Source organism: Chanodichthys erythropterus, chromosome 16 (genome assembly GCF_024489055.1).
Source record: "Chanodichthys erythropterus isolate Z2021 chromosome 16, ASM2448905v1, whole genome shotgun sequence".
NCBI classification, from domain to species: Eukaryota; Metazoa; Chordata; class Actinopteri; order Cypriniformes; family Xenocyprididae; genus Chanodichthys; species Chanodichthys erythropterus.
Genome location: NC_090236.1, coordinates 18506978 through 18651156, shown reverse-complemented (window position 1 = coordinate 18651156; position 144179 = coordinate 18506978). Strand labels below are relative to the sequence as shown.

The 144179-nt window shown below is 37.9% G+C and overlaps 5 protein-coding genes across 6 annotated transcripts in view; 3 read left to right on the top strand and 2 right to left on the bottom strand.

The window, feature by feature from the left end:
• Window positions 1–12364: 12364 nt before the first annotated feature.
• kcnmb2a (potassium large conductance calcium-activated channel, subfamily M, beta member 2a) lies at window positions 12365–14221 on the top strand. The gene is made up of 4 exons (XM_067363936.1): window positions 12365–12411; window positions 12561–12731; window positions 12875–13070; window positions 13937–14221. Exons 1-4 carry the CDS (start codon window positions 12365–12367, stop codon window positions 14219–14221), a joined length of 699 nt encoding a protein of 232 aa, XP_067220037.1.
• A 2715-nt stretch (window positions 14222–16936) lies between these two features.
• On the bottom strand, window positions 16937–35254 carry kcnmb3 (potassium calcium-activated channel subfamily M regulatory beta subunit 3). The gene is made up of 4 exons (XM_067363701.1): window positions 35172–35254; window positions 32553–32765; window positions 27899–28078; window positions 16937–17336 (listed from the first exon to the last, which is right to left on the bottom strand). The coding sequence occupies exons 1-4, from the start codon at window positions 35252–35254 to the stop codon at window positions 16937–16939; spliced, it is 876 nt and encodes a 291-aa protein (XP_067219802.1).
• Window positions 35255–42937: 7683 nt separating this feature from the next.
• Window positions 42938–56548, top strand: mfsd8l2 (major facilitator superfamily domain containing 8-like 2). Its single transcript, XM_067363890.1, has 11 exons — window positions 42938–43013; window positions 43256–43441; window positions 43548–43610; window positions 47413–47532; window positions 47618–47697; window positions 49786–50083; window positions 50378–50451; window positions 53103–53316; window positions 53949–54071; window positions 54236–54366; window positions 56468–56548. The coding sequence occupies exons 1-11, from the start codon at window positions 42938–42940 to the stop codon at window positions 56546–56548; spliced, it is 1446 nt and encodes a 481-aa protein (XP_067219991.1).
• A 15945-nt stretch (window positions 56549–72493) lies between these two features.
• Window positions 72494–121738, bottom strand: ephb3a (eph receptor B3a). 2 transcript variants are annotated; one of them, XR_010891893.1, is made up of 17 exons: window positions 121499–121738; window positions 117738–117802; window positions 115893–116177; window positions 114616–115003; window positions 110266–110421; window positions 108840–109175; window positions 106077–106201; window positions 105533–105689; window positions 104939–105047; window positions 101503–101555; window positions 100996–101118; window positions 98669–98916; window positions 93477–93692; window positions 91348–91497; window positions 90776–90969; window positions 84254–85320; window positions 72494–72591 (listed from the first exon to the last, which is right to left on the bottom strand). XR_010891893.1 is itself a non-coding variant. In XM_067362379.1 (16 exons), the coding sequence occupies exons 1-16, from the start codon at window positions 121623–121625 to the stop codon at window positions 85212–85214; spliced, it is 2841 nt and encodes a 946-aa protein (XP_067218480.1). In that variant the 5' UTR covers window positions 121626–121738; the 3' UTR covers window positions 84039–85211. The 2 variants fall into 2 exon arrangements, 1 of the variants encoding a protein (XP_067218480.1); XM_067362379.1 differs by lacking the exon at window positions 72494–72591 and having other exon boundaries at window positions 84039–85320.
• Window positions 121739–132949: 11211 nt separating this feature from the next.
• Window positions 132950–144179, top strand: part of pcolce2a (procollagen C-endopeptidase enhancer 2a) — a 12492-nt gene continuing 1262 nt past the window's right edge. Inside the window, exons 1-8 of the mRNA XM_067363499.1 lie at window positions 132950–133020; window positions 133302–133410; window positions 137190–137445; window positions 137710–137834; window positions 137959–138095; window positions 140972–141138; window positions 141450–141533; window positions 142322–142489. Coding sequence (XP_067219600.1) covers window positions 132950–133020; window positions 133302–133410; window positions 137190–137445; window positions 137710–137834; window positions 137959–138095; window positions 140972–141138; window positions 141450–141533; window positions 142322–142489 — 1117 coding nt within the window. The remainder of the gene's footprint in view (window positions 133021–133301; window positions 133411–137189; window positions 137446–137709; window positions 137835–137958; window positions 138096–140971; window positions 141139–141449; window positions 141534–142321; window positions 142490–144179) is intronic.

The following is a 144179-nucleotide window of genomic DNA, read 5'->3' as shown; positions in this document are numbered from 1 at the left end:
TGGATACAAACAGACCAATAAAAATGTTTCCTGTATCCTTGGCAACAGCACTGGTGCTGGCTGTAAATGAGGCAATCGAATTAATGCTGGAACATAAAGCAGGGAAAAAGAGAGGAAAAACTGGAACACTCAGAGCCAGGCACGATTATCCATTTTACACCAAATTTAGCATGGAGTGAAACATTAAACATTTGGATGAGATTTTCAGTAACTGGTCTATCAAAACACATATTGTCCATTTAATTAGAATCTGAAGCAATGCAATTTGTTTGTCTTGCACAGTTGTCACTAATTACTAAGACCTCTTTTGGCCAGCAAAAAGTGATCAGGTGGAGTTCTTTTGGGGAAAATATTCTTTAAAAAGTATTTAATCTAGAACAAAATTATTTACATTTATGCATTTAGCAGACACTTTTACCCAAAGCGACTTACAAGAGAGAAACAAAAGCAATTCCTTAAGGAGGCAAAATATTCTTATTATACAATGCCAAGTTTATTTGACAACTAGATTTGGAAGCTAGAGAGAAGTGGAAGATTTACAGAGAAGAAAAGTGTGTGTGTGTGTGTGTGTGTGTGTCTGTGCATAAGTACATTGGATTAAGAGAGCGGGATAGTTAACTGCTTGCGGAAGAGGTGTGTCTTCAGCTTGAATGATGTGATGGTCTGAGCAGTTTGGATAGAGGTTGGTATCTCATTACAGAGGAACAGAGAGGGTGAAATTTTTGGAGAGTGACTTTGTGCCTCATTGTGAAGAAACGACAAGGCATTGCTCATTGAGTGACCTTAGCTGATGGGAGGGAGTGTACATTTGTAGGAGTATTGAGGTTGGAAGGTGATTGCTCCACTAGCAGTCCTGAAAGCCAGCCTTAAAACATTAAATTTGATTCTGGCTTCAACTGGGAGCCAGTGGAGTGAGATAAAGAGGGGTGTGACATTCTCTTTAGCTGGTTGAAGCCCAGATGTGCACTCTGGATTATTTGCAGAGACTTATTTGTTCTGGCTGGAAGGCCTGCCAGTAGAGCATTGCAGTAGTCCAGTCTTGAAATGACAGGAGCTTGGGCAATAATTTGCTCTGAATATTCTCTTCTTTCTAGTCTGAAATTCTAGTCTTTTTTTCCTAATGTTGTAAAGCACGACCAGGCCGTTCTTTAAATATGGATGGAAAAGCTCAGTTGGTCATCAAACACAATATTCCTTGTTGTCCTGGTTGCCATTAGTATTGTAGACCCCAGTTAAACAGTGATGTTGTGGTCAGCTGACAAGTTTGCAGGATTTACAAGAAGCTCCATCTTTTGTAGATAATGGTCCGTCATCCAGGCACAGATGACTGAAAGGTTGGCAGAGGTTCAAGCCGAGACAGTGGGACCATCAGGTTGCAGTGACAGATAGAGCTGCTTTTATTCTGCATAGCAGTGGTAGGAGAAGCCATGTGTCTTTATGATCATTCTCAGTGGAGAAAAGCAAAGGAGCAAGCACTGAACCTTGAGGCACTCCAGTGATTAGCTGATGTGACTCAAACACACCTCCTCTCCATGAAACCTTGAAAGATCTGCTTGTGAGGTAAGACTAAAGCCACCGAAGTACAGTACCTGTGATGCTCAAGACAGAAAGGGTGGTCAGGAGGATGTGGTGGTTTACAATGTCAAAGGCAGCAGACAGGTCTGATAGAATAAGGACAGATGATTTGGAGTTTACTCTTGCCAGCCTTAGAGTTTCAACAATTGTCAGGAGCGTTGTCTCTGGTGTGTCTACTTTTGAAGCCAGACAGGTTGTCATTGTTCTGTGACCAAAGAGCTGATCGAACACAAGTCTTTCAAGAGTTTTTGACAGAAAAGGAAGAAGAGAGACTGGTCTGAAGATAGACTTACCCGAGCCTGCTTAAATGCCATGGGAAATTTGCCGGTAGTGAGGGATGTGTTGATGATGTGAGCGGGTAGCAGTGTTGGTGAGATCTCCTGTTGAAAGTGGGAGGGGATCGGCTCTGAGGGACAAGTTGTAGGACGGCTGGCACAGAGAAATTTGAAGGCCGCATTCTCCGTGAGGGGAGAGAAGGAAGAGAAGAGGTGAATGTGTGTGGATGGAGGTTGGTTGTAAGTAAGTGGTGCAGAATCAGAGAACTGGTTGCCACCTTATCAGTGAAATAGCTGGCAAAAAGTCATCAGCAGTCAGAGAAGAGATGGGAGGAGGAGGAGGGGGACAGTAGTGGAAAGAATGTTGTAAATGGTTTTCAGGTGTTTGAAGTGTTGCTGATTTTGTTTTGGTAGTAAAAATCCTTGGCAAAATAAACTGTAGAGGATAAAGAAAATAGGAGAGGATGATACTTACTCAGGTTAGCTATAATGAAAAATTCAGATAAGAAGCACGATCATTTTCAAGTGTTCAAATCCAAGCACGTCTGTGTCATGCCCATATGCCATTATGCTGCATCGCATAAACCTCAGATTTAATGCACCACCAAGCTGTGAAACTGCCCAATCCATCTAAATGTGACTTCAGTTTTGATCATGGAAAGGTCATCGGTCTTAGCAGCGAAGTCTAAGTCTGGCATTACAATAGCTGCTAGATGGATGGTTTCCAAGATTACAGTGTTGTGAAACTTGGCGTATGCACCATTAACCTGAAATATTATTTCTGAGTAATGCATGGTATGAGGAGAAGACACACTTAAATAGCAGTACATTCATAACTCACAGTGCTCCAGAAATACACTGTAGATACAGATTGCATACCCAGCATGTCTCTCTATATAAAAACAATAATCTGTAATTGCTGCAGCTGGGAGGCCTTTAGTGCTAGGCTAACAACAACAAATTATACTGGAGTTTTATTTCCTCCACAAGGTCAAGTTAGACTCAAAACAGCACTTCAGCATATTAGAACCATTTTTGTCTGTTCTTTGAATAATGAATTGAAGATGACAGCGATGACTTTAGGTATAGTGAGTGAGAAAAAAGCTCTAACCAAATATAGAACAACCACACAGAAGTAACACACACTTATTAGTGTTCAAGTGTTGAAATCACAGGTACGAACTCCAACAGAGACACCCAGTGGTACAAACTGGCATCATGCCTATTTAACCACTCAATCTTTCTCTAACTCATAAATTGAAACTACCATTTCCAAGAATTGGCTATATATTCTATATTTATTATAATATAATCCAAGATTTAAAACAAAAAAATAATAATAATAATACTTTTATTCCACATATAGATGCATTAAATTGATCAAAGTTATTTATATTTCAAATAAATGCATTTTAAAAGAAAAATATATTTCTATTAATCAAAAATACCAGAAAAAAAAGTACCATTACCAGTATTTTAAGTACCAGTATTTTAATATTTCCTCAAAATATTAAAATAAGCACTACAACTGTTTTCAACAGATTATTAATTATTATTTAATCAGCATATTAGAATGACTTCTGAAGGATCATGTGACACTGAAGACTGGGGTAATGATACTGAATTTGCATCACAGGAATAAATTACATTGTAAAATATATTGGAAAAAAAATATTTTCAATTGTAATCATATTTCACAATGTTGCCATTTTATTGCATTTTTGATCAAATAAGTGCAGCCTTGGTGAGCACATGATACTTCTTTCAAAAACAAAACATTTAAAGAACTCTTTCTGTAAAGTGGGGAAAAAAATTATTTGATCCCCTGCTGATTTTGCAAGTTTGACCACTTACAAAGAAATGAAGGGTCTATAATTTTATGGTAGGTTTATTTTAACAAATAGAGAAGGAATATCAAGCAAAACATCAAAAAAAAAAAAAAAAAAAAAAAAAAACTGTACAAAGGTTATAAATTGGTTTGCATTTCAGTGAGCCAAATAAGTATTTGATCCCCAAGCAAAACTTGGTGGAGAAACTCTTGTTGGCAAGCACAGAGGTAAGATGTTTCATGTAGTTTGTCACCAGGTTTGCTCAAATCTCAGGAGGGATTTTGGTCCACTCCTCTTTACAGATCCTTTCTAAATCCTAAAGGTTTCTTGGCTGTCACTTGGCAACTCAAAATTTCAGCTCACTCCACAGATTTTCTATAGGATTAAGGTCTGGGAACTGGCAAGGCCACTCTGTGACCTTAATGTGCTTCTTTTTGAGCCACTCCTTTGTTGCCTTGGTGGTATATTTTGGGTCATTGTCATCATGCTGGAAGATCCATCCATGACCCATCTTCAGTGTTCTGGCAGAGGAAAGGAGGTTCTCATCCAGAATTTTACAGTACATGGCCCTGTCCATTCGCTCCTCCTGTACCCTTAGCAGAGAAACAGCCCCAAAGCATAATGTTTCCACCTCCATGCTTGACTGTAGGGAAGATGTTTTTGGGGTCATAATGAGCATTTATCTCCCTCCAAACACAGCGAGTTGAACTGATGCCAAAGAGCTCAATTTTGGTCTCATATGACCACAGTAAATTCTCAAGCCTTCTCTGAATCATTTAGATGTTCAGATGGGCCTGTCCATGTGCCTTCTTGAGCAGGGGAACCTTGCGGGCACTGTAGGATTTCAATCCATTGCGACGTAGTGTGTTACAAAATGGTTTGCTTGGTGACTGTGGTCCTAACTGCCTTCAAATCATTAACAAGCACCCCCTCTGAAGTTCTGGGCTGATCCCTTACCTTTCTCATGACCATCCATTCCTCATAAGGCGAGATCTTGCATGGAGCGCCAGACAGAGGCCGATTGATGGTTATTTTGTAATTCTTCCATTTCCCAATAAATGCATCAACAGTTGTCTCCTTATCAACAAGCTTCTTGCTTGGTCTTGTAGCACATTCCAGCCTTGTGCAGGTCTACAACCTTGTCCCTGACATCCTTTAACAGCTCTTTGGTCTTTCCCATGGTGGTGGAGAGGTTGGAATGGAAGACACAGATTCTCTGGACTGGCTTCTTTTATACTCATAACAAGATGACATTAGGAGTACTTTCTTGAAGTGACAGGGCTAATCTGCGTTCCACTTGGGCACATAACCAATCTGTGGGAGCCAGAATCAAATACTTATTTGACTCACTGAAATGCAAATCAGTTTATAACATTTATATAATGTGTTTTTTTTTTAATATATATTCTGTCTCTATCTGTTAAAATAAACCTACTATAAAAATTATAGACCCTTCATTTATTTGTAAGTGGTCAAACTTAAAAAATCAGCAGGGGATCATTATTTTCTCAACTGTACATTATGTACTGTGGTATCTAATTGATTTAGTAACTATATTGTCAAATGTCCTGAAGTCACTGAAAATCTTTCCCTTTGCCATTAATTCTCTTGACGTGCCATATTTGTGGCTACAGTATATGATTAATTGACCTGTCCATGTTTTGAAACATATGTTGTGATGATGAGACAGGACCTTTCAAGCATTCTGAACACTTGTCCATGGTGCTATAATAATCCAACACAAGGCAGAAAATACTACCTGGAACATTCTTGCAAAAGGGCATTCAGATTTCTCAGAAGGCTGAATATGAACAGAGTAAGCTGAAACAAACACAATTGCCAGCAACAGGTGTAAATTTCCATCGTTAAGGATCTGCTCAACACACAAGGGTGCGTGACTGGTCTGATTATCAAATAAAAGATTTCTAAGTTTGATGTAATCTAGAAAATAATGTGGATGTAGTTCTTTCCCCCAAAAAGAACTAGTCAGCCTCAGCCAAGTATACGGAGATGAAGTTGAGTCAAAGATAGCATCATTTTGAGAAATGGGCTCTTTGCAGAAAAAAAAAGGAAAATGAAAAGATTTGACTCCATTCCATTTGTGACAAAGTGTGAAAAGTGTTAAATGGATTTCAGAATTTAAAAGAGACCATCAAAAAGTCCAATTATCGTCTCTATGTGCATTCACATGGACAAACTGCACTGAGATAAAAGAGTGTGTCTTCTTGCACTTACAGCAGTTCTGGCTTCTTCTCATCAGTTTGCCCTTGGGACAAAATGATCTATCTACCATCTTTCAGATATGTAGAGAATTTTAGTCAGCAAAGAATCCCTGCTGTCTCTCAGAGGTTAAAATAAAACCATGTTTGACATGTGTGATCCTTTGCTGAAATGCTTGCTGTCATTGCCACCTAATATTTCTTAGTTTCATCTTAATCTTCGCCATAATGTATGTTTGATGCATAAAAAAGTTGGAGCCATAAACTAGAATGGCGATTGCTTGTTCAGTTGTCACCACTGCAATATGTCTGTGGTTGGTTATTTAATGCATTGTTATATGGTTGTTATAAGGGTGTTTTGAAGTGTTGTTGCCTTGTTTTTAAATGCATTTGCATTTTATCTGCGAGGTGAAATTCTTGACCATGAACGCTGCATGATTTCATATTCATGTCTGTCGCACAAATGGTGCAGGACGAGTTACACAGTGAAGTTTTTATAACAGCGAACATACTAAACATCTAGTTGTGTTCTGAAATGTATCAGAGCGCAATTCAAGGGCAAGTACGCATCTTACCTGATCTTAACCCCTTAAAGGGTTAGTTCACCCAAGAAAAGCGTTCCACACCCATAAGACCTTTGTTCATCTTCGTAACAAAAATTAAGACATTTCTGATGAAATCTGAGAGGTATCTGACAGCAATTTCAAAAAGTTTCAAAGTCCTGAAAGGTACTAAAGACATCATTAAAATAGTCCATGCGACTGCAGTGGTTCAACCTTAATTTTATGAACTGAGGAGAATACGTTTTGAGCGCAAAAAAAAAACAAAAAAAAAAACAACAACAACAAAAACTGTTTTAATAGTCCTTAGTACCTTTCTGAACCTTGAAAGTGGTGGTTAAATTGCTGTCTATTGAGGAGTCAGACACCTCTCGCATTTCATCACAATAAAAAAAACTTAGTTTGAGTTCCAAAGATGATGTTTTTTGGGTTTGGAATGACATGAGGGTGAATAATTAATGACAGAAATTTTATTTTTGAGAGAACTAAGGGAAAATGTAACCATGAGGTGGCAATTTTGAATGAATTCGTATGATGTGAATCGTACAAAAACATACGATTATTCAAAGAAAAACATACTCGTCACTGGGGCATAAGAAGATCGAACAAATTCCTACAAATGAATTGTGTTGGAACTGGCGCAAATGCCTGTTCACACCAAAAATGATAACTATAGCGTTCATACCATTGGACAATAATGTTCCATTTATTATCAGGAAACTAATGAAAAGGCTAGTTCACCCAAAAATGAAAATTCTGTCATTAATTAATCACCCTCATCTCGTTCCACATCTGTAAGACCTTCATTCATCTTCAGAACACAAATTAAGATATTTTTGATAAAATGGGTGTGGAACGACATGAGGTTGAGTAATAAATAAAATTATTTTCATTTTTGGGTGAACTAACCCTTTAACAGCCAGGAAACTAAGGAAGGCATGCAAAACAGGAATGGAACACAGTGAAAATGAAATCAAAACACATATATTAGATAGAAATATTAGATTTTTGTATTTCCCCATTCAATTAGATAGGAAATGTGCTTGCATTAAATAGCTGCCGAGTGTGATGGTCGGAACTGAATTGCAAAGGACTTTGACCATGTCCAAATGGAAATGCAAATGGAACCACTCCTCAGCTTGCACAGAACCATTGGGATTTATGGTGTAAAAATGATATCTTCTGCCCTTAGGTTTAGGGGATCAAATCACTAATCCTAAGTATGAGTAATCGTAGTAGTGATGCTTGCCTAAGTAAACACCATAAATCGCGTATATGCAAGCTCAGTGACAGAGGTTTGACGAAAAGTGGCACATGGTTATTTCTGTTCAGTTCTTCACCTCCATGCTGGAAAGGGGCAAGGTCAGGGTGTCGGGCCGGCTAGGAAGGACTCATTCCGCACATCATTTGGCAGGAAATTGCTGTCCTACACAGTTTCACACATTGGCACACAGCCCAAAAAGCCACAAATCTGCCAGCAGCATTATCGGGTATTTTAAAAACCCTTACGGGTCTCAAGAGGAGCAAGTGAAGGCTGACGGTTATTGACTCAACATGCTTTCTTGAAATTTCATTGCTCTACTTTGGCTCCAGTCTATCAATACAGGTATGTAGAGACCTTGGCCTTGCAAGGGATATAATGGAAAGCTTTGGATTAAATATATTGATTGATTGGTAAGATAGAGCATGCTGGGTTTGAATGCTTCTTTGCCTTCTGATAAGTGCTAGCAGAGCAAATGGAGGGAAAATGTTTCAGGAATACATTTTCACCGATGTACCTTCTTTGATTCAAGAAGTCTTAGATTGAAAAGAAATGGCTCTACAAAGCCATGTCAAGTGAAACATGAAAAAATACAATAGAAAGCAGCTACTGTCCATTGACATGAATGAAAAGCAGATTTTATTTGTGAATTCCAAAGAATAAAGGGCTTTGAGTGCATTGATTTTTAAATCCATTTAAATGGATACAACAATTTAGTCAGTTTCAATCAACCAAAAACCTTTATCGATTAGATGTGATAGAAAAGGCCTATTCATTCTCAAAAGGAACTTGTAAAATTATTAGTACGTCCCTCATTGCTGAGTGCTTTCAATCATCTCATTACTTAAAAATCATGTGACATTGGACAAAAGGAAAGAGATTTAGCATTTTTCCCCTAAGTAGACTACTTCTCCTTGTTTCAGGAATAAAGATTTGGGCTATTTTCCAAACCCATGGGCAGTGAATCAATAATGTATTTACTTTATATTTGGCATCATTCTGCATTTAGCAAAAGCATGTTGAGCGTAAGAAAGAGTTGGCATTGTCAGTACAGCATGTGAGTGTGTACTTGTAATAATAATGTAATTTTCTATGCCCTAATGCTCTTAGTAATGGCAAGGCAATCTTGAAAGAGGGGCTCTATCAACCGTCAACTCCATTTCTGACCCCTTAATGACCCACTCCTCAAGCTTTGTTTGAATATGCATAGGCTAGCTTTTGGGAGCATTATTGAGCATTATCATGATACATGTTTGTGCACTTATGTTGTGATATGTGGTAGTTTTTAAATCAAAGACATCATTTATACAGCATATACATCATCGTCTTAGGAAATGAAGTGTTCTTCTATGGTTCATTAAAAAAAAATGTGTCGGCTGCACATCCATGATGCGAATCTCCCATTCCACCACATCCCATAGGTGCTCTATTGGATTGAGATCTGGTGATTTATTTGAGTATAGTGAACTCATTGTCATGTTCAAGAAACCAGCTTGAGGTGATTTGAGCTTTGTGACATGGTGCGTTATCCTGCTGGAAGTAGCCATCAGAAGATGGGTACACTGTGATCATAAGTGGGTTGAACATGGTCAGCAACAATACTCATGTAGGATGTGATGTTTAAACGATACTCAATTGGTACTTCTATATAGTACGTCTATACTACTACCAAGAAAATATCCCCCACACCATTACACCACCACCAGCAGCCTGAACCGTTGATACAAGGCAGAATGGTTTCATTTTGTTTACACCAAATTCTGATCCTACCATCTGAATGTCGCAGCTAAAATCGAGACTCATTGGACCAGGCAACATTTTTCCAATCTTCTATGAGCCCGTGTGAATTGAAGCCTCAGTTTCCTGTTCTAAGCTAACAGGAGTGTCACTCGGTGTGGCCTTCTGCTGCTGTAATCCATGTGTATGGCGGGCAGGACGAGGCCAAGCCGTGAGAGCGGGTTGGTGCGAGTGTTAATGAGTGTCACCTGCATGCCACACCAGTCTCGTATCTCTCACGGAGGAGTTCTGAAGGATTAAAGGAGGAGCGATGACAGAGAAGGACGAGAGAGGACCAGGCTTGGATTTTATGTTATGTTTTGTTTATGTGTGTACGGCAGTCGTCCGTGACGGGCTGCTGCTTTTATTTTCATTTTGTGTTTGTTTATTTTAAATGATTAAAGTTATTGTTGAACATTGGCCGGTCCCCACCTCCTTTTTCCCTGAACTACTAACCTCCTTACATTGGTGCCAAAACCAGAGAGAAAGGAGGAAGAAGCTGTTAAGAGCTTGGGAATCCACAGTGCCATCAAGCATGGCTAATCAGAGTCTGCCGCCATGGACGTTCGAGGCGTTGGGCTGGAGTGAGTTGGTGGCAAAATGGACTAACTCGCTGCCAGCTGTCTGTGTTGTGGAGGCATGGCTACTGTCCGTGAGGGAGCACCGCCGTTTGCTGAGGCTGGAGCCTGCTGCTGTCCACCATGATGAGGAGGAGCAGGGAACGGGGGACTCCTGCTGGCTGCCCGAACCTGGAGGTCTTTCACTGCATGAAAGACCCACAACCTGCAGATCAATGTGCTGCTATCCTCTCCAATACTGTAGGAAATTAAATTAAATCAAATGTGTATGATTTTACCTGTGACAAGATGATTGACAGGGCAGTTTAAACTGTGACAGGATGCATGTAACTAAGCAACAGAGTGGTCTGTTAAAGGTTCATGAATCCCCAGAACAGAAGGGTTCATGACCCTTTAAAGACGCAATTATGGCGAAGTATGTCCTAAAGCTTGCCTATTCTGCTACACACTCAAAAGGATGTACTTTTTCTTCACAAAAACTGTACATACCTTTAGGGCATAGTATAAGTAGGAAAATCAGGGACACATCACATGTCTACATGCCTAAGTGCTATGAGTTGCTGCCATGTGATTGGCTGATTAGATATTTGCATTAATGAGCAGTTGAACAGGTGTACCAAATGTGTAGGCTATCAAATAAAGTGGCCAGAGTGTAGGGCAGGGATGGGCAACTCCGGTCCTGGAGGGCCACTGCCCAGCAGAGTTTAGCTCCAACCCTAATCAAACACACCTGAACCAGCTAATCAAGGTCTTTAGGATTAGTAGAAAGTTATAGGCAAGTGAGTTTTTATCAGGGATGGAGATAAACTCCAGGACCGGAGTTGCCCATCCCTGGTGTAGGGTATATGCTGTATGAATGATGGCTTTGATTTGAAAACAGTATTAAACTTAGCATACTTTACAGACTTTATCCCTCAGTTTCACAGACAATGCTTAAGATAGTCCCAGACTAAAATGCATGTTTTAACTGAAAGCAACTTGTACTGACATATCTTAAAATATGTCAGTGCCATTGTTTTGTCTCAAGATGCACACCAGTAATGATTTTTTTTTTTTATAGGGTATGTTTATAAAAGCTATAAACACCCTAATTGAAATAAGGCCTAATCCTGGCTTAGCCTAAGCCCTGTCTGTCTGTCTGTCTTTCCTGCAGGGCTATATTCACTGAACAAAATTATAAATGCAACACTTTTGTTTTGTTTTTGCCTCCATTTGTCATGAGCTGAACTCAAAGATCTAAGACTTTTTCTATGTACACAAAAGGCCTATTTCTCTCAAATATTGTTCTCAAATCTGTCTAAATCTGTGTTAGTGAGCACTTCTCCTTTACCGAGATAATCCATCCACCTCACAGGTGTGGCATATCAAGATGCTGATTAGACAGCATGATTATTGCACAGGTATTTTGTTCAGTGTATTATATAATATATAAGTACAGTCTCTGAATAATAATCTATATACTATTTTAGTGTAGATTAATGAATTTCATTATTTTAATGAGGGATGCAATGTTTCTGATAATTTGATAAAATGTTTATGGGCAATGTGTTATTTAAGACAGTACTTTTAATGAATTTCTTAGAATTTCAGTCCATTTTAAATACATGTAGATTCAAATATAAACCTGCATCCTGTCAATTTACTTCCATTCTTGAATTTAAAAGGCTGGATATGATATATAATGGATGCTCAGCCTCTGGGTAGGTTTAAATTTTCCTTAAGTCAGTGCTGAAGGGGATCTAGAAAATATCTATACAAAGCATTTTGTTTTCAAACTAAATTTAGATTTTAATGGACGTAGACTAACTGAAACAAACAAAACACTTAATATTGCAAAGGCTCAGTCTTTCCCTAAGATCCTCAAGCTCTCTTAAGGCCATCAGATTTATGCAGAAACTGCACTTACGGAGTTATGGACCATCTTTTTTTGCTGATTTATGCATCACTGAAGTGCTCTGTCAGTGAATAGTTAACATATTCTTTACATAGTAAAAGCAGTGAATTGTAAAATCAATACTTCTAGTTTCTGTACACATAATATGTCAAACTATATGGTCAGATAGTGTTATAACAGAACTATGGCATAAATGGAAATTTTATAAGCTCAAGTCATTTTCAAGATGGATATTTTTAGATTTGTAATATACAAATAGGCTTGTGTCATAAGAGCAGTGACAGGTTTTCAGTGTGACAGAATGTAAAATGTTTGTGGGAATTATCCAATGATTTCTCTGTTTTGATTTTCCAGAACTCAAAGGTCTTCCAGATCTCACTGACAGGTTTCAGGCAAGATGTTCTTTGTGAAGGAAGTCAAGACAACACAAGTCACTCAGCAAAGGTGTACATTTGCTCTACCTGCATTATGTACAATTAATTTATTGGATGATTGTTATTCACATCATCATGTGTGGTCAAACAGCACCCAGGACTGGAACAATAAGTTTTGTAAATTATAAACTATTTCACAGTTTGGACTTCTTTTCCTAGGGTAATTTATAAGAGATTATGGGGTTATGAGCTAAAGGACAAAAAAAGGACAGAAACAGCGCTGAAGGCTGGGGAGGACAGGGCCATTCTGCTGGGTTTGGGCATGGTGTTCAGCTCAGTCATGATGTACTTTGTGATCTGTATCACCATGGTGCGCGCATATGCAGACAGGTAGTGTTACATCATGACTTCATGAATAACATTTAGCCCTGAAAATCCACAATGTTCAGTCTATATTGGAACCTCCATTTTTTTTGTGTGACTTTTTAGAGTTATCTTTCTTTTAAAAGTTTTCTTTCTGTTGTAAAATGCAGTGTATTGACAGATGAGACCACCTGTATTGTACTTAACTCCACTCTAACAAAGGATATCAGTTGTTCATACAACTGTGGCTCCGACTGCTGGCGAAGCTCTAAGTACCCCTGTCTACAGGTCTACGTCAGCCTGAACGCCACCGGCCGTATTGGGCTGCTCTTTCACAATGAGGAGATGCTGGATGTCAGTTCAGAGGTGAATATTTCAACAGACGTTTCTCCTAAACAAAGTTTAAATTAAGGTCAAATGGCAATTTTTCAAAAGTGAAAGAATTCATTCATTTTGCATGTTAGGTTTGCTGACACTGGATTGGCTGGCATGCCTTTGGAGGGCGGGGTTGTACAGAGAGTGTTTGGCTGCATCTGAAATCGCATACTCTCTTGAGCAGGTAGTTATTTTAATGTGAATAAGTAATTAATTCATGGCCGCTAAAAAAATTATGTTCTATGAATGTGTTGTATGAATGTAATCCGGACACACTACATTCGCCATGCTGTCATTATCATGTGACCTACCAACGTCAGTTGCGTCACTTCACTGCCATTCATAAATCCTCTCCGATGGCCTCAGGGGATGGTAAAGTGTTCACCGAATTCACACTTCAGTATCTCTTTTACTTTTTATGACCGTGAATTCGGACATACTTATTTTCACATAGGCCTACTGTTTTTTGCCTACTATGGGGAAGTATGCGATTTTGGATGCAGCCACTGATATTACAAAATGGTGGAAGTCAGCAAAATAGATGAACTAAATCTTTAAATGAAGATTTGAGCAACCTCTTGGAAATACAATTTTCATGATTTGATAGTAGGAAGTGGGAAATTTGAACAAACAAACAAAACAAAATCAGGAAGTTTGAGGGGGAAACTTTTTATCAATTTAATGTATTTCTGAATAAATATCTCACTGACTAGAAATGTTTGAACTGTAGTGAGATATATATCCAAATATCCAAAATTGCACATTTAAAGTCAATGAAAAATATTATGAATAAATAACAACTTGTGTCTTTGTTTTCACTATATGTTTAAAGTACATTTTATTTCATTTTTCCACAGTGTTTTTATGTGCCAAAATGCCAGAAGGACCACAGCGTCCTCCGTGTTATGGTCCAGAATATTTCAGAACATCTGAAGACGCACCAGCAGGTAACATGTTACCACGACTCCAGCGAGCATCAGGCCAGTATCCTTCTGAACCGTCTGCATGGCAGCAGCGCAGTTTTCCACTCTCTCTTCTGGCCCTCCTGCATGTTATCTGGAGGAACCCTCATCATACTCATGGTCAAGCTCACTCAATACCTTTCCATACTGTGTGAACAAATTGGCAAAGCACCAAAGTGAAAGGGGCACAGTGATTGACAGACTTAATGAAGTGAATGGAGGAGCTTTCATTTCTCCTTAATTTTTTATTATTATTATTATTATATATATTCTTTTTGGCCTTCTGTTGTTATAGAAATTGTGACTAGAAATTGATATGTTAGTCTTCCATGACTAAGCTATATTGTAATGTAGGTGTAGACGTTAGTAAAACACAAGTGGAGGTGACATATTTCCTGTTCGAGAGTGGAGCTCCACTTGTCCATGGTCTGCAGCCAGACCCTTCTCTATGGATCTACTAAACTTGACATGCATGTAGACTGTACGATTATGACACCTATAGAGTGCCCCAGGGATGACGTGTTTTTGTAGGCCAACCCAGAAGTTAGCGGCGCACGGGTTCCCTCAGTTGAAAGCCTATGCATTTTTCCCATAGACTTTTGGAAAATCGCAGAAAATAAGCTCTGTGTTTAACAAAGGGTTATGACACTTACACGTTTTGTCTATCAAAATAATCTTTACAAGTTAACACAACATTTATAGATTTTGAAGCCTAAATAAAGTCGTCAGATATAAAAAGCTAACAGTAGGCTATAAATGGACTACAGCACACCATGGTCGCGGATCAACGTCACCACCACCAAGCTTCCTCAAACTGTATTTAAAAACATGCTCGCTGATTATGATCTGTGCTGTTATGAATACTTTTCCACTTTTTCATGAGAAATGCTGTCCAAATTTCCCGTTTTTAATGATGACGTCTAAAGTCCCCGCCAAAGGAAGTAGTCCCTTTTAGCAACTTGTTAGCAACCGCCGATTTTCAAGACACAGTAAAAGTTCAAAAATCACAAGTGGGTTATAACTGGTGTGTTTTATGTCATAGATCAAAACGTGAAAATATTTAGAGGCTTTGTTAACCACAGACCTTATTCCAGGCGATTTAGCAAAAACCCATTCAAAAAACCCATAGACTTTACGGCATTGGAACCGGAAGTCCTAAAATGCTAACTCGCTTCCGCGTTTTGTTAAATCACACTTTGACAGTTGTAGTTTTTATGTGTGCTGAAAATAAAAAGGAAGCGGCAAAAGAAGGGAAAAGAGCTTGAGGTAAGCGGTTTTAAGTTAATTTCATGTCACATTTTTATTGGCTGGTCAGTAGACGTAGGTCGTAGCAGCAGACACACTGTGCGATGATCACGCTGAATTTCTGACACTGTCAGAAAATGACCGTAGGCTATCTTCGGCCGTCTTTAAACCTCTCTCACTGTACGACACTGGCCCACCGATTAAAAGCCACGATCACAGAAATCGCCACGATTGCTTCACGATGGTAGTCTTTTGTCTGGGAAAGCCAAAAATCATGCAGTGTATCCCGGGCTTTAGTTTCCTTGGTTCTTAATTATCCCACACCTGTTTCTGTTCTGTTGATTACCCTCTCAGTGTATTTAAGTCATGTGCTCTTTCTGTTCAGTGTTTGGTCTCGTTTGCATTTCATGTGGTTGAGTTATTCCATTCTCCTTCATTTTCCTAGTGGTATCTTGATTAAAGATTATTTGTTTGTACACTATTTGTTGTGTGCTCATTACTACAGCCACATACTGTGACAAATGCAACTTTTACAATAATATGAGCAGTTTATTAAAAATTGTTTCATACAAGCTTTCTTAAATTCAACTTGAAACTGCACAATCACAAACCATTTATTTGCAATGTGATGCATTTCTGAGTGAGACAAAATTTTCAACAACAAAAAAATGTAGGGTGGGACTTGATTTGATACATTTTTGACATAAGATTTGATTGGATCTTGAAAAGTGGGCGTTTCATACAAGAAATGAGCCCGAACTGAATGCAAGCTTGCAGCTGACTGTGGAGGAGGAATCTGTGATGGCACCCTTGTGATATCTTGTGGTATCCCAAAGCTGAAGCTTCATTTTCAAATCTTCCATTATATACTAATATTTCTACATCCTAAGAAAAATCTGTAAAAAGGGCCCAATGTAATGTGTTAATATGAAGAAATTTTCTTTGTTGATTTTTAGCTGGTATTTGACCTGTACTTTGAATTACTCATGGTTTTTGGGTTGAAGGAAATGTGCCTTAACTTATGGAAGCTTGTTTCCACCACAGAATTTAAAAAATATAAAAGGTAATTGTAACTTTTTATCTCACAATTCTGACTTTTTTCCTCATAATTGTGAGTTTATGTTTCACTATTTGGACTTTATAATTGGCAAGATTTTAGAAAGACTGAATTACCTTTAACAGTAGCATAAAATATTACCTAAATAGATGTTTGATAATTGGTAGTAGTTTTTTAAGAAAAGTAAATGTGTGGGGCACAAAGCTCACCGAAATTACCCAACTACTTTACTGCATCTACAATTTCTAGTTGTAATAGCCTAAGTGGTTAATAGCCTATTTGGTTATAATGAACAATCACAATATATATATATATATATATATATATATATATATATATATACAGCTATGGAAAAAATTAAGAGACCACTCCAAGTTCAGAAATCAATGTTAAGTGGTCTCTTAATTTTTTCCATAACTGTATATATATATATATATATATATATATATATATATATATATATATATATATAATATATAAAAGGCTTTGGCCATATTTAGGGTATAAGGCACTAATGTTAATTTCATAAGACACTGAATGAAGTCATTTTAAACAACTAACTTGCCCATTATAGTAGAGACACATACTATTTTCTAGGTAACTTGGTCATGCTGCTCCATGTTGCCCCCAGGCCTGCATTTTAAGAAACGGTAGATCCTTCCCTCCGTCAGTTTACTCTGCTTGCCTAGTAACTCCTCTCTACTGATCTCAGTACAGAGGGACGCAAGATGCTGGTTGAGTTTCACCAGACCCACCAGGAAGATCCCACCAAACAACACAAGGCTGGGCCACAGCAGGTAATAGAAGGCCATTTGAATGGTGTATTTCCTCCTCAAGATGGCGTCATCTGGGTATGTAGCACTGAGATAGCATGTCATGTTTTCCCCTTGCACACTTAACACATGTTTGATGTTACTGGCCTCAGTCTCTTGTTCTGTCTTGTTTTGTTGGCATTTCGGAATGTAGAAACACTGAGGGAAAGATTGTGACAAACTGAAATAGATATTTCAGACATTTACACTACATGGTCACTCACTTTTGGATGGAAATGTAAACTATGTAACAACATTTAATTTACAACAAATAAAACATTTTTTTTATCCATAACTTGGAACAATATATGGTAAAACTTTATAATAAATGCATGCTATGAATTATTAGTAAAGCATTTGTAAATAGTTAATTCAGCATTTATAAAGCATCAATAGATATTACTAAGCAGTTTATAAATACAGCTATAAATCCTTTATTCTTATGATATAGGCATAATGTGTTTAATAATTGTATTTCCATACTTTATTAATGATCAATTTAGAATTTATAAATTAAGTATAACATTAAATCAGTTAATTAGGAGTTGGTTCATAGTGGTTCATAAGATCATTTAGAAAGTGAATGATTAATAAACTATTTAAATGTAACTATAACTATATGTCTAAATAATATGGTTAACTGGTTTGTAAATAGTATAATACCTAATTAAGAAATGATAAATCGATCATTAATAAAGAAAACAATTATTATAAACATTATAGATATGCTTATAAATCAGGAATATCGCATTTCTGTATTTATAAACTGCTTATTAGTCAATTAATGCTTTATTAATGATGAATTGACTATTTGCTAATGCTTAACTAATGATTCATATCATGCAGTTGTAGGGAAAACACCCTAGGAAGTAAAATTAGCTCAAATGAAATATTTAGGGAATTATAAAGAGTTGTTTAGATTACGACCGAGCAACTGATTCGTCCAGCGTTCATTTGCTCGAGCCGTAATAAGCTCTTGTAACGGATATAAATATCCAACAATCGTGAAAACACTGATTAGAGCACGGTAACTTGATCACAGTTTAAGACATTAAATCATAAAGCACATAATACAAGACACTTTCCTTTTAAAATCTACAAGAGATTTTATTTATTCTAACACAAACTAATCTAACACAAAGGCACGCACATACACACACACACATTCATACGCGTTGCAGTAAGAAGGAAATGAGAGAGAAAGAGTTTTGAAAGAGAGAGAGAGAGAGAGAGAGAGAGAGAGAGAGAGAGAGAGAGATCTGATTAACAGAATTCCTATCAATGCATTTCAAAGACCAGAACGAACCATGAATCATTCATTTAAATACACCAGTTCAGTTTTCATCTGGAGGTACTTGCTTGCGTTGACTAAGGTGAATTTCCCTCGTCGTGCAGAGAGGGGTTTCCCAAGTCGACGATTGGTCCAGATCAGGTCCGTGTGGAACAATGAAGGAAGTCTCTTTGTCGCTGGAGTTGAAGCGGCAAAAGTCGTTGGTTGAACTTTGCGGCGAAACTTAGGACACAAGACTTTCAGCGGTAAAGGAGAATTAAGTAAAGAAAAGAAAAAGTGAGTGAAGGTTGGATGGCTTGAATGAGCGGCTTGTCTGTTCTTCTTGTCACTCCATTGTTCTTGGTACTTGTCTTGGCTTCTCTTACCAGAACAGGACCAACTCCTTTCTCGTTTACCAACCAACTTCTCCCCCTCACTATCTTGCAATATGATCATTTAAACTTAGTTGTTTGTCACACCTCTGAGGAGTCCTGGCCAATCAGACATTGTCCTGTTTCAAGAGGGCCTTCCTCTGACCCCAATAAAACATAAGTGTTACATCCTGTTTCTGCTTCAGCAGAGAGTGCCATTTTAACATAATTTCTATTAAATGGAATACGATACATTTTAAACAGATTTCATTCAAGCCATGATTTAAGAAAGATGAAAAGAAATAGATCAAGTCCAAATAAGGCATACTTTCAGTCATTCAGTCAAGAGTTAACACATTTAAATGAATTGTGAGTGTTTCTAAAGCCTAACTGTTTACAGGTAGTACTTGTGGACACATAATGCAAAATGTATGTAGTTAAAAGATGTTTGATAAGTCCGTTAAAATTGTTGGAACAATTTTGAAGCAGATTTATTTGTTCAACAGTCTCTTTGGCTCTCCTGTGAAGTAAGGAAACAAAAGGGGTCTGGATTGTCTCTCTGTCTTCTTGGGTGACCCTTTGGTATGTCGCTTCTGCTATCAGGAAGCATGTGTCGTAAAAGTAATCAGCCTGGCTTTATCTGCAGACGGTTCGGAGCCGGAACCTCAATTCTGAATTAGAATTATGTTTTGAAAGAATCATCTAAATGATTCATTTGTCTGGTTCGTCCACAGTTCTTACATATCCCCCCTTGGTTCGGCGATGTGTTGAGATGAAGACATCGGCGAACACTGTAGAAAAATGGACACGAAGCAGACACACACAAAGCAACAACAAAACAACACCTCCATGATTGACCACTATACTGGTGCAGGGCATTAGATTATCTGAGTACTGATGGATTAAGTTCAATTTTGGGAGTGTTATTCTACATTGTGTGATTAAATTGTTAGTTTCCATCTCTTCTAACTTATTCTAGGTTGTCTGGTGACATCATTTGTGGTAAAAATGATGTGACCCATCATGGAGCTCTCTCGGGCTCACATTCGAATTTTCAAATGGCTTTCAGACCTTAGGCGTGGTGCGTCAATCCTAATGTCATGACCTTGACCCTTATGGGGCAGACAGGTATTTTACCTTATAAAGAAGAAGGGAAAGAGAGGAGGAGGAAAACAAAACAAAATAAAACACTTAAGTGTTTCCTGGTATGGCTAACACTACTGCGTGCATCTAAGATGTCATGTACCAGCTTAATGAAAGGTGTTCTACTTGTTGGGCAGATGGTTGCATGTTTCTTATGGTGAATGTAGCTAAGTCGATGTTGAGCTAGGTTCTGACACTAATATCTGTCTGTAGGAAGAGCATGTTGGTGAGTATGTTAATGTAGTGTAGTGTAAAATGTAATGTAGTGCAGTGTAGGTATGGTCAGATCTGGTTCAGTCTGTCTTGCTCCCCCCTTTTCTTGAAGGGCTTAGATGAAGATTGGCTCTTTGCATCTTGGACTTGGGATGAGAGATCATCCCTAATTTGATGGGAGTCAGTCCAGTGAGGCAGGAAGTTCTTTGGCAGAAGGTAGGAGGAAGTTTGACATGGCTGTGTTGAGCTGTGGTGCAAAACTTTGTCTCCTACGTTGCATTCCTTTTGTAATGCCTTCTGGTTGTGACAGACTGTCTGACCTTCTGTGCTTACTGTTGTTACTGTTGCACAAGCATGGTTCTTGAGATGGGAACTCGTTGGGTTTATTGGTGGGTGATGAGTAACCAGAACTGTGTTCTCTGGTACTATTGAGTTTCCAGCGGTGTTTGGCTGCAAGAGACCGCTTCGTTCTGTGCTGTTGTAGAACAGATGGCAGTCATCTCCATTTGGAAGGTGGATCAGGTGATCACTGACCTTCCGTTCCGTCTCTAGTCATAACGAGGGTGACTGATCCTTGTGATCGTCGCTGTTTATGTTGTTTGCAAAGAACGCTGTAATTTGCCTCATCAGTTGTTCCATGTCTTCTGAGGTGGAACTGTCTTGTTCTTGGGCGTTCTTGTTCTCAGTGCTTTGTTTAACTGAGTGATGCAGAGGTGGGTTCCGCCGTCGCTTACCCACAGTGGATGCATTTGAATGTGTTGGTTGGTGGACTTTGGCTGTCCAGTTTGGATCCCAGATGTTTCTTTCTGGTGGGTTTCTTGAGAAGTGTGGCTGGTCCCATGGCATTTTCCAGCTGTCGGTGTGGAAGCTGTCAGTGGCATGGGGATCACGTTCTCCGTGTCCTTTATGACAGGCTGTGGCATTGTCATGCCACTGGCTGTCTTGCAGTGCACGGCTTGAGTCTTGGCTGCCGGAGTTTGAAATTGTGGCTGTTTTCAAACCTTTCTTTGAGTTCATCTTCTGTTTGATGTAGGCCTTGTGTGTCAAGTCACGTAGCTGTTGGATTGACATTGTGCTTGGGCAGGCCATTACGCCAAGATGGTGACTTAGTCCAGGGTGCAGGTTTCTCAGGAAGAGGGTTTTGAAGTTCACATCCTCTTCAAGTTCAGGTTCGTGATGTGCACCTAAGTAGGCTTGTCGGAAACGGTTGTAGTAAGCTTGGGGAGTCTCTTGTCGACCTTGTTTGGTTTCCAAGGCGACTAATAGTCCATGTTCAGACTCTGGGCCTGTAAATTCTTTGATCAGTGACTCACATAATAGCTGGTAGTTGTGCTTAACGTGAACAGGTTGTCGATCTAAGAAGCTTCGTACCTCTGGGCTGGATGTGGACCTGAGGAGATACAACCTGTCTCTGTCAGTCACATTGGGTCTCACCTCTAGGTAGAAGTCAATATCTCGGAGGTAAGTCTGGATGTTGTGGTTCTCCATGGAGTTTGGGTTGAACTGTGTGATGTTCTTAGCCAGCTTGTTAAGGTCTTTAAGGGTCATCTTGTGTGCAAATTTGGGGTCTGCATGGATGAGCTCTCTTTGGTTGACAGGGAAGAAATCTGTAGTGAAGGCCGGTGATGTTGTGGGTTGTGGCCACTCACTTCTTCCGTTGCATGGCAGTTCTTGGATGGGGGACTCTGTTGTGCTCAGCTGTGGTGATGCTGAGGGAGGCCCCTCCCTTCTTGACTCTAGTTTCTGGGTGTGAACATGTTTAAGTTCATTTCTGACCATGTAGAGCTTGCCGTTGGCATCGTCTAATTGTTGGTTTAGATGGTCCATTTCAGTGCTGTACCATTTCAAATGGTCTTCCAGAGCATTGATTTTAAAGTTCTTATCTTTAATGTCAGAATTGGCATTTTCTAGTTGGTTTACCAGGTGACATTGGACAGTCTTTAATTCTTGCTTGTCACGTTCCGCAACTGCAAGGGCTTCTTGGAGCTTGTCAACTTGTTCCTTTGTTTCTTGCTCCACAAGTTTGTCTTGAGCATCCACCTTGTGCTGGTCTGCGCAGCGCTGGATGTGCATCAGCTCTCTCAGGAACTCAGTGGTCTGACGTTTGAAGTCGTCTTGGACTTTCACTTCCAGCTTGTCTATGCGGCTCTGGGCACGTGTCAGCTCCTCCTGTAGGTGGGTGATGTGCTTGTCGCTTAGTTTCAGCTGGGCTGTGAAGGCAATGCTTAGAGAATTGGTTATCTTGCCTAGTTCAGTGTGGTCTTGGTTCTGGCTTGAATCATGCGTCGGGAATCTTCTCAGAATTATGATTATTATTAAAAATAATAACAGTTCAATTGTCTTTGGCATGAGGCAGTTTGTAATGCCGCTGAGCCAGGCGTCCACATCTTGGGCAGTGGGGTTTTCCGTCTGCGACATGTTGGCACGCTGGGGAGAAGAGACTGACACAGATCTGTGTGGGGTGCAAGCCTATATGTGGTGGAACAGCTAAGTGTCGTTCAGTGAATGTACACCAATCGTGAAGTGTGATGGCTACGTGTTGGTCTCAGAGTGTAGACAGGTATGCTAGTGAGGAGAAGGCTTTGTAACTCAACTCAGTAAGAGAGAGAAAAGTTAAAACAAATTTCAATAGATGAAATTTTTCTATAAATATTTTCTATTAATGAAAAACTGTTTTCAACTCGTGATGTGAGGACTTTGTCACTCAACTGAGAAAGGGAAAAGAGAGAAAATGTTAAAACAAATTGTAAGTTTTTTTTTTCAATTTAGAGAAATATTTATTTCAAATAAATATTTTCTATTAATGAAAGCTGTTTCTAAAGCAAAAGAAAAGAAAATATATATATTATTGTTTATGTTCGCAAGGACAATAATACAATAATAATGCTGATACCTCTTTTCTTAGTTTGACAGGATTGACACCACACACCTTCAGTTGAACTGCTTACCAGGGATGCTGTGAAGGCAACGGTTGCTCAACACTTGTCTCTGTTAAATGTTCTTGGAGGAAATGTCAAAATTTAAATTGCGTTTACAAATGCAGGGAGTATGGAGAACACAAAAGGGTTTGATTAAAATCAAAAACCTAATGAATTGTTTCTTTGGAAAGATTGTGTTTTTCTTTCTTTAGAATTGATTGATGGTTCGTCCAAGCTTGATCCCTACAAATCTGAAGAATAAGATGGAAGAAAGGAGGATAGAACAGGAAAGACGTGAGGAAAAGGGAAGGGGGAGGAGACCAGATCCACAAATGGCTCTGAAGCCTTTGTCTAATTACGAGTATAGAATTGGTAGTTGATGAACAACTAAACACATGAGAATAACATTTTTAGTAAAGAGAGGGTTGTCTCTGATTGATTTGAAACTCGTAAGATATCAATGTCTCCTATTGAGGCTCAGGTGTGTCGTTCCTAAGCTAGAATACGAAGAGGAAAGGAAAACGGTAAGAAAGAGAAAACAAATGACAATAATGGGATGAGATAAGAAAAAAGGGAATTAAACAAAGAGGTAAATGAATAAATAAAGTAGAGTGGCTAAGTGTATAACCAAGAAAAGGAAAAGAAAGATATAACGCAATAAAATAATGAACAAATGTGAGTCAAAATTAGGAAAACTTTGGTGGAATAAGTTTGCTTAAACTTTTAAAGTTCAAGGCTTATTCATACCTGAAGTATAGATCTAAAATATAATTTTAGTTATGAAATTAGAAATAATGGAAATTTGGAAATGTAGAAATCATTTAAAATTACTTTCTAGAAAAATAGGGTTTCAATTTAAATTTAATTAGTTTTATTAAATTCAAATTTGACAATTAAAATTGTAAGCCAGTATTTCTTTTCAAGTCAAATGCAGGTAAAACGATTAATAATTGTAAACCAATATTTTTCTTTTCAAGTAAAATATAGGTAAAGTAATAAGTGAGAAAGTAAAGGGGAAAATAAGAAGGAAAGACCAACAAGTGTACATAAAATTTAAGTGTTTTAGGTGGTTAAATCACTTTATAGTTGCTCACACAGACACTGCTTTCTCACAATGATGTTAACTAGCTTAGCTTCGAGGCTAAAGGCTTTAGCATATGAACTTCAATGTAAACAACTGCAGAGGTTAGCTTAGCAACACCGTGCGGTTTGTTTACAATGACGTTTTTCCGGAAGTGTTGGTTAAGACTTCCGTGCCACGACTGTAACTATGGCGACCAAACAAAATGATAGTGGCGAACATGTGAATTACATCAAATACATGTAACTGTACAAATGAAAGACACATGCACGTACAATCAAGCGTTACGTGAAATGTCGGCGCGTTTCAACTCTATAAATAAGAGACACCACTCGTAGCTGTTTTACGACGTGGGGCTTAGACTTAAAGTGATAGCTTTCTGCTGTAATAGATGGAAAAATCGCGACCTCGGCGGGTCTCTATTTGCACGCAAAATATAACAGTTTCAAATCACTTAAATTGCGCTCGGACACACGTGTTACACGAGCTCAAACAAGCAAGCGTATAGCGTTTAGCAAAAAGGGAGAATATAGCAGATTGAGTACAGTGGAACACGCACTATAATCAGTTTAGCTATAAATATAAAACAAGCAAGCGTATAGCGTTACTGTTTTACAAAGGGGAAAATAGCAGATTGAGTACAGTGGAACACGCACTATAACCAGTTTAGCTATAAATATAAAACAAGCAAGCGTATAGCGTTACTGTTTTACAAAGGGGAAAATAGCAGATTGAGTACAGTGGAACACGCACTATAATCAGTTTAGCTATAAATATAAAACAAGCAAGCGTATAGCGTTATTGTTTTACAAAGGGGAAAATAGCAGATTGAGTACAGTGGAACACGCACTATAATCAGTTTAGCTATAAATATAAAACAAGCAAGCGTATAGCGTTACTGTTTTACAAAGGGAGAATATAGCAGATTGAGTACAGTGGAACACGCACTGACACTTTAGCTATAAATATATAGTTTTAGAAACAGATCGAGGAACACGCTCGATCTTGCCGTTCTGTGAGGAGAGTATTCGTCCTGCACAGACTATTTTAACTAAATGCAGTTTAGTTTCAATTCAGCTCTCTGACACACAATAACGTTATTATAGCTATTTGAATGACGCTGGAACACGCAGACATCAGGATAGCTATAAACAAGGCATTCTAGAATTTAAGGAACACGCTTAGTTCTTACCTTATAGTATGTGTTATATAGATCTAAATTTACTGCAGACTGGAGTTTAGAGACAAGACAGCAGACTGGGGTTACAGCTCTCACTCATTCAAGCACTCGTTCAAACGGACCGCGCCGTGCGCGCTGCATACGTCACTCAAACACTGAGGGGTTTAATAATTTGCGTTGATAAAAAGAAAAATGACTTGATATGTGCTCCAAATTTAGATTAAACTGCCCGCATTCTCCACCATTACTGTAGGGAAAACACCCTAGGAAGTAAAATTAGCTCAAATGAAATATTTAGGGAATTATAAAGAGTTGTTTAGATTACGACCGAGCAACTGATTCGTCCAGCGTTCATTTGCTCGAGCCGTAATAAGCTCTTGTAACGGATATAAATATCCAACAATCGTGAAAACACTGATTAGAGCACGGTAACTTGATCACAGTTTAAGACATTAAATCATAAAGCACATAATACAAGACACTTTCCTTTTAAAATCTACAAGAGATTTTATTTATTCTAACACAAACTAATCTAACACAAAGGCACGCACATACACACACACACATTCATACGCGTTGCAGTAAGAAGGAAATGAGAGAGAAAGAGTTTTGAAAGAGAGAGAGAGAGAGAGAGAGAGAGAGAGAGAGAGAGAGATCTGATTAACAGAATTCCTATCAATGCATTTCAAAGACCAGAACGAACCATGAATCATTCATTTAAATACACCAGTTCAGTTTTCATCTGGAGGTACTTGCTTGCGTTGACTAAGGTGAATTTCCCTCGTCGTGCAGAGAGGGGTTTCCCAAGTCGACGATTGGTCCAGATCAGGTCCGTGTGGAACAATGAAGGAAGTCTCTTTGTCGCTGGAGTTGAAGCGGCAAAAGTCGTTGGTTGAACTTTGCGGCGAAACTTAGGACACAAGACTTTCAGCGGTAAAGGAGAATTAAGTAAAGAAAAGAAAAGTGAGTGAAGGTTGGATGGCTTGAATGAGCGGCTTGTCTGTTCTTCTTGTCACTCCATTGTTCTTGGTACTTGTCTTGGCTTCTCTTACCAGAACAGGACCAACTCCTTTCTCGTTTACCAACCAACTTCTCCCCCTCACTATCTTGCAATATGATCATTTAAACTTAGTTGTTTGTCACACCTCTGAGGAGTCCTGGCCAATCAGACATTGTCCTGTTTCAAGAGGGCCTTCCTCTGACCCCAATAAAACATAAGTGTTACATCCTGTTTCTGCTTCAGCAGAGAGTGCCATTTTAACATAATTTCTATTAAATGGAATACGATACATTTTAAACAGATTTCATTCAAGCCATGATTTAAGAAAGATGAAAAGAAATAGATCAAGTCCAAATAAGGCATACTTTCAGTCATTCAGTCAAGAGTTAACACATTTAAATGAATTGTGAGTGTTTCTAAAGCCTAACTGTTTACAGGTAGTACTTGTGGACACATAATGCAAAATGTATGTAGTTAAAAGATGTTTGATAAGTCCGTTAAAATTGTTGGAACAATTTTGAAGCAGATTTATTTGTTCAACAGTCTCTTTGGCTCTCCTGTGAAGTAAGGAAACAAAAGGGGTCTGGATTGTCTCTCTGTCTTCTTGGGTGACCCTTTGGTATGTCGCTTCTGCTATCAGGAAGCATGTGTCGTAAAAGTAATCAGCCTGGCTTTATCTGCAGACGGTTCGGAGCCGGAACCTCAATTCTGAATTAGAATTATGTTTTGAAAGAATCATCTAAATGATTCATTTGTCTGGTTCGTCCACAGTTCTTACACAGTTATTATAAAGTATTACCCAGTATATATTATTTTAAAATAATTGATATATTTATAATCATTTTAAGTTTGAAATTCTTACCACTCCTTTATTTTTCTCCATAATTCCCTGTTCAAAAAAAGTAATAAAAGAATAATTTTAAAAGAATAGAACAATATATTGTAAAATACTGTTCAGTATTTTGTACAGTATTTTAAAGTCTGTAGAGTTAACATAAAAACATAATTTTATGAAATACACTTATGTATTACTTCATCAATCACAATGAAACAGACATTTTTATAAAACAATTTTAAATGTTGTTATCTTATTAATAATAATAGATTGTTAGATAAAAATAGAAAATTATGATTTAGATTGTTCAATATTTCAATCAATCAAAAATTTGATAAAACAAAAGTTACTAAATTGATAAATAATAATAATTATTATTTTTATCATCATCTTCATCATCATCATGTATTTATTGTAACCTTGAATAAAATAAGAAGATATAGGTTTAATGTAGGTTATAATGTAATTTAAAAAAAAAAGTTCAAATGAAAATGCCCAAAAACCCAAACAAACAAACAAAAAAGTTAAGTAATTTTAGCTTTGGGTGAGGAACAGGCTGAAATATAAGTTATTGTGAAATTTCATCTCATTACTGAATGCCAGTTGCTGTGTCATCATTTCAGTATGCTTACAGTCCAGTCTTAGTCCATAAAACCAGAGGAATGAAAATAATATAGAATTTGGAATGACAGGATGATTAAATCCGCCATTTAATCAAATAACACTCACAACTGTACCTTTGGCCTGGATTTCACAAAATCTTCATCGTAGTAAAGTTGAAGTGTTTTTTCAGGGGACGAGATGTTTACCAAAACATGCAGGCATTTAAAGCTGACGATGCCACGGCAGTCCATCACTTCATCCAGCAAATCAATGTGGACTAATGAGCAGTTGGCAAAATTGTTCCAGTCGCTGTTGCAAAGACAAACATGAATTATTAAGTGAATGTTTACAATGTAAAAATATATTAATGTTACATAGGTGCTGTAAAAAAAAAAAAAAAAAAAAAAAGATTGTAAAAACCTGTTAATTGGTTAACATTAAGTTCCCTTATACAGGGGAGAAACTGTAATAGGTCTAACCTTGCATTCAACATTAACACTGTTAAATATACATTTTTATAAACTAACATCTTATAATTTACAATGAAAAGTCGTAAACTGAAATTCCCAGAATTCCCTGTGTGACACTTCACATTTGATGTTTATTTATTTTAATAATTATGTATCTTCTTATTGTTTTGTTCTCAATACATTAGGGTTTTATGTTGCATCATGTTGTTAAATTAATGTTTGCATTATTTTAGTTTCGTATGTTACCATGATAGTGTTTTGTATTTGTGTTTATGACATTGTGCACCTTCTATACATTAGTATTTACCTCAGCTTGTGGTAAAGCTGTTTGTGATGAACTTTGATTCATCATGTCCTTCTCTTTATCATCTGTGTTGTTATGGAGGATGTCAGTATATATTTTAAAGACAAAACTAATTTTCGTAGCAGTGTGGCCCTGCTAATTCAGCAGAAAACAATTTGCTGCTTTAAAATTAAGTGGAACTTCAACACGGCAGCATGGAATTGATGCTATGGGGAACACTTTCAGTCACCAGTGTCTGAATAAGTGTACCAAACATGGCAATTTTATTGGCTAATGACAGTTTATAACATCATGAACGGAGTGCCCGTGAGTATAAGAGGGCACCTGCAAATTACGTCATCAGCTTTTATGTCTTCAGGATCTGTTTTGTTTATCTGTTTTTGGCAGTGTGTTCCTCCATGTGAGTGTTTTCTTACACCCGGTGACTTACACAAGCTCGGTGTGATCTGTCTTTACCCACATGTGTAAAGTGTATGTGGCAACGGGTCAGGCTGGTGGTGCTTTACACACCATGGCAGTGCTATAAGCATACAATTCTGATCTGCTTAAGGACTTGGACCAGGGACAGTGTTTGTATCCTGAGGTGGTCGCGGAACCGCGCTGTACTACAGATCTAGAAGCTTGGATTGAGTTATTTCCCTCAATACTATAGGGGCCTTTAAATAAAACACAGCTCCCCTGCATTCTAAGGGTTGATGCAAGGTGAATGAAATTGGAGTTGTTATGATTCACTGTCTCCTTTACTTACTCCCTTAAGGGGCTCGTACACCGGACACAAAGCTCAGTGCCGCTCAGTGGGAACCTAGGTGATGATAGTTTTTGGACACACTATAATATGCCCTGATTTCCCCCTTTATGACTAATGAAGGGAAATAGGCTTCCCCTAGAAGGAAGAGCAAGGTGAACAGAACTGGGGCAATTCATAACTCATAAGTTTCATTTATCATCCTCTCACATCTATCATTGTGTTTTGAAATAGGGGTATCACTCTCCTTTGGATAAGTACTCTGCTAATTGCTAGCTATAACAGGCTTTGAGTAGAGTGCTTTTATGCTAGAAGGGGCATGAACTGCCCCTGTGGCTCCTTTTGGGGTTAAAGCCAATAGAATTACTGGGCACATTGCATTATGCTTTCATTTCTCACCATAAAAGTAGGGATATAGGCTTCCCCTCCAGGAGCCTGACTTGCTCTTTGTGATGCTGCATAGGTATCCCTTAGAGTGGGGTGAATGCAACCATGTTTCGTTACCTTGTTTCCCAATTATTTTTGGGTCGTGAAGCAGAGATATCACTCCCCTTTGGATGGGTGTTCGATCATGGTGATAGTACTAATGAGTAGAGGAAGTTCTCTTCTGGTCATTCCTCCCCATTATTTGTCACGGTGTATAGGTAGAATGCCTTTTAAGGCAGGGTTAAGCTGTTGTCCCTCAGTTAAACTGGGGTCTTAAAGTAGAACCTAAGCTCCCCTGCAGTTCCCTGGGGCTTTAGAGTTTGGGAGACAGGAGTGGCGGGCACACTGTACTATGCCCTGCTCTCATTCTCCCTCCTTTCCTGAGCAGAAGTAAGGATTAAGCTCCCCCTTGAAATGGCAGCAATAGTGGAGTTTGTAACCTGAAGAGGTAATTTCTAAGGTTTTAGCAATTCTGTTCTTAAGAAAGACTTCCTCTGTTTTGCTTATATCCTTCTCCAATGGTTGGAGCTTGAATTAGGGATATTGCATACAAGGCCTCTTGCCAAAAGAGAGACACAAGGCACTAGTGGTACCGGATCTTAAGTAGAGTACCTTTACTCAAGGCAGGGTATGAGCTGCTCTCACCCAGACACACTGGGGCTTTTAAGCAGGGCCTAGCTCCCCTGCGGCTTCCTTGGGGTCTAGAGTCAAGGTAATGAAAATTATTGGGCACACTGCTTATGTCTTGCTTTCATTTCCCTAGTTCCTGACTATGAATAAGGATTAGGCTCCCTCTTGGAGGGACATGCTCCCTTTCTTGAACTGCTCTCAGGATACCCTTTAGGGTGGAGAAAAATGAATGGAATTGTTATAGGTTTTTCACAAAATTACTCAGTTCCATTTATTCCCTCCACAAGTACAGGAAGCTGGGTATTGTGCAAAGTCTCCGGTTGACCTATGCTTGGTCTCCCTTCTTGGCAGCACTCTAATCAGATGAAGTTTCCAAGTGGGTCCAGGAGAAGGCTTTGCAAATAGGGTTGAACACTCTTCCATATGGCTTTAGGGTAAATAAGTAGAGCTTAAGCTCCCCTGCAGATTACCTAGTGGTTGAGATGGCGAGAGTTTTTACTATATGTCTCTCCCATATCTGTATCTTTTTAGATGGAGTGAGGGATATATTCTCCCCCTTGGAAGTAGTGGTAGATTGAAGGTCATAGTTGAGTTGTTCCCTTTGGTAAGCTACTCCCTGAGGGCTTTGTCAAATCATTGACATAGCATTTTACTAGAGCTTTTGGGTCACTTAGGGTTTTTACCTGCCCTACTAGAGCTCTTGGGTCACTGAGGGTTTTTACCTGCCCTACAAAGGAGGGAGGAAGGATGTAAAGGCTGGGACTTCCATTTCAATAGAGGATAGAAGCTGAGATTCCTTCTCTTGCTAAGTAGAGAATTTGAGCTTAGGAGTGGCTGCACTTAGCAGTCTATGAATTGCAACTTGCACCCTCAGGGTTGACACGTTTCGACTCCAGCTAGGTGATCGGTAGAGTCAATATATTCTATGGCCACTACTCTTTGCATGTCCAGAGCCTAGTAAGGCAGGAACCCATAACTTCAAACAATGGAAAAGACACCATTTACTCAACCTCATGTTGTTTCAAACCTGTATAACTTACTTTCTTCTGGGTAAGAAACATGGAGTCCAAACAATTTAGAGCCCACTTGAGTTTCATTGTATATGGAGTTAAAAAACAGCTGAGATTCCTTCTCTTGCTAAGTAGAGAATTTGAGCTTAGGAGTGGCTGCACTTAGCAGTCTATGAATTGCAACTTGCACCCTCAGGGTTGACACGTTTCGACTCCAGCTAGGTGATCGGTAGAGTCAATATATTCTACGGCCACTACTGTTTGCATATCCAGAGCCTAGTAAGGCAGGAACCCCCTCAGCATGGCGGGGTGGGTATTGGATCCCCATAGCGTCAAGTCCATGACACCGCATCAAAAGTTCCACTTCGAAAGGGAACGTCTGGGTAACGTATGTAACTCTGGTTCCCTAAGAAGGGGAACAAGATGTGGCGTCTTATACTCATGGGCAAGCCGCTCATGACATCATAGACTGCTGCCAGCCAATAAAATTGGCATGTTTGGTAGGGCTACCCTCAACTAAAGTTATTTCTAGTTGACTAGTAGTTGTTTAAGCCATTATTCGACTAATCGCATTGTAACCCAGATGTTTTTTTTTTGGTACTTTATTTATAAAATTTATTTAGTATTTTTTCCAAAATCTTTTACTTTAGAACACAACAGAATCAGTTAAGAACATGCTTGAGGTGAAGTATGATATCTAATGTGTGCAGGGAAAACAAAAACAACAACAACAACAACAACAACAGGGTAAATATGACTGATATTTCCAGTCACACTATAATTGTTAAATTATAAAAATAGTGTGAAAAGGTATTGTGTGTATATAGGATACACAAAATGCTAATTGTGAAAATAGCCCTAGCAAGACAAAAGACATTTTTCCACAAAAATATTTAAAATAAAATTTTTGTTACCGAATGCTATCACACACAATAGGCCTACATTATTTGAGATGTGTTGGAAAGATGCTTTTTATTTATTTATTTATTTTTTTTAAGAAAGACACTGGAGGACTTTCTAGGCAGCTTACTAGGTTTTGACACAAATGATTTTATATTTATTTAAAGTAATCATATTTCATGGTAGTGATTATTAGCAAATGATGTTTTAATCACAAAGTTCATCAAGATGAAAATTACAACATGAATACTTTTCTAATAAGGCATACAAGCAGTCTGCCTAAAGACCTAGTACTAACCTATGGAGACATGGTTTCACCATTACAATTCCAACCAGAAAGTACATGAGGATGGAGAAGGTCATCATGGTGAAGCCCAAGAGGATGGCTCTGTCTTCTCCCACACTGGACTCTGGGATTTGAGCTCTGGCTTTCTCATTGCATTTCTGCTCCCTATCTTTCCTCCAGTTTCCTCCAGTTTCATGTAATTGGCCTTGCTGGTGGAAGACATCCCTAAGAAACAGTTAAAGGAGTAATTCACCCAGAAATTATGTACTCAACTTCATGTCATACCAAACCTATATGCAGTTTTTTTTTCCATGGAATACAAAAGGAGAATTTAAGGAAACTTCAGAATTTCATGAATTTCCTCAACTGTAAGTCTCCCTAAAAATAACAAAGAAAATAACAGCATATGGATTTTGAATGATGTGTTCCATTTCCATTTTTGGGAACTATTCATTTAAATCATTTTATGCAGATTTACTGTAAGGGCCTTAGTAGTGAAATTACAAACTGCTCAAAAGACCATAACTTCAAACAATGGAAAAGACACCATTTACTCAACCTCATGTTGTTTCAAACCTGTGTAACTTACTTTCTTCTGGGTAAGAAACGTGGAGTCCAAACAATTTAGAGCCCACTTGAGTTTCATTGTATATGGAGTTAAAAAACACTGTCATTTTTCAAAAAAAAAAAATGTTTTGTGTTCCACTGAAGAAAGTCACCCTTGTGAAAAAGAAGTGCACATTTAAAAAAAACAAAAAAAAACAACAACTTTAAAATAAAAAGGCTACAGTACTTAAGTCAAGTCAACTTTGTTTATATAGTGCTTTTTACAATGTCGATTGTGTCAAAGCAGTATTACAGATAACAGGCAAATAATTTTGTCTGCAAAGCAGCTCTAGAAGAAAATGGTGTCATTGTCCAGCTTAAATAAGTTCAGTATTGATTAATTCCTTTGTAAAAATCAATAGTTATTAATTTAGTTAAATCATATACATTGGCTCTGGAGAAACCTACTGTAATTTGTAAGAGATGGGAATCTGTGAAGTTACACGTGGAGTGGTTCGTGACTGGAATTTATGTTTCAATGGCAACACTATCAATGCCAAAATTAATCTGCAGCAGTCAAGTGGTACAGGTCAGTGCTCTTCAAGTTGTTTATGTTCGTTATTATTGTAATGTTATGTGCTTTGAGACATGAGGTACTTTAACACTGTCTCTCATGATACTTTTGTTTGCTCCCTGCTGTACGCGTTCATGTGTTTTGGAGGAGGCATGGTTTTGGAGATGCTCTGATGGGAGGGTGGGATCTTATGCTTTCAAAGTTTGCTATTGTTAGCCTCTTCAAAAATTACCATACCTTTAAGTTACTTATGCTGAATGTCATGTTTTACAACACTTAATTGCATGCTATTTAGAATGAAATTGGCATGTATTATAATTTAAATTTATTTTAAATGCAATTAGTTTAACATAGGAGTGCTTTTGACCCACTTAAGTAGGACTTAACTTAAACTAAAATATAATTTAATGTCATTTCTATTGAAACTTTTATGTAATTTATTTGTAATTGTAACATATTCATAATTGCACATTTGTAATATTTTGCTATTTAGTATATTTAAAACACATTAACTTTAAATATTATATTAAAAACACACTACAGTAAAAATTATAATCAGGTTTTTTGCTTTAGTATGTTAGTCAACACATGAAAATAAGTGCACTTAAAGCACAAACGAATAATAAAACAATAATTTAAAATGTACTTTAAAGTAAAACTTATAATTTGACATCTTTACAAGTACCTTTTTTGAAAAGTGTACTTTAGAAACAGTCATGAAAGTTGCGTTTTATTTAATTAATATCTGCAAGTACAGTTTAAAAAAAAAAAAAATATATATATATATATATATACTTAAAGATTTAAAGTACACTACAATTGCACATTCAATAAAATTAAGCACACTTCTTTTTTACAAGAGCATAAGTGTTCAAAACTGCCATGAACTGCTGTAAGGAGTGCACAACAAAGGATATCACTAATTAAGTCTTTAATTAGCCAATAAATCAAACCAACACGCAGGAGATAACAGGAACAATAGTCATTCAAACACAACCACGTTATCATTGACCAATACTGGATAAATAAACTGAACAAACTGAGGGCTTAAATAGATAATTAATGTAACCAGAAACATGTGCATAAATAAAAAAAAACAAAACAAAAAAAAACAAAACAAAACATGGAGACAAACTAAGGGAACACAGGCAAACAGAAACAGAATGAGTGAAAATGAAACCAAAACAGAACAAACACATTACAGCAACAACATTAGAGTGTGTAATTATGACAGAATTTCATTTTGAGTGAACTATCTCTTTAAGCTTTTCGTGTGTTTCTACTTAATTTAATATAATGTTCAATACAAAACAGTAGTGGAGACAAAAAATAGTTGAAGGTTTATTTATACTATGTTATAACAACATTTCTAACTCAAGGACTTGTTGCTTCTATTGTTATATTAGGAAGAACTTAATGCAAAATACTTTTGTATCTCATACTTGTGTCACAACTAGACAATCTGTACTAAAACAGAATACGGACGCAGTGGATCTGATCTCCATACGTACCGCATGTGTCGTCGTCGCGCGCCCTGCAGGGTGATGTTAACAGGTACACTGAAAGACCCCCGAGGGGAATGATTCAGCATCATTTCTATCTTACTAAGTAACCCTTAACTAGGTTACAGCACTAAATTAACACAACACTGACCCCACATCGACAAGGTCAATGTACTATACATCTGGACACAGAACCACTATGCTACATAGCCGGCAGTTATGTAGTGCAATAGAGTGCACTTAAGTGATTGTTTTCTTCTCACCCAGATGAGATCAGCGGAATATCTTTTCTCTGCCTGAACAGGGATGCCACAAAGGGTTTCTATGGGAACACCTACAGCTAAACCATAATTATGTCCAATGGGATTGTAAGCACACCTGACAGTCTGTTTTTTCTATTTTTACATATGACCTGGACAAAACTATGAAGTAAATGAACAAACCTAAAACAACTCCATATAATTTTGACCCTGTCTGCAGAAAACCAAGTATCTATGTTTACTTTACTGAAACACAGATTCTAAAATGGTGTAAGTTCCAAATGATGTCTTACCTCAAAACATGTGTTCTTCTGTGCATGATATAGCTTTATGTAGCTATTAAAACTAGACTCTGATAAAACTGACACCAAATGACAAACTCACAACTTTTAGCTTCATGAGCACAACAGTGTATCAATAATTAATGATTTTTTATCCAAAATAACATTAATTATTAATGAACAACTTACTGTATATAAAAAAGTATTCAGATTGTCAGAACAATATTGCGCACCATCTGCTGAATATTTGTTTCTTAAATAAAATATATTTTTAGATATTTTTTTGAGATGACCTGAGAAACTGACCATTTTTTGTGCTGTCAGGGGTCCAACACAGGGGGATCAACGTATTTACTGCAGAGCTGCTTTATAGCTGAACTGAACTCATTTCATAACTGATAAACTATTGAACTGAGGGGAGGGACACAGATTCAATTGCAAGTATAACACCAAAGTTTATTTTAGGGGACCGTTTACATGACACCATTTTCAACAAAAAATGGAAAATTCAAACTTTGAAATTGGGATTCAATGTGCAATTTTTAAAAAAATGATACTGTTATCTCTGTGTAAACTACAAAAACGCACATTTGTAAAAACGGTGTCGTAATGTACATGCATATTACGTGTTCAGTCTAAATGTGTGTATTGTTGCTTTACAAAGTGACATCATGAATAATGAAGTGCTTTTTGTTGTTTCTGTGTGAAGGGGTATAATTTTGACAACTTTGTTGTATGTACATGAAAAACGCAAAGGAAAAACTTTTGGTACCTTTTATTTAGTACGTTGTTGTGTAAATGTACCCTTAAATTCAATGAGCACAGAAAAATTGTAGGAAGACAAGACTGGGAAAGAGAGTCCAAACTGGAGACCACAGGCTGGATGAGCTGGATTGTGCTACTGAAGACCTATATCAGCATCCACTGGGCAGAGAGAGCGCAACAATGCCAAAATGGGATCCATGAATCACCAGTGGCTCACCGTCTGAGCTGAATAATGACACTATTGTCTTTTTAGAGCTGCTTTACAGCAGAATTGAATTCTGTTTACATCATTCAACACTGTTTTCCTGTTAATCACTGTGAAACTGCTTTGAAACAATCTGTTTTGTATTATATCTAAATAAAGGTGAATTGATTTGAGTCTAGGGATCCTTGGCAGTCCCTGAAGTGGATAAAATGCAAAATGCGTTCCTAATGAAGGGAGGCTGTGGCTGGCTTCCGTACATGCAACATGTCGGAAAAACCAGCGTTGTGCCGAATTTCGACTCCCTGCCAAATTATTACCCCCCTTGTTGAAGTCGCTATTTGATTGCCTAATCCTAACCCCGCCACCACACCTAATCCTAAACCTACCAATACTAGGGCGGTAATAATTTGGCAGGGGTAGGAATTCGGCACAGCACCAGTACGCAAGGAAAACTGGCGGTACGCTAAAGGTACTGACACATAGCGGCCCATTTCAAGCACTGGTCCTTGGCATCAAAAAGTAATCTAGGTGGCTGCCAGGCAACTGCTTTGTGTCTGCTTTAGATTTTCTGACTGATCTTCCAGTGTTGTTAAGTTATGGCTGTTCTGGGTTCTCATGTGGCTGGCACACAATGAAAGTATTTTCAGATAAATTTGTGAAACAGAACATATTAGTGTCTATATAACAGTCTAAACAAAATACCTGCAAGAGTACACCTTATCTAACCTTATACAGTTAAGATGCTGAGCAAATGATGGCATTAAATCTGTATGAGACAAACACGAGTCAGAATACAAATCAAAATGTAATATTGGTTTAAATATTTATTAAATATATAAAACTGGATTTGAAATACAAAAAATACAAAGGTAACAGTTTATAACTTTTCTAAGAAGTCATTAGCAAATATTACATAATGTTTAACAGACACATTAGCATACTTTAAAAAAAAAGAGTACTTATTACAGAAAGATACTTAAGAATTTACACTACCGTTCAAAGGTTTGAAGTCAGTAAGTAATGTTTTTTTTTATTTTTTTTATTAATACTTGTGCGTTAAATGATCCAAAAGTGGCAGTAAAGACATATCTTATTTTACCGAAGACTTTCTATTCATCAAAGAATCCTGAAAAAAAAAAGTATTTTTCACAAAAATATGCAGCACAACTGTTCCCTTTCAGTCGGTCATGTTCGACGTACGCCAGTAGTGACCGATGAATTGGGATATCGCTAGAGATCCCCTATCAGCCTCGAGAGAACTAAAACAAGCCAATGAACATTGGCGTGCGATATTTGCATAATGCGCACCGCCCATATCCGGGGGATATAAATAGGAAGCAGATGAGCCATACTATTGGTGTCCTGCAGCTGACTGAAAACACTACAAGCCTAAGAAGATTCAGCTTACCGTGTTGGAGCGACGACACTGCAGCGAGGTCGCGAGCTGGAGCCGGGAAGAAACATCTGCTGTTGAATCAGCGTTCAACCGTAAATCCATTGTTGGTGTGCGATTTGGGCCAGTACTCCCGTGTGTTACACACACTCGTGACACTTCCTGTGTGTCTCCACACAAAAGAGCTGAATTTCCCCTTCTAAAAAGAGACTTCACAGACGAACCCTGTATCTTTCTAAGATGTCATTTCGTCTGTGCGCTACTGGATGTGGTCGTTCCCTGGTCCCTGCTGATGGGCACAATCGCTGCATCACGTGCTTGGACGTTCAGCACACTGAAGCGGCTTTTGTAGATGGTTCATGTTCTCATTGTGGGAACATGACTATCGCGGTGCTGAGATCGAGACTCTTGTTCCTTGGTTCTCAGGGAGCGGGGGTCCCCTCCCCTATGCCGCGGCCGCGCTGCCGCCCCACGGGCCATAGCCTTTATCGAGTCGGATCCCGAGTTGACAGCTGTGGTTTCCCGGGTGGCCGAGAAGGTCGGGCTCATATGGAATCCTCCTCCGTGTCTCGGTCCTTCTTGGCTCGCCGATTGGTACCTCGGAGTGGGTCGCGCTGGTCCTCAGCGTCCCGCCCCGATGCCTTTCTTTCCGGAAGTGCACGATGAGGTGACTACGTCTTGGCGGACGCCGTATAGCGTTCGCTCTAGAGCCAGTCCCTGGTCCGCCTTCACCACCCTGGATGGCGGAGAGGCTAAAGGCTATACGGGGATCCCCCCAGTCGAGCGGTCTGTAGCGATGCAGTTGTGTCCTACGGCCCCCGGCTGGCACGGTGAACCACGCCTTCTGACCCGGGCCTGTAAATTCTCCTCAAATCTAATGGAGAAAGCTTACAGAGCCTGTGGGCAGGCCGCCTCTGCCCTGCATGCCTTGTCGCCAAGGGCGCCCTCCCGTGTCATCCTCCGCCCCTGCTAAGTTGGCAAAGCAGCAGCCTCCACCAGCCAAACAGCAGGGAGCCGGCAGCGGACGGAGCGCCCAGCCTGCTCAGGCCAAGCCAGGTGGCAAGAGATCGAGGAAGTCACGATCCCGAGATGGGCGTCCTGGAGGAGGAAGTTTCAGCTCTTCGGGAGAAGATTCCACCGTCTCTCCCACTCCCGGAGGAGAGCCGGGAGAAATTTGTTTTGTCTGTCCCGCCGCTGGCTCTCGGAGTCCAGCGGTACCCACTTTCTCACAGAAAGAGCTGTTTCCAAATTCTCCAGGTCACAAGAGGGCGCGGCTGTCTGGACCCGAGGCTCTACCTCGTAGAGGTAGATGCCTCTACCACCGGAGTGGGAGCGGTGTTGTCGCAGCAGCAGGGGACGCCAAGTAGACTCCATCCATGCGCATTCTTCTCCCGCAAGCTCAGCCCGGCGGAAGTCAACTACTCCATCGGTGACAGGGAACTCCTAGCTGTAAAGCTTGCCTTGGAAGAGTGGAGGCATTGGCTGGAGGGTGCCAAACATGCATTCCTGGTGCTAACAGACCACAAAAACCTGGAGTATCTTCGTTCTGCTAAAATATTAAATCCAAGACAAGCCCGTTGGGCCATGTTCTTCTCCCGATTCAACTACACCATCTCCTATCGTCCAGGCTCAAAGAACATCATAGCCGACGCTCTCTCCCGTCTCCGTGCTCCAGAAGTAAAGACAGAAGAACCCGAGCCTATCATCCTGAGCTCACTCATTGTAAGCCCCATCACTTGGTCAGAGGAGACCATTCCCTCCTCCAATGCCTCCACAAACCCTCTGCCGGGCTGTCCACCTGGCTTGCTCTATATCACCCGGACATGACGCACTCCAACCATCCACTCAGCTCACACGTCAATAGGCACTGGTCACCCGGGGGTCAATGAAACACTCTCGTTGCTGAAAGAACGCTTCTGGTGGCCAGGGATGGCATCTGATGTCAGAAGGTACGTGCAGGGCTGTCGGGAGTGCGCCATCTCCAAAAGTCCTCGTCATCTGCCAGCTGGGAAACTCCTTCCTCTACCCGTTCCCAACCGACCATGGTCACACCTAGGAGTGGACTTCATCACTGATCTCCCTGTTTCAGATGGAAATACCTGCATCCTAGTCATCGTAGACCATTTCTCCAAATCTTGTCGTCTCATTCCACTACGAGGATTGCCCACTGCCATGGAAACCGCAGAAATGCTCTTCAACCACATGTTCAGGTATTTCGGGATACCAGAGGACATTGTATCAGACAGAGGACCCCAGTTCATTTCCAGAATGTGGAAGGCATTCCATTCCCTCCTAGGTGTGGCCGTCAGCCTTACTTCGGGATACCATCCGCAGTCGAACGGGCAGACGGAAAGGAAGGTCCAGGAGATCGGCCGCTTCCTCCGTACCTTCTGTCATGACCACCAGGACTCTTGGAACCAGTTCCTGGGTTGGACAGAGTACGCCCAGAACTCTCTCCGGCAGTCGACTACAGGACTCACACCATTCCAGTGCGTACTCGGCTACCAACCCCCAATGTTCCCCTGGACCAGGGAACCCTCTAACGTTCCGGCAGTGGATTACTGGTTCAGAGAGAGCGAGAGGGTATGGGACTCAGCGCACCATCAGCTGCAACGAGCCCTGCGCAGACGCAGAATGACAGCTGACCTTCGACATTCCAACACCCCTGTCTTCCAGCCCGGTCAGAAGGTTTGGCTGTCCACCCGGGACATCAGACTGCATCTGCCCTGCAGAAAGCTGAGTCCCAGTTTCATTGGCCCATTTCCCATCATCAAGCAGGTCAACCCAGTCACTTACCAACTCCAGCTGCCACAAGGGTACCGCATTCACTCCACTTTTCACGTCTCACTCCTCAAACCTTACCACCCTTCTAATGTCACAGACACGTCAGGTTCCAACATCAACCAATCCCAGCGCACACCATCCCCAGAGTACTGATCACCGCCACCTGCACCTCATCACTACACTCAGCAGCAGCACCATAAAGAGCACACACGCACACACACAGCACTCCATGTCCGGTTTCGTTTGCATATACTTCTGTTCATGCTTACCTCAAGGACTCCTCGTTCCATACCTACCTGTCTCCAGCGTGTCTCCTTCCCTCTGTGTGCCTCGTCTTCTGTGTGGGTGTGCTCGAGTCAGCTCCAGTCACCTCCAGTGATCTCCTAGCTCCAGCGTGTATATATCTGAAAGGAAAAGGACAGTAACTATCTCCATCATTATCATCTAATCATCCATTGACTCTACTCTGCTTACCTGTTTCATGCTCTATGCTCTACTGGTGTCAATAAACGCAAGTTACCTGTTTACATCTGTGTCTGCCTCCTGTGTACCGTAACAATATCTTGGTCAGGTCTTTTAGTAACGAGGGGATTCTGTTCATTGATCGGTGAGAAGTGTGAAACCTTAGATGGCGAGCCAACCAATTGGATCTTCTGGAGTCTTAGAAGATCCTTAGAAACATTACGTGTTAGGACTGTTACCAAAAATCTTACAGACATTGGAGGACATTTTTTGATTTTGGACACTTTTGAAAGACTGCTGAACTGGTCGTGCATAATACACATACACTGATAAACGCACACACCAACATTAGTTTAAAAAGGGGGTTTTATTTCATTTTATTTGTACGCTGGCTACATTGTAACTTTGTACAATATAATTTTCCTACTAAAGTTACATTGAAACTGTTACAATGAATCTGTCCATTCATTTGTGTTGCAATGTCTGAACCTCTTATGAACCTAGAGTTGTGTATTTACCTATAGGTGGGTTACAAGTAGTTGAAAGATATCTCCCAGTTCGTTCGAGTTTAATGTGAGACCAAATATTCTCTATAGGGTTCAAATCTGGACTCTGACCAGGCCAAAACCTGACTTGCTCTCAAGACTTGTTCTTGGTTTGTCTTTGTAATTTGGGCAGGAGCATTGTCTCATTAAAAATATTCCTCTTTAGATAAAAACTTTTTATTTGTGGAAAGCAAGCCATTCTGCAATAATCTCCTGTACTCCAAAGCATTAAATAACTTTTCCCAGTGAAGTAGCTCACCATAGCAGCAGGTAAAAATGCTCTCCACACAATGACAGCTCTTCCTCCATGCTTTACTGTGGTAGAAATGGATTTATTATTATATTTCTCAGCATATTTTCAGAGACACCACTCTGGAGCATCACCATGCAGCTCGTGTTTCATTGTGATTCACTCCACACACAACTTCCCATACTCTGCCAAAAACTTCATTATGATGCTTTTCTGAGACTGCAATGGCTTTTTATTATGTAGTGTGTTTGCTTAAATTTGGCTTTTTTTTGCCTAGGATTGTAAATAGTCAACAATGAACTGAACTGAATTTCTGTTATAAAGATGTAAAGAAGTAAATAAACAGCTTTAAGGGAGTAGAATTACAGTCCACTTCACCTGAACACGATAAATAATGGATACAATCACACAGGTAATACTAGATCTCTGGTGCTGTACAGAGTACAGAGACTGTTGGAAGTGCCTGAGCCCTGTTTATCTTCAATGCTGCATCAATGAAGAGCTAAATTATAGGGCATTTATCTTCGCCTTGTGAGGGGGACCTGAATGATCATATTCAAGGAAAAGGGATCCACTGAACATCAAACAACGTGTTTGTGTAAAATCATCAAAAAATTTCCCTTAGCTTTCCAAAACTTGCCTGGCACCACAAGGTTTATACTTTGTCTTTTGCTGAATGATAAATTTGCTATGACCCACAAAAAGCGATATAGCCTACAGTAAGACGAGCGAGGTTACATACCAGAGTCAGTAATGGAGAACACCATCCCTCTCATTACAATAATGGGACCATGAGGAAGAGGAATGATCGAGTGCTGTGAAACACTACGATGGATTACAGACAAAAAAGAAAACTGTCTTTTCTCACTATTGGATTAATATTTCTTTTGAGTGGCATAGAATATGGTAAGTAGTAGAATTCTTTTCTTTTCTTTCTAATTAAAAAAGAAATACATGCAGCAAATCACTTGTTTGAATCAATAGTGCTTAATATCCTCAAGAAAGCATTAAACTGTATTAATGTGTAAATGGTGAATGTATTGATTGTATTTTGCACATCAACTGCTTACTCTCTCTCTCTCTCTCTCTCTCTCTCTCTCTCTCTCTCTCTCTCTCTCTCTCTCTCTCTCTCTCTCTCTCTCTCTCAGCTGTCATTCTACCAACTATATGGCGATATCTGCAGTTATTAGAGGCACCACCTTATTTTCTTGGCTTGGGTCTATCTGCGTTCAGCTTCAGTGGGCTGGTGTCAGGTCCAATGTTTGGTCACTGGTCAGACAAGACCAGAACTACAAAGACCATCATTCTCTTCTCCAATGTGTTTGAAATTGTGGGTCAGTACATGGTTCTAAAATATATCATATACCCCTTGATCTTATGCAGTTATAATCTCCTGATAATGTTGTTTGACTTGCTAATAGCAACACATCTGTCTTATAGGAAACTTCATGTATTTTATGGGATATTCAAAATGGCTTCTGCTGTCCAGTCGTCTTGTTGCAGGTGAGGATATTTTGAAGTTGCACTGTTCTATCAGTCACAATAAGCTCTGCTTGTGAGATTCCTGTGGTGTAAACCATCAACATTAATGAGATTTAAGACATCCAACAGATACTAACAGAGAGACTGTTCTTTTTGATTGATGACTCTCATTAGATTGTAATTTCTGCAATGCAGTATTAAATCATTCTGACCAGACACAAAGACTTGTTTATAACATGTTTATTGATTAAGTTCATTAATCAATTAATTAATTAAAATTATACATCTAAAGTAAGTGAACTAAATACAGTGTAAAGACTATAGAACAGTTATACACTACTCAAAAAAATTAAAGGGACACTTTTTAATCAGAGAATAGCGTCAAGTCAGTTAATCTCCTGGGATATTGATCTGGTCAGTTAAGTAGCAGAGGGGGGTGTTACCTGAATCAGTTTCAGTTGCTTTTTATGAAATTAACAACAGGTGCACTAGATGGGCAACAATGAGACGACCCCCAAAATGGGAATGGTTTTACAGGTGGAGGCCACTGACATTTGTTTCCCTACTCATCTTTTCTGACTGTTTTTCACTAGTTTTGCATTTGGCTAGGGTCAGTGTCACTACTGGTAGCATGAGGCGATACCTGGACCCTACTGAGGTTGCACAGGCAATCCAACTCACATCAATATGTGCCATTGCCAGAAGGTTTGCTGTGTCTCCCAGCACAGTCTCAAGAGCATGGAGGAGATTCCAGGAGACAGGCAGTTACTCTAGGAGAGCTGGACAGGGCCGTAGAAGGTCCTTACCCCATCAGCAGGACCAGTATCAGCTCCTTTGTGCAAGGAGGAACAGGATGAGCACTGCCAGAGCACTACAAAATGACCTCCAGCAGGCCAGTGGTGTGAATGTCTCTGACCAAACAATCAGAAACAGGGTGGCCTGAGGGCCTGACTTCCTTTAGTGGGCCCTGTGCTCACTGCCCGGCACTGTGGAGCTTGATTTGCATTTGCCATTAAACACCAGAAGTGGCAGGTCCTCCACTGGCACCCTGTGCTTTTCAGATGAGAGCAGGTTCACCCTGAGCACATGTGACAGACATGAAAGGTCCTGGAGAAGCCGTGGAGAACGTTATGCTGCCTGTAACATCATTCAGCATGACCGGTTTGGTGGTGGGTCAGTGATGATCTGGGGAGGCATATCCATGGAGAGACGCACAGACCTCTACAGGCTAGACAATAGCACCCTGACTGCCATTAGGTATCAGGATGAAATACTCTGACCCATTGTCGGACCTTACGCTGGTGCAGTGGGTCCTGGGTTCCTCCTGGTGCACGACAATGCCCAGCCTTATGTGGCGAGAGTATGCAGGCAGTTCCTGGAGGATGAAGGAATTGATACCATTGAATAGCCCCCACGCTCTCTGGGGCATTATGTTTCTGTTCATCTGACACTGCCAGGTTGCACTTCAGACTGTCCAGGAGCTCAGTGATGTCCTGGTTCAGATCTAGGAGGAAATACCCAAGGTATTTTTAGGAGCATGTCCCAACATTGTAAGGCATGCATACAAGCATGTGGGAGCCATACAATCTATTGAGTACCATTTTGAGTTGCTGCAATGAAATTTCAGCAAAATGAACTAGCCTGCTGCATCATTTTCTCACTTTGATTTTCGGGGTGTCTTTGAATTCCTCTGTAGGTTGATATTTTTAATTTCCATCAAACGATGTGGCATCCTTTCATTCCTAGCACATTACCCAGTCCATATCAGTATAGATATCCAACATGATATTTTTCCCCATTGAGATCTGATGTGTTTTCAGAGTGTTCCTTTAATTTTTTTGAGCAGTGTATATAATACAATAGTGGATTTAACATAAAAATTGGTAACACTTTTACACTTTAGTGTCCAATTCTCATTATTAACTAGTTGGTTATTAGCATGAATATTAGTAGTATATTGGCTGTTTATAAGTACTTAAAAAGCACACATTAATGTCTTATTGTGCAAGACCTTATTCTACATCCTTTATCCTATACCCAATACTTAAGCTTAACAACTACTTTACTAAGTATTATTAAGCAGTAATTAGGAGTTTATTGAGGCAAAAGTCATAGTTAATAGTTAATTAATATTGAGAATTGGACCCTAAGCTAAAGTGTGACCAGAATGGTTTATGTAGTTTTATATTATTCATTTGAGAGAATTGAAAGAGCCATTTCATGTCTATCCTTGTATCATTTATTAACTTGTCGAGGACTTAGAAATAATAGTTAATTAATAATGAATTAATAATTAATAAGTAATCAAATACTTTTTGGAGAGATATATAATTAATTTGTACAGTAATCTAATTACACTATTGAATATGTAATTAGTAACTAGTAATTAATTACTTTTTTACACTGTAAAAAAAATTTGGGCTAACTCATAAAATTTGAGGTAATCAGTTACATAATTTTTTTTTGAGTTATGATGTTCCCAATGTTAAGTAAGCAGAACTCAAGTTTTGAGTTTGTAATACTCATGCATGTTAATTGAAGTAATGAGTTAGCTAACTCATACATTTTGATTGCAATTAACATAAAATATTTAGTTAATTTTTTATTTTATTTTGAGTTCTTGCAAATCAAAAGAGTTATTTACTCTACTGTAAACCCTAAGAAAATACAAAAAATGCCAACTTGCTAAATTGCTAACATGTTAACAATAGCATGCTATAGCACTTACTGAAAAAAGTGCAGCAACTTAAAACATGTAACTTATACTCTCAAACCAAGCCGCATACGCCACTTGTCACCATGATGGTAACTCTCCAAAAACCCACATTAACAGAAACTCTTATAAATTAGCACAACAAAACATTGATCACTACTAAATCTCCCTTACCATTAATCTTGCACAAAACAAACAAACAAACAAAAAACATTATATAAAACTTAATTTTAGCATTTACCATCCCTTTCGAGTGCCATGGGCAAAGCATGCTGCAAAATAGAAATCCCAGTCCAGTTTCAGTTAAACTTAAGTTAGTCTAAATTAAAAGAAATGAGTTAATTCATACAACAATGAAACAGTTCGGTTTACTTGAAATATGTCAGTACTGTGAACTCAAAAGAAAGTTCTAAATACTCATAGCAGTTAATTTAACTGAACTAACTTGTTCAATTTAAGTTTAGTTATAGCACACAGTAAGTTTAGTTATAGAACAACAGTATTTACAGTATTTTTTTTCCCCCACAATGGAATTCTGGAATACACTGCAGAAAAATAGCCAAAAACTGAAAATGATTCTGAAAAAACACACTCTATCAATAAATAAAAAAATTGCAAAGATAATCAAACTGCTTTAAGGGCAAATGTTTCGGTCACATGTGACCTTTCTCAATGCCAAATTGAAGTTTGTTCGATGAAGCTTGTTCGACTAGAAGCAGCGCCGCACAGACCGATTGGTGTATGACATCAAAATACCTTGAGAGCGATTCAAAAGCATACAGAGCCATCTGCTCAAGTCAAACAAGCCTAATACTTAGTGCAGAAGCCATCTTAAGAAGTCACAATATTATCTAGATCACAAGGTCAACCAAACTATGTATACAGTATATATATATATATATATATATATATATATATATATATATATATATATATATATATATATATATATATATATATATAAATTAACAAAGATATAAACAATTAAAAAAAAAAGAGAGAGAGAGAAATATATATTGAAACAATTGTTTCCTAACAGCCAGTAATAATACACAAGTTATGTCCATAAATGAATCCTACTACTGCAATTACATTGTATCCTTCCATCAGGAATTGGGGCAGGAGCTGGTTCCTCAATTTTTGGGTTCCTCACACGCACTACCTTGCCTGATGAGAGAGCTAGAGTATTTGCCGCTGTCATGGCATGTCGTCAAGCTGGACTTCTGATTGGTGAGTCAGTGTTCCAGCATGCAAGAAGTGGCAATAATATGCATACATACATACATATTTAATTTAGACAGCCTTTTACTTTCAGGTCCTGCATTCAATATCTTTCTAAGGTTGTGTGATTTCAAATTGGGACCATTGATAGTAAATAAGTACACCTCACCTGGGGTAAGTCTGTTTTGGCTCATTTCTCATAAATTTACTTGCATTCTACACACACACACACACACACACACACACACACACACACACACACACACACACACACACACACACACACACACACACACACACACACACACACACACATACACACACACACACACACACACACACACACACACTTGTATATATGGTTTACGGGGACTCTCCATAGACATAATGGTTTTTATACTGTACAAACTGTATATTCTATCCCCCTACACTACCCCTACTCCTAAACCCATCACAGGAAACAAATGATAAAACAAAGTTTAGTATGTTTTTAAGACATTTAGTTTATGAGGACACAGGAAGTGTCCTCGTAAACCATGTTTACATTGTAATACCCATGTTATTATACACATTTGTGTCCTCATAAACCAATCAACACAATCAATCAATGATGAATACAGGCTTGCGAATGTGAATGCGAATGCACATTTCTGATGTCTCCTTAATGAAACTTGATTCCTTTCATTAGATCATTAGAGGATCCAAGACCTGAAATGGTTGCATCAGATCAAGTGAGGGAGACATCCAAAGTGTAAAGCAATGGTCTTCATCAATCCTGGTCCCGCCGCTCTGCACATTTTGAATATCTCTATTATCTAACACACTAATTTCAGTTCATGGAGCTTTTTTTCTAATGAGCTGATGATCTGAATCAGAAGTGTTAAATAAGGGAAACATTCAAAATGTGCAGAATTGTGGGTCCTCAGGACCAGAAATGAAAACCACTGTTGTAAAGGGACACACATCCTGTCAGTGGATCTCACAAAATAAGAGCATGTCTGGCTGATATTTCACTCCAAAAATCAAAGGGGAAAAAAGCATGATTTAAGGATAATTATTTTTTTTTTCTTTGTGACATTATATTCATGGCAACTTTCCTCCTACATTTGTAATACTGCAATGCTAAAAATCTCATCCTCATTTATGCCATGTGCGGTAACACTTCACAATAAGATCCCAGCATTAGCTAATGCATTAACTCACAATAATTACTGTTAGTTCATAATAACTAATGTTAACAAATACAACCTTATTATTGTAATGGTTTTGTCCAGATAAAGATAATGAGGAGTCCAAAAAGATTCTATAAACAAAAGACTCAAATAAATAAACAAACTCAAGTAATCCACATGAAGATAAGCACCAATACAGCGTGTAAAACATGGCAATACCTGACAATGAATAACTTAAATACACAGTGATAATGAACTAAATTAAAGGATTAGTTCAACCAAAAATGAAAATTCTGTCATTTATTACTTACCCTCATGTCGTTCCACACCCATAAGACCTTCATTAATCTTCGGAACACAAATTAAGATATTATAGTTGAAATCCGATGGCTCCAAGAGGCCTGCATAGCCAGTAATGACACTTCCTCTCTCAAGATCCATAAACGTACTAAAAACATATTTAAATCAGTTCATGTGAGTACAGTGGTTTAACATTAATATTATAAAGCGACGAGAATATTTTGGTGCGCCAAAAAAAAATAAAAATAACGACTTATTTAGTGATGGCCGATTTCAAAACACTGCTTCATGAAGCTTCAGAGCATTATGAATCAGTGTATCGAATCATGATTCGGATCACGTGTCAAACAGCCAAACTCGGCCAAACTGCTGAAATAACGTGACTTTGGCGTGACGTGACTCCGAACAGCTGATTCGACACACTGATTCATTTATGCTCCGATGCTTCCTGAAGTTGAAGTTTGCCATTTTGTCACCTTGGATTAATTAGGTTCTATCTGACATTTTTGTCAAAATTGAATTAGTCACATATTCTTATTCTGTGACAACTTATTTACATTAAGTGATGTTTTCTTTTCTGTTGTGTACATTTTGGGACTTTTTATTTAGAAAACAAAAAGGTTCTATCTACAAAGTCTAATGGAATGCAAAAACTTTGAAGCTCAATATCTCAAAACTGCTCAGAATGCAGAGAGAACCTTATAATTCCAAGGTAGTGATTTTTTATGTTATTTTATTTAAGTTTACTTCTTTAATTCAAGCTTCCTGGCCTTGTGCTCTTTTGACTCAGCTCTTCATGTGTGGGATGTGGCTGCTTATGCAGTTTGCAGTGATGATCCTTTATTGGGACATCCCACCACTGGACTCCTTTCCTGAGCACCACATGCCCCTCAGAGAGGTCAGAGGTGAAGAAGATGAGCCCCTCATGAGTTTGGAAGATGAAGACAGGGCCACAGCAGTGGACTCGAATGGCCCGATTAATCCAGAACAGACTGAGACCCAGCTCTCACCCGAAATCCCACCTTCTCCTCCTGATTCTCCACTTCCAGATACCTCTGACCCCTTTGAAAACTTCAGTGCCAGTCAAGGTAAAGCCCAGGGTTTAAAAAGTGCTTTTATTTTATTTTTTTGGCAGAGCAGTTTGAGTTGGTGTGGCATTGATTTGTTCTTCATTGCAGGTGCTAATCTGAGAGTAGTGGTCTGAAAACACCTTATTGATCACATCATTCTGTCTTTGCTCTATGATTGCAGTGTGTGTGTGTGTGTGTGTGTGTGTGTGTGTGTGTGTGTGTGTGTGTGGTACATATCTCCATTATATTCATTTATGTCTTGAAAGCCTGAGATCTCTCACTCTCTCTCTCTCACTCTCTCTCTCTCTGTAGAGTTTCTGAGGGAGGAGGTAGTGGTTCTCCTCACTGCTCAGTTCATCACTCTGTTCAATCAGACAGCACTCGAGGTAAAAGTCATCATGCACCTACTTTTTTTCAGAGTGGCACCAGTGGCAGTCTTGGTACACTTGTTACCAGATGACCAAAGGAGATAAACACTCCTCAGCAACTTAATGCTGGAATACACTACACATCTGAACAGATTAAAAAATAAATAAAAATAAAAACAATGAAATATAATATATAGCCTATTATATGAAATATAATATGACTTTCATCCATCAAATATACAAAAGCAGCCATGTTGAGACATGAAATGTGTGGTGGATGAATAGTTGTCTGCAATAAATATGCTCCTACTTGCGAAAATTTGCAAAGGTTTCTGTATGGGTCATTTTTGACCCATGTGTGTAAAATTGATGAAGAAACTGTTTGTTTATAAAGTAAGAAAAAAAACAAAAACATAATTATTTGTAGAAAAAAAAAAAAAAAATATTTAATGAATACCTGGAATAAATACATGACAAAATACATTTCTTTCAAAGATTCAGCGAAGAAACACTTATTGTCTTGATTGAAATAACATAGGAAATAAATACAGGTAATTTTTGACCCATGTGTGTAAAATTGATGTACATACAAAAACTGTGTTTGTTTATAAAGTAAGAAGGAAAAAAATGAACATAATGATTTTTTACAATCAAAAACAAGATATTTAAGGAATACCTGGAATAAATGAATGATAAAATACATTTCTTTCAAAGATTCAGCAAAGAAACACTCAACCATGATTGAAAGTACATAGGAATGAATACGGGTCATTTTTGACCCATGTTGTGCATTAGAAGGGTAGTGATAAAAAAAAAGATTTTTATTCAAAAAGTAAGAAAGAAAAAATTAAAATGAGGATTTGTGATGATCAAAAACAAGTTAATTGAGGAATACCTGGAATACTGAATGGTGAAATTAATTTCTTGCAAAGATCATTTTTAACCCATGTTGTGCATCAAAGGGTTAAAGCCAACTTATACTGATCTACTATTTAAGCAGCTTCTTTTTCTTTTGAAACCAAAATTTCTAAAATCAATGCAGCATGGATCTTTCAAACTATTAAAACGTGCTAACCTGTCAACAGGTTAAAACATGCTAGCAGCATACTAAAATATGCTAGAAATGTAAATGTTAAAACCTTATAGCACATGATAACTCCAAAATATGATGATCCCTTTCTAGAAACGCATTTCTTAAAGGTGCAGTGTGTAATTTTTAGTGGCATCTAGATCTAGCGGTGAGGTTGCGAACTGCAACCAACAGCACTCACCCCTCCCTTTCGGAGAAGCTACGGTGGCCGTCTGGCCGACACAAGACAAAGATGTTGTCTGAGACAGCAGAGAGTGGCCAGTCAAGCAATGAGGTTTTATCTTACTGTTAACAAAGAACGGTCTCTGCTTCAAATAAACCAGACAACTACTACTACTACTTTGTGCATATTCAATGTAGTGATGATGCAAGCAGCCTCTAAAAACATGAGCATTTCTAGTGACTAAACGCGCTCTGTCGAGCAGTTTGTCCATTTAGGGCTGCTGTAGAAGCATTCCAGTGCATAATGGCGACTTTACATGTAAGGGGACCCGCATGTATGAGAAAGAAATGGCTTGTTCAAAGATAATAAAACATAACGATTCATTATGTAAGGTCTTTATACACCACTGAAAACATAGTTATGTATATTATATTGCATTTCTGTCAATAGATCCTCCCAAATTTTACACATTGCACCTTTAAAATCCAAAGGAAGCTATATTTTGTATAAAGACAAATGTATAATGTGTGAGGCTGTGAGACAAAGCAGTAATCATTGTTTTTTTTTTTTGTTTTTTTTTTGTATCTTTTCCAAACTCAAATAAGTGGCTTTTATGTTTTCACTGTACTAAAGCTGAATCAAATTATTAACATATTAGCCTATGAAAAAAAAAAAAAAAAAAAAAAAAATCAAAGGATTCAGGTGCAATAATGTTAAGCAAAATGTTGATTACCACACACACACACACACACACACACACACAAAACGATTTGACATCACTCATTCTGTTTAAAAAGAACTCACTGTGTAAGTTTCATAATAACTGTAGTTTCATAATAACACACACTATATCATAAAAAGTATTATTATTTTTTTATTTTGGAAGTTGCATTCAAAATGTGCTTTGAATGGGCACAATACTTCTGAAAGCCAGTCACCAGACCCCCCACACTGTCCTAAATTCATCTGAGCCACTAAATAATGTCTGTCCAATTATGATTGATTAAGGCTCACAGAAGTAGGACCAACTGAATCTAATTTAATGCAATCTAATCTAAGCTTTGATTTAATATAATAAGGTATTTGAAATTGACACACATTTACTATCCTGGTTGCCTGACCTAGATACACGACAAACTGATAATAAAGTTCAGGATGTTCCTTTTTATTAACTCATCCTCAGATATATCATTCTTTCGTTTATTCTTTCACATTACATCAAATTTCTCTATTAAAAAAGCATGTGCTTGATACAGTATAATCTTTAATTTACTTTGCATTGCCTGAAGAAAATGTGAGTGGTGTTTATATAAGACATATTATTAGTTGTTCTGAGTTGTTTTAAGCATGTTGCTATGTGGTTGCTAGGGTGTTCTGAGTGATGTCTGTGTACTCCCTTCCTGCTCTAATCTCCAGACCATGGTGACCCCTCTGACGCAGAAGTACTTTGGCTTTGGTGAGCTGGGGAACAGTGTGATGTACAGCCTGTGTGGGGTGGAGGTAATTGCAGGTTTCTTCCTGGTGCGCTGGCTGAGCCGTGTGCTGGAGGACCGGGTGGTGCTGGCGGTGGGGCTGCTCATCTGCAGCGGGGCTTGTGTCTGGTGCCTCATCTTCCTGGCCAATCCACAGGGTGTGTGTATGTGTGTGTGCCTGGCAGACATCCAGAGAAACTGGCATACACCTGGGCATGGACAGACACAATATGCCTGCTCAGTTTGGTGCCAGCTCGATGATATGCATTATTAGATTGGAACTGTTTTCTATCTATCTATCTATCTATCTATCTATCTATCTATCTATCTATCTATCTATCTATCTATCTATCTATCTATCTATCTATCTATCTATCTATCTATCTATCTATCTATCTATCTATCTATCTATCTATCTATCTATCTATCTATCATCTATCTATCTATCTATCTATCTATCTATCTATCTGTCTATCTGTCTGTCTGTCTGTCTGTCTGTTTATTTCTGTCTTTCGCTGTTGGTCTATCTATCTATCTATCTATCTATCTATCTATCTATCTATCTATCTATCTATCTATCTATCTATCTATCTATCTATCTATCTATCTATCTATCTATCTATCTATCTATCTATCTATCTATCTATCTATCTATCTATCTATCATCTATCATCTATCTATCTATCTATCTATCTATCTATCTATCTGTCTGTCGGTCTGTCTGTCGGTCTGTCTATTTCAGTCTTCGATATTATCGTTTTAATTCTCAATGGATATGTCTTTTGATCAGGTGGTTTTGTGTTCGAGTTAATTGAGTTTATCATCGGAGTGTTCCTGCAGTTACTGGGACTTCCTTTCGTTGCCGTGTCTCAGGTGTCCCTCTTTTCTAAGGTTACAGCTGAGAAAACACAAGGTGAGAAACAAAGAGAAGTCCATTGTGAATAAGAGACATATGAAAAAAATAGATGAGTAAACATGTAAAAGTTATGTTTGTATAGGTGTCACATTTTGTCACTGTTTAAATATTCAAAACTATATGCTGATTCTAATGACTGTGTGTCATGTGTTTGTCTGCAGGCTTTAGTCAGGGTGTGCGACGTTCAGTGGGGGGTCTGGCCACAATTCTTGGTCCCCTGTGGGCAGGGGGTCTAATAGGAAATCTATATGTGATGCTGGGTATGATGATGCTTCTACTGACCCTCATCATGGTGCGTACACAGACTCATTATGACTGATTCTGTAACATTATCAGAGATTTCTCTCAGTATGTCATAACACACATCATTTACCAGCTCAATTAAGTTTACATTTATTGCTTTGTGCAAACAGTGTCTATTACGGATCCAGTCAACTGAAAAAATCTCTATTTGGTGGAGATTGTAGGTTCATTTTGGCCTTTTTCTTTCAAAAAGGGTGATTTGGAAATAAGTAAAAATATTAGATTAGAAATATTTCACCAGAGAGAGAATGCCTTCAAGTGTTGAGAAACTGCTGTGTGATCTCAAGTTACATTAATAAATAAAAATATATGTTGGTATGTAACTTAAGAAAAAGAACAGTATTGACAGTTATTTATTCATCTTGTGCTCAAGGCACAAGAAGAAGAAGTTTAATATTTATTTAATGAATTGTTGAAACTGCCATGAATGTCCATTTTGAATTAGAAATTATTTTCTATAATAAAAAAAAAATCATGTTAAATGTAGGGTAGGCAATTCCGGAGAGGCTAGCAATAGCAAGCTAGATTTGAAAGAATGAGATCCCACCCTTCCTTCAGTGCATCTCCAAAGCCACGCCCCCTCCAAAACACATGAACGCACACAGCAGAGTTTGCAAAGAGTCACGAAACGAGAAACTGTGCTAAATTACCTCATTTCTCAAACCACATAACATTACAAAAATAACAAATGGAAACAACTTACAGAGCTCTAACTTGTAACACCTGACTGCTGCAGATTCATTTTGGCGCTGATAGTGTTGACATAGAAACACATAATCGGAGTCTGAGGACATGAACAGCTCCGGGTAGAACGTAACGGGTTGCCATCTCGTAATAACAGTTACGACATTGCATGAACGCAGCATAAGCTTGTTGTTTTGGTTCAGGAGGAAATAAAAGGTGGCTTCTGTTTGTTTGCGGTGCTCAGTGACACTGTTATCTTCAACTCTGCATAGCCTGTGATGTCTGCAGGTCGTATCATTGCGAATGCAATGCAACATCCAAATGCAATGATTGGATAAACATTTTTTGGTCCTGAGACTTCCACAGAAGATATATGTACATTTTTTAATAGTTAGACCACTTCTATTATTGATTGCAATTAGGGTGTTAAGAGAGTTTGCAGAGTTTACTTGCAGATTTTTTTTAAATGATAGTTATGAGGATTAAAGGATTAGTCCACTTTTAAATAAACTTTTCCTGATAATTTACTCACCCCCATGTCATCCAAGATGTTCATGTCTTTCTTTTGTCAGACGAAAAGAAATTAAGGTTTTTGAGGAAAACATTCCAGGATTTTTCTCCATATAGTGGATTTCAATGGCTACCAACAGGTTTAAGGTCCAAATTGCAGTTTCAGTGCAGCTTCTAAGGGCTTTAAACGATACCAGACGAGGAATAAGGGTCTTATCTAGCGAAACGATCAGTCATTTTCGAAAAAAATACAACCGTTTATGCTTTATAAACACAAAATATCGCCTTGAACTTACATCCCATTTCAACATTCTTCAAAATGCTTACGCTAAATGTTCTACGCCTTCCCTATTCTACTTACTGAAAGAAACGAAACTGGCGCCACGTTCGTTCCGTAAGTAGAATAGGGAAGGTGTAGAACATTCAGTACATTTAAGGCGATATTTTGTGTTTATAAAGCATAAACGGTTGTATTTTTTTCGAAAATGACCGATCGTTTCGCTAGTTAAAACTCTTATTCCTCGTCTGGTAGCGTTTAAAGCCCTTTCTTTTCGACTGACGAAAGAAAGACTTGAACATCTTGGATGACATGGGGTTGAGTAAATGATCAGGAACAGTTTATTTAAAAGTGGACTAATCCTCAGTTCTTTAAAAATATGCAAAATAAAATAAAAATAAAATCCATATATTTTCTGTTCATACATTATGAAAATAAAAAAAAAAGATGAATGATGAGAAAAATGTCTATTATAACACATAAAATTTGGTGTCTGATATTCAATATAAAGCCATTGTTTATTTATATGTTAATGAGGGACAAGTTGTGTACCTTTTATTTTGGCTCCCATTTTGTATGACCTTTAACACTGAGACTAACAGTGACTTATCTTGGTCAGATCATGATGGTGTTGTCCTATGAGAAGCTAGTGGAGCCGCCCAGGGTGGAGCATGCACAGGACTCAGAGAATGGAGGATAGAGTCCATCCTTCACTTTTGCAGGATACAGGTGAGACAGTGGACTTACATTGTTCATTGGCAGAGTGTGTAATTTTTTGTGTCAGCAGCATGACTAAATGAAATTGAAAAAATAATTGGTTGAAATAGAACTGATAGTTCCGCACCAAATTCTCGTCATTGGCTGAGCCCAAAGGGTCGAGGTTTGCATGGTCCCATTAGCCCTTGCTGGGTATGTGTTGTAACTACACCATCTCTTGCCACAATTATTTTAAAAATAGACTTATACTTCATTATATTTCTCCTGCCTTTCACGTCATAGCTCAGGATAGCTATTGATGAGCTGTTATTGATGAGGAGCCATTTATGAGCTGCCTAGGATGAGCCATTTATGGTACATTTGGCTAAAGTTCCCACTAAGTTATGAACATTTTATTTTGGAAATAATGTTCAAGACATCCCGATTTTGATTTTTTCGAAAAAAAAAATTATTATTATTATTATTATTATTTTGCTTATATGAACATTAAAGGGACATTCCATGTTATAATTTTGTAAACATTATGGGAACATTACTTTTGTATGAAACAAGTAACATTAGACGAATTAAAACATTTAAGAAAAAAGTTCCATAAACAATGTATAGCATGTTAGCAATGTTAGCATGCTTTTGTACTAACATTTTGAAAACATTATTAAAGACCATATAACTTTGAATGGACATTCTGTTAATATTAGGCTACTAGAAGAATGTTTGTTAATAATGTTGAGAGAACCTTTTCAGAACATTAGCTAAAGTTCTGAGAATGTTCCCTGTCAGCTGGGATATACTGGCCTGAGTGCAAAGATGGCAGATTTTATATCACATATTTCTGTGGGGTCTTATGCAAGCTAATAATCTACTACTGACATTGTATGGTAATGCTACTGCTAATGCTAACAGATAGCTTCCTCTTGATATTAAAGAGCTTCTCGCTTGAGCCATGTTCCAACATTCTGACGACTAAATGTATGCTGAAGTGTACTTAAATTTTCACAGGAGTAAAGTATTTAAACATGGGAAATAAATGGACATTTCATATTTCATGACATTGTACAAATATTGACATTAGATTTTATTTTAAAAGAGAGAAAAATCATTGTGTTCATTTGCTTTTTCACTGTGTACATCTGGATGACATATTGTCAACAGACTGAAATTCCACTCATAACTTTTATTTTATCTGCGCTGAGTTAAACTGACACAGACTCCAGCCATGCTGCTTTAAACTGCAATATAGAAACAGCTCAGAACTGAAAACAGAACAAAACATAGAACTAAAAGTAAAAAAGCGGGCCACTGAATAACATGCTATAATCTGCTAGCGACAGTCAACATTATAACACAAAATTACACTCTCTGCGGTATGACAAAAGCTGTCATTGGTAAATTAATCTGTGTGATTTTCATATTTCAGCACAGAGCAAGAGCCCCTCTCTCTGTGGTCTGTCTGCCAAAGTTTAGCGCTCGTGTGGGGCTGTACAGAGCAGATGCTGAAACAGTGGGAGATAAGAGGCCCTGCCAGGGCTAGCAGACCGCGAACAGCGAGAAGGGCACACACACACACACACACACACACACACACACACACACACACACACACACACACACACACACACACACACACACACACACACACACACACACACACACACACACACACACACACACACATACACTACTTTTGGTATATATATCATAAAAATCCTAGCATACATTTCCTAAACATATACTTAATTCTGACAAATTTTGGTTTTATAATTTAGTCCTTATCAATTCTGATCTCATTTTGCATAGTGTATTGCTGAATGACTCTTTTAATGTACATGTTTTATATGATTTGAGGATCCCCTGATGAGTATGAATATTTGAAATGAATGGACACATGATGGCGCTATTGTGCCTTAAAGAGATTGACACTGAACAGAACTGCAAAACTCTATATGCATGAGAATGTGTGTGTGTGTGTGTGTGTGTGAGAGAGAGAGAGATGGGATGATAATGATAAAGGGAAAGCTACTGAGTTTCTCAAAAACAAATGATTCATGCATTTGTTCTGCACAAGTTCATTGGTCATTTCTTTGGATATTTACTCATCTTAAGAGAAAAATTTTATATTTATGTGTCTTCTGGTGCATACAATGTGCTTTTTGTAAATTGTTTTGAAATATTATTACTGTAAACTCATTCAAATCTGTGTTCATCAAAGAAGTTTTAAATTAATGACTCAAACACCAGCATTATTGTGCCATTCTGTCATTCAATAGTCTTGATTTTGCTGGTGTGTCCTTATATATATCCCCCTTTTTTCTATACATAATATAAATATATATTATCACTGATATTTTATTTATGTTCTGTAAATATTTCATTACCATTTTGGATTGTGGCTATGACACACCATTTTTTTCTTTGTGTTGTAATACAGTGGCAGTAATTTATTAAACAAGTCAATGCTGATGGTTATTGATAACAATTAAATGACAAAAAACTACATTCCAAAAAAGCTGCTATTCATGTTTTTATTTATTTGATATCTCTTGAATTCTGAGTGCAAGTGTGCTTTTCTTTCTAAGTGTAAAAGCATTGTTCACCCCAAAATGAAAATTCTGTCATCATTCACTCACCCTCATGTCATTCCAAACCTGTATGCATTTCTTTCTTCTGGGAAACACACAAAAAATACCTATTTTGAAGAATGTTGGTAACCTTACAGTTTCGGTTCTTGTCCATATAATGTCAATGGGAACAAAAATGGTAAATTTAAAAAAAAAGTAAGTCATACAGGCTTGGAATGACATGAGGGTGAGTGAATTTTTGGGTGGACTATCGTTTTAATAGTGCATTTTTCTGCAGTAACACTTACCAAACCGGGCAAGATGGGAAACAAACTATTCCAATCAATGTATTGCAGAGCATCAGAGAATTAGCATTTAACTGTTAACCCCTCAATCCAGATGATCTCATAAGCAGCTCTATGTGAAAGAAGATTATAATCCCAATCCCACATACGTGTTCACATCTGTAGCAGTGATAAGCAGAAGGACACAGTAATCACTGTAATTCAGAGCAATTGTGACAGTTATAATCTTGACACTATCATAAATCTGTCAGAGATCAGACTTCCGTCTCATTCTGAGTGATGTCCTCTGATAGCTGACCAGCTTTGTTGGAAAAATGTATCTCCTGAGAGCTTTAGTAAATTGTTTTGTAAATTGTTTATGAGAATCTTTTCTTCAAAATCCCGGTCACACCATCTAGAAAACATCATATTTTTATGTTAATGAGACCACATTCCTTGGACATAATGACATAAATGATGGAGGAAAAACAAGAGTTTTTTAAGTAAATTAATGCCAGCTTTTATCCTGCGGGAGGTTCGGCATCAGAATAATGGCTTGCCAGTGGGTTGGCATTTGCGTTCAAGAGGCTTACGTGCCCATCTCTGCACAGCTCCTCTCTCTTCATTTGAAAATGTCATTTGGAACCAGCAGGTTGTGGCCACGGCAACATCAGAGAATAACATTTCTCAAATCCTATTTGACAAATATGTGTCAGACGTCATAAGCGGCTCGGGATTAAACATGTCGGCCAAACGCGTTTAGCGTAAAGTGGAGGGTAACCCAAAAGAGTTCAGGCCAATGCTACAAGAGAACTGGGGCCTGGAGAGAAGAGTTGCTGCCAAAACCTAAAAGACAGGAGAAAAGAAACATTCATCAGATATTGTGTGCATGTTATATAGCACTTAGTGTAAACCTGTTTGTGGAGGAGGAAAATCAGGTTTAAGGTAATTTATAGTAAGTAATTGGTTTATGATTGGTTTATGAATCACATTTGGAGCAATTATCAGAAATGAAATCACATTTATGCAGCGGGCGGCGGAGCAATTAGCTGTGTGTTAGCGTAGCGTTGCGCTGCGTACGGTACATGAATGTAATGGTAAACACTCATAAACCCCCTCCAAACCAAGACTAGCCACCCCTCTCATATCAAAACAACACAAAGTTTGTGAAAATTATTTAGCTCTGACACTGTGGGATGCAGCCTTCATTTTGCATCTCAAAAGCAAACAAATACGAATGCTAATCATGCTAGTTTGAAAAAGTAAGAAAAACAACAGACAAACATTATAGCAGTTTTAGCTTAGACCAATTTGGGCTAGCTTAAATTTGAAATTTTGAAATGTTTAATTTTGGTCATAACTGGTTTTAGATCGGCAGCTTGTTGATGACCACGTTAAAACCAGCGTGAAAGTAACGCCGGTGTGTCACAGTCATGTTCTGTTTGTTTTCATTTTCCCTGTCACTGTTTCCCTGAGATCTCATTCATTATTTGTTACCATGGTTTCTGATCAGTTTCGCACCTGTTGCTTGTTCTGTTGATTATCATCCCTGTGCACACCCTCTCTTTGTTCTTTGTAGTGTAAGCTTCTTTTCTCTAGTTCATTCTGTGTCATGCATCATTCTTCGGATTATACTACACAGCAATTCGTCACAGCCAGTGGCACTTTCCATTGTAAGATTTCTTGAACTCAGATTAAAGTTCCTCGCTTGAAACTCTTGAAAAATTAAATATATTCTTCTTCTTCACGTCCAAAAATGAGGTGCTTAATCTTAAGAAAATGCCCACCTCCATTTTATATAAAAGTTCAAGTATTAGGGTTGCAATTTTTTCTTACAGTAAATTGGGTAACAGTCTTTAATGGTTAAGTCATGTGAAATCATATAATGTTTCATGTAAAAAAAATGTATCATGTAAAAATAACATGATATTATTTACTTATCTTCCTGTGACCATGTAGTATGTAGTAAAGTCATGTAGTAAAACTTTAAATTTGACATTAATACAAAGTGTACTTTTTAAAAGTGTACTTAAGTGTGTTAAAGAATTAGTTCACTTTCAAATAAAATTTTCCTGATAATTTACTCACCCCCATGTCATCCAAGATGTTCATGTCTTTCTTTCTTCAGTCGAAAAGAAATTAAGGTTTTTGATGAAAACATTCCAGGATTATTTTTTTTATAGTGGACTTCAATGGCCTCCAAACGGTTGAAGGTCAAAATTACAGTTTCAGTACAGCTTCAAAGGGCTTTAAAGGATACCGGACGAGGAATAAGGGTCTTATCTAGCGAAACGATCGGTCATTTTCGAAAAAAAATAAATAAAAAAAATACAGCTGTATATGCTTTATAAACACAAATGATCGCCTTGCACGTGCTTCTGCCAAAACCGCACTTTCGTATTCTTCAAAAAGCTTATGCTGTATCATATGTCCTACATTCCCTATTCTACTTACAGAAAAAACAGAACTGGCACTGTGTTTGTTCCGTAAGTAGAATAGGGAAGGCGTAGGACATACAGCGTAAGGTTTTTGAAGAATATGGAAGTGCGGTTTTGGCAGAAGCACGTGCAAGGCAATCATTTGTTTATATAAACCATATACATTTAAATTTTTTTTCGAAAATGAGCAATCGTTTTGCTAGATAAGACTCTTATTCCTTGTCCGGTATCGTTTAAAGCCCTTTGAAGCTGCACTGAAACTGTAATTTTGACCTTCATCTGTTTGGAGTCCATTGAAGTCCACTATAAGGAGAATAATCCTGCAATGTTTTCATCAAAAACCTTAATTTCTTTTCGACTGAAGAAAGATAGACATGAACATCTTGGATGACATGGGGGTGAGTAAATTATCAGGAATTTTTTTTTTTGAAAGTGAAATAATCTTTCATGAAATAAAATCACATACTCTCTTGAGTGGGTACTTATTTTGAATGAGTACAACCACTAAAAAAGAATGTTCTAAATAGTATGAATGTGCGTAGTATGAATATAATCCGGACGCACTACATTCGCTATTTTGTCATTATCATGTGACCTACCAGCGTCAGTTGCGTTAATGATCTTCACCTTCTATATAGTAGGAAAGTATGCAATTTAGGGTGCAACCATAGTCATGAAAGTATACTCTCTTTAAGCACACTTAAGTGGCCTTTTATTTCATTAATATAATATTAGCTGCAAATATTCAATACAATGAAGTATACATCTTTTTCACACCTTATACCTTCAAGGCCTTACAAATTATACTAATATTATAAAGATGATTTTCACTGATCATTTACAATGAACAATTGTCTTTCCTGTACTGCATATTTTTTAAGCAAGCATCCTCGATTTACATGTCCAGCTCTGCTGTGCCCCGCCGATGGATGAGTCAGCTGGACTAAAAACCAAGATTTTGTGTCTAAATTGTCATCAGCATTGTTTTTCTTACTAATTAGCCATGATTGGTTTCCGTGGGAACTCAGATGGACGTTCCTGTGCTTTGCTTTTCACAGTGAGCCTCTTGATTGCATTAGAAGTGCGCATGGAAGTTATTACAAATTGATAAGGACTTCATGGGAGGTCAACAAGAGATCGATTACTAATTGTGTTATGGCGTCATTTTGAAGGGTACAGAACCCGCACATACACACAAACACCTACAGAGGATGGCTTGAAAACAAAACAAAGACTGTTCTTCATGAGATCCTAAACCACATTACTTGTGCTCACATGTGAGAAAAATACCTTTCATTAGCTCACCGATAACAGCAGAGTATAAGCTATGCAGCGTCAGTTGAAAAACGTTACCAAAAAAATCAACCTTGAAGTGATGCAGCCGCCTCCATTTGTCTTCATTCTGTTTGGCAGGTAATCTATTAGTTTTAATAATCCCCGCTGCCATATCGCGAGCCAAGCAGCCATGTTGCCGAGGCTTGTGCCCAGGACTTCATCCACCCTAGATAAGTCATTATGACAATATGAGCCAGTCAACCAGTAAGACGGTTCCCTTCATCGAATGTTAGCATGAAAATAAATCCAGTGGGATGATATTAAAAAGTGACCAATAAACCTTCCTTGTGGTGAAATGTTGCCAAACACATATTTTACAATATTCAAAAGTCATCAGTGATGTTGAAGTTGCAAAGCATTTCTTTTTTTTTTAAATAGAATATGCCTTGATTGACCAAATAAATAAATAAATAATTTTCTTTTCCTCATTTTCTTTAAAAAAAGAAGTGCGAATCAAGGTTACAGTGAGGCAATAAAGTGACTGGAGCCAATGTGTGAGGAATTTAAAGGCAGAAAAGTGAGACTTATAATTTTATAAAAGCACTTGCATTAATTCTTCTGTCAATACTCTGTATTATGTGTGATGTAAAACGCTGTGAAGTCATATTTGTGATGGCAGTTTTAAGATTTTACAGCATATTGTTGTCATGACAGTAAAGTTTCAAAATGAATATAATTTCAAAGAGAATGTTTTTCCACACTAAAATCACCTCAACACACAAATTGTTTACATCTTGTGGCTATACTAATGACTCAGTGAGTATTTTAATGTTTATTGATTGGCCCATTTACTACTATTGTTCAGCAAGTGCCTCAGTATACACTATATATATATATATATATATATATATATATATATATATATATATATATATATATATATATATATATATATATATATATATTAGGTCTAAATTAGAGTTTTATGCATTTGAATTCCATGTAAAATTCATATCCATTTGGATTACACAGATATCACAAACTAATACATAAATGAAACGAAAAGATTTCTATACTAAAAAAGGGCATAGTTTATTAACTATTTGCATCTATTTGATTTTATTTAAATAATTATATTTTCAAAATACATTCATGCATATTGCTTAGAAACATAATAACACTGTTTATTTTTTTTAGTATTTGAAAGTAGGACTATAAGGTTAAAATATTTAGCTATGGAAGCAATATTCGCTATTTAAAATGTATGAGATTGAAAGAAATTTGATGTACTGATGATAAATATACCTGGATATAAACCTGGATATTTTGTAGGCCTATACATTCAGTTCATTAGTACTATTACAGAAATGTATTTATTATGTCTGACATTAAGTTTATTTATGTTAAAATCGTATAATTCAAATCAATAGGAATTTTATATGCAAATCAAATACATCTTAAACCTAGATTTTTTATTGTATTTATTATCTTTTTTTTTTTTTTTTAAGAAAATGATGGACATAATTTTTTTTTTTTTGTGGTAATCAATGCCAAAAGTGCTGTCAATTGATTTTAACTCGTTCTGAATTCAGAATATGCCTTTAAAGCAACCCTGGGCATTTGCAAAAGTCCAACTTTGTATAATTCCTCCTCTGCCTTCATCTTATGCAATTCTTCACATGACAAATCCACTTGTTACTTTTAGTTAATGGCGGCTCTGACACCATCACTAATCACCCTGGCCCCATGCAGATAGCAGCACAGCATAAAATATTTCACCACTGTGTATCAATGTATTATTAAAAAGTCATTTATATTTAATGCCGCAGGTCACAGAGAGGTGTGCAAGCAATAGCTGCACTCTCGCAAATTCACACCTACCACCAGGAGACTCGGTCAAAGCAATCCTGTCGCCTTTAAATGGACATATATAGACCATGTACGTGCTAACCGCAGACACAAAATCAAATGGATTATGCAAGTGGTTGAACGTTCAGTGCCCTGGTCCTGCAGTGGGGGATTATAATGCTGTTGATATGTATATCACCCACCAGGGATTAATGGATTAGTCCTGTCCTGCCCATGACAACACGAATCAACAAGTCTGGCGAAACAAGGTCCTGGGATTGACCGATGAATTTCTGTGTGTTTCAGACTTAAACTTGTAATGTTTAGCTTTATTTTTGTTTTTCTCTTTCTTTCAATATATGTCTACAGGGAACATTGTAGACACCCACTGATGGTTGGTTGGTGAGGTCCAGGTTCCCAACCCAGACTCTGGAGTGTGTAATCCTGTCTAACATGCATGCAAATCCTATCTTTTGCCTCAAACAATAGCCAGTCTGTGTGCTACTCAGCAATAACAAAGATAGCAGTTAGCGACTGGCTACGTCTCAGCCCGAAGGGGGTAAACTTCAAAAAATGTACATAATCTGCTTTTGTCAGCCATCCAGAGGCTGTTTAAAACAAAGGTTCCATTCGTCCACTTCTGAAGTATACGATTGCACCCAAATAAATCAATCGAACGAATGTATCATTGGGTCTTGACGATGTTTCTCAATTGACAACAGTGAACTTCATTCATTTTCTTCAAAGGAAAACTGATTTTTAACTTATAAACCTTTAAAGAAAGACCTGTTGTGAACTCCGAGGTTATGGTATATATGTTTTTGCTAAAGTCATCTAACCACATTATTTCAGCCTTATTTTTAAAATAAACATGTTTAACAGTGTAATTTGTTGCGAAAATCTACATTAGCCATGATGTTGTACAGAATATTTCCAACAATCAGAGAGTCTCGGCGAGCGAATCGCGCCAATAGAGCTTGCAGGAAAAGCCCACTCCCATGAAGCACAGCGAATGACGTAATTGATGTAATTTTCAAAAAACTGAAATATTTATATGCATATTTTGCTATAAATTTCAAAGATACTGTTTGTAAAGATTTATAATCAACAATGACGAGTATGTCATTCACAATGCTTTATTGGACTGTAGTTCTTTCCCTCATGATTTTCGAATACATTTTTGCTTTAAGTAAAAGTTTGTAATGTTGTGATTCACCCCATAGCTGCTTAGTTTGGTTCATGGCTTATAATGCTTTAAAGTGTTAGTTCAGCCAAAAATAAAAATGATGTCATTTATTACTCACCCTCATGTCGTTCCACACCTGTAAGACCTTCGTTATTCTTCACAAATTAAGATATTTTTGATGCAATCTGATGGCTCAGTGAGGCCTCTATTGCCAGCAAAATAATTAACACTTTCAGATGCCCAAAAAGGTACTAAAAACATATTTAAAACAGTTCAGGTGACTACAGTGGTTTAACCTTAATAAAATAAAGCGACAAACTTTTTGTGCGCCAAAAACCCCCCCAAAATAACGACTTTTCAACAATATCTAGTAATGGCCAATTTCAAAACACTGCTTCATGAAGCTTCTGAGCTTTATGAATCTTTTGTTTCGAATCAGTGGTTCGGAGCACCAAAGTCACGTGATTTCAGTAAACAAGGTTTCGTTATGTCATAAGTGTTTCACAATTTTAAATAGTTCACGTGACTTTAGCAGTTTGATATGTGATCTGAACCACTAATCTGAAACAAAAGATTTTGAAAAAGGTTTTGAAATCAACCATCACTAGATTTTGTTGAAAAGTCGTTAAAGTATTCTCGTTGCTTTATAATATTAAGGTTAAACCACTGTAGTCACATGAACTGTTTTAAATATGTTTTAGTAGCTTTCTGGGCATCTGAAAGTGTTAATTATCTTGCCTCACTGAGCCATCGGATTTGATCAAAAATATCTTAATTTTTGTTCCGAAGATGAACGAAGGTCTTACGGGTGTGGAATGATATGAGGGTGAGTAATAAATGACAGAATTTTCATTTTTGGGTGAACTTTTTTTTTTTTTTTTTATCCCTATGGGAAAAATTAATGGAAAAAATATTTCTGGAACCAATGCTGCTGAAAAAGTGGGCGGGTACTAATGCAGTCTATTGCGGTTTTGTGTTTTTTCTGATAGTGACCTGGGCTGATTTCGGAACCACATACTAGAATATCACTCTTACTATTTTACCATACCTTTCTATGGCAGAAATAAAAGTAGTAAGCTATTATGCGAATTCAGCACAGGTTTTGCTTACACCGCTGAGATGGGGCGTGGTGGATTCTGCATGTCTAAGCCACTGCACGTCTGGTTTTGTATTCGACTTATTATACGCACACCTCGCTGATCCTCTTTCCACACAAGCGTGTGCGTGCGTTTGTGAGCGCAGGTCATTTTCTCAGGAATCTCTCGCTCAGTGGGAGACACAATGGCTCAGCTGGGGGGCTTCAGTCCAATTTGCCATTGTGTATCACCATTTCTCCCTTAACACAAACATGGCGGCCCTCCAGCTGTACTCTTGGCACTAAGACTGAACCTGAAGTGCAGGCGGCTTTGTCATCCCAGCCACACTGCGCATCAACAATATAGACATCTATTTACTTCGGATCCACAAAGATTTTAAGCTTCTCCTTCCTTCTCTTTCTTCACTCAAGCATGTCTTTTAAATATGCAAGTGTGGAAATTACATTTCTTTGGGGTCGGCGTCTCTGAGAAACTCACGCACCTTGAAAATCAAATTTGATGAAAACCTTTCATATCCATTAAAAAAAAAAAAAAAAAACGTTTTATTTTGTTCAAAGTGAGCCTGTATTTTTGTGGTAGATGTTCCAGGTATTGTTGAGAAAACTCATTTATGCGTTCCCGGGATTTTGCACGCATTGCCTTAGCTGGGAAAATCTGCGTAGCCTACATTATAAGTGTCCAGACCTCATCATTACAGAATCATTACTTTTTGATATTAATATCTGGAAAATTTCTCAACTTATTCCAAAATGAACTCACAATAATCCAAATCTCATGCATCCAGCGAGGGTTTTTTGGCACAAGAACTGTACAATGTTCTTTTGCTGGGCTACAGATCATCTGATATCACTTACAGTACGTTAAGGATATTTCCCATTGAATTCAGCCCAACTGGAATACAAAGTAAGAGAAATAGGCCAGAGGAAGGTCACTGTTGTCCAGGGCTTTGTCCCTAATTGAATCTGCTGTCCCTGTAATGGTAACTTCATTTCCAAAGCCTTGTGTGATTTTTCCTGTGAAAGGCCAGCTTGTGTGCGCCCTGCCACCACGCATAATACCGTGACAGAGACAGCGGCCGAAAAATAAGCAATGAATTCAGACTTTCTGAATTGGATTAAAGTCCCCATGGTGCTGAATACTAGTCCTCAGCTGATCTTGAATATAATGCGAGGCACGCTGTTTACTTTGGAAACCGGCAAATGCGATGTTTTCCACGCTTGAGTCCAGAGCATGTAGGTGAATTTGTAGTTAATAAGCCTCTCTGTAAACAACCCTTTTATGACAGCAGAATGAACTCAAATCTATATATCAGTGTTTGACTAATACTTATTTGCTTAACCAAACAAAAATTCAAGTGGTATTCATGCCTTTAATAAATAAATAATTTTAGCCAGTATCCTTTGTAAGCAGGAAAGTGAATAGTTACTGACATGGTGCTAGAAAATGATAGATTGAAATTTTTTAATGCTATTGTGTTCTGTCACAAAATGTTTGCGAAACCTTTTAGTTGCGATCAAACTCAACGATTCTCAGGGGAATGCAAACATTTTTCAAGCAAACCCAAAATTTATCGGGGGGACGCAAAATATACTAATTAAATATATTAAAATTAACATCTCAATAATGTCTTCATTTTTGGTTTTGCTTTTTCTTTAATGACTGCACTCTATTTACATGAACTCCATAAGGTTGTATAAAACCTGATGATCATGTTCTCCAGCATAATTTGAGACTGATTCAAAGAGCATCTTCAATGAAACAACATCTGGCAATCTTTACAAACAGTTCACATGATCAATGTCACAAATTTGCTGTATGTTAAATATTTCAGTAACACTTTACAGTATTGTCAGAGCAATATATTTTTTACAACATTTATTAACCTTTGTTACTGTTAGTTAATAAAAATGTTCATTAAGCAGTTCATTAAGCAAATGTAACTGTTCATTGTTAGTTAATCAATAGTAACAAATGAAGCCTTATTGTAATGTTTTACCAATATTTATTTATGTATTGTACATACGATTTTTTTTTTTAATTTTATTTAATACTTGTTTATTTAAAAAAAAAAAAAAAAGTTATATTTTTCAACCTCAGTGTGGTCGCATTTACCATTGTTTGGGAAATTTTCACATGCCAAATCCAGTCATTTCAATAGGAATCTGAGCAAGTGATAATTTTATGTGAGGGAAAAGGATTTCCCCTTGCAGGTTTGAAAGTGACTTTTGTGTGAGCTGTGCTTTATACTATGCTACGCTATGGACAATAGACAATGGACCTTTTTGCCTGCAAAATGTTGCTAAAATGACTGCACCTCAAGTAATCAACAAGCTGTAAGCAATAAAAATTCACAAAAACAACTGTCTTCCATAGGTTTCTTGTTAAATTCTTAAAGGCATGTAGCTTCTGCATTCTGTTATTAAGCAGTTTTAGATACTGCTGACATGTTCAGCCTGTACTTGAGTGACAGTTGTGCTCCTCAGCAGTCCTCCAGCAGATTCATCTGGCCCATACAAATGTTAACTTTACAATGAGATGCACCCATTCATTCACTCCCTCCCCCCATCCAAGTCCACTCTTTTCTCCACCTACCCCCCGTTCCCCTTGTCGAAGCTCTTCCTTTGTTGACACCCACCGCGTATCAATGGTGCCTTTGTGAGCAGGAGAGTTTTCACTTTAGCAAATCTGATTAAAGGGACCTCAGTCTTGTCTACATGCCAGAGCTTTGATGACAGTGTCACTGCAGGAGCAAAAGAAAATTCCAGCTAACCTCCGTGTCACCATTAATCATATAATCAATCCAATTTAGCCTGCTGCAGTGTCACTTTCACAGTCTGTTTTTGCTAACTGTAAGTAAGAGGGCCTCCTTTCTTGGGAAAATACTCTTCAAGGACACGTTGCTATGAATTCAAGGGGCTACAACTCCACAGTTGGTCCACAGTAGGTTGCTCTAAATGGTTTGTAATATAATGCTGTTAAACGATAGTACTGACGTTTTGAAGGGCGTCAAAGTCACCCCCGAGGGCCCACTGACTTCACGCTGTCCCCTGTGATTTGTTTAAAGGAATATTCTGGGTTAAATACAACTCAACCTCTAGCAGCAGAATTCATGGTATGCTGTCAATTACCTTAGAAAATAATTTGACTCCTCCCTTTAAAAAACAAACAAAAAGTCTTGTTTAAAGTAATGCACTTACAATGAATAACTATATCCGGAGGGTTTGAAAGCAGAAATGTGAAGCTTGTATTTTTACATGAATAATTCAGTAAAAGTGTCTAGTATTTGATCTATAACTTGCCTAAATTGTTCTTTTCGAGACATGTGCAGATTTTCGGTAATGCGATATATCACGATAATAAACATGCACAATATTGTTATCATGGTCACTTCAAAATACCGTGAATGATTATTTACTATGAAGCCCAACGTGCAAGAGAAGCACATGGTGAAACGAGTGAAGGAGATACGCTGAATGAAAGTGTGCGTTCACTCTCTGACAGAAGAGGGTGCTGATGGAACAGCAGAAATGCAGCGGTTACCCCGAAAACTCTGTAAACAAAGCAGCTGCACTACTGTTTAAACAGCCATTCAGTTTTTTTTTTTTTTTTTTTGTATTCACAATGTTGTTCATCACAGCACCAAATACTTAAAGTCTTAATAGGATAGTTTCAAACTTAATAATTTTTTTTTAAATAAATGTTTAAGAAAAAGAGTTAAACTTAAACCTGTTATAATGTGACAACACTTTTTTTGCAACTTATTTCACTATCGTGATAATTCCATATACCATGATAAAAGCTTCAGAAATTATCGTCACAGTGAAACTTTGATACCGTCACATGTCTATTTGGGAGTCATTTTCTTGAACATCTGATTATGATTACTAAGAAATGCACCAATATAAACATTCTAATAATTCACATTATGACTAATATTAAAATTCTATACTGTTTTGTCTAAATAAAATAAACGCCATTAAAAATGAATCATTTTAAATGTTCCAAGTGAATTTAGACACAACAACAGGCACAATGTACATAAAATGGACACAAATTTTGAGATTGGCTAAGGATTACAATGATTAATTTTAGTATTCAATTGTTTTTAAGATTAACTTTGAGTGTTAACTTATGGCAAAAGTAACCATATTGTAAAAACGTGATGAGCATGTACAATTTTGATCTTCATGTCTGTAATTTCGAAATAGTCGCTGACTGTGCAATCACCCCATAATATTTCAATATCTGTGCATTAGAGTACACATGATTTATGTTTGCTTTTCAAAATAAGGGATGAATTATTATTATTTTTTTTTTCCGAAACTATCACCTGTGACATCAACCTGAAATATGACTTTAAGTGAGCTCTAGGAGACAGACGCACAAACATTTATATCTTCCAGTGTCATAAATTTTTCCTCTAGTGGCGTCTGAGGCTTACCACAATACCGCTACAATAGCTGCCACTAAATCCAGCATTTCAAGCATCATGTGTCTTCCCCATCTTATACACCCACAGATTTTTTCCCCCCTCTCACTTTTCTATTTTGACATTTCTCTTTGGCTGTGGTCAGAATAGCATACAGCATAGTTCCATTTCTACAGTATGCACGACATATATTGTACATTGTATGCAAATTTTCTGTGTGAATAACCAAATTGCCTTTGTCAAAATGAGCAGTTTGCAAAGGAGCACATCGCACTAGATTCTATATCCCATAATGCAATGCATTTCAGCAGTTATCCCTGCCATTTAATGGTGTACACCATTATACAATCAAAAAGCCTGCTTCTTTATTCACCACCCTTCAAAAGTAGCTCTATAGAGAAAATAAATGGGATTTTTACTGATGTGCTCTGAGATCATGTGACAACAATAGCATATATTTATTAATCCATAACACACACTGTTTCACATACTAGTATTTTTATTTTAAATAGCAGCCAGTATAGAGTATATCCTGTGGTAATATTCAATTCCGATCATATCTCCCTTTCCTTCGCTCTCTCTCCTTTGTTCTCTGCGACACACACAGTTCATGTAATTGGGTGTTATAGCCAGACGCAGCTTGTGGACAATAGGAATTCATTTGCAGTCAGTTTATTTGTCGCAATCACGCACCTGGTCCTCGAAAGCAAGAGTTCATATCTGAATACGTGTACTCAACCTTGTGTGATCAGCCGCCCGAACAGACGCTCTTCGTCTGCCAAAAACTAATCTCGGGGCACATCTGTCCCATCGCTTTGAAGACGGTGTTGGCAGTTTCAGGGTGGTAGAAAGCACAGCTGCTGTTTGGGTGGTCTTCCCTGATGGGATTGAAGTACACTTCCTCCTCACACCTTAAAAGCAAACAAACAAATAAATAAACAGACAGACAGGTACTCTAGATTGGCTTGTTTTAAGACAAATTAAGACAAATAAGGCCAAGTACTAAACTGTATAACTGTCACGAGGTACATTAAACGCTACAATTCACATAATTGGTTGTGATTAGTTCAAGAAAAAGATTAGGTAATATGTACACTGAAATATCTGGAGATTCAAGTTCCCTCGATTCCTGTCATTTTTAAAGGTTAACTGCATCTATAATTGTTTTAAATCTACATGCTGCCGCTTGCTTCCATGTCACAGCGGTAGACACGTTAATTGACTTTAATGTACTTGGAAGCATGTCAGAGCCGTCATCATTGCATCAACTCAAACATTTTAATTCATGACTTCAGGTGCGCTGTTATTTTCAGCCCTCATGAATGCACGTCACATCCCTGAGAGGTCGAACAGCATTAAACGGACTCAAACGGGAACAGACGCTTTCCACACTCAAAACTGATGCACATATCATTTACTACTCACATATGAAAGTTCATTTGTCTTATGAAAACCGTGACTCAGCAGTTGCTGGGGCCGTTCCATGAATCCCATTTTAAATCGGGCGATTAAAATGCAGTATTGTACACAACAGCCTCAAATGGAAGACAAGTTGAAAAGAACAGAGGGTCAATACTCTCCAAAACTGATCTGTCATCCTCTCCTGCTCCTGAAGTCCACCTCCTTCTTCCTGTTGCTATAGCAACCATTCGGCAAGGACAGGGGCATTGTAAAACACGGCCCTCGGAGAACAATCAATCATCGCATTCCTCTCGCATGCTTCTTAATTGCTTTTTGGATCATCCTCAAAAACATTTAACCCTGGGTTAGGGTCTACTCTACTAATTTGTGCCACTGATTCATTTTAACGCCGTCTTTCCTGTATAGCAGAGCCCTCTAAAATATCCAATGTTCCTGATTACATTTTAGTGGAATTTCACAGCAATTTTATAATGACCCTATCTACATTAAGTCTATGAATCTAGAGAGCACCAGGGCATGATGCTGGAAGGGTTTTGAGACTCATCCGAATACAGAGAAGCAATGGTACACTTGCAGAATTCTTTGCTTCAAAATCTGGTGAGCTGCCTATGGAGGCAGCATTTTAAAACCCAGAGTGTCCACCTTTTTCCTGAATGTGGAAGTCTCAGCTGTTTTACATCTTCTGGTCTTTCTAGTCAAATTGCCACATTTTCTTAGATGATTATATAAACACCTATGAAAATGGCCAAAAGAAAAAGAAAAAAAGAAATAAGTATGGCTCCAACAGTCATTACAGTTTTGCAATGCAATGTTTTGGCAGTGCCTCACCTGTCAAAGTTTAATTTGTCGGTAGATGACATGACGAAACCTTGATGAAAACGTTGTCAAAATGATCTGCATTTACACAGATCCGCAAAAACAACTAAAAACACTGTATTATGCTACCAGGCCAGTAGTTGGCAATGCCACTTTGTAAAGAAACACTACGTGCCTATAGACTGAACATGTAATATATATATACGCAGACATCACCATTTTCAAAAACTTGCACTTTGAAACTCGTTTTCAAACGCTTGCATTTCAGGCCCCTAAAACGTTGTTGTCGAGTAAATGAATGGCCAAAATGTATAAAAAGTTTTTTTCTCATCAGTCTTTGGCACAAAATGCTATGCATATGACGCCAGACATGGACGTACTCTTTGGGATTGCTGGTGCTTCAAAACAAGTAATTTCCAGGAATTCCTTCAGTTTATTGCTGTTGTTGTGTCAACCAACAACAGCACAGCTTTTAGTACTTGTAAGCACAGCTTAGTAGTATTCGAAAAGTTTTTGATTAATTAATTTGCTCTTTTTATCCAATATTAACATGAGTTCCTGTAAAGACCAAGACAAATGTTCAATGGAAGTTAGAATCCATCATTGGTGGCGCTCATTGGTTGCTCAGGAAAAAAGTGGATACTTTGATTTTTATGCTTATGCTAGGGTATACGCACTTCCCTATACTAAAAACAGTAAGGCAAACGAATAGTATGTCTGAATACATAGTAGGTGAAAAGTAACCAGATGACCTACTACTTCTGCCAAGATTTGCATTCGATGAACACTTTACTATCCCGTGAGGCCATGAGAGAGGATTTGAATGGAAGCGAAGCGACGTTACAGTAACAACATGGTGGATGCAGTACATCCGAATTTCATTCATACTACCCATATTCATATTATATTCAACATACTTTTTAAAAGTCAGGAAGTTAATTCAAATTCAAATGTAGTACCTACTCAGACAGAACGTGATTTCAGATGCAGTGTATGTGTTCGGAAAACTGAAGTAGGCCTACACTTTGGGTTTAAGGCCAGCGGGAGCATTCCCGACAGGAAGTCTCATAACTATGGAGTTCTATGGAGCACGTGACATATGATAATAAACAAAACAAACAAAAAAAAAAAACAGATATTGTGGCCACGAATTAAGAGGTAAATCTAGGCTAAACTTTTTAATGTAGTTAAAATATGGCCACAAATAGTTAAAATGAGGGAACAAATTCATACAACATGGCCACGATTTACTGGAAATCAAGTAGTAAGCCGAAAGAATGAATTCTGATTTCATGTCCAATATATCTTGTTTTTTCCCCTGCTCCATTCCTAACATATTTTAGGTGAATTCTCTGCAGAATTTCATCTGTCCACTACAGAGAATGCAATGCAACAAACTAAAAACAAAACAACAAGAAGATTGCCAGCAAGGCAACAGATTATAATATCAATCAGTAATAAAAAGTACTGATTAAAAATAGTTATTTTACCAAATATGTATTTATATTCATATTAAAGTATCACATCATTAGAGCTGTGTCTTCATTGAATCACAATCCCAGAATGCATTGCAACAAACTTACCGAAAAAATCCAGAGTATAAATAAATGTGTATTTCATTAAATATTAAAAGTAATGTTATTCAAAATTTTACAATATTGTATGTATTTTATGCTTAAGAAGGAATCACCTCATTAGCTTAGCAACATGCTAATGTCAACTCTATTGAGTGTTCTTACGAGGGTCCGTGACATTTAGGATAGTGCCTATAAGGGCATCTCACGATGTTTTGGAACAGAGCCTATATGCAGCATCCATATATCACTGTATACTGTATTATAGACCATTCTTGCAACTGCCGGAAAACAAACTAAGGCAGGAGCAGATGCTATTTATATCTCTGCTGAAGCCGAGGATAGGAGCACAAATGGAAGGTGGGGGAGGGACAAGGGTCATTGGCATGACTTCATCGAAAGGGAGTATCTGGTCCATCTCTGTCTGGATGACTCAGGTGGCAAATGTCAGTTTGCATCTCGGATAAAGGAAATAAGGAACGAGCGAAATGAGGAGAAAAATGCAGTGGGCGGAGGAGGAAAACTCAAAGGAATGTGGTGCAGATTTTCTCTGGATTTTCCACCGATTTCCTGAGGGCCACTTTACTTTCTTAAAGTCGATACAAATTGAGCAGGGTGGTCTTTTCAGCAGGTCCCTGAGACCTGGTGTGCCTATTAGGCCACTGAGAAGAACCCACTGTGCTTTCCAAAGGCCTATATCCTTACTGTATGTTGACGTCAAGGATAATGTATGAGCTTCCAGCTGGTTCTTTATTCCTGCTTCTCTTTGCCTCTCTCCTCTGATTTACAATCTGGCTTTGCTGGCAGGAACACCATTGGGGGGTCCCGAACCTCCGCAATCCCATCGGCAAACAGAGGGACTCTAATCTGTGCTTTGTGCTTTCCAAAATTCAACTCAGCTTTAGTGTGGTAAGAAAGTCTTTATCTGGCCCCTGAAAGCCCCTCTGCAAGCACTTAAAAGTCCATACTGAGGGATGTCGCCCTTCTAAGGTGAAAGTCACTCAGTCATTCAGCCGGACAATGAAAGGCTGCAGCGCTTCACTAGGTGTTTAAGTCAAAGTGCCCTATAAATATAAATGACAGGCATTAAATGTGCCTTTAAAGGCTGGTCTCAGGTCAGTTCCCCATGTGCCCTGAAGACTCAAACACTGCAGGTTTAGGTGTGCCTGACGTTCACTCTAATAGTCTGAGGAGTGTTTGACGAAAGGTTGAGACTTCATGTGAGGCACGCACAGGCTGTGCTTCATAAAGAAGGTTATCTGTGATGCTCTGTCATGTGAAAGTGTTATGGAATGCTTCAAGTCAACATGGAATCAAAATAGACACCATTTACACGTTCCTGTTCTTATTGTACATGATTCTTTGGTGCATGGCTCAACCGTTATTCAAACTGGACACAAACTGTGAGATGACAGTAGCGTTTCCATTACAGATTTGCGCAAAACATTTGCGATATTTTCTAAATGGCGATAAAAAACTATTCGATATGTGACTAAAACATAAGTCATTTTTCAAAAGATATTTCTATCTGAGAGCTTTATTTTGAGTGTAATATTTGCCGCGGCTTCTAGAAGCCCTTTTCCCTCATATATGCTTCCCTGGGTGCTTCTCAATTCTCCAATGGATGCTTCCTTATTTCTTCGCTCCTCATCCTCCAGCCTGTGACCTGGAAAACGATCAAAGAAAATCTTGAAGGCCATTTTAATTCTATAAATGCCATTTCAATTCTATAAATCGAGGTGAGGAACAAGGCGTGAGGAAGCTTCCCAAGGATGCACAGGTGCACAGACATCTAATACTATTAGTTTCGGTACCACATTATTTTAAAGTGCCGTAGTTACACGTTACTACATGTACTTACTATAGTAATAACAGTAAATTATGCATAATTACAAGTTGCTAACCCTAAACCAGACCCTAATACTAAATGTAACTTTATAGTTAATACATGTAGTTATTTAATAGTACTCAGTACTTATTTGAGTAATTACAATGTAACTACGACACTGTAAAATAAAGTGTAATCTTAGTTTCTATTATGTTAATTTTTAATTGTTAATAGATTAATACTAGGCCTATTAGTATTACATGTCAAACTTTAAGGGTTCCCACATCGAGCGCAGCTGATGATGCTCTGAAATGACGCTCGAGGGATCAAGAATATTCCAATATACAAGAAAAATTTCCTTTGATTACCCCATCCTTGTTTTCTTTTCTTGCATCCTCCATGCATCTATGGGGTGAAGCTGAGGTGTGGGGAAAGAGATGAATAAATAAGAAATGAAAAGCACCCCCGTCTCGTCTTCTGTACAAACATAACGCACTATCTTTAAAGAATGATGATATGACTGTACTTCAGGTGACCTGTAAATGCGAGAAAAAAAAACTGTTTCCATTGCAGTTTTGCAAAATATTCCTTTTCTGAATTGACTGAAAAACCACCTCATGTGGGCGTAAAAACTTTTTTGCGATAATGGGAGTTTTTGCGAAATTGACATTTTCCATTGAGCATATTTTTTTTAAATCGCAATTTCAATTTGCGCAATTTAAAGGTTAATGGAAGCGTGACTAGAGTTACCCACTGGGCCTCCATGCCACCTAAAATTGACTCTAAACTCACGTTCAGATCTGATTGTATATAAGTTTCCAATAAAATCACAGAATACAAACTAGTCCCTCCCTACATCTTGGATATTCTGTATCATACATAATCACATCACATTACGGAAATAAACTGAGTTGCAAATGCTATTTCATGTTGTCTTAAATCTTTTCAGGGGCAGCTATAAACATGCCATTCAAATTCATTGCCATCACTACTTTGTCATACTTGTTACCCACAGAAATTGATGCAATATTCAGTGTTCATTTTTAGTTTTAGTTTTTACAAGGCACACTGTAATCACCTTTACATGGGTGGCAGATAACAACCATGTAATTCTTGTGTCTGGTTATTAAATAAACAAGTACAAACCAACAGCACGTTCATATCTACACCTCCGCCTGTTTCAACACCTCATGTCATGTAGACGCTGGATAAACACTTGTGAAGGAGCATGAATGTCAGTAGATGGTATAATGGTGTCACCGTGTTGCTCCTGTGTGTATGTGGGAGGAAATCAATGGGGCAAAACGGTCTCTAAGCAAGATCATCTAATCCATGAAGAGGGATGCTACGGAAAATTATACAGCGCTACTGAAGCAGTGCATAGAATTGTAATTAGCAGTACTTGCTAGGGCATCACTGTTATTATATTGATCATATATTTATAGGCATGTCTATGTTCTAAGTATTAAACTGTGTTTTGTAACTCATTCCACACTATTTGTGGTAAAGACATAAATTATACCTTAAATCATGTAGTTTATTGAGGAGAGGTGTGATTCTAAATACTTTTCGCCAGGTAGATGTCTGAAAAAATCTTTTAGACTTTCATTGAATGAGAGACCCTAGCCATATTCAATGACTAGAATATCCAATAGAGACCACCTAGCAACCATCCAGACAAGCCAAGCAACTAATTCTCAACAGTATAACAATGATTCAAAACACTTTAGTAACTGCAATGCTTTAGCATAATGGCAGCTTGTTTTGCACAGCAAAAATCAAGTTGTCATCAGTGTAAAACCAATCAAAATTGAAAGAGGTCAGCACATCCTCCCACATCTGTAGTGAGACCAAACACGAGCTGTTTTCTGTCCGGTATACACGGCGAATCTGCCATGTCCATCTAATTGGAAATTTCGAGCCTGAGCCAACAGTCAGCAAGCACGTCTTGACAGCTTCCACTTACACACGTGCCAAGAGAACGTTAGTTATACGTTCGACGCAACTTCTGCAGCATGCAGTGATGTGTTTCTGACAACCCCCCGAGTCTTCAGCGTGCAGTTACACTCCACCATTCACTCTATTTTGCTATCTTCCTCTCAAACATCACAGATGCTAACACACTCTCAGGCTGTCTGTCTGCATCTTCCTTTCCCTTGCACAAACTCACATGCTTGCTCTGTTCCAAAACTATGGTGGCAGCATTCTAAAGCATCACGGGCATGCTCCTGACGTGAAGGCTGCTCCAAACCTTAATTCCAGACTTAATTATACTGCCATCATTAGATGTGTAATTTTGGCCAAATTCTAAAGCGGCATCGCATGCATTCTTAACAGAGAAAGCAATCACAGCAATCGTAGTGATAAATAAATCAAATATAAAATAAGAAAAAATGCAGATTATATATAAACTTTTTTCAGTAAATACTGAAAAGTATTAAAATATTTCAGAGTTTAATAATTTAATAATTCAGAGTTTAGTAATTTAACGTTACAGAAAAAAAAAAGTAGAATTAAGAATTCATTCCCACAATTTGTTAATTTGTGGCCATGTTTTTATTAATTTGTTGACATTTTACTAATTTGTTCTCTCGTTTTAGTTATCTGAGGATAAATTTGGATACATTTCAAAATTGCGTTTTTGTTTCAAAGCACTCTCTGTCCATAGTAGCGTTTTCAAGTGTTTTCCAAAAGCTGCTTGTCCACACTGAAACGTCAGAAAACATTTAAATCAACTTAATGCAAATACAAAAAATGTAATAAAAACTGTTATCAAATGTATCCAGATTAATCTCCCAAGGGTAGCATGTTCAGGGTGAAGAGCAATGGTCCTAGTACTGAGCCTTGCGCTACATCATACTGAACTTGTGATCGTTATGACACCTCTTCATTTACTGCTACAAATTGATACCGGTCAGATAAGTGTGATTTAAACCATGCAAATGCAGTTCCACTAATGCCAACGTAATTTTCGAGTATATTAAAAAGAATGCTTTGGTTGATAGTATCCAATGCAGCACTAAGATCCAGTAACACTAATAGAGAGATACAACCGATCCGATGATAAAGCAAATCATTTTTAACTCTAATGAGAGCAGTCTCAGTACTATGATACAGTTTAAATCCTGACTGGAAATCCTCACAGATACCATTTCTTGGAGAATTAACATATTAATGTAGACGTAGCATGAATTAAACCTTAACCTAAATGAAATCAATACAATTTTAGTGAGGGATCAAATTAGTAGGTTACAACGTAGCCATCATTTAACGAAAACAAGAAAGAAAATTAGTACATTGTGGTTGCAATTTACCTAAAATGAGGGAACAAATATTAAGTTGTGGTAACAAATTTCTGTATTATTATACTTTATTACACCTAACCCTAACCCTAACTAGCTTAACAACATGCTACCATGAAACCATTGAAATCAATGGCAAGTCGAGCCTTGCTTAGTTGCTGCCTACGTAGATGTTTAGCTTAGCAACATGCTAACATGAACCATTGAAATGAATGGTGTTTATCCCATTCAAAATGCTGTTTGAAGTGCATACATCGAGTGTTGCTACCTACAAGCAGTCTGTAATGATCACTTGTGAGGTTATGACTTTCAGGGTGTTTAGCTTAGCAACATGCTAACATGTAACCGTTCAAATCAGGGGCAAATCGAGCTCTATTTCTGTGTGGAATATGGTTTGTTTATAGCATATTTAAAGATGAGTGCTCTGCAATGGTCCCTCGTGAGCTTCCATGACATCAGGGTGACAATTAAGGTGCTTACGTAGACAGTAGTCAATGAGGCAGCTCACTAGGTTTTGGAACAAAGCTAATGTATTTCCACCACCCACACTAACACTCTCCCTTCCTCTTTTGCAGATACACACAAATAAACACAAACACACAACCTCCCACACACACAAAACCCACCACCATCTTAATGAGAGTTCATGCATTGTGATTATTACTGCACTTTTGGCCCAAACAGTCCCTCTCTCTTGATGAGGCAGCAGCAAAGGCAGATACGTGGATTTCAACCTCTGGGCGAATAACTCCGCCAGTAAAAGAGCCTGATGTGCAACCAATTCTGCTGCCAAGCTGTTCTCTCCGATCTGCAGGCTTGCACAGAGCGGCCAGCGTAATTGGAAAGATCAAACGTGCTTTTGTGCAGCACGGGGAATGCGGAGCTTTGCTGCGGAGGGAGATCTGACTTGGGAAATCAGGGAGATACACAAGAGATAGAGAAGCTCTGATCACGCTGACAAACTGCCTTCCAAGTCTGCTCGTAAAGAAATAAGCGCTGGCGATTCGGGGGGATTATACTTTATTATATATCAGGCGAACTTGTGGATAATTGGATGTTGGACATCACTGTGCACATGGAATGCCGTTATGTTGGCAGCACTGAGGAATCTTCAATGAAATTAGATCATCAAATTAAAAATTTGTGTCATAATTAAAAGTAGTTAAACTATACAGTCAAGCAACTCTTTTGAAAAAAAAAAACAAAAAAAAAAAAAACAAAAAAAAAATATCAAAAAGAAGACTGGAGCCAGTTTAAGCAACATTTGAATAGATAAATTTAAATATATATATATATATATATATATATATATATATATATATATATATATATATATATATATACAGGTGCATCTCAATAAATTAGAATGTTGTGGAAAAGTATTTTTTTTATTTTTTTAAATGTAAAAGTATTACATTTATTTTAGCAATTCAACTCAAATTGTGGAACTCGTTTATCAAAATAAATTCAATGCACACAGACTGAAGAACTTTAAGTCTTTGGTTCTTTTAATTGTGATGATTTTGGCTCATATTTAACAAAAACCCACCAATTCACTATCTCAATAAATTAGAATACTTCATAAGATCAATAAAAAAGGATATTTTAAACAGAAACGCCAGGCTTCTGAAAAGTATGTTCATTTCTATGCACTCAATGCTTGGTTGGGCCTCCTTTCGCATGAATTACAGCATCAATTTGCCGTGGCATGGAGGTGATCAGCCTGTAACACTGCTCAGTTGTAATGGAAGCCCAGTTTGCTTTGATAGTGGCCTTCAGGTCATCTGCATTGTTGGGTCTGGTGTCTCTCATCTTCCTCTATGGGGTTCAGGTCTGGCGAGTTTGCTGGCCAATCAAGCACAGTAACACCATGGCCATTGAACCAGCTTTTGGTACCTTTGGCAGTGTGGGCAGGTGCCAAATCCTGCTGGAAAATGAAAACAGCATCTCCATAAAGCTTGTCAGCAGAAGGAAGCATGAAGTGCTCTAAAATATCCTGGTAGACAAATGCGTTGACTGTGGACTTCAGAAAACACAGTGCACCAACACCAGCAGATGACATGGCAGACAAATCATCAATGACTGTGAAAACACTGGACTTCAAGCAACATGGTTTCTGTGCCTCTCCACTCTTCCTCCAGATTCTAGGACCTTGATTTCCAAATGAAATGCAAAATTTACTTTCATCTGAAAAGAGGACTTTGGACCACTGAGCAACAGTCCAGTTCTTTTTCTCCTTAGCCCAGGTAAGACGCTTCTGACCTTGTCTTTGGTTCAGAAGTGGCTTGGTACGTGGAATGTGACAGTTGTAGCCCATTTCCTGAAGACGTCTGTGTGTGGTGGCTCTTGATGCACTGACTCCAGCTTCAGTCCGCTCCTTTTGAAGCTCTCCTAAGTTCTTAAATCGGCTTCGCCTGACAATCTTCTCAAGCCTGCGGTCATTCCTTTCACTTGTAAACTACCACACTTTTTTCTTCCAGTCAACTTTCCATGAATATGCTTTGGCACAGCACTCTGCGAACAGCCAGCTCTTTCAGCAATGACCCTCTGTGGCTTACCCTCATTGTAGAGGGTCTTGATGATCGTCTTCTGGACAACTGTCAAGTCAGCAGACTTCCCCATGACTGCTGTTGGGATTACTGACCTAAACCCAGTATTTATACCCCGAGAATGGCAATTTAATAGAACTTGAAATTAAATATTCTAATAATTTGATGACAGATTTTTTATTTTTTATTTTGATGAGCAGCCAGCTGTAATCATCAAAATGAAAACTAAAAAGGAAATATTTTACTTTATGCCTAATAAATCTAAAATATATTTAAGTTTTACTTTTTGAATTAAATTACAGAAAAAAAAGTTTTTATGATATTCTAATTTATTGAGATGCACCTGTGTGTGTGTGTGTATATATATATATATATATATATATATATATATATATATATATATATTACATATACCTGTTCAAATGTTTCATACCAACTGCAATATTAATATAATACTACTAATAATATATTATATGAACAGTTATTAACAATATTAATAATACATGAATAAATAAATGCATTCATTAATTAACAATAATAATAAAATTAATGGATAAAATAATTCCTTACATAGTTAAAATCCTCTCTGCAGGGAGTGCAGGGACGACTGGATAAATTTAAATGAACTGCCTGAATGAACTGATTCACTAGTGAACTTGACTTCCTAATCATATGAGAGGGAATATTTGAAGGGAAAATGTAATTTGATTATTGTCTATTGCTGCATGTACAATAGAAACCAGCAATGTAACATTTTGTTGCACTAAACATTGAATATAGTATATTGGAACATTTCAGGTGTCATGGGTCTCGTAAATCAGCCATTATAATCATGTCGATGACTCTTCAGTTCTTATGAGGCATTTATTTACACAGTTATGCATATTTAAACAGACTGAATTAAAATAAGTGGAATATTCATCAAACAACAGCTCTCAAGTCAACCTGTTGTTGTCTCCTCTCTCAAATAGGTTTGAGTTTTGAATATGGCATGCATGTAAAGCTGCAAAGCTTGACTGGCTTACTCAAGCACACATTAGCATACTGTACACACACACACACACACACGCACACATACATACAGATTCCCCTTTCGTTCACCAGGAGAGGAAACAGGAATTCTTAAATCACAGTCCGAAGTCCTCCACGTGGAGAAATCTCTCAAGAGCGTTTCATGGAAGACAAAATACAACAGAGGTAAATAAAACACCTCTATTGCATCGTAACAATCCACTTCTTTTAAAGTCAACTTGCCCTTAAAGTACTTTCCATTCTTTGAACATTTTCTTGTCTCTTTCTGAAAGTTACAATTTGAGTCCATCCTGCCCAGTTTGAAACTTTCATGTGTTCCACTCTTCTCTTCCTTTCTTCAATATGAAGAAAAGATCAGAAGAAACAAGTCTTTGAGGAAAAAAAGCGGCAAAATACCCTCAAGCCAACATCAAAACAGTCCCGGCTTACATTTAATACATATTTTAAACATTATTACAGTTAGCTTATAATTCTCAAGTCCGTCTCATGGTTTGTGGCCTCGGCAAATGAGAGGAAAAATGGAAGGGATTTAAGTTACGGAAGAGAGTGATTGTTTTTTGCCAATAGAGAAACACATGCACACATGCAAACTGAACCTGAGAAGTAGAAATGCTGTCAATTTAATCCATGTAATGAAAATTCAGTGTAAACACGAGAAAGTCATGACAAAAGGGAGGGAAGGAACAAAGACGATTGCCTGAGGCACCATCATACAGAATTCCAATTAACATGTGCTGTGTTTTCCCAGCACTCTCCAGGTGCTCCATACACAGGCAGCCCGTCAGGCCGATACTGTTTTCCATTGGACACGCTGTAGTTTTCCACAGGCTCCTTGGGAGGGGTGCGACACTGTCCCAAATTGTATACAGGTTTTCCATTGGCTCTTCAAGCAATAGTTGGCTCCAGTAATTTTCCATTGGCTGTCTATGGATTGTCCCAGTCAGGTTTGCTCTTCAAACGAGATTTTGATGCTAGCCTGGAGGCTCAGCAGGTGTTTTTTTTAATCAGTCAAACCCGTATGGGAAGAGTTTGGCTCATTTGTTGTTTCATGTCTTGTGCATCTTCTATACTCTTCCTTTGGTGGCCCGGCAGGGTCCCGCCAATTCGACAGAGATCACTATAGAGATGGAAATACAAAGAAAAAAATCAGCTATTGCAGGAAACATTGACACTGAAGGTTTTCATTTTGAAGAATAGTTCACATGACACAGCAATTCTATGATTATTTAATGTCAAAGAGGAATTCAAATTGGATTTGAATTTGTCACACCCCACCAAATGTTTAATTGGAATTTGAACATGAATGACAGTTAAAGGATTTATATCTGTCTGTCTGTCTATCTTTCTCTCTCTCTCTCTCTCTCTCTCTGTAAAAAAAAAATGCAGTTACACAAATAAGTACTGGGTAATATCTTCGTAATTACTATAAGGTTTAGGGATTAGGTTTAAAATAGTTTTGCTATAATAAGTACATGTACATACCAAGGACTATAAAAATAGGTAACAATTTATTTTAAGGTGACTTATTACACGTTACTGCAAGTAATTACTACGTAACAGTAAATTATGCATAATTACAGGTAACTAACCCTCAACCAAACCCTAACCCTAAACCTAACTGTAACTCTATAGTAAGTACATGTAGTCAATTAATATAACTCGGTATTTATTTGAGTAAGTACAATGTAACTAGGTCACCTTAAAATAAAGCATAACCTAAAAATAAATGGTTACCATGACAGCATATAGGTTTGTAACAACATGACATTAAACAATGACATTATTTTCATTTTGGGGATAATTATTCCTTACATTTCCATTAAAAGACGGCCAAATACATGCTCTAATTTAAATGAGGATAGTAATCACACACACAGACACACAGATGTCTCTGGAGATTGGATCATGGCATGTCAACAGCCCGACCAGGGCTGCTCGTGCATACAGATGAAAACATAAATGAATCATACACAGGCCATCAGCATGCGGCGTCACGCGGAGGCATGACGCACCGGCACGCGTACATACTCGACCACTGGACACGAGGCTCCACTGCCGGCACATTAAAAAGCTCATTAGCTGACTAATTAAAGTCATTGCTCTCTTTTAGCATCTCTTCCATCTCCCTTATTAAGCTCTCTCCGCCACCTCCGCTAGCCCTATTCTGAACTGAACCAGCTTCCCCAGCGAGCAGACACAGCAGCCAGTGAAGAGGAAAGGGCACTGCACTGTGTGTAAGTCAGCCGTTACTCCGTTCCCAAGACGGTGCGGTTCAAAGCGCTCTAGGCTAAAGCAGCGAGTTTACAAACGCAAGTGAAATGAGCGTGCTTATTTTGACTAAGACTCAGCAGAGTTATAGATTGCATTTATTTGCTGGATAATTTATGTGGTTGAAACTGCTTATCGTGAGTAGTTGGGTGGGGGGAAAGCCGTACGCGGTAAACAATAATTTGCATTGTGAGGCGTGGGAAGGGGTTAGCTTATGGTGATAGCTGTTTTGCTGCACGTGTTCAGTTTAAAAATTCAGCTTGTGCTTTACCCGTAGGAAAGAGAGATCTCTTTTTAATATGTCGATCATTTCTCCTAGACTGCAATGAAATGGAATGGAGAGCAAAGTCTCCTGCTTCTCAGATGTTTCTCGCTAGTAATATCACATCTCCTCTCAGTAATGTCTCAAACTGTGCTTAGATTTACCATGATCAATCAAACGTCAGAGATCACACTATGAACTAACATTTCCCATTACCCTCACTGTATGTCACCATTTCTATTCTGTTTCTGTAAAAAAAGGTAATTTTGACTTTTTATCTTACAGTTGCAACTTTATTTAGTCATTCTATCATGATAACTCTCAGAAGAGTTTAGCATGGTAAAGGATTTGACAATGTTAATGTATTTGGTCTTGGAGGAATAGATCTGCTACGCTCCTGCTGCTGCTGATTATTGCTGCGTCAGAGCAAGTACTTGCTACTGAAGACTTACTAAAGACTAAAGACTTGCTACTGCCAATACACACACAAACAGCAAGTAAGACATGCTGCTGCTGTACAAATTGCATATATGAAATTACCTGTAGCAGATCTATACAGGTGGAGCTGGGAAAGGTGGAGGTGTAGCAAACACTGATCAACTATTTAAATGGTGAACAGCAAGCTCATTGGCTGCAGATGCAACAGGAACCATTCAGCTTGTGTCATGTAGTTAATGATATAAGTCTAAGGTGTCCCCTGAATGTGTCTGTGAAGTTTCAGCTCAAAATACCCCATAGATTTTTTTTAATACATTTTTTTAACTGCCTATTTTGGGGCATCATTAAATATGCGCCAATTTAGGCTGCGGCCCCTTTAAATCCTCACGATCCCCGCCCCCAAGCTCGCAACTATAAAACAGGGCATAAACAAAGTTTACACAGCTAATATAACCCTCAAATGGATCTTTACAAAATGTTCGTCATGCATGCTGTATTGATGCGTCGGATCATGTGAGTATAGTATTTATTTGGATGTTTACATTTGATTCTGAATGAGTTTGAGGCTGTGCTCCATGGCTAAAGCTAACATTACACACTGTTGGAGAGATTTATAAAGAATGAAGTTGTGTTTATGAATTAGACTGCAAGTGTTTAAAACTGAAAATAGCGACGACTCCATGAATATAGTAATAAACGAAAGTAACTTTAACCACATTTAACAGTACATTAGCAACATGCTAACGAAACATTTAAAAAGACAATTTACAAATATCACTGAAAATATCATGATATCATGGATCATGTCAGTTATTATTGCTCCATCTGCCATTTTTCGCTGTTGTTCTTGCTTGCTTACCTAGTCTGATGATCCAGACGTTAATACTGGCTTGTCTAATGCCTTGAACATGGACTGGCATATGCAAATATTGGGGGCTTACATATTAATGATCCCGACTGTTACGTAACAGTCGGTGTTATGTTGAGATTCGCCTGTTCTTCTGAGGTCTTTTAAACAAATGAGATTTACATAAGAAGGAGGAAACAATGGTGTTTGAGACTTGCTGTATGTCATTTCCATGTACTGAACTCTTGTTATTCAACTATGCCAAGGTAAATTCAATTTTCAATTCTAAGGCACCTTTAAACAAAGCCCCAGCTTTCAAATTGTGTAATTTTTAAGAAATTCAAGCAATAAAAAAACATTTTGCGGCTCGTGAACCGATCATCTTTTCCTACCAGTTAATTTTTAGCATCAAATAAACATGAATGAATATGAGAAGGAATGTTGTTTCAAATGCGGAAAGATGTCAGTACACACCATTTTTCAAGTTCAAGTCCACTGAGGTTAATCTTCTAACTCCTGACTGCTTTGTCAGACAAAATGGTGGATTCGGTGTTATGATTCGTTAGATCGCTTGTCAATCAAACTCCTGGCAAAGGGAATAGTTCAATAGTGACTACTTCTTAAAATGTTTACTTTATATCGCGTAAAGTGACTGTCACACAATTCTGACTTGTAATTGCCATTTTAAATTTCACAATTTGACTTTCTTGTAATTGCGACTTTATATCCTACAAAGTGACTGCATGTCGCAATTGCATCTTTGATTCTTGTAATTGTCCTTTTAAATCTCACAATGTGACCTTGTCTTGCAATTTGTCTTGTGATTTTATTTCTTGTAATTTCAACTTTATCCCCCCTTTTTTACAGACAAGGCTTAAGCTAGCCCTAGACTAAAATGCATGTTTGAGCTGTTTTAACTGAAAACAACTTGCACTGACAGATCTTAAAGGTGCCCTAGAACTTTTTTTAAAAGATGTAATATAAGTCTAAGGTGTCCCCTGAATGTGTCTGTGAAGTTTCAGCTCAAAATACCCCATAGATTTTTAGAAAATAGATATTTAGAAACGAGCCGATTTCAGGTTGCAGCCCCTTTAAATCGCGCGGTCTCCGCCCCCTCCCGAGCTCTCGACCCTATCACAGCATAAACAAAGTTTACACAGCTAATATAACCCTCAAAATGGATCTTTACAAAGTCTTCGTCATGCATACTGAATGCATGCGTCGGATTGTGTGAGTATTGTATTTATCTGGGTGTTTACATTTGATATTGAATGAGTTTGAGGCTATGTTCTGTGGCTAACACTACACTGTTGGAGAGATTTATAAAGAATGAAGTTGTGTTTATGCATTATACAGACTGCAAGTGTTTAATAATGAAAATAACGACGACTCTTGTCTCCGTGAATACAGTAAGAAACAATGGTAACTTTAACCACATTTAACAGTACATTAGCAACATGCTAACGAAACATTTAGAAAGACAGTTTACAAATATCACTAAAAATATTATGTTATCATGGATCATGTCAGTTATTATTGCTTCATCTGCCATTTTTCGCTGTTTTCCTTGCTTGCTTACCTAGTCTGATGATTCAGCTGTGCACATCCAGACGTTCTGCCCTTGTGTAATACTAACTGCCCTTGTGTTATACCTCAATCGTGGGCTGGCATTATGCAAATATTGGGTGCGTATACCCCGACTGTTACGTACGTCGGTGTTATGTTGAGATTCGCCTGTTTTCCGGAGGTCTTTTAAACAAATGAGATTTATATAAGAAGGAGGAAACAATGGAGTTTGAAACTCACTGTATGTATTTTCCATGTACTGAACTCTTGTTATTTAACTATGCCAATATAAATTCAATTTTTAATTCTAGGGCACCTTTAAAATATGTTAATGTCATTATTTTGTGTCAAGATACACACCAGTAATGTTTTTTTTCTAGGGTACGTTTATAAAAGCTACTTAAATATCTGAATTGAATTAATGCATAATCCTGGCTTAGTCTAAGCCCTGTCTGTGAAACTGGGCCATTATTGCCTAAAGTAAAAAAGCCACCAATTTTCTTTATTACAATACAAACAGAAAATACAGGAAATATGTACACAACATTTCAGTATTTGTGTGACCTCCTGGACTAATTCCAAATCTGAGATTTTGAAAGCCTTCCAGTTCTTTTCCATTCTATTTAAGTTTCATAGAGCCGTGGTTCCTGCTATTGCTCAAGAGTAAGGGGACGTCACTAAATACTTGCCACAGCCTATAGAAGTCTTTTTTTTTTCTTCTTCAGATTTTTATATTCTAATAAAGAGACTAAAAAATAATTAGAAGGTCATTATACCATTGCTAAAACAACATCTAATGGTGGCCTAAGACTTTTGCACACTACTGTATATCTCACAATTGTGACTTGTAATTGACATTTTAAATTTCACAGTGTGACTGTCCAGCAACTGTGAGTTTGTTTCTTGTGATTGCGACTTCACATCCCACAATGTCACTTTTTATATCACAACTACAACTTTCTTTCTTGTTATTTAAACTAAATATATTGCGTAAAGTGGGGTAAAATGCCGTGCTGTCAATAATACTCTGACAATATGATGGATTTGACGAAATAGCAGTAACGATGCACTCTTCACCACATGCTCTGCCAATTGCGATTTCACAAACTACATTTCAGCAGAAAGATCCGTCTTTTCCTTTAAGTCAAAGCCCAAATTGACCCGTGTCTAATCTGGCTGTTTTTTGCTCACCCTGAGTGTGTACTGGTAAGCACTTTGAGGCTTGCGGCGTTGCGGAGGAGCTTGTCAAGTGTGCTGACGATCTGTCCGAAGCGCGGCCTCATGTTCCGCTCCTTCACCCAGCACTCCAGCATGAGCTGGTGCAGCACTGCGGGGCAGTCCATGGGAGGAGGCAGCCTGTAGTCCTGCTCCACTGCGTTCATTACCTACAGCATCAACAGACAGAGCAGTTACACTGTCCTTTTCCATTAGGACAAACTCGGCAGTAAGTTTTATTAGGCATACAGTATGCGACTGGAATGTTACAACAGTTAAACCATAATAAAGACTAATAGGGTTGAAAAAACCTTCATAAGAGCATCTCAGAATAAATATCAGTGTGCCTGCAAAATATGATATATTATCCTACCTTTTATTTATAGTAATTTACATAATTGTAACATTATTGTAATTAACTCTTAAAGATATCCTAAACATCCACCTTCTTTTTATTTATACAAAATCTAATTTCTTACTTGTCATTTTGGTCTGAAATGTGACCTTAAACACAAGATTCATGAGATTCACATTAAAAATTGACATACATCTTGATTGCTCATGTCCCAGTATGGCCGCTCCCCAAACGACATGACCTCCCACATCACAATACCGTAACTCCACACATCACTGGCAGAGGTGAACTTCCTGAAGGCGATCGCCTCGGGTGCAGTCCAGCGGATTGGGATCTTTCCCCCCTACACGATAACACACCATTAAATTCAAACACAGACTTTAAAACCAACGACATGGCTGGAATCTTTAGCTGCCTAATTAGAGCGAAGACTCTGCCCCAACTCACGGCTTTCTTCCCACAGGGTACCATCGCTGGGTTCATTAATCTAAGATGAAAACCAGTAAAAATAAGATGGCAGAATTCTAACTTTAAACATAACAGTTTGATCTATCCCTGAAACAGACAATGTGAACAGGGAAGCTAATCAATACACTAATCCAAGCAAAGTACGAGCTAAACGAACATACTAGCGCTACATCTTCACTTCTACTAATATCGAGTACTAGCATGTCCATAAATGTTTACTCAACATTTTTAGCCAAAAGATTCTAAAAATAAAATAAAAAGAAATTTAATGGGATTCTAGTCATTTAATTCCCTTATCTGTAGCCTATCACGTTGGACACATTGAACAAGCCATCACGTACTGTACTGACTACTTCCATATGTTTCCAACAGACAGAGATAGAGACAGGCTTCTTCCACATATCAAGTATGCCATCTGTACTCCTGATTCTGATGGTCAAGGCTGTTCTTATCAATTCTTAATGCACACTGTATCTGTAAAGCACAGATATCGTAACATTTCTGTCTGGCACCTGGATAAAATGTTCTGAATTCACTCAAAGCTAACAGACATGGACTAAAATCCACAACAATTATTTCATTTCAGTTGTTTAGGTTAATATACTAACAAAAAATACCAAAAAGTACCAAACATGGTTTTTGGACATGTATTAAGTGCATAAATACCACAGCATATGTAAGCTATCATAGAATTCTTTACCTTGTAGGCTTGTACTTTAAATACCAGGGTATTCACTATGGTAATCATTCAGTATCATGGTGTAATGACGTGACGGGTTGTTTTTTTTTTTTTGTCCAAAGGCCATAGTACATCCAAAGTATGTAAGGTAGTACAACTAGATCTCTTTTATTGAATCCAAAAAGCTTTAATTATATTTTGCTACATATAAAGTATTTTAAAGAGTTTGAAGTGTCAAAAGGTAATTCGGTTTAACTGTCCAAAGGCCAATAAAGCCATTTAATTTGTAATTATAATATCTTAAAATGTAATAAATGTATATATTTTTTTATTCTGGCATGATTTTATTTGAATTATGCATAGAATTCGTTGCTTTGTTATGAGAAAAAATATGTGCGGAAAAATGAATTTCATTGATGTCATTCGGAGTAACCAATACAAAGGGACCATTATGGATCAAGTCATGTGGACAATATCATGTGAGATCATTCAGACACCTGCAAAGGACCACATGGTCATGAAGCAAAGTAACTAACTCTCTCTTAGCTTTTTGAAAAATTCATGTTTTCACTTGCTCATACGCATGTCCCGAAACATCAGGTCATTCGGTACAACCGCTATAAAACATGGAACATGTAATATTTTAAAAACTTGTACTAAATATAAAATGATTGATTGTCCTTTTGCTAGCTAGCTAGCAAGATATCAGCCTGTTAGCATTGTTTGAAAATATCGTCGTTCGGTATAACCAAAAGTGTCATTCAGTAAAACCGAAATTTTGGTCAAATTTGGTCCATCTTGCAGAAAATGACAAAAGCAGTGTTAACTGATTATAAAATCTTATATTCTCATTGTTAACACTTAATAAAACATCAAAATTCATCAAAATATATCTCCATTATTTTTAGTTAAAACCCTTATACATCAATTAACTGATATAAAATTAGCATGGTATTATAATTACATAACATAAAGAGTGAAATAGTTGTAATAAAAGATTTTATACTTTCATCTTTAGTCATGTACTGACTATTAATTTGTTCATTTGTACAGACAATATACTTTAAGATAATCTACAATAATGGCTTAGTGGGTTGGAGGATTTGTTGGAACAATGATATTTCATTATTGCCTTTGTATTATTATATAAAAAGTATGAGCTTATCTGAACTCACCAATGAGCTGGTGTAGGTGGGATCTGATGAGTTATCATCTAAAAAGCGAGAGAGGCCAAAATCGGACACTTTGCACACCAGGTTACTGTTGACGAGCACGTTGCGAGCAGCCAGGTCACGATGGACATAGTTCATGTCGGAGAGATACTTCATGCCAGCTGCGATCCCCCTCAACATGCCAACCAGCTGCGTTACAGTAAACCTGCCATCGTTCAGCTGAGTGGGAACAGTACAATAAAAGAGAGAGAGTGACATTAACAGATGTAAACATGACACCACCCCAGTTCTACACGTTCTAATCAGCCTGACTTTGACAGTGCCATTGGACTAATTCCACTCGCAGCAGCCCGTAATCTTCTTCATATTATCAGAATGCCAATGCTATGAAGACAAAACTCCACAAAAGCTAATCCTTATGGAGGAATTTCCTTCGCTGATACTTGAAAGCATAATTCAATTACACACTTCACATAGAATATCAAAACCACATGTTTTCATTTTCATATTCTGAATAGAGAAAAACTAAAGCAATGTTTCTCTGGTGGGTCGCAGTCTGTTCTTATAGGATCACAGACGGCGGGGATAAAACAGTGCTAATGCTAATTATAAAATACAAATAACCACATTATTGTACATAGTTTGGACAGCAAAATAAATAGGCTTATCAACAACAGTTTTTGCTGTCAAATCAATGGCTGTGCATAAAAGGTGACTATATTTGGCACACATTAGAATATGACATTAAATACAGCTTCACAAGCAAAACAAAGATGGTTTGCGAAGTGTTTAACAGATATATAGAAATGAATAATAAACCAATATTGATCAAAAGTGACAGTAAAGACATTTATAAGGTTTCTATTTCAAATGAATACTGAATTTTCTATTCATCAAAGAAACCAGGAAAAAAGTAATAATGATTTCCACAAAAATATTAAGCATCACAACTGTTTGATAATGATAAGTAGTATCTTGAGCAGCAAATTATCATATTAGAAAGAAGTGACACTGAAGACTGGAGTAATTATGCTGAAAATTCAGCTTTGATATGGCAGGAATAAATTACATTTGAAAACAGATTCAAATAGAAAATGGTTATTTTAAATAGTAATAATTTTTCACAAATTTTAGTTTCACTGCATTTTCTTTTAATACAGCATCCCTCTCTATATACTTTTGTTAAAAAAAATAATAATAATTTATCCTTTATTGAGGCTTTATGTCCAATGTAAAAATGTAATGCTACTTTAATGCCTCAGCCCAAGTTCTGCTGCTGAAGAAACCTCTGAGAGGAAATTTCACAAGTCTACTGTTCACAAATAGCACATGGTTCATGTAAAGCCTCGAAGCAAAAGGACGTCTGTAGGCATTCTCACTTGGTTTGGCTCCAAATGACGATAAACATTCAACTACAAGATTTTGATGTGGATGCTTTTTTTCTTCTTCTAAAGTTGAAGATGAATCATGCCAAAGCTTGTTCCTATGGATATTTTTAGAAGCGTGTTTGTGTGTATGCGTGGAAATGAGTGTGCTTGTGTCCCTGGCTGGACTTTGTGCGAGTACAAGCTGTGCCATAGGAAGATACCGGGAGGTGCGGGGCTGGTTGGGTGGGCTTTAAGTTGTGTCATCGGCTGGTGGTCAGACAGAGCAAAACCATCCCACCTCTGGATGTCTAAGCTCTTAGTGTTTTGCATTGACTGCGTGTGTTGGTTAAGGTTCTGAAGTTCACACTGTTTCTCAAGTGTTACTCAGCTGAAGGATTACATAAAGACTTTAGTTTACTTTGGTGTTTTAAAGATTTTGAAAAGCCAGATGTTGACACAAGGTCAAATGAGGTTCTATCTGAAGAACCATGAATAACTGTTTAATGCTGAGGGGTTATCAAATTCCCCTGTCAGCACGAAAGAAGTTCTTCCTGACAAGAGTCTGGCTGCAGATTTATGCAAGGGAAGTTTTGTAAAGTAATGTGACGTTTTTCAAACTGAAACAGAATATTCAATGGGACTTGATTTTATCCATCGGGAATTGATTGAACAAGTTATTACATTTTGATGAAAGATTATGAAGCCAAACTTTCTTCTTAGCACCAGGGGTGTGACTAGGCAAAGCCCTGAAGTTTTTCCAAAAGCTGCGTTTGTTCTTTCCAGCTTGTTTTTTTTTTTCAAATGCTGGGTCTTTTTCTTTCATTCTTTTAATGTATGGACTGCAGCAATTTTTATTGCAATGGCACTTTATTTAATATGCGATTGATGTATTTTAACACCACATCTAGGCCGCAAGTGAGCAATGCAACACGACTCAACATATTCTTTCCTTTTAATGGCAGTGCTTTAGTTTGTCGCACAGCATCGCTAGCCATATAAACAGGGTGCTTTACTATACGCTTTTAATTTGTGTAACAGGGTCTCAAAGACATGGTCCGTGGGATGGTTGGGGAGATCAACATTCATTACATTATATCGATTTATTCTTATTATTTATTTATATTTATTATATAAATGTTTTGATTTTTAGTTGTATGTCATAGCTAAAGTTGTATGTTTTATGCACAGCACTGGCCACTTGCTTTTCATTCAAAACTGACACAATCGTTCGTTCAGAGTGTATTTTCTCGAGTCACTCATGGCAATAATAGCATACAAGGAAAGATTTAGGGATAAAAAGTGATTTCACAATTGTTTCCAAGCCTCCACCAGATGAACACAAGACAGGATGCATAAATACTGATTTAATATGTTTGATTGATGTATTGTGTCGCGGATCAATTTGACCCGCAATACATTTTTGCATTGCTAGCACCATGCTCTACTGTACAGGAAAGCAGAATCCACTAAAAAGAATGAACACGTAAAAAAAAAAAAAAAAAAAAAAATCATTTTTTTTTTCTTTATATTTCTTTATAATTCAATGACATAACAAACAAAACGATCATAACCAGAAATGGTTCAAATGAGCTGGAAACTTTTTTTTTCTTAAATAATCAACATTATGTTTAGATGGCTTATTTTATTAAAGTGGACCTATAATGCCCCCTTTACAAGATGCAATATAAGTCTCAGGTGTACCCAGAATGTGTCTAAACTTTCAGCTCAAAATACCCCACATCTTTTATTATAAATATCCCTATTTGGATATGAGCAAATACACAGTGTTTTTGTGTGTCTCTTTAAATGCAAATGAGCTGCTTCTATGGGCTGCTTTCCAGAAGACGACAGAGCTTTAACAGCTCGCACTTCGGTTGCTCAACAGCAACAAAGCTGGAGAATCTTACGCAGCCAAAATGATGCTTGTCAGCCTTATATTGTTCAAACTGGAGTCAGACATTGAAGAGACTCAGGAAGAAGTTACAACATTTCAAATGCATCTGGACATTTCTGAATGGTTAGTGGATAAATTTATATAGCTGCTGTGGAGTTGATTCAACTCATCGACTTGCATGTGCCATCATGTTCTTCCGTGTAAATCCAGCGTTAAATTGACCATCGTTTGTAAAGAAGTCCGGGCGTGAAATAATGGCATGGCAACAACTCTTCCTCTTCTCTAAAGCAGCCCAACATGGTCTCGCCCCCTTTGTTTTGTACTCTCGGGGGCAGGGTTTATGTAAATATTGGGGTTTTTGATGTCACTAACCCGGGAAGAAGCTAGTTGTAGTCCCTACCAGCCGTTTGTTGTAGTCCTTAAACAGTGGATTCTTTAAAGGTGCTGTAGAACGTGTTTTCAAAAGATGTAATATAAGTCTAAGGTGTCCCCTGAATGTGTCTGTGAAGTTTCAGCTCAAAATACCCCATAGATTTTTAATTCATTTTTTTAACTGCCTATTTTGGGGCATCATTAAATATGCACCAATTCAGGCTGCGGCCCTTTTAAATTCTCGTGCTCCCGCCCCCGGAGGTTGCGCTTGCCTTGAAGGACGAGAGAGGACCAGGCTTGGACTTTATTTTATGTTTTATTATGTTTGTGTGGCCGGCAGACGTCCCCGAGGGTCTGCCGGCATTACTTTCGTTTTGTTCTTTGTTTATTTTATATTAAAGTTTTGTTGAACGTTCGCCGGTTCCCGCCTCCTTCTTCCCACAACTACTAACCGTGTTACAAGTGATGACTCTTATCTCCGTGAATACAGTAATAAACGATGGTAACTTTAACCACATTTAACAGTACATTAGCAACATGCTAACGAAACATTTAGAAAGACAATTTATAATTATCACTAAAAATATCATGATATCATGGATAATGTCAGTTATTATCGCTCCATCTGCCATTTTTCGCTATTGTTCTTGCTTGCTTACCTAGTCTGATGATTCTGCTGTGCACATCCAGCCGTCCTGCCCTTGTGTAATGCCTTGAACATGAGCTGGCATATGCAAATATTGGGGGCGTACATATAAATGATCCCGACTGTTACGTAACAGTCGGTGTTATGTTGAGTGTTATGTGTTATGTATTCGCCTGTTCTTCTGAGGTCTTTTAAACAAATGAGATTTGTATAAGAAGGAGGAAACAATGGTGTTTAAGACTCACTGTATGTCTTTTCCATGTACTGAACTCTAGTTATTCAACTATGCCAAGATAAATTCAATTTTTAATTCTAGGGCACCTTTAAAAGAAAATATCTCCCTTTGTATTGAATTTTGAGCATTGTAACTTTGCAGATGTTGTTTATGCTCAAACAGCAACACTACACACGAATTGAAGTTAAAAAAGTGAAATCATAATCAACCACCCCTTTTATATTTATAATTCTATAATTTATTTTATTTACTATTATTACCAGTTTAATTTGAAAATGAGATGTAAAGGCCTCTTGTCAATGAAATCATATTCTATATGTTTGCTTTCGTTTGAACTCAGTTTTACTTATTAAAGTAGTATATATTTGATAGTGGATTTTATTAGCGCCAGAAGAGAGTGTGTTATCTATTATTATAAATAATGGAAACATTTAAAAAACTATATATATATTTAATATATTTTTGTGAAATGTACCAGTGGGCAAATTTAACAGGGTTAGAAACACGTTAACCTGGGTAATTTAGCCGGGCCACACTAATGATGTCTATAATGCCCATGGGCTCAGTTCCTGATGATGAGGAATCGCGCACAATAATACCAGGAATGTCTTTTAATATAAACTAAATAAGTAAGGCTAATGCAGTAAAATGGTTTTGCATCAAATATGATCTCATTCTTACTCTAAGGAAGGAGTCGAGCGCTCCGTTCTCCATGAACTCTGTGACAATAAGCACCGGGCAACTCCTAGTCAGAACTCCTTCCAAGTGGATGACGTTCGGATGGTCAAACTGGCCCATGATACTGGCCTCGCTAAGAAAGTCCCGCCTTTGGCACTCTGTGTAGCCCGCCTTTAGTGTCTTGATGGCCACGGTTGCTTCCTTTCTGCCAGGCTGTTTGAGTCGGCCTCGACACACCTCCCCGAACTCTCCTGGATGAATGGAAAAGAGAGGAAGAGGAGAGAGGGAGTGGGGTGGGGGTGTGAGGGAGAGGGAGGATTATTGGTTTGAGCTTAGGATAAAAAAATCATTCGAGGGAAGAAATGATATACCACTGAAAGACCAAGGAAAGTGCAAAAGAGAGAGAGGGAGAGAAGAGCGGATGGCAACAGTTTAGAGTTTGAATAGGCAGGGGACGGATGGAGAGAGAGGGTGAGAGAGGAGTTTAAGGACAGGCTGTGGAGAGGGAGGAGAGAGAAATTTAAGGGTTGTGGGAGTTTTGGGCCTGGGCTCTGGATGTGAAAGTTTGAAATGAGGTGGAGAGAAGTGGTTCAGATCATAAAAGAGGGAGAGTGGCCAAGCACAAGCACAGGGATAAACAAATAATAAAAAAAAAAAAAAAAACATAGGTAAAGGCAGCAAGCAGCATGCATATGGTTAGTAATATAATAAACTCTCTATATGTTATCTTCCATTAATTTGGTTTATTATAAAAATGGTTTAAAGGGATAGTTCACCCAAAAATGAAAATTCTGTCATCATTTACTCACCATCAAGTTGTTCCAAACCTGTAAGAATTTTTTCTTCTGCTAAACACAGGAGTTGATGGTATACTCCAAAAAAAAAATATATATATATTATTTATTGGATTTACTTAAAAAAGCAGTGTCAAGTGGTTCCACACAACTATATTGAGTATTTTTTTACAAATAACAATTTAGTTGGAAGAACAAAAGAGATTTAAGTGAAGCTGACAAAATTTCTTTGAGTAAATATAAATCATTTGAAATTGTCACTATTGCATAATATTTGTATGTGCAGTTTAATTAATAATGTTATGTTAAATTTATAGAAATTTACAACATAAGGTGAACACTCATAAATTCCATCCTATAAACATGCACATGAGGCTCACAGCCTAACTCTTCTACATAATGGTAACCACAAAATAATAATAAAAAAAAAAAACATTACAGAAATTCTAAATGTCCAACATAACTGAACATTAAACACTAACATAAACTAACAACATCATCCCTTTTCTGAAAAACATAAAATAACACTTTAATCCCTACTCTCCAAATACAGTCCCTTGCAAAGCATGCTGGAAACTACGGATCCACTGCCCAGTTAGTTATGTCAACATTAATTTGTGCGTTTCACTCAGTGATGTTAAGTTGACTGAACAAAAACTTAAGTAAAGCTGACGAAAATCGTAGAACATAAACATAGTTTTAGTAGAACCAACTCAGTTAAATTAAGTTAATTTAGTTACATGATTTTTTTAAGTAATGTGAACAAGGATGGATTGAGTGAAACTAACAACAGTGAAACTGTTTGGTTGCCCACATTCTTCAAAATATTTGTGTTCTCCAGAATAAAAAAAAAAAAAAAAAAAAAAAAGGAAAAATGTCGGAACAACTTGAGGGTGAGTAAATGATGACAGAATTTTCATTTTTGGGTGAACTATACCTTTAAGCTATTTAAATAATAGATATTGTTACAAATGAATATTTTAAAACTTTAAATATTTTGTCCAAGGCAGTGATTCTCAACTGGTGTGTTGCAGATCTGTTCAAACAGGGACTAAGGACAGCAGGGGAAAAAATACTTAATGTAAATTATTAAATGCAACCAAATCCTCCATAGTTATGACAATAAATAGGCTCATTAAAAGGGAGGAGAAAAGGATGTCCAATCAAATTATACAGTATTTTCATGCAAATTCATAAATTAGACCTTAGAGTTAACAATATTTCAGCATATTACTATTTTTACCCTTATTATTTACCAATGCAGCACTGATGAGCATAACAGTCTTCTTTCAAAAACATTTTGATATTGCTGGACCTATGCAGTATATGGCAATAATCATAAATATCAATGTTTGGTTTTAAAGACTTTTTGTTACTTTTGTATGATAAATAAATTTGGTAATGTAAAATCTGGGTCTAGAAGCAAAACCAGTTTAAAACCACTGATTCTAAGCATGCTGGGAAACAGACATTCTTCATAATGACCATTTATCAGAAAGACCTGGTTTTGTTTTAATACTGAGGAATGTGGTTTACCTGCTCCAATGACTTCCTCTATCTTCACACATGAGATGTCAATCTCTCTGGCAAACTCATGAACTGCCTCGTTCGGGTCCTCATATGTAAAAGGGTCAATGTAAACTTTTACGCCTGGTGATACTAAAACGAATAGAAGTAAAGAAGAATGTATTTTTTAAATTATTGTTGTATCTGCATTTTGCTTTTAATATGATAGGTGCGTTGTGACAATAACAAAAACAAACCAAAAAGCAAAATATGCAAATAAAATATAATCAAATTCAATGTGTTTACTACAAAAATAATTTAACAAATGTTTTACAGTTTTAAAAATGTAACATTTTTTTTACAGTGAAAATTACAATAGGTATCTTTATAATTTAATTAAAATAATGAATATATATTTTTTTAATGTTATATCATTGCATCATATTCACATAATTTTTCTTGCCACATCAATAAATATGTATTGCGCATATGTATATATATATATATACTAGGTCAACAGGGTGCAGTTATACTCACCGTACTGCTGCAGTTTTTCAGTATACTCCAGCTCAGATCCAGTACGCTGTCGTCTGTAACCAAATTATACACACACTGAGAGTCTGGTTTAAGACTGGATTTACACAGTACAGACACAAAAATGTAACTGGGGCATCTTGTGAAAGAGAACATTTGAGTGCTTTAGGTATTTCATGTGCTTCAATCATCCCTCAAATTGCACAGAAAGCTATTTTTTATCAATCTAAACTTATGAGGATGATTCACTCCCTCATGATTCACAGGCCTGATCTAGACCTTTTGAGCCATTTCTCGTCATTTGCACCTAATTGCAATAAGGTACATGCAGAATTCAAAGGCCGGGTCACCACAACAAGCAGCGCGAAAGATCAACCGTCAAGACTGTCTTGTCGTCGCCTCTAACCAGAACTGCTCCATTACACGGTTCAGATGAGCCAAAATGTAGGTTATACTCTAAAAACAGTGAGTCAATTAAGACCAAATCATAGGTTGAATCCTTAAGCGAGGAACAAATAACCAGGCCCAGAACATACATGCTAATCTGTGCTCAGTTCATGCCTGTATCAAGTGTCTGAAGACAGTGAACAGTGTATTTAAATCTCAGCCTTCTCATTAAGATCTCTTTGTTTCACTAACTCTGCATAAGTAGCATGTTTGAAAGGGAACGGGAGCAAAGGGGCCTATTGGAATTCACCATCTGTGGGATTCCTTTTGTCTCTTGACCTGTGCTAACAATGACGCCTGCTGCTAATTAGCATCTCATCTCCAATTTAAATGTCAGAAGGAAAAGAATGACGCTTCAGCGCACACACACACAAAGAAAACATTAGGATACTAGCACAGAGGGCATGAATGAGAGAGAAGAAAGAGCTTGAAGCGGAGAGGAGGAGACGCTTTGGCACAACAAGGCGGTCACAGTCAAGAAGAATGTGTCAAATAGACACAGTGGCAGTCTGCCGTCTCTGGAGTGATTGGCAACGTCCCAGTCTACGCTCGGATCTGGGCGAAGTGGCCTCAAATGAGCATCTTGTGAGAGCCTCATAAATATCCGAAGTCAGACGCACTTTGAGGTCTGTTTTGCAGTGCCCATCTGATCTCATTTTGCTGTTGTGCTATTGAGTTTGTTTGACAAGTACTGAGACATTGAAATGATAAACAATACAAATAACCCTTTTCTAAGTCAACATGATATTTAAATGCACCCTGTTTACTTTCTTACTATCTTACCACAAGTTCCTGGTCTAAAGGCGTGGTCACATTAGCAAAATTTCGGGAAGATTTCACAAGCAAAAAAGAAGCAGAAGTCACTTTCAAACCAGGCAGCTTTCTGTTGGTCAACGCAGCAAATCAACTTGAATATGTTGTAAAATCTGCGGTTGGAAATCTTTTGCCCTCATGCGAAATTCTCGATTGTGTGGATTCCTACTGGAATGGACTCTTTTCACATTTCCAAAGTTCTCAGGAGCGGAAGTCATCATATTTGAGTAAACATCTACAGTGGAGAATTGGAGATGACAGCAAATATAAATTTTGCATTCCCATTTTCTCCAAGATCAAAAGAAAAAATCCACAATTGCATCTCACAGATGCTCGATTGGATTGAGATCTAGGGAATTTGGAGGCCAATTCAACACCTCAAACTCGTTGTGTTCCTCAAACCATTCCTGAACCATTTTTGCTTTGTGGCAAAAATGATTTTTTATCCTGCTGAAAGAGGCCACAGCCACCAGGGAATACCGTTTCCATGAAAGGGTGTACATGGTCTGCAACAACACTTAGGGTGATGATACACGGGGCAACTTTTTGAGCAATGTTGCCGGGCAATGTTGCCGAGCAACGTTGCTTGGGCACTTTCCCACTGAGAATGAGCAACAAATATATATCTGGATACGTTAGATCGGTCGTGGGCAATTTTTTGAGATCCTCCAATTAGAATGTTAGCAGCCGATCACGTTACCGGTTCGGAGATTTCAGAAAAAATTCAAACAAGATGGCGGCCTCTCAGCGGCAGTGGAGTGGAGAAAAGGAGTGTGAACTTTTATCTTTTTACGCTAGTAAGTTGTCATGCGTCAACCCAAAACAGGGAATTTACCTCATATATTGCTTAAAATACCAACAACTGTCCGAAAGTAATGTGTGTATGCTGTAATGAAGCTATTGAAGGATTTCAGTTAAATACTAAAAAGATGGAATTTTCCATTGTCTGTAGTAGCGTAGGCTGTAGGGCGTTTGACATTAGAATAGCTTTTGATGCGATCGACGCAGGTTCGAATCCGCCTTTTGCCGAACTCGCTCTTCTCCCTTTTCCTGTCACAAATCAGATCGCAAAGGCATTTATTTTTAATAAAAATGAAGAAAATATTTGAAAAGTTGAAATAAAGTGCCTAACAAGTGTTTATAATAAAGTATTTATTGAGTTGGCAATCGATTTGCTCCTCTCTGATAAGTTGCTGCCAACTGTCTGTTGCCCTAATTAGTTGCCCTGTGTCTCATCAGGTTGCCCGTTGAAGGCAACATTGCTCAGCAACATTGCTCAAAAAGTTGCCCCGTGTATCATCACCTTTAGGTAGGTGGTACATGTCAAAGTAACATCCATATGGATGGCAGGACCCAAGGTTTCCCAGCAAAACATTGCCCAAAGCATCACACTGCCTCCGCCAGCTTGCTTTCTTCCCATAGTGCATCCTGATGCCAAGTGTTCCCTTGGTAAGCAATGCACATGCACCCGACCATCAACATGATGTAAAAAAAAAAAAATGTAATTCATCAGACCAGGCCACCTTCTTCCATTGCTCCGTGGTCCAGTTCTGATGCTCACGTGCCCACTGTTGGTGCTTTCAGCGGTGGACATGGGTCAGCATGGGCACCCTGACTGATCTGCGGCTATGTAGCCCCATACGCAACAAACTGGGATGCACTGTGTATTCTGACACCTTTCTATCAGAAACAGCATTAACTTCTTGATCATTCTGAGCTACAGTAGCTCGTCTGTTCGGACCACACAGGCCAGCCTTCGTTCCCCATGAGCATCAATGAGCCTGTCGACCCTGTCGCCGGTTCACCACTGTTCCTTCCTTGGACCACTTTTGATAGATACAGACCGGGAACACCCCACAAGAGCTGCAGTTTTGGAGATGCTCTGACCTAGGCCATCACAATTTGGCGTTGTCAAACTCGCTCAAATCCTTACGCTTGCCCGTTTTTCCTGCTTCTAACACATCAATTTTGAGGACAAAATGTTCACTTGCTGCCTAATATATCCCACCCACTAAGACGTGCCGTGATGAAGAGATAATCAGTGTTATTCACTTCACCTGTCAGTGGTCATAATGTTATGCCTGATCGGTGTCACACAGGTTTGGAACAACATGAGGATGAGTAAATGATGACAGCACTTTCCCTAAGTCATGTAAGGGTGTTCATAGATAAAACTTACCTAAGGCAAACAACAGCGATGACCACCATGGCAAGGATGACCACAAAACCAGCTGAGGCAGAGCCCACAATGAGTGGCAACAGGTCCTGTACTGACCGCTCTGGGTCATCTGTCAGATGAATTTAAATGCATTTACCATAAATCATAAACCAATAATAGAAAAATAGGCAAAGCTTCATATGAAATGTTTCTTCTAAAATACATCAGGAATGTTTCTTCTAAAATACATCAGGAACAATAAAAACAGACATAGCTGTTGACATACGGTAAGAGTACAGAACTAAAAAATGAATATGGATGACAAAGCTCAGATCATATAGGCTTGGAGGAATTTAATGTGAAATGTTCGTATTGAAATATTTGACTTAAGACACGTGCAACATTTCTAGGGTCTTCTTCTCAGGAGAAATACCTGAGAAGCAGGAGATTAAAGCTCAGTGCTATCTAGGAGAAACAATTCGGATATTACAGAGATCTCATTTGTGATGATCCTTTCCTATGGGTAGGTTTATATGGTTTTTCCTATAAAAATGCACTTGGCCACTCAGTATCTTTGCAACAGATGCAAAAGAAATAAAACGTCTGTGTACTTACCATACAGACTTGTACTGAAGTCCACCGGGTTGCTATAACGTCCATACCCGGCAACCGTCCGAGCACGTACCTGCACAACGTACACCGTGCCAGCTTTTAAACCTTCCACTTTGGCCGAGGTGTGCTGGGCGGTGACCGTGTGAGAGAACGACTCTCCCTGAGAAAAAGAAAAACATACACACTGAACGGCCAAAACTAGACTCTCGAGTCATTCATTGCTTAAAGTGAATGTTTAGTTAACAGTTTTCACTGCAATTAGCAGATCAAAAGTATTTGAAAAGACATTCCAGGGCTAAAACTGTGATCCAAACACGCGGCGCAAGTAAATCCTATAGACGAATTAAGCTCCGCTCTTTTTAGCATTAGCCATTGGGTTTTGACCAGTGGCCATCTGTTGTTCCATTGTACTCCACTTTAAGTCGAGCCAGGGTTACTTTGAGCTCACGCCAGTTAAACCCATGCTGGGTGCCTGGTGTAATGTCATCTGGCTCAGGTTCAAGAGTTCTTCAGTCAGGGGTGATTTAGATGCACAGCAGTTCCTCACCCTCTCCTGGTACTTGATCTCATAATCCAGGATCACGCCATTGGGCCGCTCTGGGGGCAGCCAGGAGAGGCTGAGAGTGCCAGCTGTGGCCCGCATTAAGTGGACGGTGGGGACCGCGGATGGAGCTGGAAGTGTTAAGAGATGGAGAGAGAGAAAAGTTGAATAACTTTATTAGAATAACATCAGATTAAGGCAGTGTCTCTTAAAGGGTTAGTCACCCACAAATGAAAATTCTGTCATTAATTACTCACCCTCATCTTCAGAACACAAATTAAGATATTTTTGATGAAATCCGAGATGTATATGACTCGTCCATAAACAGCAATGTAATCAATACAATCGACCTATGCGTGTGATGCTGACGCAGGAGCCGGCCAACAATGAGTCAGCATTCTGATGTAGAACCTGGACGCGCTAGATGTAAATATCAAATGAGAATGATACAGAAGAGAAGAGATTGTTGAATAAAGTCGTTATTTTTGTTTTGTTTTTGCGCACAAAATGTATTCTCGTCGCTTTATAAAATTAAGGTTGAACCACTGCAGTCACATCGACTGTTTTAACGATGTCTTTAGTACCTTTCTGGACCTTGAAAGTATTAAAGGTACAATTTGTGATATTTTTTTCCGCTAGAGGTCGCTAGAAGCCTATTCAAAACAAAGGCGTAGTTTGATGACGCCAAGTTTTAGAGAGGAAACTTGGGACATGTGGTCTCCATCTCAACGGATGGTTGGAGTCTGGAAGAACTCATGTTCGTGGATGCAATTATTAACGTTGCTGTAGTATGAAGCAGAGCAGGACCGAGTGTTGCGGGAGCTGAACGAGGATCTGGAGCGATTGATCAACACACGCCTCACGAGCAGCGGGACTTTTATTATGACACAGTCGCCGGCGCCGCTTCCGCTTTTCCGGTCATGAGTTTACGGGAGCTGTCCTTGTCGACAGAACCAGCGGCAGATGGTAAACAGTAATTATGTTCCATAAATAAGTAACACAATCCACCATAAAACGTGCAGGAAGTAAATAAGGAACTGCTTGAAGCAAGCTAGTGGTTTGCTGGACGCTAGACACTACTTCCACATTTGTCCACGGCACTGTTGTCAAGTGGTTTCTACTTCAGTAAAGGCGGTAACAAAGGTAACGTAACTGACGTAATTGACAGGCGACTGCACTGCCCCGTGTCACTGTTTAGAATGGGAATTTTCTCATGATTTACAAGTAGTTGAAAACATTAGAGATATTGTTAGTAATCAGCTGGACAAACTATATAACACTAGCCTAGTGGTTTTTGGATATTTTACTGCAAAAATTTTACATATTGTACCTTTAAAGATGCAATATGTAATATTTTCTGTCTGCTAGAGGTCGCTAGAGGCCTATTCAAAACAAAGGCGTAACTTGATGACGGCAAGTTTGAGCGCGGAATCTTGGGACATGTGGTCTTCACCTCAACGGACAGTGGAATAGAATTTAGATAGGACTCAGGGAGAAAGCATGTTCATGGATGAAATTATTAACATTATTGTAGTATGAAGCAGAGCAGGAGCGAGTGTTGTGGGAGCTGAACGAGGCCGTTGGAGCGATTGCACAACACACGCCTCACGAGCAGTAGAACTTTTATAATGCCACAATCGCCGGCGCCGCTTCCGCTTTTCCGATCATGAGTATGAGGTAACGCAGCTTTGTTTATCATATTAGATGCATTTGAGTGTATTGAACATGTTATGTTTGCTCGAAGGCTGCTGTGAGACACTGTTGCACACTGCAGCAAACTAGATCGATTTTTGAATATCACATTAAATGCTGGATGGCTTGTGTTGATAAATGGCATGCAATTAATTTTAAAACTTATTGTATGATGGAGAAAATGCTGAATTACTGTTACTAAAAATAAAGCTGCATCTGATTATGCTATGTTAGCTACTAAATATTTTTTTTTTTTTTTATCTCTGAGGCATGGTAGAGCATGGTACTCGCAAAAAATCAAGAAAATTAGATTTAGCATAAACAGTAATACTAAAAATGTTGAGCTATATAACAATAATTAGTTTTCTGTCCATAAATATATCAAAACAGATGTTCCCTTACACAACAACTGTGTCTGTTAAAAAATTTGGTGTTTCCATGGTTTCTACAATAAAACCGGAAACTGAGGGTCGACGCAATTGACAGGTGACTCCTCACACGTCCTGGAGCCTTGGTTAAAATTGCAATTTTCTCACGATTTACAAATAGTGAGATATTGTAAGTACTCAACTGAACAAAATATATAACACTGGCCTAGTTGTTTTTGGATATTTTATTGCAAAATTATTACATATTGCATCTTTAATAATATTGCTGTCTATGGACGAGTCATATACCTCTCGGATTTCATCAAAAATATTTTAATTTGTATTCCGAATACCATGTTTCCATGTTTTCCATGTTTTAAATGTTTACTTTTCACCCCATTTTAGGAGTCATTAAATTTACATTTTTCTTGAACATTGTGAAAAACCCCATATGTATAGTTTTTCAAAACCAACACCCAAAGAGTACATTTCTTAGAACTTGCACATGTGTTTTAAATGTATAAAAGATTTATCCTTTTCTTTATTGTAGATGCTGTTATTTGTCATTGACCCATGTGCCACCATTAAATAAAAGCAATAAGCTTTTACTTGAGGCTGTGCTTTACTGTGATTTTACCTGATTGGGGAGAATAAGCACAGTCTCCTGTGGTTTACTGGTTTATTAGACAATAGAAAATGAATCTCTCACCTGCTTGATTGGTGGTGATATTGACAGTGGCATATTGCGGGGAGGCTGGACTCTTGGGGGACACCCCGTTGACAGCCTGGATCTCGAAGCTGTAATGGGTGTGTGCCTGTAGATTCCTCACTGCCGCCTGCCTCTCGGCCAGACCCAGTCGCCGTGGCGACACCTCCACGTTATCGTCACACCGTGCACAGGACCCGCCATCGTGCAGGCACTTTTTACACACCACATTATACACCACGTCCCCTCGCCCGCCTAAATCCCGTGGCTCGGACCACTCTAGTGACACCGAAGTCTCGTTCACACTGGAGATCACGTTTAAAGGAGCCGAGGGAACAGCTAGGAAAAGAACGGTAAAGTTTTACAGACCTCATGCGTCAGAGAAACAAGCATGCAGTCATCTTTAGAATTGTGGTAGCTCTGTATATTTCTAAGGCATTACTATCAAAGAGTAATTAGCTGATGAAGTGAATTTACTTATTGTAGAGTTAACGAAAGACCATTGTTACGTTTGATGCAGATGTCATAACAAACGTCAGTAGACCAGGAAGATTTTAAAACGAGCGGTTCATTCATAAATCCATAAGATCTTATCTTCATGTTGTGGGAATACAAACCAGAAGACACAACGAGTGAAGCACTGAACATGATATCTTGGAGCAAAACATTTTCTGCACATATCCTACAGCATATGTTTAATCAGGAATAAAAACACCTTAGTTTTGTAGATTGTTACACTGTAATCCAACACTAATTAAAAAAAATCAGGATGCTTAAAGTTAGACAGCCAATTAAATGATCTAATTATCTTTGCATATTTGTTCCAAAAATATCTAACTAGGATATACAGTGCACATTATAGTTAAATTGTCAGGGTCAAATCTATAACCAATGAATCTTGCTCAGTGAATCATGATGTAAACTAATTAAATCCAGAAGCTGGATTTTCAAAGCACAACTGCCTAAGGAACTGGAAGCTTTGGTAACAATTATTGAAAAAAAAGTTCTTATTTTGCATACCTTCAGCACAGTTTAGTTTTTTTTTTTAAGAAAATATATAAATTAGAAACAACATTCAGGCTTCCTGAAAATGTTTCAAAAGGCCTCCACTGCAAAAAAGCTTTCCAACCGGGGGCTTTTGCAACACATTGCATCAATGTGTGAATTTATGTGATATTTCCAATTAAATCCATGTGTCAAGACTCAAGAGCGCTGAAGCTAACTAGTTATAATCGCACACTTTATGCGCTAGATGCTGAGAACCGACGGGCTTACATTAGCGATCATGACCTTTTTATCAACACATTTTTCCGTGTCATTAGAACACATCAAACGGGGCGAATGCACAGAGCAGACCTTTTCAACATACAATTAACACAATGTGGGAGCTATCTTAATTTAACAAGTGCCACTGATGATCAACACTTACTAGTGCAGGCCGTGTCAGGGGGGTCGCTGTCAGCGCGGTAGTAACCGTTTTGACAAGGGCACACGCTGGATGCCCTAGAGCTGGCCCGGCTGTTGGAAGGGCACGGAGTACAAGAACCCTCGCCCTGTTTGGATTTGAAAGTCCCTGGGGTGCACGCTAAAGGAAGAAAAAAGGTGTTACATTATGTCATTTTCAAAAATGAACTGCAAAAATACTATGCAAAGTGAAATACATATTAATTTTGTTAACAGGTTAACCTTAAACATTTGCTTCCAAACTGGATGGGGTTTTTTTTGTCCAAAAAAGAAAAAAAAGTAACATCACTGAGTCAGCCTAAACACATTTAGCTCATTAACAGACCATTCCAGATTAAATACAAGTTAAATCCACAACATATGTGGCATAATGCTGGTTACCACAACATTTATTTGTCTCTACTTTTCTTTGTAAAAAATTACAATCTGTTTGTTAATCATGATTTTAGTGTGAAATATCACTAACCTTTCTTAGATATAGCCAGTTTATTTTATTGCAATGACGCCTAAGACTCTAAAAATAACCTGTATAAATAACAAGAACAACTGTACACTTCAAATAAAACTAAAGTTTTAACAGAATTAATGATTTCATATTATAAGCTTTACATTTCTCCTTTTAAATCCTGCAAAAACGGCCCCATTCACTTCCATTGTAGGTACTGTAACTTCATTGTCAAGACAACTAAATGCCTAAAACCTTAAAACATACAACCATACAAATTAAAAGAACAACTTTACAGCTCAAATAAACACTCTAGTTTGACTAGAATCACTAATGTAAGTGTTTTCATATCGTAAGCTTCACATTTCTGCATTTGAATCCTCCAAAAAATGGGCTCCATTCACTTCCATTGTAAGTGCCTCACTGTAACTTCAATGCCACGACGATGTGACGCCTAAAACCTAAACAACCATAAAAAATAACAAGAACAACTTTACAAGCTCAAATTACACTCCCTAATTACTTCCATTGTAAGTGTCGCCACAGAAACTTTTCCTTTTTTTTATTTAGAAAATGATTTCTTGTAGTAACCAACATTATGCCACACATATTGTCAGTTGAGCTTAACTTGTATCAAACCTGGAATATTCCTTCAAGTTTACCACTTTTTACAGAGTACCATGTAGCTACTTGAAATCCAAAATAAAATCTGGGTCATGAACCAGCTGGAAATCACTGGCATAAACAAATTTTTCCAAAAATTACGCATTTCAGAATACGGTTCGAACCATAATAATAATAATAATAATAATAATAACAAATCACCCAAGCTCAGATAAAGTTAGTTTGCTAACTGCACCGCCGAGGGCAAAGTGCGCTATAATGACGCACTAAAGTCAGTCCGTTTCTTTTAGAAGGAAATGGCTGATGTAAAAGTCTGGCTGAGGAATCTGCAGCTATCACAAAGCTCTGTTTTTCCAGTAAACAATCCACCACGCCCGTATCTCCACACAAAAACGCTGCAGTTAATGGGGACCATGCTGAGAATTGTCTCCTGCTTGTGACACCGCAGGTGAATTATAGCACATACAGAAAAAAACATCTTCAGTATTCCTCCCATGTCACATATCGCTTCTCGGCTAGTGTAATAAGACAGTGGAAAATCCGAGCGAGTGGCCCCTGCTCTCAACCTTAACACGCGTGGCGTTCCGCATTCAGACCAAGTGCGAGAATTAGACGGGAAGAGCTTTGAGAGAAAGAGAGAGAAAGAAAGTGAGAACATGCCGAACCTGACAGATAAATGTTAACTGAGCTTGGCTGTTTCCCTTCTGTGTGTGTGCGGATTAATGCTGGAAGGTGATAAAGGAAATTAGACACACTCTCCATTGGCCACGGCGCATCTCACGGCTGTATAGCGCGGCCCGGGAGAGTCGTTTATCAGTCCTTTAAGGCAAGCTCTTAACCTTGAACAACCAGATGGAAACAAATGAGCCGCCACATACTGGCAATCTCAAAGGAAGTTCCCCTCTATCCACCAGTTCCTTCCCAGAGAACAGTCCAGGAGGCCCGTCCAATTCACATTTTATTACTCTGAGCCCACCTCATCATTTGCTCGCGCTCCCTCTCTCCTCCCCCACTCTTTCTTTCTCTCTCTCTCTCTCTCTCTCTGTAGTCTATCTTTTAATTTTCCCCATTACTCTCCCAGACTCGCATTGGAGAATTGGTCTCGCCTTCTGCAGCACCATCCGTTTCTGGTATATCGCTCTGTTAGGACCCTATCAGATGTGTCAATGGAAGCTGTGGGCTGCGCTGTTGGCAGCTTTGTTCTATGACACCACTGCAGTCCTCCACCCATTACTGAGACTCTCTCTCCTCTGTACTGAGCCCAGATAAGGTCTGCGGAGAGACTGTGGATCAGTACGGCCGAATCCTCGCATTGTTCTTGCTGCTCGAGACTTCAGATTCTGGACTGGCAGGCAATACTAGCCTTGTTCAGCTCCTAAATTCTGGCCTTTTCATATTCACCTAAAAATCCTATTAGCAGTTTTACCCCAGAATGCAAAGAGGAATCCAATTAGTGAATAGTCTTAACATTACTTGTGTCAAAGACATAGGATTTTTATTGAATACAAATAGAGAATGTACTGGCTACTCTTATTCAGGGATAAGGGGCTTGGAGGTCCAAAACGACACCAAAAAGCACCATAATTGTTTCATAATAGCATATAATGAGACTACTCACAAATTAATTCCCATTTACTTTTATTAAATGGAAAATAGTAAATTAATTTTCATCATACGTGATTTAAATTGTAAATGTGTGTTTTAAGTTCCCTTTTGTGTTCTTACGAGACAAATTTGCAAAACTTTCTTTTGGGGGCATTTGAAGGTGTACTCAACTGAAAAAAAAGAGTATTATAATTATAAAATATACACTACTGTTGGGTTTGGGGTCGGTAAGATTTTTAAACGTTTTTTAAAAAAAGAAGTCTCTTATGCTCATCAATTCTGCATTTATATTGTGGCAGTAATATTGTGAAGTATTATTACAATTTAAAAGAACTGTTCAATCTAAAATCTACAAGAAATATATTCATGTGGTGTCAAAGCTGAATTTTCAGCAACCATTACTCCAGTCGTCAGTGTCACACGATCCTTATTGAGCCACATATGTAAACTAAGGGTATTAATGCAAACTCATTTTTAATATAAAAATAACAAACCACTGAAATTACTTCAAATCATCAAATCATTTGTTCACATCATCTACGAATATTAAAGGATTAGTTCACTTCAGAATTAGAATTACCTGATAATTTACTCACCCCTATGTCATCCAAGATGTTTATGTCTTTCTTTCTTCTGTCAAAAAAAAAAAAAAAAAAAGAAGGTTTTTGAGGAAAACATTCCAGGATTTTCCCCATATAGTGGACTTCAATGGCTACCAAAGGGTTGAAAGTCCAAATTGTAGTTTCAATGCAGCTTCAAAGTTCTCCACACAATCCTAGATGAGGATTAAGGGTCTTACCTAGTGAAATAATTGGTCATTGGTCAAATTATATAATTTTTAACCACAAATGCTCATCTTGCACTAGCTCTGTGATGCGCTACGCATTACGTAATCACCTTTGAAAGGTCACGTGTGACGTAGGCAGAAACACCATCTCATTTTCTCCTCTTCTTCAAAATCGTCTGACATTGACCATTTCACTTAGTCTTTGCACGATCGTTTGTAAACACTTGCTTGGTACTTCTGCCTACGTCACTTGTGACCTTTCCAATGTGATTACGTAATGCGCAGCACATCACAGAGCTAGTGCAAGACGAGCATTTGTGGTTAAAACATATATAATTTTTAATTTTTTTAGAAAATGACCGTTTGTTTCACTAGATAAGACCCTTATTCCTCAGCTGGGATCGTGTAGAGCCCTTTGAAGCTGTACTGAAACTGCAGTTTGGACCTTCAACCCATTGGTAGCCGTTAAAGTCCACTATATGGAGAACAATCCTGGAATGTTTTCCTCAAAAAACGTAATTTCTTTTCGACTGAAGAAAGACAGACATGAACATCTTGGATGACATGTGGGTGAGTAAATTATCAGGAAATTTTCATTCTGAAGTGTTACTAATCCTTTAAGAAAAGATCACTTTAGGTGAAAAAAAATGCGAGGTATGTGTGTTAAAAATCTTGCAAAAAAAATTAGCATTGCCAATGACTGTATAAAAAAGGATAATAAAACCTCTCTGACCTGCAAGTAACCTTTGAATTGCTTCTGTGATTTTTAATCCATATTGTAGCATCTGCCAGCATACACTCAGAAGCTTTAACCGGAATCCGCTTTACTCAGATTTAAAAAGCCAAACACTTACCCTGGCACTGAGTGTCTTTCTTGGCCGGCTCAAAGCCCGGCATGCAGGTGCACGCTCCCACAGGAACCATCCATTCTCCATCTCCGTTACAGTACAGCTTTAGAGGGACCGATTCCTCAGCGGCGTTTGGCACGCAGGCTCCGGCGGCGATGACCAGAGAGGTGGCCTCGGCACCAGTGGCCGTCTCGGGGAAGACAGCGAAGTTGGCAATGGTTGTTGAGCACTTTTTAAAGAAGACCCTGGCCGAGATGAGGGACATGCAGGCGCCCAGGTCCTGGAAGGCCAGGTAAAAACCAGCTTTGGAAAGAGGACCGAAGCTCCGTACTTTGGTGTTGACGATTCCCGATTCCAGCAAAGAGAAGCTCTCGTCGGGGGCAATGGTGTCCACCTGGGACAAAAGACAGATTAGGTAAAGACATTCAGTTGGACGTTTGTGTCCAATCACATTTGGAAGGCACCCAAATATTCTGTCATCGTTTACTTACGAAAGGTGCGGTCACAATCAAGGTGCGGTCAATCTGTGTAAAATATTTCGCCGTCTCACAAAATTCCCAATTGTGTGATTGTCTATTGAAATTACAGGATTTCTCCTGTGAAAATTTGCTGAACAATGGTAAACGTGACCACACCTTAAACTTGTATGACTTACTTTCTTTTGCAGAGCACAAAAAATAATATTGGACTCCACTGATATTCATAAAATGGACACTGACATAATATATTCTTTAGTGTTTCACAGAAGACAGAAAGACAAACAGGTTTGGTATGACATGAGGGTGAACCTGATTTCACCAAGTACAACATGTTCCTGGATCAACATCTTTGTTGATCCTGGAACAACATTCCAATCAACCAATCAGATTTTTGAGGGACAAGTTTACCATTTACCAGTTTAGGCTTATAACTTGGGTTAGGTGCTTCCACAACAGTGTTATTCAACTATCATTTCCCTCTGATTTTAGGGATAAGTTATGGGTAGAGTTAGGTTTAGAGGTTGGGAAAAGGTTAGGACAAAATTTTCGAATTTTGGAATGTTGTTCCAGGATCAACAAAATATGTTGATCCAGGAACATGTCTTACTTGGCAAAATCACGGTGACCATGACGGGAGGGTGAGTAAATGATAGATTTTTTTTTGTTTTCTGCCAAACTATCCCTTTAAATATGTGTTATATTCCCAAGTAAATAGTGAAAATACCACTATTCACCAAAACATTGTGTATGAAGCTTATCGTTATGCAAAGTCTTAAATTAAAAGAAACCATCATTCTGGCTCACCTTCACATAGGGATTCTCCCTCCAAGGTGGGCTGCTTGCTGTGGCCATGTCTCCATCGGATTCATAGTAGAACAGATTAAATGTCTCCTTACAGGAACCGGGAATATTGGGAATACTGCCACAGTCCCGCACAGAGAACTTGAGCTCCACGTAGACTCGAAGGACTCCTCGACGGGGGATGAAATCTGTCCGAAGCCAGTTGTTCTGATTGGGCTCTAGTACGTTACAGACCTGGTATGTCCTGATGGGGCTCAAGTGGTCATCATATCCACTCACTTCCTCCCACTGAGAAGGGCATAAAATACTGTCACTGACTTTCTTGAAATGTAACTGTATCCCTGAAGTATACTTTATCATTTAAGGTCTTGCTGTGTTGCTTCCTTCCAAAGAAACAAGCAAAACATGGAACCCAGTGAGGGTATAACTTGTGACCTTCTTCACTCTTTATAGAGAAACCATTCTTTGTATATAGTTTCTATTGAATGTAACATAGTGTCCTGACCAGGCGCAATGTAATAAAGATACATTGATAAAAATCTTCAATATTAACCCCAATCAGCTATGACAGGACAGTCAATTGCTTGGTTTCAATTTATGTTTTTCTTCATGTGGAGCAATAAATTTATACAAAAAATCAATGCAGTTCATGACTTAAATATACCTTTTTATAATAACCATGTTGTCATTTTTAAAAATAATTTTGATATTTTTTTCAGAAATGTCAGGATAAAACAACTGTCCTGATATCCTATTTGGCATAATCTTGTATTATTATTTTTTAGGGAAAAAAAAATCCTGTTTCACTGCTTTTTGATATAAAGAAAAAAAATGTCATGCGGTGCAACAAGCATAAATATGCAGGGGAAAAAGAGAGGACACTCTTGAATATTTGTCAAGATCAATAAGTCTCTTGAAATATCAGATAATTTGGCCTTTTTAAGTCAAGGTTCAGGTTGTAAATGTCATGTGGTGCAACTCCCCCCAAAAATGCATATGTAATGAAGCAAATGGCAATTTTAGAGTCATTAAATGGAAACTTTTCTTGAAAATGGCATAAAATGGCATAAAATCTTCACAATCTTCATTATTGAACCATATATTAAACATAATATTTTCAGGTTGGCTGTGAAATCGTGTGCCATTTTGGCGTTCAAGTGTTACATCATGTCTGATTAGGACACAATGACACACAAAACACAGAAATCATAAAATCTACTGATCGTTACTAAGACGATACTTTAAGTTGTGCCCCAAAGCAGCACTAAATGGAAGCAGGAATAATGAACGACTCAAATGCTCAATTAAATTCATGTCGGTGGTTAGGGTAAATAGAAATGCTTTCTCAAATGTGACATTCGGGTTCCCTGAACTTCTCACAACACAATTAAGAGGCATCGCAGCGAGTGGTAGCATGTGTTTATCTCCAGGTGTGAAGGAACACATTACTTATGATGATGCATGCCTTTTGAGATGCCAGACATCGAGCACAAGCCTGCGGAAAGGGCTGAGCTGCTTAAGATTGTTGCCATGGCAACCCATCATTTCCATTGACTGACTTCGCATGCACATTCCAAAGACAAATCATACTACGGGAGCGAGTGGATTTGGGTGGGGGGTGTCAGGCTTAAGGTCAGAATCGCTGTGCTTAATTTCTTCACAAGTCACATGTGTAAAATAAACTGCTGCTGTGAGCCTCTAGTACATTCTTGCAAACAGAGAGGTTGAGAGTGATTATTCTTGTTAATGGCCTCTTTTCATTCGTCTTGTTGATTAAGATCAATGCATGTGTTGATTAATATCCATCCTTATGGACAGTTACAGACAGGAAAACGCTACAACACTCACCCCGCTTTCTGGATAGGTGGTCCACGCCAACTCTGTAGTTGCCCACCTGCTGTCCATAAGAGTCTCTGCAAAACAGGCAATCAATGAGGCTCCGACAACAGCAGCTTCGATTCCAAACACAACAGAGCATCAACGTGCGAAAAACTGTAATTTAACCGGCTACATCTCAAAGCACTTCACTCATTTGAATTCCCTACATAGTCTGTGGAAGGCCTAATCACTGTTTTCACTCCACACACTAATAACGCGATCCGCATTTATCTACCCACTCCAGCTCTGGCCTGTGGCTGATCTGAGAACAGATCCTGTTGCGTACCGCAGGGATGCTCGCAGCACAGTGACATTCTGCATCCCAGGCGCTCACTGTTCTCTAAATACACTCCGATCAGTGGAGCAAAACTGCATGAGCCAGCTTCCGCAAATTAACTGCACATTCGAATGTTTTATTCACTTTGTAAGTCGGCGTTCGATGAAGCCTAGCGCTCGCTTCAAATTAATGTGACACGCGCACATCTGCGAGCAAATCCACGGAATATTTAGAGCAGAACATCAACTTAGCTGATTAAGGCCCCGGTAAATATGTGTATGCGATGCATGCTGGCAAACGTACACATGGTGTTTATGTGGATTGTACACCTCGCTTTAATAGTGCTGTAAATCACAGAGAGAGTTAATTGTGTGATGAAATGGCTGTAAGGGCATTTCGCTGTGTGAAATATTCATAAAATTGGGGGCCGATCTTTTGATGCTTTGATCAGTTCCTTATGATCACATTCAGTCTTTCCTTAAGGCTCTTTGCATCTGTGCATTTGGCTGCATCGTGGATTTTCATCATTTCAAAGCAGCTTATCGCAGTCTATTTCACACAAATGAGTGTACAGGATGTTCTTTGAAACTTTGCATTGTACAGTCAGCAGATATACAAAACAGCTCATTATTCTTTAAAATCTTTTGTAACTCTACTAGACTTTCAGAATGTAAAACTACTAAACAACCATTAAATGCATGTTTTGCAGTGTTTATGGGAGGAATACAAGAAGTATATTAACATGCACTTTAAAAAATTTATTTCAGTCAGAAATAAGTCCTGTTCATACCAAGGACGATAAACCATAATGTTGTAATAACTATTTAATGCTATGAGAATAGGTGGGTTACACTTTATTTTACAGTGCAGTAGTTACATTGTAATTACTCAAATAAGTATTAATTAACTACATGTACTTACTATAGAGTTATAGTTAGGGTTAGGGTTATTTACTTGTAATTATGCATAATTTACTGTTATTACTACAATAAGTACATGTAGTAAAGGGTAACTATGGAACTGTAAAATAAAGTGTTACCATTAGGCGAAGTACACATCACAACACAACTATAAAGGTAATGTCACAGAGGAATGATATTGATAAAAATTTTTTTACTGTTCTTGGTATGAATGAGCCTTTAGTCTGACTGAAATCACACAAATCCCGTTTTTGCAAAATCGATAATATGCGATTATACCTCTGCATCGCCGAGAATGTGTACATTTCAGTCGGACTAAAATTGGACTTAACATTGTGCGTATACAAAAGTGATGTGCAGCAGACACAACACAAGCAAGATATGTTACTCGTCCATATAAATTATTTCTATACGCATTGTGCAATATATTCTTGGACGGTCAGATTAAGGGGCCATTCACACAGAGTTTTTGCATTTAAAAATGTGAGATCCAGTGCAGTGGAATGGAAAAAAGTGCAAAGTATAAAGATGCGTTTTTCAAAAGTTACATTTTTTAATACAAGTTGAAGCCTTTTTATAACCATGCTGCAAAAGATGCAAGATGTTAACACAACAGTCAAACATTCATTTAGCATTGAAAAACAATGGGAAAGCAGTGCAGTGAAATGCAAAAAAATAAATGTAGCTGTGCATGTAAATATTTAAGTGTTATTATCTTGTAATAACAATGTAACAGACAAGCAATCACCCTACTTCAATCCACAGTTATGACAACCAATAACAGGGCTAAAATACTTTTTTAATTTTTTTTTATTTATATGTATACGCCATAGTGCCTGGAAGGCTTGACAGATGGACTGAATTGACACAGGGGACCTTCGATGCAGCTTTACACTTTTCCTCTTGTCATGAGGTGCCTGGCTCACTTGACCTCCATTGGAAGTGTAACTAATGTAGTCTGTTAAGAAACCTGCTCGGAAACTAGGCCTATGAGTCAAACACCTACTCTCTCTCTCTCTCACACACACACACACTATCGATTGAGATCCTGACGCTGAAACTGATGAAGAATCGAGGTAGTCAAGGCCAAGGTGAAGGAGTATCTGGCTCCACTGTAGTTAAGGATTGTTGGGACATGACCAAGGTGCATAATGATGCCAGCTATGCATGTATCTGCGCTAAAAATATGTAACAAAATCCTGCCTTGAGACTGTAATTTTGTAACAAGGAACAGTCTTATCTTTGCCAAGCAGCAATTTGTTTTGAATTTGAAATAAATAATAATCAAGCATTCAATTACAAGGAGATAGTGAGACTAATTATATGCATATATAAATAGATTTGTACAAATCTTTATATTTTTTATACATTTTAAATTACATTTGGGCTTGAGGGCTAGAATGGGGAGACTAACCTATTCATAAGATTCCTCGATAAGAATGTAATGTGAAGTCAACAAACCTCAAAGGTATCAATAGCTTTTCCGAAACCACACCTAGGCTCAATGTTGGCACGTTTCACCTCATCACTGTTTTCAAAATAGCAACTGACTTGAATTTAATTTCAAAATGCATTGTTACTTTGAAGCGACTCCCTTTTCTCACCTAGTATAGTCCTTTGAACAGCTGTGATCATGCAAGCCAATTAACATGTGTGGCAATTACACTGAAGTGATGCTGCTATCATCACTAACTGGGTAAAAGCCTTTAGGGTGAAATGTGTCACACAAGAGCAACAGGGGGCTTTCAGCAGTCCTAAACCATGTGTCACAAGCAGCACAAAGCACATCTGAAAATTTAACAACTACATGAGATTTTTAATACAGCAATGATCAAAGCAGATCATAACCTCACAAGACTCAACACTTCCAAGCAGATTAAAAAGATGCTTTGATGTGAAAAGAACATTTAACATTTAACACAAAGATTACTAGCTTATAGAATTGATTTAATCTGTGGATTTATGGTTTGTTATAATAACAAAGGCACGGAGCATGTGGACAAACAGCATCGTCTGTATCAATACATGGTCATGGACATGCCATAACACAAACATCTTACTGTTCTCTGTAAAGCTTCAGACATAGAATTCCACACGGAATAAAACATTTCTCAGAAGCAGAGCTTTGGATATCAGAATTTTTCAGAATAATGGTAAATTAATTTAATGATGATTCAGAAACTGACACATTAAGCCCTGCTATGAAAGGCTACACCTAAACGGACGTGATCTCGTCTCTCCTTTCATTTATTCACATTAAACGCGCTAAAATATTGCACATTATTCAGCTGCATCCGTGCCCGGAGAATAAAAGGCAAAACCGCACCAAGACATTTAAGTTTTCGTCGAACGCGAAGTTTTCGAGCCCGAACAGTCCGCGCGGTAGGTAACCTAAATCACAAGCTCAGTTCAGTACAGTTTTTTGTAATTACATATTCTGTATTTATTTATTTCATAAAAGGAATAGCCAATCGATGACCATAACAGCAGCTCCGAATCCGAGTAGCCCCGTAACAAAGAGCGTTCACACTTACCCTCAACAGCGAGAATAACGGGAACCCAAAGGCTGTATAATAACAGCGAATAATCCATTGTCATGAAGCTTGAGGTTGCAACATGAATAGTGTTTTGTCTATATGTCACCGGGACAGAAAGTCTCATTAAATCTCAGCATACAGAGACTAGAGGAGCGAATTCACGCCTCGAGAATTACAGCCTGGGAAAAATGCCCAGCGCCTCTTGGTATGGTTGTCTTCACGTCTTTCATTCACAACTATTCGCACCACGGAATCCACAGACAGAAGATCTCTTTCGTGAGCGCGGTACTATGATGCTCTTCTACATGTGTGGCATCATCCTCATCCTCAGTGTGAAAGAAGCTGTTGATTCCCTGCGACTGCACGGAGGAGTGTCAGTTGCGAGGAATGATGGGGGGGAGAGAAAGCTCTATTGGTCCCAAGGCAAAACCCTGCGGGGTGCCATTGATAACTTACATACTAAGTACTCCCCCAAGTTATTTTATTTATGCACTTCATTTATATTTTTGTAAAGAAGCGTTAAGTCCTGGATCCATTTTATTGAATGTGCCTTTATAAGGGAAACAGCATAAGAACCCCCAGAAGCCGATTTGTGGCAAATCAGTAATGTATGGGTATTCTTTGATGCACAGCGCCACTCACTGTTTGTTTACTGCAGGAATTGAATTTTGTAGTTAAGAAGGGAGTGACTTGGCAAATGGCCACGACTAGGATATTTGTGTAACAGTCACCCAACACCAATAATAAAATCATCATCCAGCTTTCTGCTGATTAAATAATGGGCTGCATGTTGACAGGAAGGTTATGGGATACTGTAAACAATCTTCTAAGCTGTAAATGAATGATATCATGCACATTGCTTGACATATTATGCTACTTATGAAATTTAACCTATTACACAACAACATTTTAACAAATAACTCAACCTGTTTACATTCTTGAATCATTTTGATCCCTGCTGAAAAATCCAGCTAAAACCAGGCTAAGCTGGTTGGCTGGTCTTAGCTGGTTTAAGCTGGAAGTAGCTGGTTTTAGCTGGTCTCCCAGCCTCCCAGTCTCCTAGCTAACCAAAACCCCCTCTAAAACCAGCTATGACCAGGCTGGAAGACCAGCTAAAACCAGCCTGACCAGCTTAGGCTGGTTTTAGCTGGATTTTTCAGCAGGTCTGTTATTTATTTGGTTTCACATGAACAAATGACCTTGAACTGTTTTGAAAAGAGAAACATAGAGGCACATATTCCATAAACTACACTTGTATCAATCCAAAGAGTGTCTTTCATAAATTGTTTCATTATGAATAGTTATTTTTAAATGCTTTATAAAAACCAATTAACACTCATAAAGGAACAAACAACAGCAAGATTATGAAAAATGGTCTTTTGTCTTGGCAATAAGACACATTTTTTATAAAGCAAGGACTGCATGTATAATTAACTATATATATATATATATATATATATATATATATATATATATATATATATATATATATATATATATATATATAAAGCCACTTGGGCATAGATAAAGCTTGACAAAGAGATGCATTTTAGATGTATTTAGTGTATGTTTTTTTTAGATTTTGTTTTTGGTCATTGTGTTTTGTTTTGTGTCAGATAATATGATGAACAACACTCCATTATGTGTCAGATTGTTCCAGGTGTTGTCATTTTATTCATTTATTAGGGCCCGAGCACTGATGGTGTGAGAACACCTATTGTAATCGCTCGGTCAATTCTTCTTCTTCTCCGAAATGAATCGCATTTTGAATCGTGCTCGAAAACTCATGAAACTTTGCACACACGTCACAAGTGGTGAAAATTTACGTCTGATATGGGGTTCAGAATGTTTGGCAAAATGGCTCGATAGCACCACCTACAACAATTAAGCGCCTTCGAACTACGTTTCACGTACAAGTATGAAATTCGGTAGACACATGTAACAGCCCAATATTTACAAAAAAGCCCCAGGGTACAAAATCTGAAAAGCCAACAGGAAGTGAGATATTTTGAATTTTCTCTGCAAAATTTTTGCAGTTTTTGTCATTTACAGACGTACTTTAACGAATTCCTCCTAGTTTTAATCAGATCAACAATCTAAAGGCCGACGTTAAATTGCGAAGATCTTGAGTTTTCGTTGAACGGCGTGTCCGTGGCAGCCTGACAAAATTTGAAGTTTCGTCATGAAACTGGAAGTCTGATCATGTCTGATCTGCCCCAAACTTCACATGTTTTATTAGAGTCCTGGCCTGAAGACATCTACATGGCAATATTCAGTTACAGTCATAGCGCCACCTGTGGGCAAAAGGAAATGTCATGTTTTACGCTGTGATTAACTCCTCATTGAGATTTAACCAGATCAACATCATGTTTGGTCAATCTAAACTTAAGGCTTCAGCGATGTTGCATCGCAAAGATCTTGAGTTTTCGTTGAACGGCGTGTCTGTGGCGGCCTGACAAAGACAAATTTTTGCCATGAAAGTGGAAGCTGTTGTAACTCAGTCATACAGTGTCCAATCTGCACCAAACTTCACATTTTGATAAGAGTCCTGGTCTAAAGACATCTATATAACAATTTTAACAATATTCAGTTAGTCATAGCACCACCTCTTGGCAACAGGAAATGGCATGCTTTACACTGTAATTCACTCCCTGAAACACATTTAAATATCCCATGAAGTACCAAACATGCTAGAAACATGTTAAATTATGCAACACTTGGCTAAGTGCTATTGTATGCGATTAATGCCACAAAACAGGAAGTTGTTGTAACTCAGGCATTCAATGTCCGATCTGCCCCAAACTTCACATGTTTGAGAAGCATCCTGCCCTGAAGACATCAGCATGACAATTTTCAGTTATAGTAATAGTGCCACCCACTGGCAACAGGAAGTGACGTGTTTAACACTGTGATGCACTACTAGCAACACTGAAATATGCAACTGAGTGCTAAATGTGCTAGAAACATTCTAAAACATGCTAGCAACACTTAGCTGAGTGCTGAAGCATGCTATTATCATCATGAAACAGGAAGTTGTTGTAACTCAAGCATACAATGTCCAATCTGCCTCAAACTTCACATGTTTGATAAGTGCCCTGGCATGAGAACATCTACATGCCAAAATTTAGTTATAGTCATAGCATGCACCACCAGCTGGTAGCAGGAAGTGTGGCAAATACAAATGACTGACATAGTCCTATATTTTTATACTTAAATGCATTGTGCACACCATGTTCTTTTTTCCTAAAGCCACCGGGTGGTGGTGGCACAAGTGCGAGGGCCCTTTCAGCGCTGCTTGCAGCTTTAATTTAATTACGGAATTATTATATTAAATGTGTCAAATGAGAGTTTTACACTTTTCCCCAGTTGCAGCTAAAAACTTTCTTAACAGATATTTTCAGAATGCAACTCAATTTTCAAAAAGTTTTGTTTGGTCTTAAGACCTCAACTTGCTGGAAGATCATTGTGATTACTTCAGTTTGAAGTAATAATAACAACAACAGACAACAAAGAACATGATATAATCTCTGGGAAAATATATGATTCATACACTGAAATACAACCCAGCAGATGTACTACACTACACTTTAACCGAATCATTGCATCATGGTAACTGGGAAATCAGGAGAGATCATTCAAAGATTTGCAGTAAACTGAACACACTTCAACTCTTGAGGGAAACGGCTTTCGATCTTCGGGTAAGACAATCTTTGATGATGCAAATATTACCTGGTTCAGAGAATTCTTAAATCTCAGGGATTTGATAACATCTGATCATTTGATATAGTCGTGCTTTCACCAGCAAATGCTGACAGACATTGATCAAAGTATCACACCATGTGCTACATAAATTCAACCCTTGTAACGCACACAAGGCTTCAAATTCTTGGCCATCCTCATATCTGTTTCAAGTGGCGGATGTCAACAGGAGCTTGTTTTTTAGTGTTTGGACAGTTAGCCACTGGCAGAGGTTGGCTGGGGAACAGAAGACAGGAAGAAGAGTGAAAGATGAAGGAGAACAGAGGGAGGTAGCCGGAGGGCCAGGCGTCGAGTCAATACAGTAAGCTGACAGAGGTGGATAAAGCACTCTCCCTTTGTGGCTCGCTTTCAAGACACTGTTGAAATATAGAGCCACTCGGGCCACACGGGTGCAATAGACTGGTGTGGCGATGAAAACAGCTTTCAGTTTGTCACTGCTGAGCCTGCGAATCACAGGAATATTGAGCTTTCTCAGAAACCAAGAGTAGAGCTGGTAAATGCAATCGCAAAGGTCACTGCTCTCTTCTCTTTATCCCTGAACTTGGCAAACTTTGACCAGATAATGGATTTTCTTTTCAGTCATTTAAGCATTTGATCATTTCAGAAGCAGTAGACCATATAGCTGTGACCCACTTCCTCTCTCCATTTAAAACACCTCATCACACACTTTGTTTTGCTTTCTTTGTAGAGATAATCAAGGCTTCACTGACCCCCAATTATTTAGGGACTAGCCAATGATAAGAACCAAATGTTGACATGCAACACAGCATGGGTGTAGCAAACGACGGACACACACAAGGTTCAATTATATCCACTATTTTGAATAGCTTTATCCTGGTCAATTTTTCAGAGTAACACTGAAGGACAGGATCACTTCAGTGATAGTTTGCATTTGTCTTTATTTTCTTTTTTCTTTTTTAACCAGTTCATGCATTCGAATGCTCTGCTGTTTGAGATACAGTACAGTTCAGACACATCAGGGCAGTGATATTTTTGTTGCTGTTTTGCTATTTCATCATTTTAAAGGTGTACTTAGTATTGTTTAAATCATTGCATAAAAATAATTATAATGAATTAAAATGTTTTAAAGGATGTTCACTTACAATATATGATTCCAGTAGCCCATAAAAGCTGTTTTATTTTACTTGCAGTGGATCACCTTATGGGGTCCGCCATGTTGAGATCACATGACAAGCATCCACACCACTAGGTGTCAGTATAAGTCCAAGATAGCCACTGCATCATTAACAAAAGAATACTGTGTGCCAAAAACTGTAGGTGCATCCAAAATCGCATACTGTTGTTACTACATCTGATGAGAAACGAACTTCACGAAGCATTTTTTATTGTAGCGTGAATTTTTGTAACATGAAATCTCTCACAGCAATTCGTAATTATTTTATGTTTTGGTGAATTGGCAGGTAATTTGTACAATCCTATTTGTACGTTTTCGTATGATTTGCTTACGCCCCACTGGATGGGGGGGACCTCATGCTTACGTTTCTTTTAAAAATTGTACGTTTTCGTACAAATCAAGTCATGCAAATTTATATGAAATCGCCACCTTGTAAAATGTTTTAAAATTTGATGAAATCTTCTTATCTTCTTTGTCAGGTGATTTACGTTGTCAGTTGCGTCACTCCCTTGGCATTCACAACTCCTCTCCCGTGGCCTCGTGTGTCACAGACTTCATTGCCCATCATCCTCCCTGGCACCTAACCACGCCCACTGAGTGGCAAAACACTGAGTGGCAGCATTGGTTTAAAGCGTGAATGCTGCGAAAAACACACAAAACACATCCAAAACCGGAATCAGCTTTGCGATTTACTGTACAAAAGCTACAGAAAAAAAACAGCAAATGGATCATTGCAATTCACAGAAACAACTGGACTCCAGGCAGAGAAACATGGATTTGCAGTTATCGTTTTGTGTCAAAATGTTGGATTTTGAAATAAAATCATACTGTATATATTGTATTGTTACATATTGTGTTGACAACTCATCAATTAAATATTTACCATCCTATATTCTGCATAATTGGGTGTTTTTAAATAAACACTGACAAAAACTATACAATTTATAGGGCTGAACAATATGACGATATATATAACATTGATATAAGTGATTACGCGGATTTAAACCTACCTATATTGTAAAATATTCACAGGCAGATTTGCTTTTTGTATTTCCCCGGCATCGAAATCAGGCACATATAAATGTCAGGAAACACGACTCCTTGCTGTATGTCAATATCAATGGATTAGGTTTATTTGACACGTTGTAAGGAACACTTTGAGTCCAACCTTTAGTGTAATCGTTTGTTTTACTTGAGTTTTCGCAGTTTCCCCTATTAAATCAAGTCATGCAGCAGGTTCTTTTGCCACTCAGTCCAGCTGAGGAAGCGCGTTCCGGCGGGAAAGCACTATAGCACTAGAGCACACACACACTTCCTCAGTCATTGTCTGACCTCGTCTAAGGCAGCAGGCTACTTACCTTGATATCTGCTTTGTGTCGCTGACTACTTTGCTAGCTATAGCTGTTACCTCATCCAAGTCGAACTCCAGTCGTCTTCCAGTCATTCCCCTGTGTCAAGTCTCAATGTTGTTCCCTCTATGTGTGTGCTCCAACGATTCTCTAAGACAAAGACTCAAAGTCAACAATCAAGTCTATCTTAAGTATCACCACCTGTTTATGCATTGTGTTTCTGCCATATAAGCAAATAAACCCACCTGTTACCTGTTTGTTACCTCAGTTCTGCTCATTGCGTCCAAGCCTGAGCGCGACAATGGGAAAGTAAAGTGTCGAAAGAGCAGAAAGTAGCTTGTGTAAAAGAATGAGGTTTCTTCTTACTTCTAACAAAGAACGGTCTCTGCTTCTAATAAACCAGAAGACTACTACTATTACGTTGTGCGTATTCAATGTATTGACGATGCAAGTTACCTCTAAAAACACGAACGATTTAGAAGAAGAACAACATAGAGATGAAACGTGCTCTGTAGAGTGTTTGTCCGTTTAGGGCAGCTGTAGAAACATGCCGGCGCATAATGACGACTTGACATGGAGAGGGGACTTGCGGTGTATGAGATGAAATGGCTCATTCTAAGGTAATAAAAACATAACGGTTCATTATGTAAGGTCTTTATGTACCATTCATTTATATTATATTGCATTTCTGTCACTAGATCCTCCCAAATTTTACAGATTGCACCTTTAAGATTTTTGCAAAGCAATATTATAAATTAATTATAATGTGCACATTTTTATGACTGTATGAGTTATATTAATCACTGGGAAGTCAATGAACTGGTTGTGAAAGTAAAATGAGAACATTTAAATTATAATGACTTCATGTTTCAAATCTGTTATATACATTAAACAAACATTATGTCGTGCTTCTCTGCGATTTCAAGCAGACTGTGTCATCTGTGCTCAGAGGACTGTCATGAGAGCCGCACACCAGTAAACAATTGTCAGGTTTCAAGGCAGGGGTGGTGATTTTGGATTAGTTTTGGTCTTCTCCTGTGGAATGTAATTTGGCAGATATCCTATATCAGCACTTTTACTTTGAGACGCTTTATACAAATTAGTCCAGGATAGATTATATGAATCTCTTCATCGGACAGTTTTCTACCTTAGGAACGGATCTCTTAACTAGACAACAAAAATGAACCGAAAACATTTCCATTAGGAGTACTTTTTCATTGGGAGACAATCTCAATAAGGTATATTGATGATTCGGCACATTTTTTCGTGCTGTTTTTGCTTCACGGTCTTCCTCCATTATTCATTTGCAGTCCGTTTTTAATCTCCAGTGGGCTGACTCAGAATTCATTTTCCATTTGGAGAGTGTTCCCCCTGTCTGCACTTGTCCGTAGCATTGATTAAGTAGGTCCTTGTGGAGAGGAAATTATGTTTGGGTTTTAGCACTTTTTACACCATATTTTTTTACTAATCTACCCTGTGTGGGAATTTGAATGAAGTTTCGTCTAGTTCAAGTGGGATTACGGTTTGAGTTTTCCGATCCCTGTAGCTTCTCATAGCAGTCTTCACATTTAAATTAAATTTGCAGGATTTCTGGCCAATTATCAGGATTTGTGTAAAACTCCAGGATATGGATATATACTGAAAATAAAACATATGGAGATGGATCATTTTTAATAATTGTTGAAAGAAGTCAACAAGCTTGGATTGCAGGTTGAAAAAAGAAAAATAAATATTATTAATTTTAATCTGTTTCTATTATAATTCATTTGGAAATTTATTTCTGTGATGGCCAAGCTGAATTTTACTCCATTACTCCAGTCTTCAGTACTCATGCCACATGAAGACTTCAGATGCAAAAGCCTCCAAGTGCCGTCTGAAATTTTCTTCTAAAATAAGCATTTTTATCAAGCTCATATGTTTAGGTTCAGTAATTCCACTTTAATGGCAATGAAAAGTGAAATAACTGAACATAAACAAACAAGCTTGATAAAAATGCTTATTTTAGAAGAAAATTTCAGACGGCACTTGGAGGCTTTTGCATCTGAAGTCTTCACATGTTTATTTGCTGCTCAGGAAACATTTCTTATTATTATCAAAGTTGAAAACAGTTGTACTGCTTATTTTTATGTATGTATTTGAAACCAGACTTCATGATTCGCTGATGAATAAAAATAAAATGAACAGCATTTATTTTAAATTGATTCTCTGTAAAAATATAAAAGTCTTGACTTTACTGTCACTTCTGATCAATTTAATGCTTTCTTGCTGAATTAAAGTATTAGTTTCTTAAAAAAAAAAAAAAACAATCTTAGTGACCTCTAACTTTTGAGACACTGCAGAATAAATCACAGAAAATGTACTAGACCAATTACTAAAATGGAAGCAATTGAATCTCTACTGACATTTAAAAGCAGTTTCATGCTTATTGGGATGATTGAATTTCACATGGCACAAAACCAATTCCTTAATTTTTGATAGATTTGATTTGTTGTTCCAGCTGAGTAAAAGGTTTCTGAGTACACTGTCCAATAAAACATTTTAAATGAACCAAACCATATATTTCTGAACTAATAATTGTCCCTATGACAGTTTTTTTTCTTGTTTCTGTTGTTTTGCTATAAACAGTAAGTAGACAGCAAGTAGACTGTCTATAAACAGACACCATTTTTCCTAATATAGCACCGAAAGATTTTCTTTCTTCATGGGTTCACAGCTGCCTTTTTTAATTTTAATATAATCCAAAAAAAGATTTTTACAGAAGATTTCATTATAACTAAATCCCCAAACACTAGTAACTGGCACAAGCCCTTCTCTTTTTCTATTTTTTACATACAGCCAGTTTATTAAACGAAATCCCGGTACTGAACAGGTGCAACTCAATAACTGACATCAGGGTTGCTGCTAAACATACGATTCAATAAATGTTCCTGCTTGCTGAGTTTCTATTTGCTATTTATTCAATGTGAGACTGCACTGTTTTTAAACATTTTCTCTGAATTGATAACAGCTGGTATAAGAACTAAATAATCCGAGTTCATGTCTCCTTCTATCCCTGAACCTATTTTAACACTGCTTTTGCGAGCCTCCCTCAAAGGCACCATCATAGTTTTCAATCAATTAAAGCTGTAGATCAAACACTAAGCAGGGTCTGGCATCGCTTGACTGTGCGTCTTTTGGGAGTGGGTTCAGATAACAGTGTGAATGAAAACCAGCTTACCGGGGGGTTGGGCACAGGAATATTTTACCCATATGACTGCCACACCGACAGACTCTCACAAACTATCCAGGGAAATAAAAGCTGGCTTCACCATAACACAGACTCCAGCAGAAGCATGAACCGACATATGATATTTGGTCTCTTGCATACAAAAACAAACCATGTAATGGTCTTCATGACTTCCATGTGCATATTTGAAACTCTAGTCCCCTGGACAAGGGGGAGGGCTTCTTCAATTTGCCTGTAATTGTTTATGTGTAAATTGTTTACAGAGTTGTTTCCTATAAAGACAGGCTGATATCCATCCTGAGCCTGCCAGTGGACTTTGGAAGAATCCACATCTGGATAAAACTTCAGAAAAACACTGAAATCTGATCTTCTTTCAAAGTTAGAGGGCATAGCGAAAGGTCCCCGCTGCCCGCTCTGATTCCTGTCAGTTTGCTTCCCTTTTGCACGTAATACCTGTAGTGGAGTCATTAGATGCTAATTTACGCTTGAGTAAATATTACTAGGTCAGTGCGTTCCCTTGGGCCAACAGTTTGCATTAATGAATTATATGTCACCCACTTGGCTGTACGGCCACATCTCGTTCCATTAAGCCTGATATTAATCCACAGAATGGCTTCAGCCCAAATGGAAGCCCTTGTCTGTGGTGCCAGAGGCCGATTCAAAAGAGGTGCCAGGGCTCAGAGACAAGTACAATAAATAAAGCCTTGTAAGTGCATCGTAAAAATCACTTATCCTCATTTTGCGGTGGGCCAAGTTATGCCAGAGGGCAATCAACAAACGTTTGGTCAGCAGGAAATTGCTTAAATCTGTATGTAATATTCAGAGAATTCCTCCCACATGTTGCTCTATGATAAGTGTTGTTGATTTTCCGAGAAGAAATCATGCTGTGCCTTGTGTTTCAATATGCCGAGAATTAGAAGAGCACATAGGAGAGAAAATCATAAATTACATCTTTTTAATATCTTAATAGGTTCTCCTAGATGGCAAAGAGATTTATTGGAAAGCAATTTCAGAAACTTTTGTCAATTGTTTTATCTCTCACATAGGCCTACATACACAATCTTTTAGATGCCACGGACCCCCAAATTTGACCATCCTAATACGAGGGACTCCCTATCCTAAATATTGTCATGTATAAAGACACAATTTATGCTATCAAATTAACATTATAAACAAGTGTAAAATACTGTTTGTAATGCTATTTAGTTTGTATTTAATTACATTATTAGCCTACATTTATTTTCTGGTCACATAGCCTACTGTTAGATGTTTTATTGTAATTTGTTTTAATATTTTTTATTATTTATTTAGATATTTAAATCTACATTTTTATCAATCAATTATTTATTGATTTAAATCAAAAACATTATTTATTTTTCTCTAAACTCATCCATTGACTCCCTAGATCCCGGAGGTCCCCTGACCATAGTTTCAAATCCCCTGCACTAAGAAATACTCATCAAGTTTGACAAAATCTTGTGCAAGGTAGACATCTAGTGGTCTTCCATCAGCGTGAGGTAAAATTTGGTAAATCAGAAGATTAAAAACACGCGCTGCTCATTTATATGGACTTTAAAAGTATCTACTGTAATTATGCTTTAAAAGAAGTATCGTACTGTATATGGAATGAAGAACAATAGCATTCAGGTGGAATAACTGCTTCGCCCAAAACGACTAATTCTGATAAGACAATATTTTTGCTATGTTTGCATAATCTAAACGTATTCTTGATCGCATTTAGAATCCTTATTAAGAAAACTACAGCAGTAGCATGCTTCACTACACTCACAATATAGCTACGTGAAAGTGACACGAGTTGCCCTCACTTACAAGGTTTAAGGGAAAATGCTCCCATCAACTCCCGTTGAACAAACAGCACATTCATGAGCAGCAGTCGGTCAGTCAGCAGTAGAATATCTCTGGAGATTTCACTTCTCTTTCTCTCTGAATGTCTCATTTGTTCAAATGCGCCTCATACAATGAGGATTATAATCTGGAGCATCGCGAGCGCTTTCCTGTTCAGCGTCATTTTTACCCAACGACATCGAAGGTATGTGGAATATAAAACTAAAAATATATATCTAGAAGCTGTATATGATCAATAAATGATCATTTAAATCGAATGCCAGCCAAATATGTTGAATCCTGTTTGCTGTTTGGTTGGTAACTATTAGTTCCTGTGTTATACAAATTGGACTAATTTGTACTAATACAAATTAATTAATTATACTGTTGTTTATTAGTTTTACTTAGAACTAATAAAGCACATAATTTTGTCATAAGTCCTTTTAAGTTTCAAACTATGTGCTTTCCCATTTGCCCTAATTGTAGACCCATTTTTACATGTGGCGGGAACTTTACTGGAGACACAGGACTGATTGGGAGTCAGGGGTATCCCGGTGTCTACCCACCCAACAACAAATGTGTGTGGAGAATTACAGTAAGGACAGATGTGTGGGAGATGTCTTTAAATGTCTTTTCTGTCAAAGAAAATATTTCCCACCATAAATCTGGTTGCTTTCTGTGATTTGTGATCTCTCTCTCTCTCTCTCTCTCTCTCTCTCTCTCTCTCTCTCTCAAACAAAGAAACTTTATAGTAGTGCAAAACTCACCTTCACAATAGTAGTGCTTTTTTTTTGTTATCCCATTACTCTTTGGTTGCTAGGGTGTTGCTAGGCTGTTGTAGAGTGGTCTAGGTGGTTGCTTACTGTTCCAAGCCTCTATGATATTTTGGTCCATATTCTGGGCACTTTCAATGTATTTCTATAGAATTGTTGCCTGTTTTATTGTTTACCAGGCAAAAATATACTTTTTGCTTAGAAAATTAACAACATTACTGGCAACATCACATTCACGTCCATAGCACAAAAATATTTTACTCATGAGCTTCACTACAAATGTCTTTTTGAAAATCAGCTGACTTAATAACATTTTTGGAGAGTAAAGTTAAATGTTTTGATTGTGGAAAAATACCCAGGTGAAAAAAAGTAAATTTCTATAATGTACTTAAAGTGCTCTATTTCACACACTAATTTTGTACTTAATATACTAAAAATTATACTTTAGTACTCATTAATATATTCTTAAGAACTTCTAAGTTTACTCAACTGTGCTATTTTGAGACACCATATGAAATATGAACTAAAATGTGCTTTTAATATACTATCTCGGTATTTAAAAAAATGTATTTAGTTACCACTTGTAGTAAACAATGGGTTCAGATGTACAATAAGTGGTATCTAAATACATCTTTTAAATACAGAGATAGTATATTAAAAGCACATTTTAGTTCATATTTCATGGTGTCTCAAAATAGCACAGTTGAGTACACTTAGATGTTCTTAAGATGATCTTGAAGTACTTAAGAAGAATTTTTAGTATATTAAGTACAAAATTAGTGTGTGAAAATAGAGCACTTTAAATACATTATAGAAGTGTACTTTTTTTTTCCACCTGTGTATTCATACTAAAATTTTATTTTTTACACTTCTCAAACTGAGATATGTTTCCCAAAAGCACTGTTGGCCAATACTGTCGCAAGTTCCATCGATAACATTCATCAATTCAGCGCTTCCCGAAACCATAGTTCCTGCAAACATTCACAAATAGCATTGCAAATTTGTGTTTGAAACTACAGCTCTCGAACCTGTGGTTAGAAGCATAGGTTCTTTGTTAGTATGACATGTGGATTATGCTCTTGGGTGCAATAGGCAAAGCAATGCAGTACATTCTACACAGATGAGCCAAAACATTATGACCACCTGCCTAATATACTGTTGATCCTCTCTGTGCTGCCAAAACGGTGCCAGTCCACCGAGGCATGGACTCTACAAGACACCTGAAGATGTCCTGTGGTATCCGGCACCAAGATGTTAGCAGCAGATCCATCAAGTCCTGTAGGTTGCGAGGTGGAGCCACCATGGAACTTGTTGGTCCAGTACATCCCACAGATGCTCAACTGGATTGAGATCTGGGGAATTTAAAGTTCAGGACAACACCTTGAACTCTTCATCATGTTCCTCAAACCATTTCTGAACAATGTGTGCAATGTGTCAGGGTGCATTATCCTGCTGAAAGAGGCCACTTTCACCAGGGAACACCATTGTCATGAAGGGTTGTGCCTGATCCGCAACAATGATTAGGTAGGTGGCACTGGCACATGTCAAATTTATGTCCACATGAATGGCCAGACCCAGTGTTTCCCAGCAGAACATTGCCCAGACCATCACTCCCTCCACCAGCTTGTCATCCTCCCACAGTGCATCCTGATTCAATTTTCTTCCCCAGATAAATGGTATATAATGGTAAATGGTATATGCGGCCGTCCACGTGATGTAAAAAAAATGGGACTCATTGGACCAGGCGACCTTCTTCCACTACTCCAAGGTCCAGTTCCGATGCTCACATGTCAGGCGCTTTTGATGGTGGATAGGGGTCACCACAGACACTCTGATTGGTCTGCGGCTATGCAGCCCCATACACAACAGAGTGTGATGCAATTTGTTTTGTTACACATTCCCCCTATAACCACCATTAAAATTTTGTTTGGCTTGTGCCACAGTAGACTGTCTGTTGGCTCGGGTCAGACAGGATCGCTATCTTTGCCCTTGTGCATTGATGAGCCTTGGGGGCCCAACACACTGTCCCTGGTTGTTGGTTTGTCCCTCCTCAAACCACTGTTGATAAATTCTCACCACTGCTGACCGGGAGCAACCCAGTCACCTTGCCGTTTCTGTGATACTCTGACTCAGTTGCTTTGCCATAAAAAATGTTTAAGTCTTGCAACACTTTATTCCTGCCCATTTCTCCTGCAACCAACACACTGATTACAAGAACTGATATAATACCCAGACTTTAATATGTGGTCTTGTTAAGAAATGATCAATGATATTCGCTTCTCCTGAGACTGGTCATAATATTTTGGCTTGTCTGTACAGTGTATCTTTCATTCCATTTAAATATATATACATTTAATTCTATATATTTCAGTGTCAACAAATTTTGACTTCGGAACCCTTGATGAATCAATCAAATATAGCTAAATGACAGGGATCAAAAATAGCAAAATAGTTCTCAGATGCCATCTTCGTTACAGCAGCATTTTGGGGAAATGTTGTGGAGAAAACTTTTGACTGAATGAACCGGATATATAGCCTATGGGAGTACACCAATTACATACTGCATGTAAATATCATGAAAAATGGCTTTCTGATGTTTCGGCTACATGAATGATAATAAACTGACATTAATTGTGATTCCGAATTGATTAATTAGCAGAAGTTATTACACCACCACCTGTGTGTGACGACAGTATATTTTAAAATCAACGTCATTAAGATGACAGAGGTGTGACCATGTTACTTTGTTTTCGAGAAACAGTCATAACTAGCTAGTTAAATATTCATTGCATCACACTATGGTAGTTAATAGGGGTGTAACGATCCCCTCATGTCATGATTCGATACTGAACTCACAATACGATATTATTGTGATATTTTAAGACATGGTAAATGGTTAAGAAAAAATGTACTGTTGGTTAAAATGCTACATTTGGTATTACATTGGGGGTGGAAATGAACAGGCTTGGACTTGGTTCTGGTAACCCAATGACACCAGAATAGATTAGAATAATTTAGACACTCTGTCAGTGAATAGATATATTTAAATTAATGTAAGCCACATTTTACTGGTAACATAAAACATTTGGTATTATCAGGACCCCATTATTCCCCCATTGCATTATGATATATTCAACATTATATATAGTACTGTAATGTAGTACTAACACTAAAACTCTGTAAACTAGATTTTTTTCTCACACAGTAATTTTCATTTTGGGTACTATACATAATACATATTGTCACTATCCATGATACATATTGTGGCATTTTTGTATTGCGATATGTTGTGGCACGATACATTGTTACATCTCTAGTAGTTAAGCAACGAGTTATGCCATTGAATGGGAAACGCACCCGTGATCTCATGAGAAACGTAACAATTTTACATTTTGTGGAATTGGAGGCGAATTTGATTCATGTGAAAACATCTCTTTTTTTTCTTTCTTTTTTTTTAAAGTAACCTCAACCCTAAAAGTAACATAAGCAGACTGTATGAATGAGACAAATCTGTACATATTATCCACCAAGTTGCCAAAACGTAAAATAGTTACAAACTGCCATGGGATTGTGTTGACTTTTCTCAATTAACCATCTTCAGGTACCTGAGGGGAGGGTTGTCTCCCTCTTGTTTCGGGTTCTGGATCTTGAGAGCGATAGTCTTTGCAGATATGACTTTGTTGATGTATACAGTGGCCACATCAACGGGCAGCGTCTCGGCCGTTTCTGTGGTACTTCCAAACCCGGAGCGCTGGTCACCAATGGAAACAAGATGCAAGTGGTCATGGTGTCAGACGCCAACACAGCTGGGAGTGGTTTCCTTGCTGTATACTCAGCGATTCGCCCAAATGAAAGAGGTAACGAGACTACCAACTTATTACTATCCAAATATAGAAAGTGGCCCTTCCCTGTTCTTTAAATTCAGCTCAGTGTTTTGTTTTGCTCATCAGGTTTCTTGAATCCTCTAAAAAATAGGGTATACGGTGTGTTTACTGCACTGTAAATGCACATTCAGTTTTCTCCAATTATTTCAAAATGCAGCACTACAAACCACAGTATTTCAAATAAATCTGTATTGATTCCATGTCATCAGACTAATATCCAATGATTGTCCATGGCAGGTGACCGGTATTGTGGGGGTCTTTTAGACAAGCCCTCTGGGACAATAAAGACTCCTAACTGGCCAGAAAAAGACTACCCAGCTGGAGTAACATGTTCCTGGCATATTATTGCTCCTCAGGACCAGGTGTTAATTTATTATTTCTGTAATTTTCAGATCATGTTACAAGTCATGCATCACTGACAGCACATTGACAGGATGAGTATGAATAAATATTTTATTTAAATTGCAAAGTAACTCCCCCCCTCAGATCATTGAGCTGACGTTTGAGAAGTTTGATGTGGAGAGAGACAGCTACTGCCGCTATGACCATGTGGCTGTGTTTAATGGTGGAGAAATGAATGAGTCACGGAAGATCGGCAAGTTCTGCGGAGACAGCCCACCCATGTGAGACCCTCAGTCCATCACACATGCACCAATACACTGATCTTTAAAGGTGCCCTAGAATTGAAAATTGAATTTACCTCGGCGTAGTTGAATAACTAGAGTTCTGTACATGGAAATGACATACAGTGTGTCTCAAACACCATTGTTTCCTCCTTCTTATGGAAATTTGATTTGTGCAAAAGACCTCTGAAGAACAGACAAATCTCAACATAACACCGACTGTGACGCAACAGTCGGGATCATTAATATGTACGCCCCCAACTTTTGCATATGCCAGCCCATGTTCAAGGCATTAGACAAGGCATTAGACAAGCCATTATTAACGTCCGGAGCAGCACACAGACTTTATGCTGGTAAGCAAGCAAGGACAATAGCGAAAAATGAGAGATGGAGCATTAATAACTGACATGATCCATGATATCATGATATTTTTTGTGATATTTGTAAATTGTCTTTCTAAATGTTTTGTTAGCATGTTGCTAATGTACTGTAAATGTGTAATTATCAAACACTTGCAGTCTGTATAATTTATATCTCTTTATAAATCTCTCCAACAGTGTGTAATGTTAGCTTTAGCAATGGAGCACTATTCTCCAACTCATTCAGAATCAAATGTAAACATCCAAATAAATACTATACTTTCATGATCTGATAAGCTGCATGACAAACACTTTGTAAAGATCCATTTTGAGGGTTATATTAGCTGTGTGAACTTTGTTTATACAATGTATTATAGAGTTGTGAGCTTGGGGGCGGGGAGCGCGAGCATTTAAAGGGGACACGCTGAAATGGCGCATTTATAATTATGCCCCAAAATAGGCAGTTAAAAAATTGTATAATACAAAATCTATGGGGTTTTTTGAGATGAAACTTCACAGACACATTCAGGGGACACCTTAGACTTATATTACATCTTGTGAAAAAGCGTTCTAGGGCACCTTTAAGCAGAGAAACCATCACAGACATTGACCACCAATATTTAGACTGATATAGATTTTTAAGTGTTTGATGCTACATTATTGCATTTTGTCCCCTAAATCTGATATTTTCATGCCAAAGTTCTTTTTCATTCTTGGCTTAGGGGTAAAATGAAATTCAAAATAAGTTTTCAGCGGTATACTGTTTGGGAACATCCCGAGGACTCTCACACTGCTGAGAGTGCTGTGTAGATGAACATGTAAATGTGTGCTGAATGCTTTCCTCTCATTAATAAAATAAATCCTGTCATAGTGATGTAGATATGTTTGCTCCAGATTTGCAATTCGGCACTCCACTCAAGTCACGTCACACTATTTATACAGCACTTTATACAATAGATTGCTTTAACACACACAGCCTTACATTATTAAAGTCTTCCTGAAATCAAAATTTACATTTTTTAGCTTTTAGTATGAATATGTTAGCCTTAAGGTTTTGAGTAAGTTGTTGTGTTCCAAAACAATGACAAAGGAGAAATAAGCATTCAAAACTTACAGTCTTTCACTTCAAATGCTGTCTAGAATCTAAAACATCCCACCCCCTACATTATAAATAGACACTGAAGCTGTGGCTAAACTCGGTCAATTGTTCACACATTTCCTATTTTCTACATGGTGAATGGCACATAGTGCACTATATTGGGGACAGGGAACGATTAAGACAGTGTTATATGCTTTCCATTGAGGTGAATGAAGTTTGGATTCATGTTAGTGTCACACGAACCACTGCAGCATGCGCAGTCTGAGACACGAGAGCACAGAGCGGATCATGGACCACAAAATGTATCGGACCCATTTAAATTCTGCACAGAATTCTATATTTTAATGCGATATGGAGGAGATTAGGATGAGAAACGGCTAGAGATTCATAGGAAACTGAGGCTTTACCAAGCTAACGGCTCTGGCCGAGCTGAGATATAAACGAAACACTATTGGCTATTTTTAAAAAGGGGAGGGGCTTTTCGATATGTCCCGTCCATTATGTCTTAAAGGGATAGTTCACCCAAAAATGAAAATTATCCCATGATAATCCATATGACCCTAAGGGGTTAAGGGAGTATTGTAAGCTTAGATGCCTCTCGCGGTTCAAACAAATCGGGCGGCATGTGCAAAAAATTTAAGCTCCTCTTCTTTTATATCAAAATCCTCAGAAATTTCCCCTTAAAAATTATAGTTTTAGGCTTATAGTCCATGACCGGTGATTTGAATCTTCGGTGAATCTTCTGCACCTCCGCGTTCATCATTACGTTGTGCGTCAGGTCAAAGGTTGCTGTTCCATCGCAAATCAACGGTCGTCCGCCGGATGCTAGTTATTTGAATTTTTAAATTTGGATATTTTTCTTACAAAAACGCATCACTTTGCTTCAGAAGGCCTTTATTAACCCCCTGGAGCCGTATGGATTACTTTTTATGGATGGATGCATTGTTTTTGACTTCAAAACGCGGCCCCCCATTCATAACCATTATAAACCTTGTAGGACTAAGGATATTTTTAAATATATCTCTGATTGTGTTTGTCTGAAAGAAGATAGTCATATACATCTAGAATGGCTTGAGGGTGAGTAAATCATGGGAAAATTTTCATTTTTGGGTGAACTATCCCTTTAAGTAAACATATACAGTGGAAAAATGTCTTACTACTGTACATGTTAAATAAACGTTACATGAAAAACAATATTGCATTAACTATTAATCATATTGTGATTGAAATGATTTCCCCAGAAGCTTATTTGGCCTACTTTTAAAATAAGTCAATGCAATTTCTTCTTTTAGGTACACTTAAAAAACGCTTTATGATCAATAAAGTGTATCCACATGGTCCATAAAACTTTGTTTTAGAGAGGTATTTTAAAGGATAAATGGTAATTTCAAACATTATTTATTTATTTTGTCTTGTAGGCCAATTTATTCAGATGGCAATAATCTCCTCATCATTTTTGTGTCTGACCTGAGTCTAACTGCGGATGGATTCATCGGCCATTACCGCTTTAAATCGAGGAGTCTCAGCACAGCCAGTGCCCCTCTCACCTCCATGAGCACTATACCACCCACCACACCACCCGTAGGTCAGTCCACAGCCCACTTTCCAAAAGGTTTCATTTCAAATGAAAAATGCAAGTAGCGGCACGGTGTAAAACTGCCGTACATTATGGGAATAAACGTGTGTAGGTAATGACGTTGGAATGTATTGAAGATTTACTATGTTTGGTTCATATGGAACGCATTAGTTCAGTCACACGGGAAGACTATTTTGTTGCTAAAGTGCTTTAACAGAAATAAATGTATGTGACATTTGCTGTGTTTTACACTGTATTTTAGTGTATAAGAGCATACTTTAGTTGGTCATTATTAAAACTAATCTCTCTTTTCCAAAAAGCCCTTACATATTCAGAAGGTCTTTGCAAGCAAAAATGCAAAAGGACTGGAACAATTGAAAGTCATTACTGCTCTAGTAACTTTGGTAAGTGACCGTTGTTTGGTTTCAATTTTTTGCTTTCTGCAAACCCAAATAACAGCAGGAATTCTGAGAATTTCTTTGATATTCCAGCTCCAGGCATCAGCGCTCACCACATTCCTGACTTTTCACACATTCACATTTTTTACATAGGCATTAAACTAATTAGTCTTCTTTAGTCTAGCAATGAATATCCTATTCTTAAAAAAAAAAAAAAAAAAAGAAGAAAAAAAAGGCTATAAATTTGTACTACTCTTTATCAAACTGATATTTGAGTAAAAATATTGATTAACTTGGTATAAGAAAATGTTTAATTAACAAACAAATTGATACCCTTAATGAACCCTTATAAAAATCAGAAAAAGATCAAATATATTTTCCAAGTACGTTATATAGAAAGTATAAAAATCAGTGTACAGTATGTGTCATATTTACATTCAAATATGAATATATATGAAAATAAAACATTTTAATCAAAGCTTCAAGAGATCTAACACCTAAAAGTGATGCAAACCTATTTTAATTCACAGAAATAATTCACTATGCGAGTTTTAAAAGTTAACTAAAGCTCTCAGTCACCATCTCTATGCTTATAGATGAAAAATGTGTTCAGGCCGATACTAAGACTCAGCTCTTTTTTTTTTTTTAATTGCAGTGGCAGTAAAGCTGCTGAGCACACTAAAATGGCAGCACGCATAGCAGTACTATACATACTTTATACGTTACCATGCACATGCAATTTTATGCATTTGTTCAAAGAAGAAACCCTGATTCTGTCTTTTTTCCCCCCACAGTGATTACTGCCAAACTTATCTCAGCAGCCATGAGGGACCACAGCGTCCTCGCCACCTTTTCCCTCATACACCTTTATAAGGAGGGAAATTTAGCCATTCAACAGGCTGGGAAGACCATGAGCACCAAAGTCACCGTCCTCTGTAAAAAATGCCCTCTGGTCAGAAGAGGCGAGTATCTTTACACTGACCTTGATGTACAAAAATCCTAACCTTAATCATTTTAATTGAAACCAGCACAGCCAGCACAGCCAGCACTAGCACCCAGCAAGTCCAGCAGATGTTTATAGTTGATTGAGGTGGATTTTGGAAGGTGATAGTTTGCAAATTTCAAACTCCCCCAAAGTCCTTTGGCTCCATTTGTAGTGTTGAGATATTTCAGGCAGGATATGCCATTTCAGCGTCACGGTGTGTAACTTAAGCTCGCTCAGGAAAGGGTCTCAGTTGGTTTCCTTGAATCATGGACAGCTAGAATAATAATTCTCTTCAACCACATGGATGGTATGTGACTTTATTGTGCCATGCTTTACCTCAGCTCACTTAGCCACTGCTCAGAAACTCTGAAAAGCAACTGTTTTGTTTTGAGGGAAATTTCTAGAAATGTGCCATAGAAGAATTTGCGTTAAAATATGCAGGAATTGTTTTTGGCAGTATAGAGGAACAGTTTAACATTAATCATTTGTGGTGGAATTTTTATTGTTGAAATGAAAAACAAGGGAATAAACACAATAGTATTTGCTTTGGCTTACATTATATTAAAGCAAAGGCACACAAGCAAAGGTTAAATGAAAAAAAGAAGTAAATAAGTAAGGATACACAAAGTGTCCTAAACACCCTCTTGAACTTTTTTTATGCCACGCTTTGGGATGTGCAGTTGCTAGTTCTAAATGCAGCCAATCCTCTGTTACTAATTAAAAAACGTCACTTTAGAACCAACAACAATGGATTGCCCTTATGAAAAAAAAGTTAAAAAAGCATTGAATGTGCACTTAGTATATACTTCATATCTTAAAAGTATATTTCTTAAGAACTGTACTTGCAGATAATATAATGTTAATGAATTAAAAGGCCACTTAAGTGTACTAAAACTTTGTTACATTGTCAAATTATTATTATTTTTTTACTTTAAAGTACATTTTAAATCATTAAGTTTAATAATAATTTGTCAAAAGAAGTATACACTTATTTTGATGTGTTGACTAACATACTAAAGCATATGTTAAGGACTTAAAGGTGCAATATGTAATATTTTTGCAGTAAAATATCCAAAAACAACTAGGCCAGTGTCATACATTTTGTTTACTTGAGTACTTACAATATCCCAAATGTTTGCAACTATTAGTAAATCGTGAGAAAATTGCAGTTTTAACCAAGACTCCGGGACGTGTGAGGAGTCGCCTGTCAATTGCGTCATACCCGCGTTAACCCTCAGTTTCCGGTTTGTTTTATTTTGTAGAAACCATGGAAACACCAATGACGCTTTAAAATAATATATGTTTTAATACACAAGGGAACAATTGTTTTGATATATTTATAGACAGAAAATGAACTGTTGTTATATAGCTCAACACGTTTAGTCTTATTGTTTAAATCAATTTTTTGTACCATATGCTTCACCATGCCTCAGAGAAAAACACTTTTTTGTCAAATAGCTAACATAGCATAATCAGATGCAGCTTTATTTTTATTAACAGTAATACATAATTTTCTCCATCATACAGTATGTTTTAAAATTAATTGCATGCCATTTATCATCACAAGCCATCCAATATTTAATATGATAGGATATGATTTATATGAGATGATAACGTTATAACATTTTCAACACACTCAAATGTATCTAATAATAAACAGAGCTGCG

Bases quoted from the DNA above. Each gene is read 5' to 3' on its own strand.
- kcnmb2a (XM_067363936.1), top strand. From the start codon at position 12,365: ATGTTCTTTGTGAAGGAAGTCAAGACAACACAAGTCACTCAGCAAAG. The intron at 12,412-12,560 runs GTGTACATTTGC...TTCTTTTCCTAG, and splicing joins ACACAAGTCACTCAGCAAAG to GGTAATTTATAAGAGATTAT. The intron at 12,732-12,874 runs GTAGTGTTACAT...TGTAAAATGCAG, and splicing joins GTGCGCGCATATGCAGACAG to TGTATTGACAGATGAGACCA.
- ephb3a (XM_067362379.1), bottom strand. From the start codon at position 121,625: ATGAGACTTTCTGTCCCGGTGACATATAGACAAAACACTATTCATGTT. The intron at 91,498-93,476 runs GTGAGTTCAGAT...GTTATCGTGTAG, and splicing joins CCACCTACACCAGCTCATTG to GGGGGAAAGATCCCAATCCG. The intron at 90,970-91,347 runs GTATGTCAATTT...TTGATGCTGTAG, and splicing joins GGGACATGAGCAATCAAGAT to GTAATGAACGCAGTGGAGCA.
- mfsd8l2 (XM_067363890.1), top strand. From the start codon at position 42,938: ATGGATTACAGACAAAAAAGAAAACTGTCTTTTCTCACTATTGGATTA. The intron at 50,084-50,377 runs GTAAAGCCCAGG...CTCTCTCTGTAG, and splicing joins AAACTTCAGTGCCAGTCAAG to AGTTTCTGAGGGAGGAGGTA. The intron at 54,072-54,235 runs GTGAGAAACAAA...GTTTGTCTGCAG, and splicing joins TACAGCTGAGAAAACACAAG to GCTTTAGTCAGGGTGTGCGA.
- kcnmb3 (XM_067363701.1), bottom strand. From the start codon at position 35,254: ATGATGCTGAATCATTCCCCTCGGGGGTCTTTCAGTGTACCTGTTAAC. The intron at 28,079-32,552 runs GTTAGTACTAGG...TCTTTGCAACAG, and splicing joins GTGAAACCATGTCTCCATAG to CGACTGGAACAATTTTGCCA. The intron at 17,337-27,898 runs GTTGTGAGTGTT...TATCTATTTCAG, and splicing joins AAATCCAGGCCAAAGGTACA to TTTGTCACAATCTTTCCCTC.